General features: G+C 37.9%; 6 protein-coding genes and 1 long non-coding RNA gene across 13 annotated transcripts; 2 read left to right on the top strand and 5 right to left on the bottom strand.

The window, feature by feature from the left end:
• Nucleotides 1-21,894: 21,894 nt before the first annotated feature.
• Nucleotides 21,895-25,703, bottom strand: LOC140838849 (oligopeptide transporter 3-like). Its single transcript, XM_073205450.1, has 6 exons — nt 25,148-25,703; nt 24,808-24,905; nt 23,761-24,330; nt 23,238-23,493; nt 22,969-23,151; nt 21,895-22,889 (listed from the first exon to the last, which is right to left on the bottom strand). Exons 1-6 carry the CDS (start codon nt 25,643-25,645, stop codon nt 22,272-22,274), a joined length of 2,223 nt encoding a protein of 740 aa, XP_073061551.1. The 5' UTR covers nt 25,646-25,703; the 3' UTR covers nt 21,895-22,271.
• A 20,840-nt stretch (nt 25,704-46,543) lies between these two features.
• On the top strand, nt 46,544-52,720 carry LOC140838982 (uncharacterized). The gene is made up of 2 exons (XM_073205610.1): nt 46,544-47,273; nt 52,689-52,720. Exons 1-2 carry the CDS (start codon nt 46,544-46,546, stop codon nt 52,718-52,720), a joined length of 762 nt encoding a protein of 253 aa, XP_073061711.1.
• A 7,452-nt stretch (nt 52,721-60,172) lies between these two features.
• Nucleotides 60,173-62,581, bottom strand: LOC140838981 (uncharacterized). The gene is made up of 4 exons (XM_073205609.1): nt 61,708-62,581; nt 60,999-61,589; nt 60,466-60,584; nt 60,173-60,394 (listed from the first exon to the last, which is right to left on the bottom strand). Exons 1-4 carry the CDS (start codon nt 62,579-62,581, stop codon nt 60,173-60,175), a joined length of 1,806 nt encoding a protein of 601 aa, XP_073061710.1.
• A 2,061-nt stretch (nt 62,582-64,642) lies between these two features.
• Nucleotides 64,643-66,841, bottom strand: LOC140838848 (two-pore potassium channel 1-like). 3 transcript variants are annotated; one of them, XM_073205448.1, is made up of 3 exons: nt 66,421-66,520; nt 65,189-66,103; nt 64,643-64,962 (listed from the first exon to the last, which is right to left on the bottom strand). In XM_073205448.1, exons 2-3 carry the CDS (start codon nt 66,085-66,087, stop codon nt 64,818-64,820), a joined length of 1,044 nt encoding a protein of 347 aa, XP_073061549.1. In that variant the 5' UTR covers nt 66,088-66,103; nt 66,421-66,520; the 3' UTR covers nt 64,643-64,817. The 3 variants fall into 3 exon arrangements, with proteins under 3 accessions (XP_073061549.1, XP_073061550.1, XP_073061548.1); XM_073205449.1 differs by lacking the exon at nt 66,421-66,520 and adding an exon at nt 66,248-66,409; XM_073205447.1 differs by lacking the exon at nt 66,421-66,520 and adding an exon at nt 66,547-66,841 and having other exon boundaries at nt 64,644-64,962.
• Nucleotides 66,842-73,296: 6,455 nt separating this feature from the next.
• On the bottom strand, nt 73,297-96,666 carry LOC140838846 (transcriptional adapter ADA2b-like). 5 transcript variants are annotated; one of them, XM_073205443.1, is made up of 12 exons: nt 96,421-96,666; nt 96,114-96,179; nt 95,878-96,003; nt 95,718-95,793; nt 95,009-95,057; nt 94,876-94,934; nt 94,713-94,790; nt 94,407-94,629; nt 93,836-94,046; nt 93,284-93,541; nt 92,408-92,668; nt 73,297-73,920 (listed from the first exon to the last, which is right to left on the bottom strand). In XM_073205443.1, exons 1-11 carry the CDS (start codon nt 96,661-96,663, stop codon nt 92,411-92,413), a joined length of 1,647 nt encoding a protein of 548 aa, XP_073061544.1. In that variant the 5' UTR covers nt 96,664-96,666; the 3' UTR covers nt 73,297-73,920; nt 92,408-92,410. The 5 variants fall into 5 exon arrangements, with proteins under 5 accessions (XP_073061544.1, XP_073061543.1, XP_073061545.1 ...); XM_073205442.1 differs by lacking the exon at nt 73,297-73,920 and having other exon boundaries at nt 92,173-92,668; XM_073205444.1 differs by lacking the exon at nt 73,297-73,920 and having other exon boundaries at nt 92,173-92,668; nt 94,407-94,617.
• Nucleotides 96,667-117,008: 20,342 nt separating this feature from the next.
• LOC140838844 (scarecrow-like protein 13) lies at nt 117,009-119,530 on the top strand. Its single transcript, XM_073205441.1, has 2 exons — nt 117,009-117,136; nt 117,853-119,530. The coding sequence occupies exon 2, from the start codon at nt 117,969-117,971 to the stop codon at nt 119,523-119,525; it is 1,557 nt and encodes a 518-aa protein (XP_073061542.1). The 5' UTR covers nt 117,009-117,136; nt 117,853-117,968; the 3' UTR covers nt 119,526-119,530.
• Nucleotides 119,531-119,800: 270 nt separating this feature from the next.
• LOC140838845 (uncharacterized) lies at nt 119,801-120,446 on the bottom strand. Its single transcript, XR_012119666.1, has 3 exons — nt 120,381-120,446; nt 120,102-120,220; nt 119,801-120,019 (listed from the first exon to the last, which is right to left on the bottom strand). It is a non-coding gene; the product is annotated as an uncharacterized lncRNA (long non-coding RNA).
• Nucleotides 120,447-144,179: the final 23,733 nt, after the last annotated feature.

The raw sequence follows: 144,179 nt of genomic DNA, 5'->3' as shown, positions 1-144,179 counted from the left end.
GCGGGTGTATGCCAAGTTCAGTAAGTGTGAGTTCTGGCTAGACAGAGTGGCATTCGTGGGCCACATTGTATCTCGAGATGGAGTGGAGGTCGCTCCCAGCACGGTTGAGGCAGTCCGAGATTGGCTAGTGCCTAAGAGTATGACAGAGATCCGTAGTTTCTTGGGTCTAACTAGATACTACCGAAAGTTCATCCAGGGCTTCTCTTCTATTGTGGTCTCTATGACCGCCTTAACGAAGAAGAATGCTAAGTTTATTTGGGGACCGGAGTGCCAGGAGAGTTTCGACAGACTGAAGCAGGCATTGACTTCAGCGCCAGTTCTGGCTATGCGATCAGGCAAGGAGAGTTTTTCCTTTATACAGATGCTTTGAAGCTTGGTTTGGGCGCGGTTCTGATGCAGCATGACAGAGTTATAGCCTACGCATCCAGACAGCTGAAGGCCTATGAGAAGAACTATCCAACTCATGAGCTCGAGCTAGCAGCAGTGGTTTTCGACCTAAAGATTTGAAGGCATTATCTTTATGAAAAGTGCAGTATTTTCACTGATCACAAGAGCCTGAAGTACTTCTTCACACAGAAAGAGCTGAACATGAGACAGTGGAGGTGGCTAGAGCTAGTGAAGGATTATGACTATGATATTAGCTACCATCCGGGTAAGGCTAATGTGGTTGCGGATGACCTGAATAGGAAGAATGCAGTGATCACTCAGTTTTCGGTACAGAGACCGTTGCAAGCAGAGATTCAGATGTTTAAGCTTGCCGTCTACGCCTGGGGCGATGCCCCTAGTCTTTCTACCCGGACAATGTAGTTGACATTGAGAGACAGGATCCGAGCAGGGCAGGCTTCTGACAAGCAGTTACAGAAGTGGAGACAGCGGGATGAGGCTAAGGACCGGAGGTTGTACACAATTGTAGACGTCATAGTCAGATATCGTGACCGACTATGGTTTCCTTATAGTGATCCCTGAGAGCAGATATCTTGAGGGAGGCCCACAACACCTCGTACTCCATCCATTCAGGGAGTACGAAGATGTATAAAGATCTTCAGTCTCTTTATTAGTGTCCGAGCATGAAGCGGGATATTCTGCGTTTCGTATTCGATTGTTTGACATGTCAGCAAGTTAAGGCCGGGTATCAGAGACCTACAGGGAAGCTAAAACCACTCCCTATTTCCGAGTGGAAATGAGAGAACATTACTATATATGGATTTTGTGACGGAACTACTGGAGGATATAACGCCATTTGGGTGATAATTGATCGGCTCACTAAGTCAGCACACTTTCTACCGATCAAGAAGACTTTCACCATGACTCAGTACGCAGAGCTGTATATCAGAGAGATAGTCAGACTGCATAGGATTTTAGTGTCCATCGTGTCATATTGGGATCCGAGATTAAAGTCCGCATTCTGGAAGAGTCTGCATCAGGCATTGGGTACTAAGCTGCTATTCAGTACTGTCTTCCATCCTCAAACCGACGGACAGTCAGAGAGGGTGATTCAAATGTTGGAGGATCTACTCAGAGCTTGCACGATCGACTTCCAGAGCAGCTGGGAGCCGAAGCTACCTCTCGTGGAGTTTACGTACAATGACAGTTATCAGCCATCCATTGGCATGACTCCATATGAGTCATTGTACGGGAGGAAATGTAGGTCGTCAGTTTATTGGGACGAGGTAGGAGAGAAGACAGAGTTGGACCGGATATTGTCGGTCAGACTGTAGAATTATTGTTCAAGATTCGGGAAATGGATCTCGTTAGTCAGACCGCAGAATTAATCAATTTATATATTATGTAGACGTAAGTATTTTCAAAAGTTTATAAAATATATGATGATAATTTGATCTTTAAAACATATTCAAATAATATATTTAAAAACAGATAAGAAGAACACCCAACTTTTTTAAAAATGATTTTTAAGCTGTCAAATAGTTTATTTTAATAGTTTATAAGCTATTTTTTTTTAATTAAAAAAAATTATCAAACAAAATTTCAGATAGCTTATAAATTTTTTCAAGCATTCTCTTAATAAAAAGATGCTTATTCGGCAAGGGTATTAGGCTACCCACCTAAGCAGTGAGCCTTCCATTTCTCAACTCCCAACCTTTCCAAGCTCACAGATTTAATTTCTAGACAATAACCAATAAAAAGGAACATAATTAATCAAAAAAAAAAATTGTACCGAATAACCTTTGGGTAAAATTCGTAATCCTCCTTATGTTTCTTACCTATATTAATGCTCCTACAATATATAAATTCTTGCACTACAACTTTAGTAGTCTTGTTATTCGAATCCAACGGTCGATAACTTTATTTTGAAGACTTGTAGTTCTAATTGAAGAGCCTGAGAAACTATGATCAAATTTAAGTTGAAACGCAAACATCAATCAAATATATATATATATATATATAATATCGAGGACAAGATTGTAATGTGGAACGATGTCCCTTGATGCATATGCAACCCAAACGCAGTAGCTTGGACTTCGTTTTCCCTTCATTCTCATCTTTGCTTCTATACAAAGCTAAGCCCCGCAAATAAAAGACGAAGATGATCACTCTTTTTCTGCACGGATTCATGAAGACCCCGAGCATGATCTCAGCATTTGTTTTGTTCATCTGTCTGATTACAATTACTCCGGTCATATCAGCCCGGAGAATGCGTCCAGAAGTCGATGAACTGTTAGTTAACTGGGCTGGTTATGGAGAAGAGAAGCTCTCTACTGTTGTAATTAGTGGCAAACTTCTTTGCCATGAAACCACTGCTGCAAATGCCCAAACTTCTGTTCCAGTTTCGGGTTAGTTGGATTATTATATTCTCGACTCTCAACTATTTATGCATGCCCAGTCAGATTTTGTAATGCAATTCCAACGAAGCCAATTACCTTGATACTAAAATTGTGTCCTATTAGACAGAAGAACACTTACATACTTGGCATTGGTAATAAGCAATATATACTTTAGGTTGTTAATAGTTCAATCACCGAAGACTCGCAAAGGAGGCCCATCCAGCGATAGGGGCTGCCCTTAATCCTTTCTTATCCTTTAGAAAATCCTTGTCTTAAGTTGGTAATGATTGTACTCAGTATGGAGCCATCGTCGCTTTAGAGTATAGCAAATCGAGGGTTCTCGAAGTTAGGATTATAAACAGATATATATTTGTTAATAGAATCAGTTGGAATTCTAGTATATAAGAGAGTAGCCAAAAAATACACTTGAATAGATAAGATGTATTCAGATTTCTCTATTAATCAGTCGATTAAATATGGGGGGAAAACCAGTTTCATTTAGCAAAATATATGATTGGAACAACAGATTAATGTTGGTCTTAGGTAACATCAAGACTACTTGTCTTGTCTATTTTTTTCCCCTTTTATTTTGTAAATTTTTATGTTATAATAAAGTGGTAAACCCTTATCCTAAAGAAAGGCATTTTAATCGATACAACAATTAATCTACATTTAATCTTGCATTTTTTTTTTTGAAATTACAGAATCATGTTTCAAATACAAAAACTAATATTTAAATTTTTATGTGATTGAGCTACGTGGGAAGGGATTAACAATATAACACTAGTTAGAAGTATTTCATCTTTTAACTTTTTCCAGAAAAATAAGATATAAATATGATAAGAATCTTTAAAAAAATTAAAATGTCTATGAGAATATAGAAATCCTATTTACCGCCAAATTAGCATAATTATTAGTCTTTTCCTAATCATTTGGCGTAATTAAATGAATTCTAATATTTCATAATTACTAAGTTGATACTATTTTAATTTAAGCATCAACTAGTTAATCAATGGAATAACGTGCAAGTATCGTTTCCATATGGAGCGGTAAGCTAACCAACCTTGTGACAAGTGACAACTTTCCAAGTTCTAGTTTCTTTTCCTTTATATAGAAACTACGTACCCCGGTTCGAACTCAATTGACGCCAATGTCGATAGCTTATAATTCATCTGCCACCAATGTCTCAAACTTAATATAAGATCTTGAGTTCGAGATCCAATCGTGTAACAAATGCCTTCAAAAAAATTTATAATTACCGTAGACATGACATCAAACTTGGCAAAAATACAAACGTTTGTTTTCCCATGTAGATGTTAATAATTTTTTCTATAAATATAGTAATATAGACGACAATATAAATTAAATATGTTAAATCAAACATCGCCTTTTGTGCCTCCTGAGATTGAGGATACGTAATTCAACTACTTAAGCATGAGACAACGGCAAAGGAATATAGCAAGAATTAAGAACAAACCTTAAAAAATTTACCTTTTGTTAATATTAGTTGCAGGTGCTTCAGTGGCTGTTTTCTGTGGCACAAGATGGAGGAAAACAAAGAAATCAATGGCCACAGGCAGCACAAATAGCTATGGAGAATTCCAAATCGATCTTCCTTCTCATCTCCATGCAATTGCAAATTTGGAAAAAGTATGTCTCGTTAAAGTCATTCATCTCCCAGAGAGTTCTCCCTGCAGACAATCGTTTACGGGGAAACACAAGGGTATAAAACTTATATCCGTAGGGGAAGGTATCCGTACTTATACCGCACATAACATACACTTGATGTTCAAAAGTTCGGAAGGGCAAACAAACATAAACATGAAGGGAGGAAATCAAGTAAGCAAGTTATAAAAATGGAGCTTATTGGGATATTCAGGGATCGCGCAGATGACACTTCAGTTGTACAGAGTGACAAGCTTCAAAGGGTTGTTTTAAGTAGGATGAAAAGATGTGTACCTGAAATGGAGAGAGACTGTGAGAGAGAACTACTGTACAGTGTGGTTGGTTTGGTTGTACATAAGATATATATTGGTGGAACTTTGCAACAAACAAAAAAATCCAGTGTGTAAATCAAATTACTACAAGTGAAGATTAAATTCAGTTCAATTTTATGAATAAAGTACACAGTAGAAAGAAAAGAAGACCACTGAATCAGACAACTGACAATATAATGTAAAAAAGAAATATGCACATATCTATCAAAAGAAAGAACGACTTGTAGGAAACGAGGACGGTCATGTAGCCTACATTTTTTACAAACAGTACAAGCCGTCTCAATTTTAGAAAATTAAGATGCGTATGCGCCTCTTTTTTTTTTTACAATCAAGCTCCCACAATCACTCATTGATAGTATGAGAAATGCCTATAAATAGCAGTGATTGAGGTATCTAAGCACACACGATATAAGAACAAAGTACACCATCTACAAAGAGTGTTGAAGTGCTTAGAAGGTTTGAATCGGAGGAAAACTTACAAATTATTCGGTGGCCAGAGATAATGCTCGATTTGCTTTCGCATATTGTTTATCATGTTTATAAATGTGTAGAAACATGAATTTTGAGGAAAAAAAATTAACATTTGGTATTAGAGCAATGATATATTTGATTTGAAAATTTGTTTTTCATTTTCTGAAAATATGATATTATAAAATTCTGAAGAATTTCTTTCTGAAATTTGCGTAAAAAGTTTGAAGATCAGATAAAATAATATTAAGAAATTTACCTGAGAATTTCTCTCCTGTATAATTGGTATGAGAATTTTGTTCTCGGTTGCACTTTGAAATTCTCGAGGGAAGTCTTGAAAATTGTAGAAGATTTCTGAAATTTGATATAAGCAGAGAGTTTGCTCAAGGTAGAAGATGAAATAATGCATTCAAAAATCATTTATGTAGACTCCTTCCATTGAGTCGTTTAATATATCACATGACATGTTTTATATTCAATTTATTTCACAAAATAAAGTGTAGTATTGAATTTAAAAGTGAGCTTACACAAATTAAATTTGAATGTCTACAATTTTTCTTTCAATTGTGTTTGCAAATGTTTCATTTTTTTATTTTTATTTTAAAAAAATAATATAAAAATAAATAAATAATAACTAATGTATAATTCGGTATGCTATAGCATTTATTTAAATAATTTATACACATTAAAATAGTTCTAAAGTTTATGTGTAATTTAATTTGTGCATAAATTTTTTATTCTGCTATATGTATGTATAATTTGTTGTTTATGTATATGCATACAATATTGGGTGGAATAATATTAATGCACTAAAATTAAAATTATAAATACTGCTTATGATTTTCTGCAATAGCATGATAGTTCAAATAATTATAATTCACAAATTGTTCATATTCAATTATTATTATGTTTATATAATTTTATATGAACAAATTAATTAAAAATGTGAACATAAAGTTATTGAACGAAAAGTTTTGGTTTATAAAGATTCACATAAATATGGATAATTAAAGTGAATAATAATTATAAAGTGACGTAAGAAAACATGATATGAGAGAGTTCTGTATAGATCAGTTTAAACTACCTTGACTAGCAACTGATCTCCTTGATTAACGTTACTCTGTCTAAGGTTAGGTATTTAAAGGGCCTTAGCCCTACCTATCTTTCATGGGCGCACTCTTGGAAAGTGTTGATTGTGTTACTAAATAATTATTATATAAAGCATCAAGTAAAGCCAAAATTTTGTCCGGTATACCGTATAATTTTAAATAATTGAGGAATAGCCACAACATCCTTAATTATAATGCATTAAGTGGATTTGGATCATAAAATAGACATCAATTGTAATTAATTATATAAACATAATAAATTTTATCCCACATAGATTTTTGCTATATTTATATAACTAATTAGGCTAAAATATCAAAATTATATTTTTCTTAATTTACCCATAGGAGTTAAGGGAAAATATATTTTGATAGTTTTATCATAAAGTTCCAGAAAAATTATATTGAAGTAAAATTATGCAACATGCGAGTTTTTTTGATATGAAATGTGACATTTCCGAGCTGAATGACGATAATTATAAAATATGGAAAGAAGGAATTCTTCTTCAATTGGGGTGGATGAATATTGATTATGCTATACGGAAAGATGAACTATCTGCTATTACTGAAAACATCATTCCAGATGTTGATCTTTATGAAAAATGGAAGCGATCAATCGACTCTCTGTCATGTTCATAAAGAACAAAATCTATGCTGGCATACGTGGTTCTGTCGATCAGCATAATAATGTCAAAGAATTACTGAAGGCTATTGATGAACAGTTTCAGTTTTCAGATAAGGTACTTGTCAACACCCTAATTAAAGAATTCTCTTCATTAAGGCCCACCAGTATGAGAGGTGTGCGAGAGCACATCATGAAAATACGGGACATAGCGGCTCAACTCAAGACACTTGAAGTGGAAATTTCTGAAACTTTTCTTGTGCACTTCATTTTATGCACTCTTCCACAACAATATGGACCCTTCAAAATTTCTTACAACACACATAAAGATAAGTGGTCAACAAATGCATTATTGACCATATTTGTTCAAGAGGAAAGAAGATTGTTAATAGAAACGAGTGACAATGTTTTTATGACTACACAAGGAAAGTATAAGAAGCAAACCACAAGGGAAAAATAGAAAGGAATAATTCCACCCCAACCTGACATCAAGAAAGAATCCAAGTATTTCTTCTGTAAAAAGACGGGACATATGAAGAAAGATTGAATTAAATTTAAGGATTGACTTGAAAAGAAATGTATTTCTATTTCATTTATCCGTTATGAATCTAATATGGTTGATATTATTTATAACACATGGTGTATTGATTCTGGTTCTACAATCCATGTTACAAATACCTTGCAGGATATGCAAAGCCTAAGGAAGCCTCAAGGAAATGAGTGGAACATCAATTCAGGAAACAAGGTGTCTTCATATGTGGAGGCTATTGGGACTTACTGTCTTATATTGGATCGTTGTTTTATTTTAAAATTGCAAAAGACATTTTATGTTTCTAGTTTTTCTACGAATTTAATTTCGGTTTCAAATCTTGTACCCCTTGGTTATTCCTTTCAGCTTTTGGATAAATCAATAAATTTATTTTATAAATCAACTATTGTTGGAAATGGTACAATGATTAATGGTCTTTTCGCTATTTCTTTACAAAATAATAACACCACCATGCATGTTCAGAGAGGTATTAAATGATGTGTTATAAATGAAAATTCATCTATATTGTGGCACAGGAGATTGTGACACATCTCCATAGAGAATACTAAAAGATTAGTGATTGATGAAGTATTTAGTGCTTTAGATTTTATTGATTTTGAAATTTGTATGGACTGCATAAACGGAAAACAGACCAATAAGTCAAAAAAGTGCCAAAAGGAGTACATAAATATTAGAAATCATATATTCAGATATTTGTTGTCCAGATATGAACATGTAAAGTCCGAAATATTTCATCTCTTTCATTGATGTTTACTCATCATACATGTATATCTATAAGATTCATAATAAAAACGAAGCACTAGAAGCCTTTACGGTTTTTAAGGCTGAAGTGGAGAAGCAATGTGGAAAACAGATTAAGATAGTGAGAACTGATAGAGGTGGAGAATATTATGGTATTTTCTCCAGGAATATGGAATTGTTGCCCAATATACTATTCATGTTTCTTTGGACCAAAATGGTGTAGCTGAGAGAAGAAACTGAACATTATTGGACATGGTAAGGAGCATGTTTAGTAGCTCCAAACTTCCTAAATCCTTGTGGACTGAAACTCTTAAGACAACTGTGTATATATTAAATCGAGTTCCAACTAAGGTTGTCCCAAAGATGCCATTTGAATTATTTAAAGGTTGGAAACCGAGTTTGCAACATATACGTGTTTGGGGTTGTCCTTCAGAAATAAGAGTTTACATGTAGTGCCCAAATTTAATACACGTATAACCCATGCATTCATTTAATTATTTAATCATTTAAATTAATTTTAAATGAGTTTTAGCGATGCATGATTTATTTAAATGCATTATTCTAAATTATTTATGTTTATGTGATGCACGTTAAAATGTCTTTCGAGTTTCATGTTTCAGGCGATCATTCGAGGCGGGATTGAGGAAAAGACCCGGTGACGGTTTGTGGCAATTTAAGATGTGGTATTTTATTTTAAGTTGAGAATCGGGCGTTTTAAATAATTTATTAAGTTGTTAGTATTTTTAAAGCTTTAATAATGTATTGAGTGAATTAAAGTTTGAAACCTTTAAAATTAGTGTGTAGATATTTTAATTGTAGAGTTTGATTTAATTAATGTGTGTTAACTCTTATTAGTATTTTAAATAGTTTATTTAGCTAGAGTTTCTCCTAATTAAAACACACACACACACACTTTACACACACTCACACACACTTACACGTTTTTACACACACTAACCACACACACTCACCTTAAGTTTCAGTTTTATTATTTTAAGGAGAGAAAACCTAGGGTTCTTACTCCTTCAAGCTGCCGCCCCCTTCCCTCTTCGATTTCCAGCAACTTTTCGTGTGTTTCCTTTGAATATTTTAGCGCCACGTTCGTCCCGGATCAACCTCGCTTCCATCTCCGCTTCGGTGTCGTCGTACGGTATTTTTAAATATCAAAAGGCACGTATAATCTGTTCTTTCTGCATCGATCTTGTCATAGTATGCGTCGTGTTATTTTATGCGTGAAAATCCATGTGTGACGTTCGTCGTTTGAGCGGAAAATGGTTTGAATGCGTTTGAAATACTCTTTAGATCTGAAATCTCGTAATTTACTGTTCTGATGAAAACTGCGATTTTTCTGTCGGGATTTTGAGAAACTTTCAACTAGAAAATTTTAGAATTTTTCGATACCTTCGATTTGATATAAAATTCGAGATTTTTGGATGAAAATTGAGTGAGTTATGATGCTTTTCGTGGGACCGCTCAAACAGTGACTTTTACGAAAATTGTGTTTCTCTAAGTTTTTGTTGCAGGCTTCGTTGGAGATCGACGGACGATCGTTGTTGCACCTAGGTATGATTATTATGTTGTTGAGTCGATATGTTGTACATTGTTTGGTGTCGATAGGCACTCGAAGGCATTAGAAGTCGTAGGAAAGCAATTAGCGTCAATTGCCACGTTTCGAATGGTATGTGTCGTGGGGTGATCGTCATCACTTTGGGAATTGGTACAAATATGTTTTGGTGTCATAGCGTGCTAGGATGGGTCTCGGGGTGTCGTTTCATAGTCCGTGCAACCGGGTCTAGAAAGTTAAGACAAGCATGTACAAGAGTTTTCGTAAGTTCGCGATCACAGAACCTACACGGACCCTTACACGGACCCTGGCACGGGGTCCGTGCCTTTGTTCTTCCGGAGTGCATGTAGTGACCCGTTCCAGAATCACCTACTAATCAGAACTTAAGCATGCAAAATTAACATTTAAAACTGAATCAGGTAAACAGCGGAAAAATAGTAATACAACCCAATCGAATCTGTAAGTACAAAATACTTAAACAACCAGATCGAACTAAATACCAAGAACAAATACCAACAACTATAGGTCAATCTCTGCCAGCTCCCTGTCCACTCCCTCCTGGACCGTCCAACCTGAGACCTGCCCCATCGAATAGGGTGTCCAAAACAGAGATAAACCGAGGACGTGAGCATAAAACGCTCAGCGCCGAAAGCATGAGTATACAAGACTATGACATGCATGTATGCAAAATGTACTGGATACCAGGATCTGGGTATATCGAAATACTGCTCAGGTAAATGACGTCAAGGTATGTAGCACTCTGCGCCGTCGCACCAGGAGGTGGCTCCCATACCAAATAAACCTGTGGATATACCGGTGACCTGACCACCGTCGGCCAACGGGGTCCAACCATCCACAACAAACGAGGGCTGAGCACCCTCTCAACAGGCTATCTCAAAAATAGTCAGGCTCAACATGATTATGCAAATGCCGCATAATAAACCATGCATCATATGACAGATAATAATGCAACATATAAACATGCAACACATAGTAAAGCATACTCAATCCTGCTATCTCGGATAGTACTTTCGTACCTCAAACCAGTAGATCCTAGCAATCAGTCCTAGAATCAAGTCTGCGTCCGTAGTCAGCCCACTGATGCCGCTAGCTCCCAACTAGAGCACAGCTCCGCTACAAAACCAGTAGCTCCCCGCTAGTGCCTAAACCTCGGGAAAAGACTAGAAACCCATCAGAAACGACTAAAACGCTCTGGAACACTCGGAATTGGCGAGTAACAAATGAAGCCTTGCGCCTCTATTTATAGACAACGATCGGACGATCCGATCCACTTCGGACGATCCGATCCACTGTACACTTCGGACCTTCCGAACCCTTATCGGACGATCCGAACCCTGCATGTCTTCCACGTGTCCAGACACCTGTCTTCGGACGATCCGAACCCTGATCGGACGATCCGAACTCTGCATGTCTTCCACGTGTCCAGCCACCTGTCTTCGGACGATTCGAACCCTCTTCGGACGATCCGAACCCGCTTCGGACGATCCGAACTCTGTTCGGTCCTTCCGATCCCACCGAAATATAATTAATCCAATAATTAACTCAAATTAGGCATCGGGATACTACATTCTCTCCCCCTAAAAAGGATTTCGTCCGCGAAATCGAGTCTGAAGAATGACAATTCTGAATAACAATACATTCAACTTAAGAATGAATTACAACTGAAAGTACAACTGAAATTACAATCATTACTGAAAATACTACAACTAGAACAACTCTGGATGCTCTGACCGCATGCGACTCTCTAGTTCCCAAGTAGCTTCTTCAGTACCTCGGCGCTGCCACTGCACTAAGACAAGAGGAATAGTCTTATTCCGCAGTACCTTATCCTTCCGGTCTAAGATCGAAACCGGTCTTTCCACAAAAGACAAATCCGGATTCAGCTGAACTTCTGTCGGATGCAAAACATGAGACTCATCCGCTACGTATCGTCTCAACAAGGACACATGAAACACATTGTGAACACTAGACATATACGGTGGCAAAGCTAATCTGTAGGCCAAATCTCCCACACATTCTAAGATCTCAAAAGGACCAATGAATCTCGGAGATAGCTTACCCTTGAGTCCAAATCTCAGAATCCTCCGAAAAGGTGATACCTTGAGAAACACTTTCTCGCCTGCATCAAAATGAAGAGGTCTGCGCTTGGAGTTCGCATAACTCGCTTGTCGATCCTGAGCAGTCTTAATCCGCTGTTTGATCACAAGAATTTTGTCCATGGCCTGCTGAATCAATTCTGGACCCTCGACCTGTCGTTCTCCGACTTCTTCCCAGAACAGAGGAGTACGACAACGTCGACCATACAATGCTTCAAACGGAGACATACCAATACTCCTATGAAAACTGTTGTTGTATGCAAACTCTATCAGCGGCAGATGATCCTGCCAAGCTGGCCCGAAATCCATCACACAAGATCTCAACATATCCTCAAGAGTACGAATAGTCCTCTCTGACTGACCGTCAGTCTCTGGGTGATATGCAGTACTCAAACTCAAGGTAGTGCCCAAAGCTTGCTGAAAGCTGCCCCAAAATCTAGATGTAAATCGAGGATCTCTGTCACTAACGATACTCACGGGCACACCATGAAACCGTACAATCTCCTGAATGTACAACCGTGCCATCCGATCGAAAGTGAAATCTCTGTTATACGGAAGAAAATGGGCAGACTTAGTAAGCCGATCCACTACCACCCAGATAGCATCTCTATTCCCCACAGACATAGGCAAGTGAGTCACGAAGTCCATCGTGATATGCTCCCACTTCCACTCCGGAATAGGAAGATTCTGCAACAAACCTCCGGGTCGTCGATACTCAGCCTTCACCTGCTGACAGACTAGGCACTTGGAGACATACTGATAAACATTACGTTTCATACCCTTCCACCAAAATCGAGTCCTCAAATCCTTATACATCTTGTTGCTCCCCAGATGAACACTCAACTTGCTACGATGAGCCTGGGACAAAATCTCCTCCTTCAAAGTGTCATCTTCCGGTACAACAACACGACCAGATAAGCACAAAAGACCCTCGGACTGATAGTGGAATCCAGAAGTATTATCTCTATCAGCCAACCGAGCTAATTTCTGAACCTTAGAATCCGACATCTGAGCATCTCTAATCCGAGAATACAAAACTGGCTCGGACAAAATAGTAGCTATACGGATACTCTCTGTTCCCTTCCGATGCTTACAATTGAATCCCATCGAACAGAAATCCTGAATAATCCCAGATACAGCACAAGTCTGAAGAGCAGATAACCTCACCTTGCGACTAAGAGCATCGGCCGTGAGATTCGCAGATCCTGGATGCTACTTGATCTCACAATCGTAATCTTTGAGTAGATCCATCCAACGACGCTGACGCATGTTCAACTCAGCCTGAGTGAACAGATACTTCAAACTCTTATGATCGGTGAAAATCTCAAATCGCTCACCATACAGATAATGGCGCCAGATTTTCAAAGCAAAAACGATCGCTGCTAATTCCAGATCATGAACAGGATAGTTTTCCTCATGAGACTTTAACTGTCTCGACGCATAAGCAATCACATGCTCATTCTGCATCAGAACACACCCTAGTCCCTGTAAAGAGGCATCGGTGTAAACACTGAAACCACCAGATCCAGACGGTAAAGCCAAAACAGGCGCAGATGTCAAACGTCTGCGAAGTTCCAAGAAACTCTCTTCGCACTCTGATGTCCATTCAAATGAAACATCTTTCCGAGTGAGCTGAGTGAGTGGCTTAGCAATCTGAGAGAAGTTGACAATGAAACGGCGATAATACCCAGCCAATCCCAGAAAACTGCGGATCTCGGCTACTGTCGTCGGACGCGACCAGTTCAATACCGCTTCCACCTTACTTGGGTCAACTGAAACTCCCTTGCTAGAAATGACATGACCAAGGAAAACAACCCTGTCAATCCAAAACTCACATTTACTCAACTTCGCATAAAGCTGATTCTCGCGAAGTGTCTGTAAAATAATCCTTAAGTGTTGTGCGTGTTCTTGCTGATCATGCGAATAGATTAAGATATCATCTATAAACACCACAACAAACTTATCCAAGAATTCCCGAAAAACCCGATTCATCAGATCCATAAAAACTGCTGGTGCATTCGTCACCCCAAAAGGCATAACCAGAAACTCATAATGCCCATACCGGGTCCTGAATGCAGTCTTCGATATATCTCCCTGATGAACCCGAAGCTGATGATAACCAGACCTTAAATCAATCTTGGAATACATAGAGGTACCTTGCAGTTGATCAAATAAATCATCAATCCGTGGCAACGGATACTTATTCTTTATCGTCGCACGATTTAACTGCCGATAATCTATGCAGAGTCGCATAGAACCATCCTTCTTTTTGACAAAAAGAACTGGTGCTCCCCACGGGGACACACTGGGTCGAATATACCCCTTGTCAAGAAGATCCTGCAACTGCTGTTTCAATTCTTGCATCTCCGATGGAGCTAAACGATAAGGAGCTCTAGAGATTGGTGCCGTGCCTGGCACTAAATCAATGCCGAAATCCACATCCCGAACGGGAGGAAAACCAGGAATCTCCTCGGGAAAAACATCCGGAAAATCGCAAACTACTGGAATGTCACTGATACCGACACTATCTGCGGACGAATCAATAGCATAGATAAGGTAGCCTTCCCCGCCCGACTCTAAAGCACGACAGGCTTTCAGAGCAGAAACCACAGGCATCGGGGGTCGCGCTCCTCTCTCCATAGAAAAACCAACTGTCGCCCTCAACTGGACGAAACTGCACAAACTTCTGATAACAGTCCACAGTAGCTCTAAACACAGTCAGCACATCTATTCCCAGAATGCAATCAAAATCCTCCATCACAAGAATCATCAAATTAGCAGTTAAAACATTACCCTCAAACTCTAGAGGACAACCCAAAACTAGACGTTTAGCTAGCACCGAATGACCCATCGGTGTGGAAACAGATACCACAACGTCCAAAGAAGTGAAAGGTAATGCATGACGCTTAGCAAATCTCGCAGATATGAATGAATGAGATGCACCAGTGTCAATGAGAACGTAAGCAGGTAATCCACATAATAAAAATAAACCTGCGATAACTCTCTCGTTCTCCTCAGCAGCCTGATCCTGGTTAAGAGCAAAGACCTGCCCTTGAGTACGCGGTCGGAGGTTAGAACCCTGAGTAGACTGTCCCTGCTGTGGCCTCTGATGAACTGAAGCCTGAGAACCAGATCCTGATCCTCCGCCCGTCTGTGGACAATCTCTCTTCATGTGGCCCATCTCACCGCACTTGTAACAAGCACCCGCAACCTTGCGACAACGCTCCGTCGGATGATCCTTCCCGCAGTGCTGACACGGGCCCCTCTTCTTCCCAAAATGGTGAACTCCTCCAGATCCAGAGGAAGAAGAAGTAGATCCAGCCTTATTAAATGCTTGGGCGCGGGGACCCAAAGAACTAGTAGGACGAGCAGACTGCATGGCTCGACCTCTCAACAAACTGCCCTCAGCCTGGCGACAACGATTTACAAGGCCCTCATACGATGTCGGATCATCGCAGACAACAACCCGATCATAAATCTCCTGATTGAGGCCCTGAAGAAAATGGTTATACTTGGCCATAGCATTGTCACTGACATGCGGAACATATGGAAGCAACTCAAAGAACTTCTGCTGATACTCATCAACAGACAAACTTCCCTGCTTCAGATTGATCAACTCAATCGCCTTGGTCTGCAGAAGAGCTGGCGGAAAGTAAAGCAGCATGAAAGGGGCTCGGAAATCGGCCCAAAGAACTCGACCCTGTCGCTGAACTATCGGTGCAGAGGTAGACCTCCACCACTTGCGCGCACCACCCTCCAGCAAGAAATCAAGGGTATCAATCTGCTGCTCCGCCGAGCACTGAAAAGTCTTGAAGCAGCTCTCCATCCTCTCAAGCCAGTTCTCCGCAACATCCGGGGTCTCACCGCCTGAAAGAGGTTTCGGCCCCATCTGCAAGAACCGATGCATACTAAAACTCCGAGGCTCATCACGACGGTGTTGACGACGTTCTCGATGCTCTCGACGACGCTCCCGATCGTCGCGGTCTCCCCAGCGTCCAACGCTGCCATGACTACTAGCATCGTCGTCAAAACCAGACATCTCTTAGCTACAAAAGTTACCAGAGATTAAACCCAAAAGAACAGTTCTAAATCCCAAAATCTTAATGCATGCTCTGATACCATAAATGTAGTGACCCGTTCCAGAATCACCTACTAATCAGAACTTAAGCATGCAAAATTAACATTTAAAACTGAATCAGGTAAACAGCGGAAAAATAGTAATACAACCCAATCGAATCTGTAAGTACAAAATACTTAAACAACCAGATCGAACTAAATACCAAGAACAAATACCAACAACTATAGGTCAACCTCTGCCAGCTCCCTGTCCACTCCCTCCTGGACCGTCCAACCTGAGACCTGCCCCATCGAATAGGGTGTCCAAAACAGAGATAAACCGAGGACGTGAGCATAAAACGCTCAGCGTCGAAAGCATGAGTATACAAGACTATGACATGCATGTATGCAAAATGTACTGGATACCAGGATCTGGGTATATCAAAATACTGCTCAAGGTAAATGACGTCAAGGTATGTAGCACTCTGCGCCGTCGCACCAGGAGGTGGCTCCCATACCAAATAAACCTGTGGATATACCGGTGACCTGACCACCGTCGGCCAACGGGGTCCAACCATCCACAACAAACGAGGGCTGAGCACCCTCTCAACAGGCTATCTCAAAAATAGTCAGGCTCAACATGATTATGCAAATGCCGCATAATAAACCATGCATCATATGACAGATAATAATGCAACATATAAACATGCAACACATAGTAAAGCATACTCAATCCTGCTATCTCGGATAGTACTTTCGTACCTCAAACCAGTAGATCCTAGCAATCAGTCCTAGAATCAAGTCTGCGTCAGTAGTCAGCCCACTGATGCCGCTAGCTCCCAACTAGAGCACAGCTCCGCTACAAAACCAGTAGCTCCCCGCTAGTGCCTAAACCTCGGGAAACGACTAGAAACCCATCAGAAACGACTAAAACGCTCTGGAACACTCGGAATTGGCGAGTAACAAATGAAGCCTCGTGCCTCTATTTATAGACAACGATCGGACGATCCGATCCACTTCGGACGATCCGATCCACTGTACACTTCGGACCTTCCGAACCCTTATCGGACGATCCGAACCCTGCATGTCTTCCACGTGTCCAGACACCTGTCTTCGGACGATCCGAACCCTGATCGGACGATCCGAACTCTGCATGTCTTCCACGTGTCCAGACACCTGTCTTCGGACGATTCGAACCCTCTTCGGACGATCCGAACCCGCTTCGGACGATCCGAACTCTGTTCGGTCCTTCCGATCCCACCGAAATATAATTAATCCAATAATTAACTCAAATTAGGCATCGGGATACTACAGTGCATTTTTCCAGAGTCTGCACGGACCCTGGCACGGGGTCCGTGTCCACCCTTTTCATGGAGTCTTTCACCCGAGTCTACACGGACCCCTACACGGGGGTAGGCACGGGGTCCGTGTTCCTTCTTTCTTCCGGGCATTTCCTTTGCAGTAGGTAGACGGACCTGTACACGGGCCTGGGGTCGGGGTCCGTGTACTCACGTTTTTGGGAAAGATTTGGAAGTATGTGCGGGGTTTGATGTCATGGTTTAGTGCAAGGGTTATCAAGGTCGTGTCATGGGAAATTTTAGAATGTCCTAAGTATGATTTCCACGTTTAAGTTATGCGAGTTAAGTATGCAAAATTCAGGTTAGTGTGCAGCAACGACCTCGATCGAAGTCCCAACGAATCCCTCAACGCCAAGTAAGTATGTTGACGTGCAAAGAAAATATTTGAAGTTTTTGAGGTATGCTAAATGTCTTGTGACCAAAAGTGAATGGGTTTGGAAGTCGGTGAACGTGGTCGAGGACCTCTCCACCCCGTTAAATTATGAACGGGTTTGAAGTTAGGATTGGAAAGCGTTAAATTATGAACGGGGACCAATCCGCCCGTTAAATTATGAACGGGTTAGATCGTGGTTGTGAAGCGTTAAATTATGAACGTGGATCAACTGGCCTGTTAAATTATGAATAGGGATCTCATGTATGTGGCAGTGGATACGTCCCTGTCAGCCCAGTACTGTGGTGTGTCTGATCAGGCGTTTATTATGTATGGGTCACTTGCTTTGAAACATGCCTCTATGAAAAATGATGAAGTTATGTATGTTCAAGTATGCAGTATGTTTATGAAAGTTTATGTTGATGGCACGTCTAAGTATGTATGTACGTATGTTCAAGTTTTAATACGCAAGTCAAGTTTTAAGTATGTATGTCTTATTTTAAAGTTGCATGTGATTTTATTATGTACTACTCGTTACTACCAGTTTATACGTGTTGAGTCTTTAGACTCACTAGACTTGATCGATGCAGGTGAGTATGTTGATGAGGAGACAGGAGGTGGTGACCAAGGGGCAGGCTTGGACTGAGCGGGAGGCTAAACCCGAGGACTGCCATGTTTAAGTTTTATGCAAAAGTTAAATTACTCTGATTTCATATTTTGATGGGAATGCTTTGAACAAACCTTTTGTGAGCAAATTTTTATTGTAGTTATTTTGAACAACCATGTCTTATGGGGGACTTGGTTGAGATATTTTATGGCAGACATTGAAAGTATTTTTACATTCAAGAAAATTTTTAATTTTTCCGCAAATTTTGAGTATGAAAAGGACGGTACGTTACATTACAACCCACTTGAAAAGAAACTGGACCCAAGAACTATAAGTGGATATTTCATTGGGTATGCCGAAAAATACAAAGGGCACAGGCTCTATTATCCATCTGACAACACTAGAATTGTGAAATCAAGAAATGCAAAAATGACTTGATTAATAGGAGTGATCATTCAAATGACATAGTTCTTGAGAGTGTACCATATCTTCTAAACATGTTCCTAAGCGATTCAACCATCTAAAATAAGGATAAAGATCACTTGAGCTCGAGACTAGCATCTGTGATGAAAATGTCATTAATAAAGGCATGAAGATATTCATTCATACATATGGGTGATCATATGATGATGCGCTGAACAATTCTCTCTCAGACTATCCAAGTTGTTCTCAATTATCGAGTGGAGTAGCCTGTGATTATGATTGTACACCATTAGTCCTTTGACCAGAGACAAAGTAAAAGCTCTGCGTACTAGTATGTATTTTGATCTATTTACGACTCAATTGAGGTTTATCGGGTGGTGAGGTTAGATCATGAGATATTTTAGAAGGGTCTAGAATTAACTAAATAATAAGTTAATTAAATAAATTAAATATTATTTATTTAATTTTTTTACTATATATATATATATACGTGTATTAAATGTGCATGTATAAATATATTAATGTTTGTATATATACTTTATATAGAGGTATAAATATATGTGTATAGAGGTATAAATATATGCGTATATAATATTAATATATCCTGTATTATAAAAAGTTGATAAATACGTGATATAATAATAATATGAGAAGTTTAATTAATGAAAATTAAGAGTCTTGGTGAGACTAAGATTAGGAATTCTAGTGGTAAACAACTGGTGTAGTTTTAATAAATATGTTACCAAACATTAAAACATAACACGAATTCACACTAAAAAATTCCTCATCCCCTTCCAAAACACGTCTCACCACAATTTAGGTGGAAAAAATTTCGGCCAACACTTCCATCACCGTCGCATACCGCCGACGTTGCACCAACTCCGGATTTGTGAAATTCGTGAGTTCCAATCTCGATGCAAAATTGTTTGCGAGGATTCGTTCGAATGGAGATACAAAAAGGTCATCTCAACTAATACCGGATTGGTTTGGAGTTCATCATTTAAAACACACATGTATACATTGTACACACCCTGTGGATGTTTGAATATCATACGATATCCAAGGAAAGTTTCAATCATCGAAACTAAAAATTCAAAATTTTCATTGCGCCTTAGATGCGAGAAATCAGTACTCTAACAGCAACACCATTGGCATTGTCTTTGGGAAATCAGATCTATTGACATACTTATGATTTCTAATTGAAACTCAACTCAGAGAGATCCCTCCAGAAGGGAAACCATAGACTCAGGGGTCCCTCGGGGTAATTCGATTCCTGGTGGCCCTCAACCAACCATCGTTGTTGCTCTGGAAGAGTTGGCCCAGTGGATAGCGGCGGCTGTTCAAGAGGCAATGGCAAACATGTTACCTCCTTAGCAAAAGCATCCACAGGGGGAGGGAATGGTGAAGATATCGGGAAGCATGACGTCTCAGTATGATTTTAATTTTAAAATAATATTATGCTTATTTCTTGTATTCAATCTTTGATTATCAATGAAAATTCATTTTTATCACTTTCAATATGAGTGGAAGTGATTTATCTCAGCTCGGAAGGGATGTTGCCCCCAACACTTTATCTAATCCTGAGATATATTAGACTCTGACACTTTATCTAAGACTAAGAGACACGAGGCTCCGATACCTTATTATAAGCTTGAGAGGTATGAGATCATGACAACTTATTCTAAGCCCGGGAGACATGAGGCTTCGACATTTTATCTAAGCCCGGGAGATATGAGGCTTCGACACCTTATTCTAAGCTCGCAGAGATGAGGCCCCGACACTTTATATAATCTCGGGAGACATTAGGCACCGATATTTTATCTAAGTTCAGGAGATATGAGGCCCCGGAACCATATTCTAAGTCCGAGAGATATGAGGTAATGACACCTTATTCTAAGTCCAGGAGGTATGAGGTCTCGACATCTTATTCTAAGCCCGGGAGGTATGAAGCTCAGTCATTTTATCTAAACCCAAGAGATATGAGGCCCCAACTCTTTAACTAAGCCCGGGAGTGATGAGGCCCCGAAACTTTATCTAATCCCGGGTAAAATGAGGCTCTGACACTTAATCTGAGCTCGAGAGACATAAGGCCCTGACACCCTATTATACGTTCGAGAAGTATGAGGTCCTAACACCTAAGTCCATTAGTGATGAGGCCCCGACACTTTATCTAAACCCGGGTGACATGAGGTTTCGACACCTTATTCTAAGCTCAGAAAACATGAGGCCCCGACACTTTATCTAAGCCCGGGAGGCATGAAGTACTGACACCTTACTTTGAACTCGGGAGGGATGAGACTCTGACACTTTATCTATTCCTGGGAGACAAGATTCTCCGACACGTTATCTAAGCCCGGGAGATATGAGACTCGGACACCTTATTTTAAGCTCGGGAGGTATGAGGCCCGACACCTTATTCTAAGCCCGAGAGACATAAAACATGAGTTACTTTTCAACACTTCGAAATTATACAAAGTGGGCCTACTAGTCAATGATCAAGGCCCAGTAGTAGCATCTGCACTCAATATATTAAGATCAAAGACTTGGGAACTTTGGAATATTTTATGGGGATAGAAATAACAAGATCAAGCCATGGAATACGCTTGTACCAAAGGATATACACACTTGAATTAGTACCGGGATTAATGTCGGACATGGGATTATCTGGTGTTGAAGTGTATGAAACGCCAATGGAGCATAATGTCAAGTTTACAACAAAAGAATACGAGGGGAGTGCAGGGAAAGAAAATTCCCACGATCCAGGGGCATTTCGTAGATTGATTGGTAGGCTCATATATCTCACTGTGACTAGGCAGATATTTGCTCTGCAATGCAAACACTGAGCCAATTTATGAATCATCCTAAGGTCTCTCACATGGAGGCAACAGTAAGAATTTTAAGGTATTTAAAGTCAGCACCAGGTCAGGGACTTTTATTTTCAGTCAAGAGTGCTTTTTCCTTCTTTACGGCAGTTGACTTAACTTATGGGATGAAAACCAAACTTTGTAAAGTTAAAACCAAACTTTGAAAAATTATATCAGTAAAATTCAAAATATATCAACTTACATTACTAAAATTACAATTTTTTTCTAAATTTGCTGTAGTTGACTTGAATGATAAGAGGCTGCAAAGGAACCAAATGTTTCCTCCAATTCTCATCTAGTCAAGAATCATTACATGAACATGTAATAGTATAATGTACTGTTTTCCTTACATGATGTGCCTGTATCTTTATCATTAATCTCAATGGAACACATGATATATATTTCTTTTACAAATGCATTTGTTTTTTTCATATCTTATCAGTAATTTTAGAATGTTGTCAGCAAAGCGAATGGTTATTTAAAACTGAGTCAAGCTTTTGTACAACAAGTTTTAGCATCTCCTTCATCTTTCACACCAAATACATGCCGTCCCGGTCGCAGATGACTAGCAACCTGGTATATTTGAAGATCGGAGGCGAGGCTGTCTTTGAAAAAGCCTTATCCTTCAAACACGCCTTTTTTTTTTTATCTGAAAACTGGGCACCCTTTAACCACGATTCCAGGTGCAGTGGGACATGTAGCCAAAGGGCAATGATCTGGACTGGATCCCCACCATTTCACAATCTTTCCCTCATTCTGAAGGGCAAAAAACAACAGAACACCCATGAAAGCTGTTCCAGCATCCAATGCAGCAGATAACACGTAATTATACTTCTGCCACCATTCTTTCCTGTACTTGAACACAAAGTAGTTGAATATGGTTCCGGTCATGATCCAGCTAGCTATATTCGTCGGAGTTGCTGGTGGCATTCCAGCGAACCCGTAAGATATAACAGGTATGTTGATCAAGGGAATCCATTTCTTTTCTGGGAAAATTCTGCTCAGTATCCAAACAGGAAGTGGCAACAAGGCTCCTATGAGGAATAGCCAGACCAAGTTTCGGTACATTCCTCCCACTCCAAAGAGCCTTTCGGGTCCTATTAGACCCCAAATCACTGATGCATCAAATGTGACTCGAAATTTGGGACACGTCCAGGGGCTCTCGGGATGTAAAGCCTCGACATCACAGATGTTCTCGATGCTTTCCATCATCCACCACGCGACTCCAAGGTTCACTACACCAGAAACTAGAGTTCCTACCAGCTGGGAAAGAGGAAAATGTGTTATGAAAGAAACAAATTATATCGAATTCGAGAAGTGAAACGAGTTCTTGTGTGTAAACCTGAGCTGTATACATGCATCGAGGAGGGATTTTCATGTAGTGCCCGAGTTTGAGATCGGCTAGAAAAGACAGAGCATGTATTGTGCTGATTCTCCCGTAAATCTTGAAAAGCAGGTTCGCAATGGGTTTTCCTGGGAGTATGAAGCCAATTATGAACTGCGCAATTATGTCATATCCTGGTTGCTGCATGGTTTTTCACCAAGAATATGAACTCAGTTTCCTCCAAAACCAAGGTTACGATATACAAGGCAAAACGAGTCGTTTATTACCTGGTTGGTAGTGGCTTGAATGACTCCAATCGGAAGAGTTACGACCCAAGCCAAACAGAATGCAAATATCAGCCCCCACCATGGAAGCTGCACGTCATCTTTCCAAACAAAGGACATCATCAGGGACAACCCCATGCTTACGAGTAATAAAACCAGGTACCACCATTGAGGAACTTGCTTGTATCTTTTCATCAATCTCGAATGTACATCTAGTTTAATGTTCGTTACAGCAGATTTGCTCTGCCTCCATATATCACTGCACAATATATATCATGAATGGCAGTCCAATAAGTTTCGAACGATATGAAGTTCTTTGGGATACTTACAAAGCGCTTAAGGAAAACACAAGTACAAAAAGCCAGAAAATGTGATTTTTACGTTTTTGCTTGCCTTCTTTTTCAAAAAAATAAACATATTTTTACAGTACCATATTCTTATTCTTAAAGCTGCTTCTACGTTTTTTTTAATTAAATTCTTTCATATCTGAACTTGATCGTAGTAAATTTCCGAAGTAGCTAATTACCTGCCATGAAACAAGGCCACATGAGTGAGAGTTGCTGTAAATCTTGCGAACCCTGATCCAATGGAGAGGGCGAAAAGCGGGCTAAGGTAGAGTTTGCTATAGTTACCATAAGCAGCAGCATTAAGCTCATATTGTGGGGTTAAAATCTTGGTAGTATCATATTTCTGTCCACTAGAAGTAAACAGCTGGTTTGAGAAGATGGGAAATTTCCGAGCATCAAAAGTATTGAACTTCCAGTAGCATAGAGGGACAATGATGTATATAAACATGACGAATCCAGCCATAACATTCAGAATCGAATAAAAGGGTGTCACCAAAGGGCTGCCATGGTAAGCAGAAATGCCGGCCCAATCGAGGGTGAAAGCACCAACACCGAGACCGTGGTATCCCGAACCGATTTGCTGGGCTGTGATACTATGAGGCCACACCCAACATACCCACGAGAAAAAGGTTAAAATTTGGAACAGGTATCCAGGGAATAAGTAATAGGCAAAACTGGCAGCCATGAATACGAGGAAAAATTTCATTCTTGTCATGTCTGTTGACTTGGGTTCCTTTTCGTGAAGTGCCCTGCAAAAGGTTACGTGACAACACAATTTTCAGCATAATTAGTATTTGATTCTATGTGGATTACCATGTAAAAAGTTTACTACTAATTGATGAGTAATCTTCACTGTAATCTTTAGTTTTGGAATGGAACAGTCGGAGAATTTGGAACTGATTTTCCACTCCTTGATCATAACTTTTCAAGGGGAATATCGTCCACTTGGTTCAGTGGTTTTATAAAGGTAATGCTCAGCATGGTCCTACAGCTGGATGAGGTCTTGATCAGGCCTCTAATAAAAAATTTATATCTAGTTTTTCTAAAACTATAAATTTCATATGCCTAATTCTCGAGATGATCCACAAAAACTTTGATCAAGAAAAGTTGCATATAAAGTTTGAATCATTTTATGTGAATGCATCGCGTTTCAAATAACAGCATTATATCATCACAATGAGACACTTTATTATCCAAAGAGATCAAAATAAAATAAAAAAGCAAACCTAAAGAGAGAAACTTGAGCAAGATTGGATGGCCACCACATCTCAACTGGATCAACCAAGTATTTTCTCAACATTCCAGCCCATCCATATCCCACAATCTGCGAACAACAGATTACAGGGTAAACTGCGAAGCTTGACCAGGACTTAAAGATCTTGGGTTCGAGCCATAAGAAAAAGACCAAAGCGTTATCGGTGATCTCTTACCACACAATGACAGAGATTTAGACCAATTTTCTTACATCTTGTTTATGATTTTTCCTTAAAGTTTACAAGAATGAGAAGAAACAGACATCAAGAACAAGATTGGAGCCACAGGTAGAGAAAAACATTTCAAGCGCACCTGAGTTGTCAAGACAATTAAAAGAGCGCATATAAAACTCAAGCTCTGCTTATAGTAAGTCTTCATCACAGTTATGGCACCAATGGAGTACGCATCGCCGCCGCCATACGACACCCCGCAATTGGCCATAACCGTGATGATCACGTGCTCCTTTATATTAAATGGCCCCGGGTTAAGACTGAAGCTCCACCTCCCGAACACCGTGAAAGTTCTCTTCGGCAGCGTCGCCGCCATGAATTTGCCGAGGGGCAGCGCCATTATTTGCATGAGTATAGCGGAGATAGTCAAGGGTTGCGTCCTGTATATGAAGAATGTGTTGAAGAAAATCAAGATCGTGCACAAGGTTATCCCCAGGACCCATGCACGGAATGTCATGACGGGGAGCGTGGGGTCGTCGGTCTCCGGCACCACCAGCGCCACCTCCTCCACGGAGCATCTCTCTTCGGCCGCATCCTCACCGTTGGCGGCAGGTTTGGCGGTGGCGGAGTTGGATAACATTAATGCTACTGTTGGTGAGAGCTTAAACTTAGAAGTAATAATAGACTGCTCTGCTTACATGTATGTATATATAGAGAGTGTGGAAGAAGAAGAGGTGAATTAGAAAGTGACTTTATTGGTGAAATCCTTGCGGCTTGTTTGGTCACGTTTTTGTTTTTCTTGTTTTATTCCCCGAAAATAAAAATAAACGGGAACATCTCATTTTATGTTCAATTATTTAAATTATAAATTTACTTCTTTTCAAAAGTTTAGCATCACTATTATTTTAAATAAACTTTCCTCATATCCAAAAATATTTTATTATTGTGCAATGTTTATTTCGAAAAAAAAATATTTTCAAATTTTATAATTTAACTTTTTTATTCCTCGTGTCAACTTATAAGATAGCAATCATCTATCAGTAGATCTTTAGTAAGACGATATCACGAATCTTTAATTGTGAGACGAGTAAACTCTACCGATATTCATAATAAAAAGTAATACTCTTAACATAAAAATTAATATTTTTCATGGATGACCCAAATAAAATATATGTATTACAAAATATGACATGTGAGACCGTTTCACACAAGTTTTTATCATCATCATATATGTGAACATGAAGGTGAACATGGTGAGTGAGACAACACACACACACACACACACACACACACACACACACACACATATATATATATATATATATATATATATATATATATATGAGGGTTGTTACCCTGCACCCCTGGAGTGCAGGGTAACATGGGCGCCTGAGCCAGCTGGGCGCCACGTTTAGCGACGGTTTTACGACTCCGTCGCTAGGAGCGACGGATTATTTTAAACCGTCGCGAGTAGCGACGGAATCTCAGAAACCGTCGCTAAACGTTGTTACGTTATGCGCATCCAACTGGGTGCCAGCACAGCACCAGCTGTGCAGGCGCCCATGTTACCCTGCACCCCTGGGGTGCAGGGTAACAACCCTCTATATATATATATATATATATATATATATATATATATATATATATATATATATATATATATATATATATATATATATATATATATATATATATTATGTTTTTGAAAATACAGAATTTGGTTTCTTCTATTTGTATAATTTTGAAAACAAACACGAAAATTTAATCACCTTAATCGAATTAACAGATTATTGATAATCAAATTACTAAAATAGATAGTTTAATATCGAATACGGAACTAATTTGGTTCATCAATTTGTAGTTTGGTGGGAATATGCTTAGTGCCTTTCTAGATTAACATCACAACATGAATAATCATGGGTTAGTCTATGCTAGGAAGGTTCTTACCATTGATTCCATTGTTCTTGAGCGTTTTTTTTTTAATTTCAATATCATTATATAATTTGTGTCTCTTCTATTTTTATATATATATATATATATATATATATATATATATATATATCCAATAGGTGAGTTACACCTTATCGGTGCTCATATAAGTGTGTACGGTAGTTTTGGAGCATATCAAAACTATATATATACTAGCTACTCTGCTCACGCGGTGCGTGTGTGTACAATTTTTTTTTATAATTATTTATGGACTAAAATGAAATTTGACAAATTGTCGAGGTACTAAAGTGCTATTTGAATAATTGTAATAAAAAAAATAAAAACAAAAATTTTTTTTGAAATTAAAAAAAAACAAAAATGTAATTTTGATATCAAATAGGGGCAAAATAGGGAAACCAAAAAACAGACCAAAGACACCAAAAACAATTATTCTAATATGCTTAAACTTAATAAATAGTAAAAGATATATGTTGATTATCCAAATTCTAACATTTGATCACATCATAAAAGATAAATACTTCAAGTATAACATAGAATAATCGAATAATCATTTTCATTTATTGAAGATACTAAGGCAATGTTTCGATTAATAGTTTGTGTTTTCTAGGGAAAAAGTGATAAGGTACATGTTAATTTTATATTAGTAGGCATGTTTAACCCGGAACCAGCCTATTAAGTCTGTTCAGATCCAGATTTTGGGAAGCAGAAGGATAACGGTTTGGGGTGGTTTCCGGTAAGTTCGATCCTGGGTGTGGGGGCAGTGCCCACACCCAGAATCAATGGCTGGGATTTTATTTCATGGGGAAAAATTTTAAAAAAAAAAAATAAAAATTGGGTCAGAAAAAATTCTGACCCTTGGATATACACCTGCAGGCAGTGCCTGCAGGGGTAGGAAGGAATAAACCCTGGTTTCCTGTGATAGGAATCGGAGAAAAACCATTTCAATTTTTTTTTTTTAAAAAAGAAGAAGTTAGGAAAGGGCAACGGTTGGAACCGGTCTGGAACCACTGAGTTTTGGACCCATACCAGATCGGTTTCATGCATAGAAATCGGAACGAGAACAGGTCTGAAATCAGGAACCGAAACCGATGACCCGATAAGCATGAATATTTCATAATACGAATATAGGTGAAGTATTTACTTATATAAAAAAAAAGTTATTTTATTTCTAATAACAAACCAAACATAACCTATTCGTTCGGTCCCCCTAACTTACCTTTAGGATAAATCATACTAATCACCAATATAAAACAAGATGTAATCAATAATTTGCATGGCTCAGAACTCAAGACGGAAGGATTCATATTAATATTATGCTATACTCTAGTTGTTAAACTCAAAAGTGAATTTTGAAAGTCTATTTTCCTACTAAACAAGGGTTGGGATTCAAATCTTGCCAATGGAGAAAAACTAACATGTGTTAAGTTTTTCCATAATTCGATTTAATAACAGAGCACCTGGACAGAACAGGACAGAGCATCCGGGAGACCAGGCCAGACCACCCGGTATCATCCCATCAGGCTAAGTCATATTCATCCTAACATATCAAAATCTTTACAGGAAAACGACACTTCTATGTTCGGGTAAATTGTCCATTCCAACTCAACCCATCAACCCGAACGTCATCAATTTGTATTGAATTTTTTCTTTGATTATGCGATCAGATTTGTTCACTCTGCCTTTTTTAAAAAAAAAACATAAATTAATAATATTACATGAATATCATTTTCCTTCACCAAACGTTAATAGACCATTAACGCAATGATTACATGGGAAGAAAAAAGTGGAAATACGTTGGACTAAGGGGGAATTTTTGCGCATTGGCCTCTACTTTTGAGGCGTGTGAGTGCCACGAGTTTGTCAGAACCTGACACGCTTTTGGACCGCAGTCGCACGTAGCAACCCATGTAGGACCCACGTTTGACCTGACACGTATGTCCGGGTGTACTGACGGACCCATTGACGCCGTCACCTGGGGACAACAACGTAGACGGGACCGTTAACAAATTAACGACGCGTTACGTGCCATAAGTGTGTTCCATTTAAACCGCAGATTTTTTGTTCTCGGTGCCCTTTTAAAAGAAAACATTCACGTGGGTTTTATATTTTCTGTTAAAAAATTTATAGGATTTCGGAAAACATGAATAGAATGGGGTTGAAATGCACCAAATGGTAGAAAAGTTATCTTAACTAGGAATTAATATCAAAATGTATGGCCGATAGTGACATTCTCGGTTCGTTTTTTATACAAGATTTTCACATGATATTTCACTTCAAAACAAAAAAATAAGACATGTTTGTACTTTTTTGTTTGAATGGAAATCTAGGTATTACATAATTGGTGGAGCAGCTGGGTGAGAGAAGAGTGTACGTTCGTCCTGATAATTTTATTTTATCCCGTGTTTGACTAGAATTCTACAATAATCGAAGTTAAAAAAATAATTAATTTATTTATATATTTCAACTTATTATCCTCATGTAATAAATTTTTAATCATCTCATTTTAAACAAAAACTTGTGTGAGATGGTCTTGAAAGTTCTGTTCCCACAGTGTGAGTGTGATGAGGGTGATTGTTGTGTGTATCAGAAAGTAGGTGTTGTACGTAGATGTTGTAACACCCACGACAACATGCAGCGGAAGTTTCAGTTTAAGAAGTTAACACACAACTTGAATTATAATAATAATACGAGAGACGAGATATAAATTATGCACAAGTATCAAGTACTTGTGCGGTGCCTCAGGGCAAAAATAATTCAATAGGAAAACTTGTAAGTTTACAAAAACCAATACTAGTGAAAGAATAAAACAACTCCCTTACACAAGCGAGTAACAAATTGCATCCTACACCTCTAACAAACCGTATAACAAAACTATGTCGGATGCATCAACCGAGAAGTGAAAAATCTTCGAGACTCAACACACTAATCACAACCGTGATTAGGTGTAGTCTTCAGATGTTGGCAGCACTTCACAGCAACAAATTATCAATCACACGAGATGGCTACAGTCTCGAAAAACTCTTCGAACTCCTTCGTATCTCACACGTCCTTTTTTTCGCCCTCATATCCTATTAAGCACACACATAGTTTTATTAGAAAGAAACTCCTTAAAGAATAAGGATCTCATATCTTTAAGATATTAAGATTTCATAAATTAAAGATATTATGACTCTCATATCGAATACCAAATCTACACGAGAACACATCATAAATTAGAGATTATTCTCAAGTCTAGAAAGCCAAAACATTAGAGATATTAAAAAGGAATTTATGAAAAAGAAAAATATGTCAAGGAATAAAATTCCTTTCAATCTCCTCCTTTTTGTCTTTCTGGACAAAACACCCCAGCATGGTTATACAGCTCAACTCCCCCTGAGTTAGCAAATCAGTGACTCAGCCAACTTAGTTGTCTCCCCCTGAATTCTGCTGTTAAGCCTTCTTCTAATGAAAAATATCACAGGTGTTGTATGTTAGATGTTGCAACATTCAGAACATAACACCGAAACAGTTGTTCATTTCATTAATCAGGAGGAACAAAGATTAGAGAAAATAAAAGGACAACAAAAGTAAGAAGGACTAGAACCATCAAGAGAGACAAAAACACTCAAAATCTCCTTTATCCATCAATACTTCTGTCATCATCATCTCTTTTGGCTCCACTGGTTCCAGCTGTATCATCTACTCCCCCTTTTTGTCCAGAATGGATACTAGCAGCAAGTAGAAGCTCATAATCTACCACTTGATTTTCGTAATGATCAATGGTCTCCTTGGCATTAGCAATCTGTTGTCGACCATAGGCAATTTGAGCGCGAATGTAGGAGAGAGATAATGTAACATAACCAGGAGGAGGCGTAGGGGGCAGGCTAGTCAAGTCAGGCAGAGACTCCGATGTTGCATCAGCAGTGTTGCCAACATCCGGAGCAACACTGGAAGTCACCCAAGGCAGATCAATCTGTCTGTTGCCTTTAAAATACAAAGGAGAAATCTTCAGGGAATCTCTAACAAGGCAGAGATCTTCATCAATGTCCTTAATGAACCCTTGAGACTCCAAGATCCCATAGATCAGTGAGGGATATGGTAGCTTAGTCTTCTTGAAGTCCCCTTCAGCATATTGTAATGCTGTCCTGAACACCAACCTCCCAAAATTAAAGGCCCTTCCAGTGCAAATATTAAACAATACTATGGCTTGAGATCTGGTCACAGTGGTGGAATTTGTTGACGGGGTCCAATTCCAAATTGAGGTCTTATGTAGGACAGAGTAAAAGGAAGTGAGATTAGCAGTGCTCAGCTTCTTGGGATAGTCAGGGAAAACTTTGATCACACCGCCAGTGAGCACAGAGGTGACAGCATGTATGTCAAGATCCTCGTCAGCTTCCTCAAGATCCGGAGTGTTGTAGAATTCATTGATCACCGACGGTGAGAACTTGTAGATACGATCCCGAACAAACTGTGGGGCCCTTAGCTCCTAATCGTTATTACAATGCAATCAGATTAGGATTTAAGTAATCATAGCGGAAAACGGGTTTAAAATTTCTTTTACGACGAGCCCAAAACATCCCTTCTAGATTTATAATACTAAAAATAGTATTTAATATCAAATCATAAAATATGCCCACACGAAATCAAAACCAATCACATACAAATAACTCATATCCTCGGGACATGCCCCGGTATATAGATACATATACATATATACTGGGAACAAGACATAAACATAAAACCTCAGCCCAAGCTGTGGCTCCCTCCAGAAGTACCGTCTCTGGTCTCCTGATATCCTAGAGTACCTGCCATTGTCCATACACAAAGACAACAACAGCCCCCCTTGGGTGTGAGCAAAGCTCCGTATGGAACAACCAATCATATATACCACAGATATCTAAACAATGATATATGGTATGCAATGCATGTATGACGTGGAGGTATCAGGTCAAATGCCCATCCACTGAGCACATGTCAGAATCAATCGAATCGCTATCAAATCAAATCAATGCTCGAGCTGGCACACCGGCCGATATGAGAATACACATATGATAGCGTCGACGAAGCGCCATCAATCCCACATCTCATATCCAATCATATGGGGCCACAATTGTCTATGCTTTACGGGTCATATAATACCGGCATAGTGATTGTGTTCACAAACCCCAGAATCCAATCAAATCATATCAGGGTATCCAAGGATCATAGCTCAACGTGCATGTCATGTATCGATGTATGCATAAAATGATGTGTGTTAACAAAACATTTATTTTGTACATCGATACTCAAATGTCAATGTCATGTATGCCACATCAAATCATCAAATAGGCACATAGACACGTATTCCAATCCAATCCAATCCATCCAATCATATATCATATAATACAGATACCTGTCGTATATTACCCGGTCGCAACATACCTCAATTCTTCGTTTCCAATTGATGTAGCCTGAAGATATTGATATAACGCTTTATCTACATCAATTACATACTCATTTCAATCAATAACATATTCCAAAATCATTAATATGAGTTTTAAATATCATTTGAAACTTCAAATATTCATATCAAATCAAAATCATATCATAATTCAATTCCGACTTCAAATATGAGTTTCTTGTCGGTTATTCTACTACATATCAGAAATTCAACTTCAAATACATGCTATTCCAGCACTTTGATTTTTAAAGCTGCTGAAACTAGAAGAAAATTACCTCAGTCTGAAGCCCTCGACGCGCAGATTACAAATATATAATTTGTTTCGCGTTTAGACGGCGTTTCAAAGTCGATTCGAACGATAGAATTTTGAAATCTCGAACTTTCCTCTCGATTTACGGTGAAGAATGAAGAAAAATAAAGCAGAAGTCTCGTACTTATCACCACCGTTCTCGCGCTCGGGCGGTAGAATTCTCGCGCCCGAGCGCGAGACATTCTGCCCCTGGATTTTACTTGTGCTGCGCTCGGGCGGTAGAAAGTTACCGCTCGAGCGCGGAACATTCTGCCCGAACCCTTGCAATTCCAACCCTGGCGCTCGGGCGGTAATTTTATACCGCTCGGGCGCCACATGTTCTGTACAAATTATTAGTTTTTGTACTATATTGGCGTCCGGCCTTTCAAATCAAGTTCGTACAACGTCAATTCATATATAATATTCATTTCTCAATTCATTGTCACGATATACATCGAATACATAATCCATGACAATTTCATTAATTATCGATAATCATTTAAGATTTACGATAATACGATACACGGTCCTTACACAAACACTCTTCCATACTTCACCGATTCCTCATGTCCGACACTGCGCAGAAGATTACAGTAGAATTCTAACACCACACGGCGACAGTAGGGCATAACAGCGGTGACTGTGGATTGCAACTTTCTGTTTTTGAGAAACTCAACCAGGTTGTATTTCCCATAGGCAGTGACATCAATATTTTTCTCCTCAACCAACTCTCTCTGAACAAACAGCGGCCATAGTGCCAGGGCATCCTCAGAATAAAATTTGGGGGAAAAAGACTTACTCACATCATAGTCAGCAGAGTCAATGTTGTGCTCGGTGTTGTCAACATCCACCTCAACACCGGCAGCAGCATCAGCAGCAGCATCTTCAGAAGACTCGCTAGCTTCAGAGTCAATGTCCTCAGATGCATCATCACCTTGTTCCTCAGATTCAAAGTCAGATACAGACGATGAGGAGGAGTCATCAGAGGCACCAGGCCGGTTTTGCTCGAGTTCCTTCATCATTTCTGAGTCAGGTTCGTCCTCCTTAGCCATTTGTTTTCGGGCGGCCTTATCTTATTTGAACTGAGCAAGAAACTCTGCCAAAGATTGTTCATCATCTTCAGGTTCACCAGGAGATTGTTCTTCTGCAGCTTCATGAGAATCCGTGAAGGGGTTTGGCTTTTGACTACCAGAAGTAGAACCAGATTCCTTAGCAGCAACAGTTGGTTTGGGACGAGCCACCAACTAAAAATCATCATCATTGGAGTCGTCTCCAGATGAGAAATCAGGGTCCAGAATATTTGAGAAGGTGGATACCCTTGGCTTCTTAGTAGGGACAAAGTCAGGATCGAAGCCTGCTTGTCTTTTTTACCTTCGGCGCATAGGAGCAGGGGGAAAAGCTCTATTCACGGCCTCAAAATTTGGGGGATCCTCGACATTGATTTCGTTCCCAGGTTCACCAGGAGCGATCATTTCCATCGGCACTGGTTCTTCTGGTACACCCACAATTTCCAACCTTTCAACATCGGTTGCAGCTGTGGGTGTTGGGTCAGGTGATTTTTCACCCATGCTTGCAGCCATTTCACTCCTAATGTCGTGAGGATCGAAGCCAGCCATCTGCGAAATAGAGAACAAAAAAATAGTGTGGGTCGAGGAACACAGGAAATCGCGAAGGCAAAGATAATATCCGAAAAAAAATGAATAGTGAGAGCAGGAGAAATTTTAGAACGTGCGGGAAAATACTAAATAGTAAAGTTATTCATCATCTATTCCTAAGTATTTAAGAACGCCCCTCCAACGGTAACATTCTTTCGAGCCGTGACTGCAGCCCCTTTCCAAATCAGTTTTTACTCTCACCCAACAGTAACTTTCTGAACCAGTGTAATCATTCTTTCAGGAAGATCAGGCAGGATGAAACGCCACGTCGAATTAACCCCACTAACCATTAGATATCAAGGTATTTCAAAATTAAGTTGGTTAGGTTATTTTTTGAATTTCATGAATTAAAAGCTGGTAGCCCACTGGACATGATGAATTCACAAAGCAGTAGTATGAATGACTTAAATTTATGCCTAAAATATGATCAAAAATGAAATACTCACGCATGTGATCAAACTGTGATCAGTCTGTAGTTAGGTGTTGGCAACACTTCTTGGCAACACTCACAAGTTGGACTCAAACTTTCTTGAACATTTTTATTACAGACATGGTAGCTCCCACTCTAGAAGAACGGTCTTCATGGGACTCCTCTAGGTAGCTTTTTCCATCTGGATTTTGACTTAGAAGTGGTAGCTCCCACACTAGAAAAACGGTCTTCATTGGACTCCTCTAGGTAGCTTTTTCCATTTTCTTCTAAACAATGTTTTTGTCATTTTTTTTCAATTCTTCTCCTCTTTTCTATTTTTCACCTTATTGCTCAAGAATTTTCTAAGTCATTGTCTATATTGGACAAGATCATGTAGTACACGAACATCCTCAACAGCTTTACGACTTAGATTGAGCACACTCCATACTTTAGAGAATTTTGATAGAAAGTTTGATTCACAACTGAGAGCGCACCATTCAGTATCCTTCACTTGTACAGGCTTCACACAAAACAAGATGTATGCAATATTTCTAGCATCCTAAAAATAAAATGCACATGCATGCTGAGTGTTGTCCACAGGTGTTGTAACACCGAGGACAATATCCGTGAGTGATCATTGTGTACACAAGCTGAGAGACTTCCTAAGATTGGAAAATCTCTCAAAATCCAATGGTTTTGTAAAGATATCAGCCAGTTGGTTCTCAGTTCCAACAAATTCCATTCGAATCATACATTTTTCAACCAAATCTCGAATAAAATGATGTCTAATGTCAATGTGGTTCGTTCGAGAGTGTTGCACTGGATTTTTTAAAATATCAATTGCACTTGAATTGTCGCAGTATACAATTAAGGTGTCACTGTTGAATCCATAATCTTTAATCATTTGATTCATCCACAGAAGTTGTGAGCAGCAACTAGCGGCTGCAACATACTCAGATTCAGCAGTGGACAAAGACACACAATTTTGCTTTCTACTATACCATGACACCAAATTGTTACCAAGATAAAAACACCCACCCGTGGTACTTTTCCTATCATCTAAGTTTCCAGCCCAGTCAGCATCACTAAAGCCCACTAAATTGGTGTTTGTTTCTTTGGTGTACCACAAACCTAAGTCAACTGTTCCAGATATATATCGCAAAATTCTTTTGACAGCCTTTAGATGAATGACTTTAGGATCAGCCTGGTACCTAGCACACAAACATACACTAAACATGATGTCGGGACGACTTGCACTTAAGTAAAGAAGACTGCCTATGATGCTGCGATACTGGGTGTTGTCAACACCTGCCGCAACATCGTCTTTGGACAATTTTTCAGTCGACCCCATTGGTGTTTTCATGTGCTTAGTGTTCTCGGTAGAGAATTTCTTCACCAAATTCTTGGCATACTTGGATTGACATAGAAAGATACCATCATGCATTTGTTTAATTTGCAATCCAAGAAAGAAACTTAATTCTCCTACCATGCTCATTTCAAATGTGGTAGACACGCATTTAACAAATTCATCAACATGCTTTTGAGAAGAAGCACCAAAAATGAAGTCATCCACATAAATTTGACACACAAGAATATCATGCTTCGATTTTTGAATAAAAAGGGTTTTATCAACCTCACCTCGTTTGAAGCCTAAGTCAAGCAGATATTCAGTAAGCCTACCATACCATGCTCTTGGAGCTTGTTTAAGTCCGTAAAGTGCCTTCTTCAACTTGTAGACATGGTTCGGGTGGTGTGGATCTTCAAATCCTTTAGGTTGGCTTACATAAGCTTCTTCTTTCAAGATGCCATTCAAAAAGGCACTTTTCACATCCATTTGATATAATTTTATGCCCATGTGACATGCAATAGCAAATAAAAGTCTAACCGATTCAATCCGGGCAACAGGGGCAAACGTTTCATCAAAATCAATTCCTTCAATTTGAGTATACCCTTGAGCGACTAGCCTTGCTTTGTTTCTCACAACAATTCCAGATTCATCAGTTTTGTTTTTAAAAATCCATTTGGTTCCAATAACATTCACATTATCATGTCTGGGAACCAAATCCCACACATCATTCATAACAAATTGTTCAAGTTCCTCATGCATTGTATCAACCCAAAATTCATCTTTTAAGACTTCATTTATATTTTTGGGTTCAATGAGTGAAACAAAACAAGAGTGACTTACTTGAGAGTATACGGAAGTCATGCATACTAGTCCCATCATTTTCCGATAGTCTACCTTCTCCTTTCTTCTAGTTTGCATTCCTCCAAAAGTTTCACCAATGATCTGAGATGATGGATGATTTTTCTGAATCTTACTGGGAACATCAATCTCTTCATTGGTTACATCGTCATCATTCTCAGTATACTTTCCTAGTTCATCATTAGATTCTGCCAGTGCAGGTGTTGTCTCCGGTGTTCCAAAACCGGGTGCAACATCTGTGTTAGGCAGTGTCTCACTTTCGTTCAGCAGTCCATCAATATAATCCTCGATTGTTTTTCCCGTTAGATATGCAAGATCATCAAAAACAACGTTAATAGATTCCATAGTCGTTCTTGTTCTCAGATTATACACGCGATATGCACGACTATTAGATGAATAACCAAGGAATAAACATTTGTCACTTTTAGAGTCAAACTTTGCAAGATGGTCTCGGTCATTCAAAACATAACATACACACCCAAAAACATGAAAATACTTAAGGTTCGGCCTCTTTCCCATGATGATTTCATAGGATGTTATAGTAGAACCATTCCTGAAGTACACACGATTTGAAATATGGCATGCTGTGTTTAAGGCCTCGGCCCAAAATCTCTTTGAAATATTCTTTGAACTCAACATGACCCTAGCCATTTCTTGCAGTGTCCTATTCTTTCTTTCGGATATTCCATTTTGTTGAGGAGTCTTAGGGGCCGAAAACTCATGAGATATCCCTCTCTTTTCACAGAATGATATAAAGTGTGAGTTTTCAAATTCTTTACCATGGTCGGTCCTTATCTTACCAACCCTCAGATTATGTAGATTAGTAATCTTAGCATGTAATTTCTTAAAAACATCAAATGTATCGGATTTTTCTCTAAGAAATCTTACCCATGTAAAGCGAGAGAAATCATCCACACAAACACATGAATACTTCTTACCTCCAAGGCTTTCCACTTCCATTGGACCCATAAGATCCATGTGCAAGAGTTCAAGACACCGTGTTGTCCCAAAGTGTTGCAACACTTGATGGGGAACACGTGTTTGCTTACCTTTTTGACATGCACCACAAACATACGGAATTCCAGAGGATAAATTAGGCATATCTCTCACAGCATCGTACTTACCAAGATTCTTTAATGTCTTGAAGTTTGCATGTCCCAATTTTTGATGCCACAAGTTTAATTCACTCACCTTTGAATGATTGCATACTAAGTCTTCTCCAAGTTGATAGAAATTATCAGCAGACCTTGTACCTGTCAAAATACGAGTATTAGCATTATCAAACACTTCACAATTGTCTTTATCAAACTTAACATGCAAACCGTCATCACAAAGTTGACTTATGCTTATTAAGTTTGAGTTAAGCCCTTCGACATAAAGCACATTGTGTAGATTAGGCAGTCCATCAACATTCAATGTTCCTTTGCCAGCAATTCTTCCTTTAGCACCACTAGCATACGTCACATGACCACTCCTCAGTTCAACATAGTCAATCAAATGGTCTTTAGAACCTGTCATGTGGCGTGAACAGCCACTGTCAAAGTACCATATTCCTGCAATGTTAGTTTTTAATGAAGTATAAATAACGAAACATTGAATCTTAGCCTTTGGTACCCAAACCCTTTTTCCCATCGGTTTTCTGTTGGCAGTGTTGCGCTTGTAATCATCTCTCAGTTTAAAGCAGTAGGGTTTGATATGACCAGGTCTAAAACAATAGTGGCAGATAAAGTGACGTTTTCTGGATTTGGACTTCTTGGTAGATATTTGCTCTTTTGATGGAGCACCTTTTTCAGTGTGTGTAGCATTCAAGTTTTCAATACTCCCTTTGACAAAAACTGTTGATTTTCTTTCAGTGTTGGAAGACTCACCAATTTCAAACTGGTGTTTCGGATAGCCAAGTCCAGCTTTATCATTCTTTTCCATCATCAAGAGTGAGTCAAGTTTAGATGTGCTTGAGTTAAGCTTCGCAAGAATCTGAGTTGCATCCTCAATCTCTTCCTTGACTTTGCACAATTCCAGATCTTTCTTACTTAAGGTTACTTCCAGTCGTGATATTTGTGACTTTAGTTCAGTGTTTTCTTTGGAGAGAATTGCATTCACTTTATTTTTTTTTATCCAATCTTCATGCAATTCTTCATACATTGTCTGCACACTTTCCAGGGTAATTTCATCATCATCTACTTCTTGGGTTTCATACTGACTTGATTCACCAAGTGTTGTAGAATTAAGACATAAAGAATTTGAAGCGATGTTGCGACCAGGTATTGCAACACCGGTGGCAACGCCCAAAGGATTGATTTGCATTGAGCGTTTCTCCTTGATCACAGCAGATAATGATGTGTGATTTTCAGTTTCATTCGATCCTTGATCATCATCAAACTCTTCATCACTCAGGGTGACAGTCATGCCTTTGTTTTTCCTAAGTCGATTGGCACACTCATTGGCATAGTGTCCATATCCCGAACACTCCCTACATTGCACTGAATCCAGGTTTCTGACATTTGATTGGATTTGCAATTCGGTTTTTGGTCAAAATTGTCCTTTCATAGGAGTAAACTTTTGAGCTTTTGCAGAAGTGGTGATGTTGGGTAACACAGATTTCTGTCCAACTTTCTTCTTCTCTTTCATGGTCTTTAAGTAATCACTGAATTTCTTAGTAAACAGAGAGATCGATTCTTCACCTAAATCAGACTTTTCCACCTCTTTCGATATTTGAAGGATTTCATCATAAGATTCGGTTGAGGCTTCAAGGGCTATTGTCTTCCCTTTATCCTTCCTTTGTAAATCAAGGTTCATCTCAAAGGTTCTGAGAGAACTCATTAATTCATCCAGATTGATTTTTGAAGTGTCTTTAGATTCTTCAATTGCACATATTTTGACATTAAATCTTTCAGGGAGAGATCTTAAGACTTTGTTCACCAATCTTTCATTGGGCATGGGATCTCCAAGACCGTGAGCTTCACTAGAAAGTTGTCTCAATCGGCTATCGTACTCAAGAATAGACTCCTTGTCCTCCATCCTCAAGCTTTCAAATTTTGATGTCACCATCCTTAGCCTGGTTTTACGTACGCTCTCGGATCCTTCACAATGTTTCTGAAGTATATCCCAAGCTTCTTTGGCACAGACACAATTGGTGATTAAGTTAAACATCCTTGTGTCAACAGATGAAAATATAGCATTGAGAGCCTTGGAATTAAAATTTGAAGTCTGCACTTCATCAATTGTCCATGTACTTTCGGGTTTGAGCCGAGAGTCTCCATCAGTATCCTCGATCTTTGGTGGGCTCCAACCATCAAGTACACGCAGCCAAGCTCTTTCTTCAATAGATTTTATGAAGACCCTTATCTTTACTTTCCACAAAGCATAGTTTGAACCATCCAACACGGGAGGTCTAAAAACAGTGTTTGTTGATGCTTCCATTTTTTTTCCTGTGAAAACAAAAAAAAAAAACAGAATCTCACTTAGTAGCGTCAAGTGGAGGCTCTGATACCAATTGAAAGTTCTGTTCCCACAGTGTAAGTGTGATGAGGGTGATTGTTGTGTGTATCAGAAAGTAGGTGTTGTACGTAGATGTTGTAACACCCACGACAACATGCAGCGGAAGTTTCAGTTTAAGAAGTTAACACACAACTTGAATTATAATAATAATACGAGAGACGAGATATAAATTATGCACAAGTATCAAGTACTTGTGCGGTGCCTCAGGGCAAAAATAATTCACTAGGAAAACTTGTAAGTTTACAAAAACCAATACTAGTGAAAGAATAAAACAACTCCCTTACACAAGCGAGTAACAAATTGCATCTACACCTCTAACAAACCGTATAACAAAACTATGTCGGATGCATCAACCGAGAAGTGAAAAATCTTCGAGACTCAACACACTAATCACAACCGTGATTAGGTGTTGTCTTCAGATGTTGGCAGCACTTCACAACAACAAGTTATCAATCACACGAGATGGCTACAGTCTCGAAAAACTCTTCGAACTCCTTCGTATCTCACACGTCCTTTTTTTCGCCCTCATATCCTATTAAAGCACACACAGAGTTTTATTAGAAAGAAACTCTTAAAGAATAAGGATCTCATATCTTTAAGATATTAAGATTCCATAAATTAAAGATATTATGACTCTCATATCGAATACCAAATCTACACGAGATCACATCATAAATTAGAGATTTTCTCAAGTCTAGAAAGGCAAAACATTAGAGATATTAAAAAGGAATTTATGAAAAAGGAAAATATATCAAGGAATAAAATTCCTTTCAGGTCTCACGGGTCGTATTTTGTGAAACATATATCTTATTTGGGTATTATTTTTTATTGTGAATATCGGTAGGGTTGACCAGTCTCACAATAAAGATTCGTGAGCCCGTCTCACAAGAGACCTACTTCTCATTTTACGACACACGTGAAGATAATTTGTTGCTGAATCGTAAAATATCAAAACACCTGTAAAACATACATTACCTACTAATTTGCATTGCCTTTTGTAGAGTGGCGTTTTCAAAGATGACAGAACATACGGTGAGAAAGAAGACCCAAAACCAGACGAATTGATCAAAGTGAATCTGTCCTGAATTTGACTTCACTGACTACTCGACAAGTGCATGTGAACCAAACGTTTTAGTTGGTGGGTTCCAATCAGAATAAAGCTGATCATCATATACCAAAGAATGCCAAAATTATATTTTGCAAGGGTCTAGCTCTTCATAATTACTAACATAATCGTGTTTGATATTACTAATGTGATACTAACAGACGTTCGACTCAAATATTCATTTTTCATCATTCATCGCCTTATCTTATGAGTCAAATGATTTAAATGTCTGTGTATGCACATACATAAATGGTGTAGATAGTTTTGTGTAAATGTAATTTAATTGTATTTTTATTCTCAAAATTAATTGTATCAGGGATACATGAGTATGAGTTTTTTTTTTTTTAAATGAAATGGTTATTTATTTATTTTTTTGGTTTGAAAGATTACAAAATAATTTTAAAATAAAGACCAAACGTAGCCTTAGTAACTGGTCTAGGTTCCCTTTACAAGAATCAGAACTTTCAGAATGCATGTTTCGTCTCAAATTCTTTGGCTTGAAATTCTCCTTTTATGTATGTATATCTTTCAATTCAATTTAGACTTTCTATTATTATTTACATTGTCTCGATCTTTCAGATTGACTAGAATGATTTAATCCACTCAAATTCGATTCTATGAGTTCGCAGCCTCTATTCATAGGTTCGTACTAGATAAACTTTCGTGCTGAATGTAGCAGCCTGTAAATCACGTTAACTATATAGGTAACCAACACTAGACAAGTCTTGTTTTTGTACGATAGGTTCGCCCAAGATGTTGTTGATAGAAGAATACAACATGTGACTAATTGGTAACAAGTATACATACTCCACCAACTTAGACGTTCCATGGGTGTATATTCTCTTTCAGAAGTACATAATTACTAAATTGATTGAATGTTTATGGAGTAGGTCGCCTTATACCAGAGACTCAACAAAAATACTAAGGAATTAGGTGATTGAGCTAGCTCCTGGCTGCCTCCACCACTAAGCGTAGACTGGTATGAAAGTCGCGATCGAACATGTCAGAATGGAAGCGATAAACGCATGGAACAAAGACAGCACTACTTGCTCCAACCCCACATTTTTTTCTAAAATGGAATTGTGGGGGCACACATTATTGGATGTGTGAAAATGATCGATGCAACAAAAAAGAAATTCCAAGATTACAAATCGAAGTTTCGAGGCCTTTGCCAATCACCAAGAGCACGTATAATCTGTAACAATCAAGCACAATCAACCTTAATTAATCACCACAAGCAACTTATCCAAAAGCACCTAATACTCGAAAACAAAAGGTTCTCACGGAAGTATATATAGGTGTGAAGATTACGATGAAAATGAACTTTAATGGAAAGATAGGTTCTTACCGGTAGGGATTATATCGAGATCATCGACTTTAATGGTTGAGCTCAACTTATCATTAGAGTATTTTCTCATGTGTATATATCTAACAATCTATATTTATTTTTACGTGTGATGTTAGTAAATTTTATTTTTTTGGATTAATGTCAAAGAATGAATAAAGACAACTGGATGTAATTTTATAATAATACTTCAAAGTTAGCATCTCATTGACCTGTCGAGAATATAAGAGAAGAGAATAAATTAAGCAAACTTTGCATCGATCACGTTAATAAATATCTATATATGGGCTTGGTAGATGTTACTTATATGGATAGTATCATCATCCACTCAACACATAACATACGTGTGTTGAGTGATGAATCTTTGCCACTCATCCATATATCATAGTTGAATGAGATTAAAATATTATTGTTATTTATATTTTCTCAAATATAGCATTTCAATATAAAATAATTTTTTTAAATTTAGTTTTTTTTTTATCACTCTCAAAATAATTGAAGATTATATATGTGATACCACAGGTGATAGACTCGGGCCACTCTCGATAGCTCGTGAGAATTCAGGCCCAATATCCAAATAGTTGTGAGAGGTCATCTTAAGGGTTAGAGTTCATCAGAATGTCACCTCATTCAACCAAATCTGTTGTATCATGTAGGGACCCACCCGGGACCCCATTTATCCAAATTCGTTGGGAGATCATTCAGGAGCTGACTCCAGCCGACTTCCTATACTCCTATAATCTCGTCGATCAGTAAGACGTGGCTGACCTCCCAAGCAGGGTCTTGGCCAATCTCCCAAAATATATTATCGCAGCGCTTGAGAAGGTCTCGGCCGACCTCCCGAGCCAAGCTCCCATAAAACTCCTGGACTCACTCAGTACATTTTAGACGAGCTCATGCCTCAAGGAGTTCACACTTAGATATATGAATGTGTAGTCCACAAAAATAAAGCTCGTAGAGATATAATCTAACATTATCTAAGATTCTGAAAATCCAGAGTCCAACAAATTTAGAACCCTAGAAATATCAGAGTTATAGTCGTCAAAGAACTCTAGTCACATAAGGACTCTTCTTCTATAAATATCAAGTTATAGTTATTGTTTATCCATTTATACATTCACTCATTCTGAACACACACTGCATTCTCTCTATTTTCTACTATTTGACTTGAGCGTCGAATGGGCTACAATAAAATAACCTTATTGTAATGCCCGGTTACTCGTACAAATGATAATAATGCGTTTATGTCGTTTACTATGTAGTTATTTAGATGATTAGATTTCATGTGATGATTGAGTTATCAATATTGAGATTCAACATGACTTTTATATTGTCTATGGTGTATTGAGAATGAATATGTGTTAAAATAGTGGTAGTAAGAGGTGTAGATAGAAGTAGTGCAATGAAAGTTGGTATAGGATTGCAGGAAATGAGACGAAATTGTGGTAGTTGTTACGATTTTTAGCATAATGGTTTGAATATTGATCCAAATTGTGTGAGGCCTTAACCATTAGAAAGCTAAGATATAATGCTACAACTTTATTATTTTCAGTTTTGCCCAAATCATTGTGGAAGACAAGCCAAAAGCGCCCCGAAGTGGGTTGTGTGTATCGTCACTCCTACAATGACACATGTTGGGAGAATGGGCATACCTTTTTACTCAGACCTCCAAATGACATGAAACCAGTGGGAGATTCAAGCCAAGACATAGAGCTACAACTTCCTAGTTTACCACTTTTCCAGATTATGAACGGAAGAAACGTTTCTGGAGCGCTCTTTGATGAAGCAGTGCGCAGAAGCAGAATAGGTGGCGCCCGAGCGGTAAGAAATTACCGCCCGAGCGCCAATGGTTCTGGATTTTTGGTTTTGGACAGAAAGTGCCGTGCTCGAGCGGTAATTTATGACCGTCCGAGCGCCGCCTTGCATATAAGAAGATAAGTTTCGACATTTCTAAGCAATCCCATCAGTTTTTCTCCCCTTTTCCACAGCAAACTCGAAGGAAAACTTAGGAAACTTTCTCCAACAGCTCCTTTCTTCATTCCTTTCAAAGTATTGAAGCTAGAACTTAGTTCTCCATCACAAGAACTTCATAAGGGTGTAAGTTTTCTTATCTTTTAGTTATGGTATATGTAGGTGGCAATAAAGGAATGATTTTCATCTAGTTTATGCAATAGTGACTGAATTATTGGTATATTTGACAGTATAGGAGCGAAATACATCGTCTCAAACAAGTATTCGTACGCTTGGACTATAAGTTGGCATGCTTTTGAAGTAATACATGAGTAATATTATGATTTCAAATGCTTCCTATTGATTATTGCTATATGTACATTGTTAGTATGTTTATTGATGAAACATAGCACCATATTCCATTGTTATGTACTAAATATGAATGGAACTCATGAATATTGATGATGGGTGCTATGTCATGAACAAGAACATGAACATGAAAAAAAAAGGACTGATTTTACATGATATAGAGCTTGTTGACATCATGGGTGGTTTTAAGTCCACCAAAGCTATTGGCCAATATATGTTCATGGGGCGTGGAGTTGCCAGAGGTTGCTCCCTGACGTCCAACACAGTAGTAGCTATATAATAAAGCAAGCACAGTAGTACAGGTCAACTAATGAGGCTCAAGTACAAAAATGAACATGAATATATGCTATGATATGACATGGTTTAAAGTTTCATTGTTGTCACGACTTGATATGTATATTCTTTCGACGCATATTGATACGTACAAGTGCCAACTTATTGAGTTTTATAAACTCACGTAGCTCATGTATTACAGGATCAGGTAGTGAAGATGCCTAGGATGCCGGTTCGCCAATGGATGCTAGTGGCGTGCCCTACCTCGACAAGAACCGGTACTTCTTATCGTATAGCTTCCGCATATGTATTGTAGTAAATTTTATATGAGGGTTTGAAACAAGTTCCATGTGATGAATGATGATACAAATTATGTTTGTATATGAGAATATGCTTGAGGTTGTTGCTTGAGTTGAGTTTTTGGCTTATACAAAATATAGGGACATCATGCTAAAATTTTTATAAACCATCAAAGTGATGCCTCTTGTTTGATTTGCTTCATACTATAGTTATATCATTCAAACCTTATTTTGATTATGGTAATCATGGTAAGTATAGAGTAAGGGTGTGACTTTTTTATGGTATCAGAGCCCACGGTTCTTTGACAGGGAAGACACTGCACTTCATGCATACATGGGGAACTCGGCAAGTAAGTATCATTGTATTCCATAGTTTATGCTAAGTTATGTGTTTCTACGTGACCTACATGTAGGTTAAGATAAGCGACGATGCCACTTAAACGTAAGGTACATGAAGGAGAGTAATCTAAAGGCAAGGCCCCAACAGTAGAAGGCGAGGGCAGTGCGCCACGACCGGTAGACAAATTTGCTCATTTGCTCCAACAACAAGCGAAAGTTCATGGGGAGCAGATACAACAATTACTTGAGATGCAACAGACTACTCACGAGCAGGCACACACACATGCCATGTTACCCAGACAAGGACATGTTCAAACAGATGTGTATGATCATTTTCGACGTCTTAATCCTCCGGAATTCATGGGAAGCACCGATCCAGCAGTAGCAGAAGAATGGATTAAGTCGTTGGAGTCCATCTTCTCCTACCTTCATATGGGAGATGCAGATCAAGTAACTTGTGCCATCTTTCTCTTAACAAAACATGCAAGAATATGGTGGGAAAGTGCAAAAGTAGCATTACCGGTTGGACCATTGACATGGGGAACTTTCAAAACTCTGTTTTATAACAAGTATTTCAGTAAAGATGTACGAGCCAAGAAAGCCAGCGATTTCCTTAATCTGAAGCAAATAACCATGTCAATGGGGGAATACATACAACAATTCGAGGCCGGAGTCAAATATGTACCATATATTGCACAGGATGACACAAGTAAGGGCGAACACTTCATGCGGAGACTTCGCTCTGAAATTCAAAGAGATGTACAAATGGCAAAAGTTGCTACATACGGGGAGATAGTAGAAAGAGTACTTATGGCAGAACAAGATGAACATGACATTGACATAGACAGGCAACAACGAAGGCAACAGTACTTTCAAAAGATACAAGGAACAGGACAAGGCAAAAAGACCGATAGCAAATGTGCTCGACCAGAGGAACCCCGTGGCAAGGGTCCCCATCCACTTAAAGAACTGGACAAGCCACCTTGTCCTAAATGTGGCAAACTCCATGGCGGGGAGTGTATGCAAGGTTCCAATGTTTGTTATCGTTGCAAAAAGCCAGGACATCTCGCCAAGAATTGTCCAGGGAGTTCTGAGAAAGTACAAGGACGCCTTTTCTCGATGACCAAAGAGGAAGTGGATGCAGATACATCGATGATTATTGGTATGTTCTTGATTTCTGGTATAACTGCTATTGTTTTACTAGATTCAGGAGCCATGCATTCCTTTATTTCGGAATCATTTGTAAAGAGACTGGGCATTACAGCAAGTACGATAGAGACACAACTCACCATAGCCTTATCTTCCGGGCAAGAATTACAGACAGATCAGATTGTGCGAGGATGTCCAATATATGTCCAAGGTCATCAGATGTATGCTGAATTGATTGTTTTGAAAATGACCGATTTTGATGTGGTATTGGGAATGGATTGGCTCTCGAAGTACAGAGTTACTATTGACTGTGGCATAAAGATGATCAAGTTTGCACCAGTAGGAGCTGAACCATTCACTGTAGCAAGTGCAGGTATATCCTTACCTCTTCGGATAATCTCTTGTATGAAGGCTTGTAAATTACTACAGAAGGGGTGTCAAGGATATTTAGCATCTGTGTTAACTAGTGATCCACCTGTTCGTGAATTAAAAGATACAGATGTTGTTTGTGAATTTCCATAAGTATTTCCTGATGATGTAACAGGCTTACCCCCAGATAGAGAGATCGAATTTGTAATTGATGTTGTGACAGGAACTCATCCGATCTCAAAAGCTCCTTATCGATTAACTCCTACAGAAATGAAAGAACTGAAAGAACAGTTACAGGAGTTGCTTGATAAAGGGTTTATTAGACCGAGCTTTTCACCGTGGGGTGCACCTATTTTGTTTGTGAAGAAGAAAGACGGTACCCTTCGTCTATGCATTGATTATCGGGAGTTGAACAAAGTGACAATCAAAAATAAGTATCCACTCCCTAGAATTGATGATTTGTTTGATCAACTACAAGGAGCTGCTGTCTTTTCGAAGATTGATTTACGATCAGGCTATCATCAATTAAAAGTTAAATCAGATGATATCTCAAAGACTGCCTTCCGAACCGGGTACGGGAATTATGAATTTCTTGTAATGCCATTTGGACTAACAAATGCACCAGCAGCTTTTATGGATTTAATGAATAGAATTTTCAAGCCATTTCTAGACAAGTTTGTGAATGTGTTTGTAGATGATATTCTCATCTACTCATGAACTGTAGAGGAGCATCGAGAACATTTGCAATTAGTTTTGCAGACTTTGAAGGATAAACAATTATATGCCAAATAGAAGAAATGTGAATTTTGGCTTGAACAAGTAGCATTCTTGGGTCATATCATTTAAAAAGAAGGCATATCAGTGGATCCAAGTAAGATTGAAGCTGTTAATAACTGGCTACGACCTATCACTGTTACCGAGGTACGTAGTTTTCTTGGGCTAGCTGGTTAATACCGTCGGTTTATAGCGGGATTTTCTAAGATAGCATTACCTTTGACGGCTTTAACTCGAAAGAATGTGAAATTTGTATGGGAAGAAGCATGTGATCGCAGTTTCCAAGAGTTAAAGGTAAAATTGACTTCAGCACCGGTCCTTGCTATTCCAGAAGGATCAGGAGATTTTGTAGTGTACAGTGATGCTTCGAAACAAGGTTTAGGAGCAGTCTTGATGCAACACGGGAAGGTGATTGCTTATGCCTCTAGGCAATTGAAAGAATATGAAAAGAACTATCCCACACATGATTTAGAACTGGCAGCAGTGGTATTTGCGTTAAAAATTTGGCACCATTATCTGTATGGTGAACGGTGTGAAATTTACACGCACCACAAGAGTCTGAAATATTTATTCACGCAAAAGGAACAGAATATGAGACAACGACGTTGGTTGGAATTGGTGAAGGATTACGATTGTGTTATTAACTATCATCCAGGTAAAGCCAATGTTGTTGCAGATGCGTTAAGTCGAAAGTCCAGTTCTATTTTTTGCGATGCAAGTACAAGAACAAATCCTATGGGATTTGCAGAACTTGAAGCTTGATGTTATTCCAAAGGGAGCTGCAATTCAGTTATCATCTCTTATGGTTCGACCAACGCTTGCAGACAGGATTAAGATCGAACAAAACACAGATAATGAATTACAACAATTGAGGCAGCGAGATGGAGAAAAAGGAAATTTGAACTTTGAATTGGATGGGGAAGGAATATGGACATATCAAGGGAGATTGTGTGTGCCAAAGCAAGGAACGATCAGAACCGAAATTCTTATTGATGCTCATGCTACTCCCTATTCGATCCATCCAGGAGGCACAAAAATGTACAAGGATTTGAAACCATTATTTTGGTGGCCAGGTATGAAAAGGGACATTGCTCAATTTGTTGCACAGTGTCTAACTTGTCAACAGGTCAAAACTGAACATCAAAGACCAACAGGACTCCTGAAACCACTACCCATTCCTGAATGGAAATGGGAACACATCACGATGGATTTCATTCTTGGTTTGCCAAGAACTCAAAGAGGGTTCAATGCTATATGAGTTATTGTGGATCGACTTACAAAATCAGCTCACTTTCTTCCGGTGAAGACCACATACACGATGAATCAATATGCTGAAGAATACATCAAAGAGATAGTGAGGCTTCATAGCATCCCAGTGTCCATTGTATCAGATAGAGATCCCAAATTTACATCTGCATTTTGGAAAAGCTTGCATCATGCTATGGGAACTCGATTGTCATTCAGCACAGCATTCCACCCTCAAACTGATGGACAATCAGAACGAGTGAATCAGATCTTAGAAGATATGTTGAGGGCATGTACTATTGACTTCCCAGGTAGTTGGGACAGTAAACTACCGTTGGCTGAGTTTACATATAACAATAGCTATCAGTCAAGCATTAGAATGGCACCATATACTGCATTATATTGTAGAAAATGTCGATCTCCAGTACATTGGGATGAAATAGGAGAAAGGAAATTATTAGGCCCTGAATTGGTACAACAGACAGCTGAATTGGTAACCAAGATCAGAGAAAGAATGCACACTGCCCAGAGTCGACAGAAAAGCTATGCTGATGTGCGACGTCGTCGATTGGAATTTCAGGTTTGTGACCATGTATTTGTAAAGATATCACTATTGAAGGGCATTTTGCGTTTTGGTAAGAAGGGAAAATTGAGTCCAAGATATATCGGTCCATTTCAAATCTTGGAAAGAATAGGAGACAGAGTCTACCGAGTTGCTTTACCTCCGAACTTGTCAAATGTTCACAATGTTTTTCACGTTTCCTTGCTACGAAAGTATTTGGCCAATCCTTCTCACGTTCTTCATTATGAACCATTGGAGCTTGCATCGAATCTCTCATATGAAGAACGACCGGTCCAAATCCTCGATAGGAAATCAAAAGTGTTACGAGGCAAGGAAATACCCTTGGTGAAATTATTATGGCGCAATCATGCGATTGAAGAAGCAACTTGGGAGAGAGAAGACGAGATATAACAAAGATATCCTGAACTATATGGTACGTCAAATTTCGAGGACGGAATTCTTTGAAGGAGGGGAGAATTGTAATGTCCGGTTACTCGTACAAATGATAATAATGCGTTTATGTCGTTTACTATGTAGTTATTTAGATGATTAGATTTCATGTGATGATTGAGTTATCAATATTGAGATTCAACATGACTTTTATATTTTCTATGGTGTACTGAGAATGAATATGTGTTAAAATAGTGGTAGTAAGAGGTGTAGGTAGAAGTAGTGCAATGAAAGTTGGTATAGGATTGCAGGAAATGAGACGAAATTGGGTAGTTGTTACGAGTTTTAGCATAATGGTTTGAATATTGATCAAAATTGTGTGAGGCCTTAACCATTAGAAAGCTAAGATATAATGCTACAACTTTATTATTTTCAGTTTTGCCCAAATCATTGTGGAAGACAAGCCAAAAGCGCCCCGAAGTGGGTTGTGTGTATCGTCACTCCTACAATGACACATGTTGGGAGAATGGGCATACCTTTTTACTCAGACCTCCAAATGACATGAAACCAGTGGGAGATTCAAGCCAAGACATAGAGCTACAACTTCCTAGTTTACCACTTTTCCAGATTATGAACGGAAGAAACGTTTCTGGAGCGCTCTTTGATGAAGCAGTGCGCAGAAGCAGAATAGGTGGCGCCCGAGCGGTAAGAAATTACCGCCCGAGCGCCAATGGTTCTGGATTTTTGGTTTTGGACAGAAAGTGCAGTGCTCGAGCGGTAATTTATGACCGTCCGAGCGCCGCCTTGCATATAAGAAGATAAGTTTCGACATTTCTAAGCAATCCCATCAGTTTTTCTCCCCTTTTCCACAGCAAACTCGAAGGAAAACTTAGGAAACTTTCTCCAACAGCTCCTTTCTTCATTCCTTTCAAAGTATTGAAGCTAGAATTTAGTTCTCCATCACAAGAACTTCATAAGGGTGTAAGTTTTCTTATCTTTTAGTTATGGTATATGTAGGTGACAATAAAGGAATGATTTTCATCTAGTTTATGCAATAGTGACTGAATTATTGGTATATTTGACAGTATAGGAGCGAAATACATCGTCTCAAACAAGTATTCGTACGCTTGGACTATAAGTTGGCATGCTTTTGAAGTAATACATGAGTAATATTATGATTTCAAATGCTTCCTATTGATTATTGCTATATGTACATTGTTAGTATGTTTATTGATGAAACATAGCACCATATTCTATTGTTATATACTAAATATAAAAGGAACTCATGAATATTGATGATGGGTGCTATGTCATTAACAAGAACATGAACATGAAAAGAAAAGGACTGATTTTACATGATATAGAGCTTGTTGACATCATGGGTGGTTTTAAGTCCACCAAAGCTATTGGCCAATATATGTTCATGGGGCGTGGGGTTGCCAAAGGTTGCTCCCTGACGTCCAACACAGTAGTAGCTATATAATAAAGCAAGAACAGTAGTACAGGTCAACTAATGAGGCTCAAGTACAAAAATGAACATGAATATATGCTATGATATGACATGGTTTAAAGTTTCATTGTTGTCACGACTTGATATGTATATTCTTTCAACGCATATTGATACGTACAAGTGCCAACTTATTGAGTTTTATAAACTCACGAAGCTCATGTATTACAGGATCAGGTAGTGAAGATGCCTAGGATGCCGGTTCGCCAATGGATGCTAGTGACGTGCCCTACCTCGACAAGAACCGGGACTTCTTATCGTATAGCTTCCGCATATGTATTGTAGTAAATTTTATATGAGGGTTTGAAACAAGTTCCATGTGATGAATGATGATACAAAGTATGTTTGTATATGAGAATATGCTTGAGGTTGTTGCTTGAGTTGAGTTTTTGGCTTATACAAAATATAGGGAGATCATGCCAAAATTTTTATAAACCATCAAAGTGATGCCTCTTGTTTGATTTGCTTCATACTATAGTTATATCATTCAAACCTTATTTTGATTATGGTAATCATGGTAAGTATAGAGTAAGGGTGTGACACTTATGGCCCCCTTCTAACGTTTTTGTTTGTGCTTCCAGATCCGAAGGTTCGACCCGAGCTTCCAAAGTGAGATCTGACGTTCCATTTGCCATCGCCATTTTCATCAACATCAATTGAAACCGTATGTGGGAACACTGAGCAAAATATGTAGACATGTGGGGATGAAGAGGACGAATAACAAGTCCTATAAGCAATCAACGAAGAGGTGTGGCAAACCTTAGCATAGATCAACTAGCCTAGTTGATTAATTGTTTTGTAGAAGAGGCCCTCCGTCGAAATCAAGTTCCACCACTACCACCACCACCTCTCCCTCCACAACATCTACCTCTACCTCCTCAAGGTCCAACCTGAGGTATAATACATATGATATCTGGAGGTGCAACTGACAGAGATTCAGGCATAGTTAGGAAAGCTCATGAGAGGAGATTGGAAAATCTTGGGCTAGATCTTTCTCCTAAGTCCGAGCCAACTATCAGCTTCAGACTAGAGGACCTGAAAAGTGTTGTGGCACCCCACAACGATTCTTTGTTAGTAACCCTCACTGTCACAAACTATGATGTGATGAGAATCTTCGTCGACACGAGAATTTCAGTTAATATTTTCTTCAAGAAGACCCTTGAACAAATGAAGGTGGAGGGCTTCGGGTTTGACCATATATCTACAGCCTTTTCCAAGTTCACGAGACATGTTGTACAACCTTTAGGAGAAATAATGCTCCATTTATCTTTGGGACAAGGACGTGTCACATCACCAAAATGACATGTTTTACTGTGATGGATGCTCCTTCTTTATAGAACGGAATACTGGGCAGACTTTCCCTTGCTGATTTCCGAGCTATGAGCTCCACCTACCATCAAAAGCTAAAAATTTTGTAGGGAAGGAGGTAGGAGTCGTATGTGGATATTAGAATTCATCATATCATTTTTTTGTGGATGAGGTGATAGTGGAAGTAAAGTCCCGAAGGAAAGTAAGGATGATTGGAGCAGCTCAGCGAAGAGTGATTCCCAAAAAAGAGGTCCAACTCACAACAGAAGAAGAACCAGAGACAGTGGAGATAGGAATCTCCAGGAAGTCCAAAAACTTGCTGGAAAGATTGCCGCTGTTGGAACATTTCGTGTTCGCAATCTTGATTTTGATGTTAACAAAACTTGTTTATTTGTTTCTAATCAGTTTACCTAAGTGAGTAGAAACTGAAACTGATCAGATTTCGAACTGATCAGTTACCAATCTTAAACTGAATCAATCGAGATGCAAACTAAAAGTGACAACTCATTGATAGAACTGAATTAGTACAACTGAAGTATCAAGATCAGTTCAACTGATTGTACAGCTGATAGGCAGTTCAGTAGAAGACCTTCAAAAGCCCGGCTAGCTGATGAAGTGCTCAACTGATGAAGAGCCCAGCTGACCAGTTCAACTGAAAGAGTGACATCAGTTTAACTGACGAGTCATCTGATTTCACCAGCCCAACTGAATATCAGTTCAAATGACCTGTTAGGTGCATCAGTTAGGACTCAATCAGTTGCAGATCAAGATAAACTTACCTAAGTGGATTCTAGGTACGCACAAAGGTACAAAATCTATTGTACAATCAATGTACAATAAGAGACGTTGCAGCAGCGCTTAAAGCCAAATGTTCCATATATCTATTTGGGGGAAAAATTCAAACTGCAACGGATTCATTCACTGAGTCTCATTGTATGTTCAGCCAAATGCATATAAATAGAAGCCGACACTCAGTGAAACGATGATGAGAGTTTAAGAGTGAAAAGATAAAATACAGAGAGGGCACGCATAATGCTTATCAGCTTTGAAGAATCAATCAGCCTAGAGGGAACACTTCAACGTGTTATCAGCTTAGTTTTAGAAGCATATTTCCCGCAATGTATGAGAATACTTTCGGGTAGTTTCAGAGATCAGTTCACACACACACACACACACACACCACCACCACCACTCAAATTTTGTCTTGCACATAGACGTAAAACATGTGTATGTAGTCTTTGACACAGACGTTAAACAAGTGTTGGCTGGAAGGTGCTGCCTTCAGTCTAGGCTAGGAGTTCAGTTAGACAGTTAGATAAGTCATAAGATGAGTAGGTTTGTACAATCAATTGTATAAATCAAAGTCTTCTAATAGATCCTACCCGAGGTAGTAGAAAAGGTGACGTAGGAGTAGTTGAAGTTTCTGAACATCTATAAACATATCTTGTATACTCTAACTGTTAACCCCTAGCTTTAAACTGACTTGATCAGTTCGAGTATCTATGAGTTCAGTTCTAACCATAACTGAACTAATACATGCGAGAATTGATCCTCTTTATCTTCAGTTAATTAGTTACACAAGATTAAAAGCTTTAACTGATCAGTTTTCTTAACGAATGATTACTTCAAGTATTTTCCACTTGGTTTTTAAACCAAACTCGATTTAATTCATCAGTGTTTACATTCTTAGAACACGAGCTATTGCAGCTCATTTAGAATATTTTTTTTGAAGCACCTCAAGGTGCCCAGCACATGATCCATCAGCCGCTTTATCACGATTTATATCAAGTTCAACACATCGCAGTTTGCCTTTCTTCCGCATTCTCCGAAGAGCTAAGAAATTTGAATGGGATGAACAATGAGGAAGGAGTTTGAGGAGTTAAATAAGTACTTAATTGAGCTTCTATTAATAGCAAAGCCCGTTCCAGGAGAGCAGCTATATGTCTATCTCTTAGCTACCGAAGCGGCTGTGAGTTCGGTCCTAATCAAACAGGAGGGCACAAAGTAGAGCCCCTTGTATTACATCTCTCATGCACCAAATGATATGAGCTCAGATACACGGTGGTAGAAGAACTCGCCTTGACTTTGGTTACAACGTCTTGGACATTGTGGTCATACTTTTTCTCATCCAATTATGGTCTTCACCAACATCCCTCTCAGAAGGATAATGACTCATGCAGATATTTCAGGACAGTTTGTTAAGTGAACTACTGAACTGAGGGAGGGAGTACGATACACAGTATGGACCCAGGACAACTATCAAAGAACAAACCTTGGCTGATTTCTTGGATGAAATTTTGCATGTCGAAGTGAAAGATTTGTAGAAGGTATATGTGGATGGCTCATTCACCAATGAAAGCAACGGAGTAGGAGTGCTGTTAATCTCTCCAATGGGAGATTGATGCGATTATTCAACCACGAAAATCAAACGTGCTCAAAAATTGATTCACGCCCTCGATTCGATGAAACAAAGAAAATGTTGTGTTTTCCCGATTTTTTGAAACAAGTAATTGTGTAATATTCACCTCTAAATTACGAAGAACTTAGCAACAAATATTAACGAAAATAACAATCGATCTCAAGAGAACCTTCAAAAAACTCGTCTTTGACAATCCGAGTGAAGAACAACTGATAAGTTTGATTTGAGAAACACACAGAGGTGTATACAAAGCCAAGCTTTGAAATTTGAGAGAAGACTCTTAAAATATTTTAAAACTCGATCTCTAATTGTTTACAATGAATAAAATTCGTGTATATATTGTTTACAAATCTAAAAAATATCAAAATATAATTATCTAATAAACTTGGACTTTAAACTAGGTAAAGATAAAATATTCCGCATGTGGGCTCACTAGGGCGGTAAGATGTTACCGCTCGGATGCGGAGTGTTCTAGAATTCATCTCTTGGACAGTAAGTGTGTTAGGATCGGTTAGGGGGATCACCGTTGAACTACAATAGCTCGGTTATTGAAATATTGAACACCGATGAAATAAATCGAGTTTGGTGTTCAAACCAAGCGGAAAATACTCGAAATAATCCTTCGTAGAAACCGATTAAATATTTTGTAAACCATTTAAAATATATGCAAGTTGAATGAGTAAAAATATTTTAGTTGAAGCATTTTATCAAACAATTGGTATGCAATATTTTGGTATTTGAAGAACACATAAAATGCTTCAACAATGCTTCTTTAAAACTATGAAAATGATAAGTAAATGCAATAAACAAATAGATACAAATTTGTTTATGGATGTTCGGAGACTTCAAATGCTCCTACGTCACCTCTTCTTCTCCTTGGGAAGGATATTCAATAGAAGACTTTGATTTATACAACTCTTTGTACAAACCCACTCAGCTAGGACTTACCCACTGCCTAAACTGATCTCTTAGCACTCAAGATTGTAGGCAGCACCTCACAATCAGCATATTGTTTAATGTCTCATATGCAAAGACTATATACACAAGTTTATTTTCTTTTTGCAAGACTCACTCAACTAAACATTGAAGTTCAACTCTCTTGTATATGTGTGAGTGATTGTGTGTGAGGAATTTATCATTTACGGTGTACATCTCAAATGTATCCTCACATAAGGGCTTGTGCTCTTAACTAGCTGATTTCTTCATGCTAACTGTACATCCTTTGAATCTCCTTCAAAAGCTCTTGTTTGATCTTCAAGATGTTATATTTATAAGCCCCAACAATGATATATACGTTAGACACAAGAATATGACCGTTTGGAAAGTTTCTGTACTTTGTCTGAAATTGCAACGGTCAAATTCGTCTTGCTGGACATTTTCATGACTGGTCAACTATGGTCAACTCAACTGGTCATTCAGTTCAACTGGTCAGCAGCTGGTTCAGTTCAGTTCAGTTGGTCAGCTGCTGGTTCGGTTCAGTTCAGCTGGTTCAGTTGATCTGGTTCAGTTCAGCTGGTTCGGTTCGGTTCAGTTCAACTGGTCTTCAGCTGGTCTAGTTCAGCTTAGTTGGTTCAATTCAACTGATCTGGTTCAACTGGTCTGCAGCTGGCCTGGTTCAGTTCAACTGTTTCAGTTCAATTTCAGCCGGTGTGCTGAAATCAGCCTAGCTGATTTCAGTTTGTGCAGAATTCGGTTTCAATTTGCTTATTGTGTTAACAACTTCACACTTGAATAAATATGTTAGAAACACAATAACAAGTTTTGTTAACATCAAAATAAAGATTGCGAACTTGAAAAGTTCCAACAAATTGTGGCGCTCGGACGGTAGGATTTGATCGCTCGGACGTAGAGGCTTATTTCTACGCACAACGAACTCTTCGAGATTTGGTCCCTTGCTTGCAAGCTCTCCTTGATTGCTCATGAACCCATGTTGTGCATCCTTGAATCTCTTCATTCCAAACATTAGCACGCCATGCCCGATCAGATTCATATCAGAGATGAGGTAAAATTGGTTGTAATACTGGACTTCAGGGCATCTAACAACGAAGAAGGTAAGAAGCAGTCTTAGCTGGCCTAAGGGCAGCACGACAGTTTGGAGCCGCTCGGGTTCACATTTTCTCTTATTCTCAGTTGGTTGCCCAACAAATGAATGGATCTTATGATATCAAAAATGAAAAGCTAATGAAACATGAAGCAATTCGAGGTAGCAAAGGAGCTCTTTACTGAGCTTGCAGTTAAGCAGATCCCCAGAGAAGAAAATGAGAGTGTCGACACCCTTGCTAAAATGGTCAGCTCACTTCATAGTTAGAAATCAAGGGAAGTGGAGATCCAGGTAGAATTGAGTCCCTACTCAGACCCTTCACCTCAAGAACTCGAAGACAATGACTGGTGAGCCGGTGTATTGGGGTACATGAAAGATGGGGATCTCCCTCGAGATCCAGAAGTGCCTACAGGCTGAAGCAGAAGAGCATTCAGTTTATACTTGTTGAATGAGTTATGTACAAGTGGTAACTTTCTTGACGTCTTCTAAAATGTTTGGGTCACAAGCATCTGATTATGTACTAAGATAAATTCACAAAGGTTGTTGTTGGATAACTTGGGAGCTTATTTCTTAGCACGGAAAGCAATTTTGGCTGGGTATTTCTGGCCTACTATGCAAAGAGACGCTCTAGCTATCATGATTTCATGTAACAGCTGCCAACGTCATGCTAAGCTCCAACATCAACCTGCCACGTTGATGAAAGCTATAGTGGCTGCTTGCCCATTTGACCAATGAGGAATCAACATTGTGGGACCTTTCCCCATTACCCCAACTCAGAAAATTTTTTGCTTGTAGCTATTGACTATTTTTCGAAATGGGTAGAGGCCGAGGCTTTGGCCAAAATTATTGAGAATGAGGTCTTCAAGTTTCTCTGTAAGAACATTGTCTGCAAGTTAGGGTGCCAAGAGAGTTGATATCAAGTAATGGAAGACAATTTCAGGGAAGTCGGATCCAAGCCTGGTGCAAAGAAATGCAAATTCTGCAACACTTCACTTACATAGCTTACCCTCAAAGTAGCGGGGAAGTGGAGGTCACAATAGATATCTAGTACAAAACATTAGAAGCAAATTTGGGTATGCAAAAGAAAAATGGGTTGAAGAGCTCCCAAGCGTGTTATGGTCGTACAGGACCACTCCGAAGATTGGCACCAGGGAAACACCTTTCAGCCTGATTTACAGAAATGAAATAGTCCTTCTAGCGGAGATTGTAGAAGAGACCTCCAGAGTCATGTTTGACGATAAAAAAATGATGAGAGACGAGCACCAGATTTAGATCTAGTTGAAGAGAAGAGAGAAGTCGCAGCCATTAGGATGGAAGCTTACAAAGGACGCAAAGCCAGGTCCTACAACCGAAGGGTATTTCAGAGGAGTTTTCAAGTTGGAGACCTGGTTTGGAAGAAGATTCAAGATGTGGATCTCGGGAAGCTGGATCTCAAATGAGAAGGGCCATTCAAGGTGATAGACAAACTCAGTTCAGGTGACTACTATTTAGAGGACCTAGTAGGAAGAAAGTCGAACAGTCGAGATTGTTTCGAAGTACGTAAATGTAAATATTATGGTAATAAATGAGAGAAACATTTCAATTCAAGACAATAAAAAACACATCTAAGAGCTCTATCTCACACCTCAGCACCACCCACAAGCCACTGAGAGCTTAGACTACTGTGAGCTTCTGGTTTCAGACGTCAGCTCGACTTAAGGGGGCGACTCATGATACCTCAAGTCTCGACCCATTCTCGATAGCCCATAGGAATGCAAAACGAATATCCAGATAGTTCTGGGAATTCATGTTAAGTGTTAGAGTGCATCAAAAGGTCACCTTATTCACCCAAATCCATCAAATCATCTAGAAACCCACTAGGGGCTCTTTTTATCCAGATTCGTTGGGAGGTCATCCGAGAGCTCACCCAGCCGACCTCCCATACTCCCATAATCTTGTCGATCAGCAAGACATGGCCGACCTCCCGAGCTGACATCCCAAGCAGGGTCTTGGTCGATCTCTCAGAATATATTATTGTAACGATGGAGAAGGTCTTGGCCGACCTCCCTAGCCGAGCTCCCATAGAAATCTTGGACCCACTCAATACATGTTAGACGAGCTCATGCTTCAATGAGCTCCCACTCAGATAAATGAATGTGTAGTTCGCAGAAATAAAGCTCGTAGATATTTATTATAATCTTATCTAAGATTCTGAGAATGTAGAGTCCAACAGATTTAGAACTCTACAAAGATTAGAGTTTTAGTCGCTCTAGTCACACGAGACTCTTTTCCTATAAATACCAGGTTCTGGTTATTGTTTATTCATTCATACATTCACTCATTCTGAATACACACAATATTCTCTTTATTTTCTCATTTTCTAACTTGAGCGTCGGAGGGACTACGGTGGAACAATCTTCTGAGCCTCTTAGAACGTTCTTGTTTGTGATCCCAGATCTGAAAGTCCGACCTAAGCTTCCAAAGCGAGATCCAATTTCCCAAAGGCCTTCGCAATTTTCATCAACTTCAATATGTATTGCCTTTTTTCAAAGTTTTGAAATGATATTTAGAAAAATACGGCTAAAATTCTATTTATGAAAAAGAAAAATACCATCCATATCCTCGAGGATAAGTGATCGTTGAGAGCTGGTCTCTTCAATGTCTTGATGACAGTTGATGAGCCAACAACAAAACCCAAAAACTCTGCAATCTCACACACTAACCCCCACACTGTGTGAAAAAGAGGAGCGGAGCATAGCAGATCAACAATGGCATACAATCTCAATGCTTCGACATCTGCCTCAGTGTCCCACGAAACATCTCTTCGTCCCCTTTATCTCCCCTCAAGCCTGCTTGAACTCAGGCCATCGCAAGGAACTCTCAAATTTCACTCCCCCAAGCAAGTCTTTCTCATCGCCCAAGTTTCTTGATCTGTGAAATCTCCAGGATAAAACTTCTTCGCAAGCTTGCAAATATCATCACTGTTAAATAAGTCAAATGAATTTTTAGGATCTAAAGTTGTACTAAGAGAAAGAAGTTCCACTGATGACTCATTGAACCGAGTATTTAACTCTATCAAAATGAAATCTATTGCTGCATTAAAAACATCAAAGTGGTAATGATGTTCTATTGTAGTTTGCCGACAGGAACGTCCAATCTTATATAGACAATCAAGATCAGGCACAGCAATTTCATTTCTTGAGCAAAAAACTTTAACTTCCTGAAGAAATTCATTCCACCCACATTCTCTAAATTTTTGAAGGCAAGTTTTGGTAGTAGTGACAAATGTGATAGCAGTCAAAATGTCTTGAGATTTTTTTTGAAGAATTTGACAAAGAGTATCTGTTGTTCTCATAATTTTATGCATTAAGTGCAAAATAAACACAAATTCAAAGCTTGCCATGTTTCTGTAAATCCCCCGAACTTCAGCCTTAGCTCTTCCATTTGGAGAATGATCACTGAGAACTTCAAAAACTTTGCAAGTTGCAGTGTACATACCTATCAAGCTTTTTACCGAATCATAGTGAGAACTCCAACGAGTAGCTCCTGCTCGTTGCAAATTACCAATCTGGTTTGCACCACTTCCAGAATCACGTTCTCCAATTGACAACATATACTCAATTTCATTTCTTTGTGTAGTATGTAATTCAGCAATGCGCTTAGTAGAAGAAGTGACAATATTAACAATATTGTCCAAATGAGAAAAGAATTCCCAAATAACACTAACATCCTTAGCTGCAGAAACCAATCAGTTGTAAACGATGTGCAAAACAGTGGACATAGTATGCATAGGGACAATCTTTGAGAAATAATGCTTGAAGTCCATTCCAGGCTCCACGCATATTGCTAGCACCATCATATCCTTGCCCTCTGATTTTCTTAACATGGAGATCATGATGAACAAGAATATTTGATATCTCATTTTTCAAATTCATTGAGGTAGTGTCACTAACACTTTTGATGGCAAAAAATCTTTCTGTCAAAATCCCATGATTGTTCACAAACCTCAATATAATGGCCATTTGCTCTCGTTTAGATATATCTCGGGCTTCATCAACAAGAATACAGAAGTATTTATCTCCAACTTCTTCACGAACCATCTTTCGTACTCTATTGGCCATAATATGTAAAATCTCTTTCTGAATTTCTGGAGCGATATATTGGGCATTTTTTGGAGCATTCTCAAGCACAACTTCATCAATTTCTATATTCATTTTTGCAAAAGCCTTCACCAATTCAAGAAAATTTCCACGATTAGATGAAGATAGAGATTCATCGTTACCTCTAAAAGCACAACCTTGAAGTGCTAGCCAACGAACAACTACAATTGAGGTGCTCAAACGCAGACGATTTTTCTCTTTTTCCTCTTTAGATTGTGCATGCATCACTTTATCAATATGTTGTGAGGGCCTCATCAAATTTTCAGCCCTTCTCTCACACATAGTATAAGGTGAAGAAGCTGCAGAACCAATATGGGAAAGAAAAGCACATGTTTTTCCTTGGTTTACCCTTTTCCAATTGTCAAATCCTTCATTGACCAATGCCGAGATATTAGATGAATTAACATCATTCAGGAAAAGAAAGCAATAGAAACAATATACCTTATTTGTTGAAGGCGAATACTCCAACCAATAAAATTTCTGAAACCATTTTTTCTGAAAACGACGATTCTGGCTTCCAAATTTCGTACCTGGATACTCCAACATATCTGGTTGATAAGGCCCCATATTTAGATATGAACGTCTTATCTCATCTCGTACATTAACATGATATTCACATATCTGTTTTCTTTTTCCCGGATCTCGTTCAATAAAAGTAGACGAAGACTGATGATCGTCTCTAGGAGAGGAACATGAAGGAATTTGGATATTGGGAAATAGAAGACTTTCACTGGATTGATGTTGCATTGTAAGGACCGTAGGAATTGAAGTATCTTCACTAGCTTGACGATCTCTCTTCTTAAAAAAAGAAGATATCAATGTTTTTCCTTTCTTTGCAGATTTTGAAATAGTTCAAGTTATAATCTTAAACAAGAATAAAATAATTATTAAACAAATAAACAAGTAATAGTTAATCAACAACTCAACAACAAACAATCAAGAACCACAAATCACGCACAGAGAAGCTATAAAAAACAAAATAAAAAATGTATAGCCGATTCTTACCTGGATTGTTGCCTTGCCGATGAGCAATTCGATTTCTTCGAGAGTCCGTAATTCTATTCTATCGCTAAAGGGCTTGGGACTTGGGAGAGAAATTTTATAGAATTGAGGTGGGGCGGATTAGAGGATATGGGATGAATTTAGTATAAATAGATTGGACTTGATTGGACGGATGTACGACGGTTTTTGGAACAACCGTCGCCATTAGCGACTGTTTTTGGTCAAACCGTCGCTAATAGCGACTGTTATTATTTACTTTTGAATAAACCGTCGCTAGTAGCGACGGTATAATTAAAACAGATCGGCGACGGTTTTACAAAAACCGTCGCAAATATTAGCGATAGTTTGAAACACCGTCGCTAAATTATTAAAAATGGGCTGGGCTACAGCCCAGTACAGCCCTTATATAAATCCGTCTCTGGCATTGGGGGTTAAGCCTAATGCAACTGTTTATAACACTTTGTTGGATGCAATGGGGAGAGCCAAGAGGCCGTGGTAGGCAAAAAATGTCTATCGGGAGATGGTGAGCAAAGGGATTAAGCCCACTTGGGGTACTTATGCTGAACTAATTCAGGCATACTGCAGAGCTCGATATGGTGAAGATGCACTTGCAATGTATAGAGAGAAGAAGGAGAAGCAGTTGGAGTTGACAGTTGTTTTATATAATACTCTTTTGTCAACTTGCGCTGATGTAGGATTTACTGAAGAAGCTTTGGAGATTTTTGAGCATATGAAAAGTTCAGGGACATGCTCTCCAGACAGTTGGACATTTGCCTCCATGATTACCATATATTCTTGCAGTGGACTAGTTAAAGAGGCTGAGGCTACGTTGACTGAAATGTTGGAAGCTAGCTTTGAGCCTAACATCTTTGTCTTAACTTCGCTTATCCAGTGTTATGGAAAAGATGGCCTTGTAGATGATGTTGTGCACACATTTGATCGACTGTTGGTATCAAACATAACTCCTGATGAGAGATTTTGTGGGTGTCTTCTTGAAGTCATAACTCAAGGCCCGAAAGAAGAAGTCAGTAAACTGACCAGTTGCATTGAGAAGGCTAATCCAAGCTCAGTGATGTTGTAAACCCCCTCGTTAATGGGGAGAATATCAAAGGAGAAACCTTCAAGAAAGATGCCAGTGAGCTCTTTAATTCAATCGGCAATGATGTCAAAAAAGCTTCATAAATTTTCCGAAAAGTCCTGGCAGGTGTTTTTGAGTCGCACTTGAAGGAACTTAGTGCTCCATTTCATGAGGCACCTGACAAGGCTGGCTGGTTTTTTTTACTACAAAGATTGCAGCAACATTATGGTTGGAGTCCAGGCGTTCCCACGAGGTAGCTGCTGCGTAGGTGAAATTTTTTTAGGCTGGTGCTATACTACTTCATTAATCACCAGATCTTTAGGCGAAGGCATCACATTGGTATCTTTAGACACAAGGCATCACGATGGCACAAGTGTTTCTCAAATTAATTGCCCTAAATCTATTCTGAATGTGCTACCAGATGGAGTTTTGTATTTTTACATGGTTATTGCTATACGGAAATATTCTTGGTTATTTTTCGTTGAATGCAATATAAGGGATATGAGCTGTTGAAACCTAGTATCAGTTACCGTTTTCAAATCCTATGATAGATTGTTGAGGCATTAATTTCCTGCAAGATATTTGCTAGCGTACAAGTCTAAAGCATTAAGAATTATAAGAATTATAAAAATTTCAACATCAAAAATGTATTTAGTGATGTCCAAAGCACAATCTATAGCAAAAGTGAAAAAGCTGAGACATTTCATCTTCTAAGTATCTAAGCTATTCAGGATTCAACAGATCAGCTATTGTCAGTGTTCCTGAGTGATCGACATCAAGACTTTTAAACCCGGCCATTACCACTGCGATATCTTCCTCGCTAATCTTCCCCATCTCTTTGAGCTTATACACAACGAATTCGGCAGCACTGTATGGAAAAGATGAAAAAGACAGTGAGTGTCTATTACAAGATTTGCCCGAGTCTTGATGAAGGATGTGTCCAAGAACAAGAATCATGTTGGGATTTTAAAGATCTAGTTCGAGGACAATCCAGAACCCAGGATTATACATAAAATTTGAAATGTTTTAGTGTAGATGCCATTATAGTTACTTTTGGATCACCCACGGTCAAAACCATATAATATTATTTTTACCTCACTACTTTGTCATTATCAAGATCAGCAGCTTCAAGATCTGAAACTGTCAACTTCCTAGAAAGAACCCAATTCACCAGTGATTGCCTTCTTCTCTCTGTATATAATTCAGCCACAGAATAAAAGAATTGAGCCAAATTAATGGTGCTGATCAATATCCAGAAAGAAGCAAATAAACGTCCCCCGGATGTGGAAAAGCTCTTATCCCCATACCCAAGCGTCGTAATTGTGGCACATACACAATAGAATGCATCAAAAAGATCCAATCCCTCTTTCAGAGACAAGAAAAGTATTCCACTGCACACAAGAATAAGAAGAAAAGCCAGTGCTGTAATGACTTTGTACTTAGCCCTGTTGGTCTCCACCTCTCTAAGCATCTCGACGGGGCTACACTTCTCGTGCATGTGTATTGCCTTAACCATGATTATCTCCTGCTTTTCAACGATATAATCTGCTGCTTTGCTTAGTATAAATCCAACAAGAGCCATGCCAATGAACACGAAAGCGCAAGCTAAGAGCTTCGACACAACACTATCAGGCACCAAATCTCCATATCCAACTGTTGTCATTGTGACAATGCAGAAATAGACTGCATCAATAATTCCATTCGTTTTGTTTCCTTTGATCTGATGGCTGACAAGGAAGAAGCAAAGGGATCCTACGCCTAGATATGCTGCCAAGAAAACGAGTACTCGTTTGAAATCAGGATAATCTGCAAAAATTGAGTTGGGTTGATGAAGGGACGAATCTAGATGCTGCTCAGGATGATTGACATCTTCAACTGGAACACACTTGCTCCGGTGGTATTTTCTTTTCTTTAAGGCAGAGCTCGAGCTAGATTGATAAGAAGAATCTGCGACTGGGGCTAGTAATGGATCGCACACATCATTCTTAGCCATTTCAGACGCTCAAAACCTGCAAACAAGTACCCATCATCAGGTTTCGTTAAATTAAGGTTATGCTGCATTTTTCAGATGAAATGAAATTAGTTTATAATCATTCTTTGTTGTGCATCAAACTCAAACGTACTCATCCAAACTTTAAAAAAAAAACAATTACTAAGTAATCCCTCCCATTGTAACAATCGTTATATCAAAAAGAAGATGGTATCAAGATCACATTTGTACGGAAATATTTTTAGATTGTATATGTATGTTCTTGACAATTAAAAGCTTTGTTCTTCAAATGCATTGTGAACATGTAATCTTGGCAGAAGGATTCCAAGAACCCACTCGATCCACAAACACAGAAACTGTATTAATGAATGAAATGGAACCCAAAAATACGGCTGGAGAGAGCTAACGATAAAGGAAATGAAAGTGCATGAGAAGAATCATTATGGCACGATCCATTCATACCTATAGAAGCAAGAAAAGTGGGAGGGTCAGTTTTCGTTTGGCTGAGTCTTACAACACAAAACATGACCCTGGTTTCTTAGAAAACTTTTCTTGACCGCTGAATATCTAAATATAAATTTAGTAAATGCGAGGAATGTGACATGTTTACAAACTTAAATGCACAGGAATAATGGACTTTTCGATGACTTATAATCCATCTTTATTATCGTTCAAAATTTAGGAAGAAGTTTCTCCTCCCCAAACTCAGAAAAAAGAAACAATGGACTCCTAATATTTGGCATGTTACGTTTGAACAAGTCCAAAATTTCCCCCCCCCGTTTCTCCTTTTTTTCTTTCTTATTATTTTCATATTTTAACCATCACATCATAATTATAATGCCACCTCCGATTAACTAGTCCAAACTAGGGCAGGTTTTGCACCGAAACAATCATCTTCCACGTAGTTCTATTTTTCCTTTGAATCTTTCATATATATCCTATGAATTTCATTTCGCACAGGAAACTCTTCTAGGATTTGTGAAATAAAAATTCTGAATATATTTCTTATTGTCTTCTTTACAATAATTCTTCTGTTCAATCACATATCTGTTCATAAATTTATTAAAGTATTTGTAAATATTTAATTTATTTTAAGTCACTTATGTAAAACGTAATAATTCATCTAATATATTTGAACAATTTTATATTAATTAAATACTATAGTAAATTAAATACCACACAAATAAATTAGTAAATTCATAACAAAACTTTGGAAAAAAAACAATTACATCTTAAATATCATGATGAAAATATTAATTTAATTATTGGGATGCCAGAAATTCTATAAGACATAGATGTAAGTTCCGTGGCATTTGTTTGGAGACATACAAGCTATGAAAAAAGTGGACCTGCATCCCTAAAATTTTATTATTTCTGTGAAGATATTTTTATCCAACAGGAAAGTGAATAATGGAAGCAGTATCTGGAACCTTGCAGCAAACAACTCTTGAACGTTCAACCCATAATGCCACTATGCCAGTTTCAAGAAATGGGCAACTTTCGCAGGTTGTTATTTCATCCCTTAGGCCATCTTTTTCATTGTATTAAACTTCCAACAATCAAATTCCAGTATAATATTATATCAAGAATGTCATATCCAGAGCCGTAGATTTTCATGTATAGTGCAGTGCAGGCTGCAAAAAAAAAAAGTTGGTATTTTTACAAATTGGTGAAATTTTGGATATAAATCTGGCATTTTCTTTGCGCATTTGAATCCATATCAAACATAAGCAGTTGAAACTTAGAAAAGAGTTGTTGCTGATGAATGAAATCCAAGAATCTTGTCCCCAGTTATTATATGTTCGTGGCAAGTTTCTAGCAAGTCATTTTATTCATTTCGGGTTGTTCAGTGTGCAGTCTGTTGGGGAATTACCCCGAAGCGATGCCGATCACGATGATAATAGTACCCAAAATGTGGAATAAAACAACCAACAAGAACACAAAGATTTACGTGGTTCACCCAATATAGGCTACATCCACGGAGCACTGCAACTTTTATAACCGGGAGAAATATTACAACAAGTGTATACACCAATACACTCAATATCTCACGATCCCAACCCCGAGTATACTGAGAAAATATTTTCTCTAACTCACAAAAGAGAATTCCCGCACTCAAGAAAAAAAATACACTCCTTTTTTCTATGCACTCTCTTTTTATCAAAGCTGAAAAGCTTTTGATTTTGGGATACATTAACTGAAGGAATTGAGCTCTATTTATAACCAATTAATTCGTTCAGTTTTTGCAAAGTTTTCGATGTGGGATTGTGGATTTCTGAATATTTATTTAATGTGTGGGCCCACCACATTAAATAAATCTAACTCCCCACCTAACAATTCTCCCACTTGAAGACTTGATTTCAATCATGTCTTCACACCATCATTGCAGCAGCTCATATATCTCCATTTATACTTGCAGTCCGACTGAAGTTGAACATAACTTCAGTTTGTCAATGGTTACTGTCTTTGTGAGCATATCGGCTGGATTCTTACTTCCAGGAATCTTCTCCAGCATCAAGACCCCATCTTCCAGCACTGATCTGATGAAATGGTACCTAACCTGTATATGCTTTGTCCTAGCATGATAAACAGGATTTTTTGCTAAGTGAATAGCACTCTGACTGTCAGAGTGTAATGTGTTATCTTCAAGCTTCTGACCCAATTCCTCCAGAAAGGATTTCAACCATATCATCTTCTTGCTAGCTTCTGTAACTGCAACATATTCAGCCTCAGTAGTCGAAAGCGCAACAATCTTTTGCAGCTTAGACACCCAGCTTACAACTGTACCACCTAATGTGAACACATATCCAGTAGTACTTTTCCTGCCATCCAGGTCACCACCCATATCGGCATCGACAAAACCCTGTAAGCCCAATTTTGACCTCCTGAAGCATAAAGAACAGCTAGCAGTACCTTTCAAATACCTGAGAATCCACTTAACTGCTTCCCAGTGTTTCTTTCCTGGATTACTCATAAACCTGCTCACGACTCCCACTGCATGTGCTATGTCTGGTCTTGTACACACCATTGCATACATGAGGCTTCCGACAGCAGAAGCATAAGGAACCTTATTCATATAAGCCTTCTCCTGCTCCGTCGATCGTGATTGTGCTTTGGTTAGTTTGAAATGGCTAGCCAAAGGAGTATTCACAGATTTAGCTTCATCCATATTAAATCTGCTAACCACCTTTTTTACGTACTCTTCTTGAGATAACTTCAAGAATCCATTCACCGGTCTCTAAAGATCCTCATTCCAAGGATTTGCTTTGCAGCACCCAAATCCTTCATGGCAAATTCCTTTGATAAATCTTTCTTGATTTTATCAATTTCTTCCGGACAAGCTCCAGCTATCAGCATATCATCTACATATAGCAGTAGTATGATATAAGAACCGTCAAACTTTTTCACATAACAGCAGTGATCAGCTTGACACCTTAGGAAACCATTTTCACTCATGAATCCATCAAACTTCTTGTACCACTGTCTTGGAGCTTGTTTGAGACCGTACAAGCTCTTCTGAAGTTTGCACACCATTTTCTCTTTTCCCCGTACTTCAAAGCCCTGTGGCTGCTTCATATAAATTTCTTCATCTAGGTCACCATGAAGAAACGCAGTCTTTACATCTAACTGCTCCAAATGTAAATCTTCCTTCGCCACTAGTCCAAGTACTGTCCTGATAGTGGTTAATTTAACCACCGGAGAGAAAATTTCGGTGTAATCAATTCCTTCCCGTTGTTGGAAGCCTTTTACAACAAGTCTTGCCTTGTACCGCTTGCTACCATCATGCTCTTCTTTTAACCGGTACACCCACTTGTTATGTAACGCCTTTTTGCCTTGTGGAAGTTCTGTCAACTCCCACGTCTGATTGGATGACAGTGAATCCATCTCATCTTCCATGGCCAACTCCCACTTGACTGAATCATCATTTTTCATTGCCTCTTCATAGGTCTCCGGTTCACCTTTGTCTGTCAGCAAAATATAAAGAAGTGCAGGGGAGTATCTGTCAGGTGGTCTAATGGTTCTCAAAGATCTCCTGAGTTCAATCACCGGAGTTTGTGGGTCATCATCTTGTGCAGTTTCTTCTTCATCTTCCTGGTCACTGGTTTTCGATTCATTCACAGGAATATGTGTCAATGGCACTTCATCAGTCTTCTTGACTTCAGGACATTCATCTCCAGCTCCAATGTCTGATTTGTCCTTGTACAAAAGTTTCTCATTAAAGATTACATCCCTGCTCCGAATGATCTTCCGATTTTGGTCATCCCAGAAACGATAACCAAACTCATTATCTCCATAACCAATAAAGAAGCACTTCTTTGATTTCGGATCAAGTTTTGTTCTGCTTGCTGAATCAATATGAACATAGGATAGACATCCAAACACTTTCAAGAAAGAAAGATTTACTTCTTTGCCGCTCCATACCTCTTCGGGTATTCTGCAGTCAAGTGGTATCGAAGTTCCTCTGTTGATCAGATATGCTGCAGTGTTAACAGCATCAGCCCAGAATGATTTTGGCAATCCAGAATGCAATCTCATGCTCCTTGCGCGTTCATTCAAGGTCATGTTCATCCTTTCAGCTACACCATTCTGTTGAGGTGTACCAGGAATGGTTTTCTCCATCTTGATCCCGTTCTGTGCACAATATTTCTTGAACTCATCATCTTCATATTCTCCACCATTATTAGACCGTAAGCACTTCACCTTCAAGTTGGTCTCATTTTCCACCATGGCTTTCCACCTTTTAAAGTTCTCGTAAACATCAGATTTATTTTTCAGAAAATAAACCCAAACTTTTCTACTAGAGTCGTCAATGAATGTGACATAGTATCTCGAGCCTCCAAGGGATGTCACAGGAGATGGTCCCCATACATCAGTATGAACCAGCTCCAACTTTGCTGCTTTCGGTTCTCTACCACCTTTTGAAAAGCTCACCTTCTTCTGCTTTACAAAGATACAGCTTTCACATAGTTGGTGTTCAACAGTCTTTAATTCTGGTAGCTTTCCTTTTGACACCAATATCTTCATTCCCTTCTCACTCATATGTCCAAGTCTATAATGCCATAGACTTGAATTGGCTCCAGCATCCACAGCTGCTAGTGTGTCTCTGCAACTGGAAGTCATATACAGTGTTCCAGTTTTCTTTCCTCGAGCAACAATCATGGCTCCTTTGTTTACTTTCCAGGAACCATCACCGAAGGTCACATTGTGGCCTTCATCATCGAGCTGTCCTACCGAGATCAGATTGCGTGTCAATTTTGGTACATGCCTGACTTTGTTGATTTTCCAGACAGATCCATTTGACATCTTCATCAATACATCACCCATACCAACAATTTCCAAGGGTTTTCCATCAGCCAGGAAAACTTTTCCGTAATCGCCAGCGATGTAATTGTCGAACACATCGCGATCACCAGTGGTATGAAACGAAGCTCCCGAATCCATAACCCAAGAATCAACAGGGCTTTCCATGGATAATAGCAGAGCATCATGTACTTCCTCAGTTACTGCATTGGCATTATTCTTCGTTGATCTGCAGTTCTTTTTCAGGTGACCAGTCTCACCACAGCTCCAGCACTTCAAATTCTTTTCAAAGTTACTTTTGTCTTTACCATTTCTTGACTTGGACCTTCCGCGCCATCGGTTGGAACTCCTTTCACCACTCCTGCATCTTCCTCTGTTATCAAGATTTAGAGCAGATCTCGATGATGTTGCTTCACCCGAGTCTTTCCTGCGAACTTCTTCAGCAAGGATTTGATCTCTAACATCATTGAGTTGTAGTTTCCCTTTTCCAACAGAGTTGCTAACCGCTGCCCGCATCGGTTCCCAACTGTCTGGTAAAGACGCCAGAAGAATAAGTGCCTGTATCTCATCATCAAATTTGATGTCCACCGATGTCAGCTGAGAGACAATCGTGTTGAATTCATTTATGTGTTTTGCCACCGAAGCACCTTCTCCCATCTTCAAGTTGAATAACTTCTTCATGAGATGTACTTTATTGTTTGCTGATGGCTTCTCGTACATGTCTGATAAAATAGACATCATCTCCTCCGTTGTTTTTGCCTCCGCCACGTTATGTGCCACGTTCTTTGTTAGGGTCAATCGTATGACACCTAAAACCTGTCGGTCAAGAAGCTCCCAATCATCATCCTCCATCTTTTCCGGTTTCTTTCCTGATAGAGGTTGATGCAGCTTCTTACTGTACAAATAATCGCTTATCTGTAACCGCCAGAACGAAAAATCTGTTCCGTCGAACTTGTTGATTCCCGGTCCCGATCCATCATCTCCGGCCATCACTTCTCTAGCCTTAGCAAAAAATCTAAAAAAAATCTTTTCTGATGTGGAAGATCAGACAAAGCTACAACCACAGAGCATACTGAGAATTTTAAAGAATTTTTCACAACAAGGCTCTGATACCAGTTGTTGGGGAATTACCCCGAAGCGATGCCGATCACGATGATAATAGTACCCAAAATATGGAATAAAACAACCAACAAGAACACAAAGATTTACGTGGTTCACCCAATATAGGCTATATCCACGGAGCACTGCAACTTTTATAACCGGGAGAAATATTACAACAAGTGTATACACCAATACACTCAATATCTCACGATCTCAACCCCGAGTATACTGAGAAAATATTTTCTCTAACTCACAAAAGAGAATTCCCGCACTCAAGAAAAAAAATACACTCCTTTTTTCTATGCACTCTCTTTTTATCAAAGCTGAAAAGCTTTTGATTTTGGGATACATTAACTGAAGGAATTGAGCTCTATTTATAACCAATTAATTCGTTCAGTTTTTGCAAAGTTTTCGATGTGGGATTGTGGATTTCTGAATATTTATTTAATGTGTGAGACTGTGTTAGGTGGGGAGTTAGATTTATTTAATGTGTGCCACACATTAAATAAATCTAACTCCCCACCTAACACAGTCTCCATGTTTTGGCTTCTCTTCTCGGTTCTAGCATTTTAACTTTACCATAATCCTTGCCCATAGTGGAACATGAGCGATTTGCCCCTCTTGCAGAGTTATGGCTTCTTTGAGCCTCTTCCATCAGATATAGCTTTTTAACAATGGAAACTTTCTTCCTCCTTCGTTCATAAGAACTACAACAGACGATGAGTTTCCTGTCCTTATCTGTTGGCTTATTTGGAACCGGAAAGATACGGACATTTTTTATCAAATTACAGACTAGAGATATTCAAAGAACACAACCATTTTCTAGGCTAAAACAGGAGATAAGTTGGTAGAAATTGGAAGGGATGATTGCCAGAAGGGAATCCAGGGGAAGCAGCAGCATTGTTTAAAGCCTTAAAAGGCATAGAATTAAAATTCGGATATCCATTGGCTCATCTCCTTATTGAGTAATAACATCACTCATATTTTCTGGCAAGGCAACACTAATACAGAGAGAATAGCTACTGAAGGTTACTTCTATAAAGTTTCTACAATATGGGACTCCAGCACAACCCACATTTTCTGAAAGGACATTTCTTTGCGATAGGCAAAGGCTCCCAAATTTCAGATTTTCTATATTTCTATCTGTTCTAGTCTTCTGCAAATTTCAGTAAACAATCTTCCTATCTTTGATTGCAATAGAGGGTGCCAACCTGCAAAAACTCAAAAATAGAAATTTTCTTCATTAGAAAATATTAGTAATTTTTTTAAAAAACAAAGTATTTTCTGCAATTTCACAACTAATAATTATAATCGTTTGAAAAATCGATCAAACAAACCATAGCTGACACCACCTGAGAAATGATGAAATGCCTCCACAATTATTGCCAGTATAAGTAAAGCAGTGATGGGATTCTTCAGCAGATCCACTATAGGCTGCAAAAGAGTGTAAATAGCACCAGTAATTACTGTCAAAGCATACAGCCCATATCTCCTGATGCTGTCTCAAAATTCTTCCATCAATGGTCCTTATGGACACAAAGTAAATGCCTTTTAATGATCGTCAAAACCCATTAACAAAACTGCAATTCCTAAAGACGTTGCTTCAAAGAACACGATTCTTGAATGCCCTTTTGAGGAAACTGCAGAAAGTTCATTTCTTTGGTGAATTTTGGACTTGAGAGAAGCAAGATTAATGACGGTTCTGTCATCATGGTTTGATTTTCTTTCAGTTATTTGATTTACAAGTGATGGTAAAGACGTCATGGGGTTAAATTTGGCTTTTGTTTGGATGATTCTTTGGGAACCAGGATTGTGAAGATTCGAGTGCATGAAGTGGAGTTGAGGGGTTCATCTTCGTTTACTTCTTTCAAGATTAGTTGAGGTTTGGGAGTAGAGTACGTTGATAATTGGGCAGTGTTGGTGGGGGAGGTTTTAAACTTCTTTTTTTGCTTTCCTTGTCTTCTAGCAACAAATGGGCCTATGATTTTGGAGTATGCATTGTAGGTCGTATTTGTGAGACGGATCTCTTATTTGGGTCACCCATTAAAAAGTATTACTTTTTATGCTAAGAGTACAACATTTTACTGTGAATATGGGTAGGATTGACCCGTCTCACAGATTATATGATCCGTGAGACGGTCTCACATGAGACCTACTCTTGTAGGACTTCAATTTCGTTTCACAATCTCTCTCTGAAAGTAGACCAATAAATATCATATACAATCTGCGCATATTGAGGTAGAAACGCAATGCTTCTACTGTTTACATTAACCCTATGGTACAAAATAAATGATGGATATCTGCAAGTTCTCAAAATTTTCTTCACTTTGCATAATATTATCCATGTTAATCTTGGAAATAAAGAGATATATTGAGTTGTTGGATCTGCATATGCTAAGAGAATTTAAACATGAATTGCACAACAGCCTGATCTTGATGCAGGATATCCATTAACAAGAAATATAAATTAAAATCCATGGAAATCTCACTCATTCTCTCGTTTCAAATGCTACTCTAGTATTCACGTATGTAGCTAAATTACACATCATGTACGTATACAAGTGAACGTAACTTGTTATGTTGTGAATAATCCCGGCTATTTCTTCTCCCGTAAATGATCAAGAACTCTCCAGTTGAAGAATATATACACACACGCCATCACTTCTTTTAACTCAACAATTTGCACAAAAGAAATATATATGAACAAGAACACGAGACACGAGATTTACTGTGGTTCGGCTTTCTTCGCCTACGTCCACTTTGGGAACTCGGAGCAAGAAGTTTTATTGAAAATCAGAAGAGAACGATACAACGATACACCACAAGTCGAGAAGATTAATACCAGAAGAAAAATTTGACCTCTTCCATTTATCCCATATATTTATACATACACAGCCTTTTCCTTGTTATGTTATCGACTAACTACTAACTAACCTAACTAACTTATACATTAGACGCTTAATTACTTAGCCAGAAGCTTATCAATAACATCCAAGCACGACTTCCTTATTACCGCATCTGCTGCATTGAACTCCAAGATTATATGTTGATCTATTTTTGCTACAAATCTCTACTTGATCAGCATATCAACACCACTTGCTCTTCAAAGTTCCCCCTTCTCCTCCTACCTAAGGAGGTTTTCCCAGTTTAATGAGTGACAAACTGATAAGTGCAATTTATTGTACTTTTATTACTTGTTTTTAACTTGAAATTTTGTGATTCTTGAGCAGGTTTTATTTGATATGTTGTTGTTTTTGTTATTGTAGTTTGGAAGAGTAGAAATGAGAGTTTGGATTGATATAGTGATGAATTAGAAGGTGCAAAGGACAAAGATACACGAAGCAACACCGCACCCACGGTGTTCACAAGAGCGCACCCGCGCTGTTCTCCGAGGCATGACCGCACCCGCGGTCATGCTAGCACCGCACCCGCGGTCTCACCAGAAGAGCAGGAGGAGTTTTAGTCGAAAGGGCACCGCACCCGCGGTCATGCACAAACACCATTCCGGAAATTGTGAAACTTTGTGGACTTTGAAGAAAAGAAGGGGAAAATGGTGTGCTACGTGGGATATCTTGTCTAGACTATAAAAGGGTCTCTTTTTCATCATCTAGGGTATAGGAGAGAAGCTAGGAAAAGGGTGGAGGCTACAAAGAAAAGAGTTGAAGATCAAAATCATCATCTTCAACAAGTTCTTGCACATCTTTGGACAAAAACTTCATACACTCCAAAACTCTTGTTCTAAGTTCTTTCTTTCTTTATTTTTACTTTTAGTTGATATGTCTTGTTTAAGATTCATGTATTGTTGTGTTATTTTTATTATTATGAACTAAATTTTAATTCTAGAGGGATGATGGAACAAAACTAGAAACCATGTGTTGATATTCATGATTTATGCTATATAAGTTGTCTTTATTGTTCATTTGTGTTTTTCCAATCTTAATGCTTTCATTTTATTGGCCATATCTTGAATGATTTGTATGTTATAAATTATCACTTGGAAAAGGAAATTTATAATCAAGAAAGGGAAAAATACATCGGTAGTATTTATATAGTTCGGGAGGACATATCTTGCTATTGAAGCTATAACAAGAATTTAGTGCTTATTGTGTTATTTAATTTTAGATTGTTGACAGGGATGTTACAATCTTTTGTTAGATAATTAGTATCTATTTAGCACTCGGGAGAGGGAGTAGATAATTATAGAATTCTTGGTTAATGAATAAGAAGGACAATTATAATATAGCTACACAAAATAGTACATGGTGGATAGTTGTGTGAAGTCGGACCTCTAGATCTTTTATTTTATTGTTCAACTCTGTTTGGTACTATAATTAAATTTATTTTCAATTCAGTTATTGATACGAACAAATCTGTTAATTGATTATTCTAAATAAAATCGAGACTATTTTAATTACAAGCATTAATATAAATTTAGAATTACATTCCTCGTGGGATCGACACTTGTACTCAAAATTACATTTTACTATAACTTGACGTCGTGCACTTGCGAGCATTAAAGAAAACACGCAACAAGTTTTTGGCGCCGTTGCCGGGGAGTGTAAAATTTGAATTTATATTAGTATTGTTACCAATTAGTCTAGATTTTAATTTAGAGCTATTTTTATTATACTACATTAAACATTGATTTGTTTATTGTCTTTGTTTGACAGTGCATGCGAAGATCGCAAAATCTTGACTTGCTTATCTTTAATCCTGAGATCGAAAGAACCGCAAGAAGGTTAAGAAAGGCAAGAAGAGAAGAGATTCTAGCAATGGCTGAAAACAGAGACAATGAAAATCCACCCCCTGCAATACCCATCCGAGATCATTTTAGGCCGGTATTGAATGCTCATTATTCTGGTATAGCACGAGTAACGATTAATGCAAACAACTTTGAGCTCAAGCCTGCGTTGATAAACATGGTTCAACAGAATCAGTTTGGGGGAGCCGCTACTGCAGATCTTCATTTACATCTCAGAACATTCCTTGAAATTACTGACACGGTAAAAATAAATGGTGTTTCTGATGATATAATTCGATTGCGTTTGTTTCCTTTTTCTCTTAGGGACCAAGCAAGAGGATGGCTCCAATCGCTTCCTTTGGGGAGTATCACTACCTGGCAGGATTTAGCAACTAAGTTTCTTGCAAAATATTTCCCACCTGCGAAGTCTGCACAGTTGAAAATTGAGATAAGTACTTTTAGGCAGACTGATTTTGAGCAACTATATGAGGCATGGGAACGGTATAAGGAGTTGCTGAGAAGGTGTCCAAACCATGGTTTTGAAGATTGGGTACAGAATGAATTATTTTACAATGGTTTGAATGGACAAACAAGAGGCACTGTTGATGCAGCAGCTGGTGGCACAATATTTGCCAAATCACCCAATCAAGCATATGATTTGCTTGAACAGATGACCATTAACAGTTATCAGTGGCCGTCTGAAAGGTCAGTAGTAAAGAAGCAAGCTGGAATTTATGCCATAGATCCTATTACATCACTCACAACTCAAGTTTCAGCTTTAACAACTCAAATTGCAGCAATGAACAAGGCTAGTACATCAGAGGTTGAAAATGCATCTGTTGTCACTGAGGAACCACATATTCCTGATGAGGCTCATTATATCAACAATAGGAATTTTGGTGGTTATGGAGGATATCGAAGTAACCCTCCCCCTAACACTTATCATCCTGGTTTGAGAAATCATGAAAATTTTTCATATGCAAATAATAAGAATGTGTTGAATCCTCCACCGGGGTTTAATACATCAAAGGGGGAAGGAAAACCTTCACTTGAGGATTTAGTTGGGACATTTGTTGTTGAATCAAGTAAAAGAATGACTAGGACTGAATCTCGTCTTGATGGCATGGAAACTCACATGGGAAATATGGGAGCCACAATGAAGTCATTGGAGACACGGATTGGTCAATTGGCTAATGCATTGAAAGATCAAAATAAATGTCAGTTTCCAAGTAACACTGAAGTGAATCCAAAGGAGCAATGCAAAGCTGTGACTTTGAGAAGTGGAAAAGAACTTGGAGGTAAAAATTCCAACGAGAAGGATGAGAAAGAGATGACTGTTTAAGAAGTTGAAACTGAGGGATCCAAAGTTGATGTTGAAGTTGAACAACCTCCGGTATTCAAGCCAATTCTTCCATATCCACAGAGGTTTAAAAAGAAGAAATTGGATGAGCAATTTGCCAAATTTTTGGAGATCTTCAAGAAAATTCATATCAACATCCCATTTGCCGATGCTTTGGAGCAAATGCCAAACTATGCAAAGTTCATCAAAGATGTGATGTCAAAGAAAAGGAAGTTGCATGAGTTTGAGACAGTTAAGTTGACCGAGGAGTGTAGCGCCATACTCCAAAAGAAACTACCACAGAAACTCAAAGATCCAGGGAGTTTTACTATTCCTTGTGTTATTGGTGGTTCTAGAATAAATAAAGCTTTATGTGATTTAGGTGCCAGTATTAATTTAATGCCTTTTTCTATTTACAGGACTTTAGAGCTTGGCGAGGTGAAGCCTAGCACTATTACCTTGCAGCTGGCGGGCAGATCACTTACATATCCATGGGGTATAGTGGAAGATGTTCTGGTAAAGGTAGACAAATTTATATTTCCTGCTGATTTTGTCATTCTAGATATGGAAGAAGATCAGGACACTCCACTTATCTTTGGAAGGCCATTCTTGGCCACCGGAAAAGCTTTGATTGATGTGCACAAGGGTGAGCTTACATTGAGAGTAGGTGGAGAAGAAGTCATGTTCAACATCTACAACACAATCAAAGAACCAAATGAGGTAAGTACTTGTAATAGTATTGATGTAATTGATTCATGTGTATCTCATGTTGGTGCAGGTAGATTGACGAAAGATTCCTTGGAGAGATGCTTGTTGGAATCCGCGTCTATACTGGATGAAGATGATTGGGACGTGCAAGAGGAGTTACTTGCTCTTGATATAGTGCCTAAAGAAAAGATTGATGTGCATAATGTAGAACTACTTGAAGATGCAAGTATAGAGGTACCAAAAGTATCCCCTGAATTGAAGGAACTTCCAAGTCACCTTTGTTATGCATTTTTAGGTGAAAATTCAACATATCCGGTAATCATCTCTTCTTTTCTTACTTGTACTGAAAAAGAAAAATTGTTGAGGGTGTTGAGAGAATTTAAATCTGCTCTGGGATGGACAATTGCTGATATAAGGGGAATTAGCCCTACTGTTTGTATGCATAAAATTTTGATGCAGGAGTCATATTCACCTTATGTTGATCATCAGAGAAGGCTTAATCCTGCAATGAAAGAGGTTGTGAGGGCTGAGGTATTAAAATTGTTAAATGCTGGTGTTATTTATGCTATATCTGATAGCTCATGGGTTTCACCAGTACAAGTAGTGCCTAAGAAGGGAGGAATAACTGTAGTGAGAAATGAGAACAATGAATTGATTTCAACTCGTCCAGTGACTGGTTGGCGAGTATGCATAAACTACAGGAAATTGAATGATGCTACTAGGAAAGATCACTTCCCACTTCCATTTATTGACCAGATGCTTGATAGAGTTGGTGGTTATCATTATTATTGCTTTCTAGATGGCTATTCAGGTTACAATCAGATTGTCATAGCATCGGAGGATCAGGAAAAGACTACCTTCACTTGCCCTTACGGTACATTTGCTTTCAGGAGAATGCCATTTGGACTATGCAATGCACCTGCTACTTTTCAGAGGTGTATGATGGCCATATTTTCTGACATGGTTGAGGAAATAATGGAGTTTTTTATGGATGACATTTCTGTATTTGGTACATCTTTTGATCATTGTTTGTAAAATTTAATACTTGTTTTGCAGAGATGTCAGGCTAATAATCTAGTTCTGAATTGGGAAAAATGTCACTTCATGGTTCCAGAAGGTATTGTGCTTGACCACAAAATTTCAGCTAAAGGAACAGAAGTTGACAGGGCCAAAGTTGTGGCAATTGAAAATCTTCCACCGCCGAAGAATGTGAAAGGAATAAGAAGCTTCTTGGGACATGCCGGGTTTTATCGTCGTTATATTAAAGATTTCTCTAAAATTACTAGACCTTTATGTAATTTATTAGAGAAAGATTCTACATTTATTTTTGACGATGACTGTTTGCAGGCATTTAACAAAATCAAGGCAGCACTGATTTCAGCACCCATCATGATAGTACCTGATTGGAAGGAGCCCTTTGAGCACATGTGCGATGCTAGCGACTATGCTGTGGGAGCAGCATTGGGACAAAGGCGAGACAAGATGTTTAAAGCCATCTACTATGCAAGTCGTACACTCAATGCAGCCCAACAAAATTACACAACTACTGAAAAAGAGATGCTAGCAGTGGTGTTTGCATTCGACAAATTCAGAACATATCTCATTGGCACCAAGGTAACCGTTTTTACTGACCATGCAGCTCTTCGTTACCTATTTGCCAAAAAGGATGCAAAGCCCAGGTTGATACGATGGATACTCTTACTTCAAGAATTTGACTTTGAGGTCAAAAACAAGAAAGGTTGTGAGAACCAGGTGGCTGATCACCTGTCACGACTAGAGTTGGAAGAAAGAACTGAAGGTGGAGCTATCAACGAGTCGTTCCCAGATGAACAACTTTTCAAGGTAAGTGTTACATATCCGTGGTTTGCAGATATAGCTAATTTCCTTGCTGCAGGAGAATTGCCTTCAGATTTAACGTATCATCAAAAGAAGAAATTTCTTCATGATGCCAAGTTTTACCTGTGGGACGATCCGTTCTTGTTCAAGAGATGCGCTGATCAAATAATCAGACGATGTGTAGCTGAGGAAGAAGCGGGTATTATTCTAGAGCAGTGTCATTCCTCACCCTACGGTGGACACTTTGGGGCATCTAGAACAGCAGCTAAAGTATTACAGTCAGGTTTATATTGGCCAAATTTATTTAAAGACAGTTATACTTTAGTCAAGTCATGTGATAAATGCCAAAGAGTTGGCAATATTTCTAGACGACATGAATTACCACTAACAAATATTTTGGAGGTGGAACTCTTTGATGTCTGGGGTATTGATTTTATGGGTCCCTTCCCATCTTCGTTTGGTCAATCATACATTTTACTTGCTGTCGATTATGTGTCAAAATGGGTGGAAGCAATTGCCACCGTAACTAATGATGCTCGAGTTGTTGTTAAGTTTGTCCACAGGAACATCTTCACGAGATTTGGAACGCCTAGAGCCATTATCAGTGATGAAGGTACACATTTCTGTAACAAAATTTTTAACTCACTATTGGCCAAGTATGATGTGAAGCACAGGGTGACACTGGCATACCACCCGCAAGCTAATGGGCAAGCAGAGATATCCAACCGGGAGATAAAGCAAATATTAGAAAAGACAGTGAAGACAAACCGGAAGGATTGGGCGATCAAGCTAGATGACGCGTTATGGGCATACAGGACTGCATACAAGACACCTATCGGGATGTCACCTTATAGGTTGGTCTTTGGGAAAGCTTGTCATTTACCTTTGGAACTGGAGCACAAGGCATTTTGGGCTATCAAAAAGCTCAATTTTGATATGGGAGCATCGGGCGAGCAACGAATGTTGCAGTTGAATGAGATGGAAGAATTCAGGAATGAAGCATATGAGAATGCAAAGATATACAAAGAAAAGACCAAGAGATGGCACGACAAGCAAATTTTTCGACGAGACTTTGAACCAGGGCAACAGGTGTTATTATTCAATTCTCGACTGAGGTTGTTTCCTGGTAAGTTAAAATCCAGATGGTCTGGCCCATTCACAGTAGAAACAGTGTACCCACATGGTGCAATTGAGCTAAAATGCAGTGATGGGAGGACTTTCAAGGTGAACGGGCAAAGAGTTAAGCCATACTATGGAAATGAAGTAAGGCACCTTGACAACATTCCTTTGGGCGGATCAACTTGATTTAAACTGATGGTAGTCAGGCTGAAGACGTTAAACAAAGCGCTTATTGGGAGGCAACCCAAATTTTTGTTTCTTTTGCATTTTTATTTCGGAGTTGATTTTATTTTTGTATCATGTTATTTGTGGTTTTGTATTTTTGATATAATGTGTGATTTTATCTTCTCAAATTTAATGAATCCCATTTGTTTCTTTTCAGGACTGAAAATTTGAGAAGAAAATATTTTGACGAAACAGAAGTGCCCCTGCAGTCTCATGTGCACTGCACCCATGCTTGAGGTGCATTCAAAATACAAGAAAATTCGAAGCAGGAGTGCACCCGCAGTACAAAGACAGTGCCCCCGCGCTTGGTGTGCCGAAGCACAACCGCACCCGCGGTGCTAACATCACCTCACCCGCGGTCGTGCAGTATGGAGAAATGCATGCAAATGCCGAGAACACAGCGCACCCGCGCTCCCTAGCATACCGCCCCTGCGCTGAACTGCCGAACATACACCGCCCCCGCGCTGATTCGCATGGAAAAATACAAGGGCTGCCGAACATGTACCGCACCCGCGGTGCTTACATTACCGCACCCGCGGTCGCACCATTTAAAGACACAATCGGGCATTCTCTTCCACACTCGAAAAAACACCACTCTCAAGAGCACCCATCTCCATTTTCGAAATCACTACTCCAAACACAACTCACACACCAAATTTTTGTTCTTCTTTCAACAAATTCATCACTACAACCTACAAATCTTCACTCATTCCATCAAATACCTCATTTCTTTCCATCAAATTCAAAATCAAACCTAGGGTTGAAAAAAGGGGCTTCAAAATTTCTTCAAGAATTTGAACAAAACTTTGTTTTTGTTCTTCAAGAAACAATTCAACACACCCAAGGTGAGCAAATTCATAGCAAATTTATGGATAAATTCGAAATTTGTTGGGTTTGTTGCTAAGGAAGGAAATTATTCATTCGGTGAAGCATCTTGTTGATTTTGGAAATATTGTTGATTGATTATTGTGTACATTGTTGAAGTGTGAATATTGTGAAGTAGTAGTTTGGTGGATTGCAATAATCTTGTATTTTGAGAAGTGAGTTGAATTGAAGTTGTGTTTAGAAGGTGTTCGACAAAATGCCACCAAGAATAAAACAATCAAAAGGTACTTCATCCTCATCAACGGTAAATTATGATGCGAGTCGGTTTTATGATGAGAAGGCGGAGGAGCAATATGGCAAGATTTTTAATAGAAGCATTATAAAGGAAAGGGGATTTGATCTTAGTGCCCCTCATACTGAAATTGGAGAAATGCTTAGGGCTCGACAGTGGGAAGAATTTGGCAGACAGCCACAAGATGCTGTCATTTCATTGGTGAGAGAGTTCTATGCTAACCTCAAGGTTAGGTATGATCGGTTGACGGTGTTTGTGCGAGGAAAATGGGTAGCATTTGATGCACATACGATTAACACGTTATATGGTATCCCTGCAATCATGCACGATGAGTATGAAGAATACAGAAATGAGCATGTTGATTATAACAGTATTCTTCAAACAATATGTATACAGGGAGCCGAATGGCGAATGAGGGACGATGTGCACTTGAGCCTAGCAAAGTCTGATCTGAAGACTGTTGCTAAAAATTGGTATTCATTCATTGCTGCTAGGATAAAGCCAACCGAACACACCACTACTGTCATTAAGGAGAGGGCCATCCTCACATTTTGCATTATGACAGGGAAGACAGTTGATATCGGTCAATTGCTTCAGAATTCGATTCTCGACTATGCAAGAGGTAACTCTCCGAGTGGACTTCTCCACCCCTCTTTCATCACTGTTTTATGCCAACATGCGGGGGTTACTTGGGCACCGAATGAAGAGTTGTTGAATCCAAAGAATGATATTGTGGTAATTCAACCACATGGGGGCATCAGAAATGACCAAGCTGCAGCACGTAGAGCTGAAAGGGAATTTAATAGAAGAGCTGCAGAGAGACGTGACCAAGCCCAAGCCCAAGAACAACCACCGCAGCACAGGCACAGGAGAAACAGATTGACTATGTTGGAAGAGGACATGCGAGCTCAACGCCAAGAGATGGATGCGTTGAGGTATAGGGCCGATACATTCATGGATTACATGATGGATTTCACTTCGGTGTTAGCTCAGCAATTTCCATCTGCTTCCACTTCTGGTCATCCGTTTCCACCTCCTCCACAGTGGCCACCTGTCTACCACCCGCCAGAGTTCCAACCACCCCACCACGATGATGATGATGAGGATGATGGCAATGACCACTGACGGTCGTTGCCCAGTGTATGTGCATTCTCCTATTTATCATGCTTATTTACATCGAGGACGATGCACATGTTTAAGATTGGGGGAGATTTATTTATTTTATTTTATTTTACTTTGTGTGCTTTGTTTTAAATTATTTGGAGTGTTTATTTGTTTAGTTGATTTTGTGTGTTTATTTATTTAGTGTATTTTTGTGTGTTTAATTTTTTGGTTTATTTTGTGTGTTTGTAGTAATTTTGTCATGAAATTTTTAATGAATTGGCCAATGATGAAAATATTTTTAGTATGGAAAAGAAAGGTCATGCATCAAATTCATGTTACTTGATCAATTTGAAAAATTTAGAGAATAATCATGAGATTTGGTGAGTTTGAGACTTACAATTTCTATAAAACTTTGTGATTTTTATTGGATATTGAAATAAAATTTTTGCAAACACATAGATGATTGAGGCAATCTTTTATTTTATTTGGGCCATTTATTTTGTTCATAAACATTCATTTGATGCCCTTTTGAGCCTATACAAAGAAAGAGTTGTGTTTTTGAAATTCCTTGGAAGCCAAGCACATTTCTTTTTGAATATATATATATTTGGTTGATGCATTGAGCCACCGTTTTCACGATGATTAAATTCTATTCTTTGATGGTGAATTGAGATTTTGTCTAGAACTATCCAAACATCACTCGAGGCGAAATACGGACAAATTATGATTTAGGAATGATTTAGGTGATTTTTGGATCGATTGAGCCTTTCAAGCTACCAAAATAAATTAATTTATCATTTGTCACCTCTTTGAGCTTATATGAATTTGAATGGCACACGTAAATATGTGTAAAAGACCTCCATTCAATTTTTTTTTTTTTTTCAAGTATCCCACAATTACCAACCTTTTGAATATCTTATACAATTAATTCCTACCTTCTCAAGGGAGTAAGAATTCGAAAGATTAAAGAAAGTTATTTTCTCCTACAAAAGAAAAATGAATAATGATACATTGTTGAAGTTGGAGAAAAAGGGGAGAAAAAAAAAAGAGATGAAATGAATAAAGAAAAAAAAATTGGAGATCAAAAGAAATAGTGGAGTTAGAAAAAGAGATGAAATTCAATTTACTCCTTTATTTGAACTCCTCATCTTTATTTGTAGCCATGAACCAAGGCCTAACATTACAACCATTGAAAATCCTATTAACCTAGTCATAGTTGTCCAATATACTAGTGGAGAGTGAGTGGGAGGATCTAGCCTATGGACAATCGATAAACACTGTCATTGAATAAGAATCTTGATCAATTTTACACACACCTCATTGCATCAAATATTTATTGGGTATCCATTTCTTGAATGAATATTGCTTTGAACCCAATTTTTACCGAAAAATACCTTGTGATATGTGTTTATAAAAATTTGAAATCAATTGATAATGATTTGAAACATGGTTGAAGAGATTTGAAGTTAGAGAATAAACCCATCACATGATTTTATCTGGATGGACAAGTGGTTTGATTGATTTGAATTGTAAATGCATGATGGATTTTGAATTTATATTGAGGCCAAGTTCTTTAAAATATTTCATGACTTGTTTGTTTGTTTGTTTTTGTTGTTTTGTTTTGCTCGGGACTAGCAAAATCTTAAGTTTGGGGGAGTTTGATAAGTGCAATTTATTGTACTTTTATTACTTGTTTTTAACTTGGAATTTTGTGATTCTTGAGCAGGTTTTATTTGATATGTTGTTGTTTTTGTTATTGTAGTTTGGAAGAGTAGAAATGAGAGTTTAGAGTGATATAGTGATGAATTAGAAGGTGCAAAGGACAAAGATACACGAAGCAACACCGCACCCGTGGTGTTCACAAGAGCGCACCAGCGCTGTTCTCCGAGGCATGACCGCACCCGCGGTCATGCTAGCACCGTACCCGCGGTCTCACCAGAAGAGCAGGAGGAGTTTTAGTCGAAAGGGCACCGCACCCGCGGTCCTTATACCACCGCACCCGCGGTCATGCACAAACACCATTCTGGAAATTGTGAAACTTTGTGGACTTTGAAGAAAAGAAGGGGAAAATGGTGTGCTACGTGGGATATCATGTCTAGACTATAAAAGGGTCTCTTTTTCATCATCTAGGGTATAGGAGAGAAGCTAGGAAAAGGGTGGAGGCTACAAAGAAAAGAGTTGAAGATCAAAATCATCATCTTCAACAAGTTCTTGCACATCTTTGGACAAAAACTTCATACACTCCAAAACTCTTGTTCTAAGTTCTTTCTTTCTTTATTTTTACTTTTAGTTGATATGTCTTGTTTAAGATTCATGTATTGTTGTGTTATTTTTATTATTATGAACTAAATTTTAATTCTAGAGGGATGATGGAACAAAACTAGAAACCATGTGTTGAGATTCATGATTTATGCTATATAAGTTGTCTTTATTGTTCATTTGTGTTTTTCCAATCTTAATGCTTTCATTTTATTGGTCATATCTTGAATGATTTGTATGTTATAAATTATCACTTGGAAAAGGAAATTTATAATCAAGAAAGAGAAAAATACATCGGTAGTATTTATATAGTTCGGGAGGACATATCTTGCTATTGAAGCTATAAAAAGAATTTAGTGCTTATTGTGTTATTTAATTTTAGATTGTTGACAGGGATGTTACAATCTTTTGTTAGATAATTAGTATCTATTTAGCACTCGGGAGAGGGAGTAGATAATTATAGAATTCTTGGTTAATGAATAAGAAGGACAATTATAATATAGCTACACAAAATAGTACATGGTGAATAGTTGCGTGAAGTCGGACCTCTAGATCTTTTATTTTATTGTTCAACTCTGTTTGGTACTATAATTAAATTTATTTTCAATTCAGTTATTGATACGAACAAATCTGTTAATTGATTATTCTAAATAAAATCGAGACTATTTTAATTACAAGCATTAATATAAATTTAGAATTACATTCCTCGTGGGATCGACACTTGTACTCAAAATTACATTTTACTATAACTTGACGTCGTGCACTTGCGAGCATTAAAGAAAACACGCAACACAAACAATGTTGAAGTTTTGTCCCTGTCACTACTTTGGTCAGCATATCAGAGGGGTTGTTATCAGTCCCAATCTTGTTTATCTTCACTCTTCCTTGAGATACCATATACCTTATGAAACGAAGCCTAACATCTATGTGTTTTGTCCTCTCATGATGCACTGGATTTTTCATCAGCTGCACCGCCCCTTGACTATCACAGTGCACCACGGTTTCAGCTTGACACCCTTCTAGTTCTTCCACCAAACCTTTTATCCATAAGGCTTCCTTAAATGCCTCTGTAGCAGCAACATACTCAGCTTCTGTGGTGGATAGAGTTACAATATGTTGAAGTGTAGACTTCCAGCTGACCGTATTTCCATATAGTGTAAACACATACCCTGTTTGAGACTCTCTTATCAACATCACCAGCAAAATCTGAATTTACATAGCCTTCAATTTTCTCACTATCTTTCCACTTGTTATCATAATTCAACCCAGCCTCCTTAGATCCTTTAAGATACCTTAGTACCCATTTCACACCTTGCCAATGTTTATGTCCAGGATTTGACATAAACCTGCTTACTAAGCTTGATGTGAAGGCTATATCAGGTCTTGTACACACCATACCATACATAATACTCCCTGCAGCACTGGAGTATGGTACTTTGAGCATTTCTCCACCTTCCTCTTCACTTTTCGGGCTTTGTTCGGATGAGAGTTTAAGATGTGCTCCTATTGGTGTTGTCACGGACTTTGCATTTTGCATATTGAACCTTGTGAGGACTTTACTCAAGTATGTTTGTTGTGTGATATGTAAGTGGCCCAGAGACATGTCTCTTATTATATCCATACCTAAGATTCCTGATGCTTGCCCCATTTGCTTCATTTCGAACTCTATTCCCAGCAGCTGTTTCAATTTTTTAACTTCCTTGATTTCTCGGCTTGCAATGAGCATATCATCCACATATAATATCAAGTACAACCTGCTGCCTTTTTCCAGATTCTTAAAATAGAAACAACTATCATAGTAGCTTCTTTGATATCCATTTCTGATCATAAACGCATCAAACCTCAGGAACCACTGGGGGGTGATTGCTTCAGGCCATATAGTGACTTTTTCAAGAGACAAACTTTGTGTTCCTCGCCGGCTAGTACATAGCCTTCCGGTTGTGCCATATAAATGGTTTCTTCCAACTCCTCGTGTAAGAACGTCGTCTTAACATCCATTTGCTCTAATTCCATATTATAATAAGTCACTAAGGATAGAAGTATTCTGATGGAAGTGTATTTTACTACTAGTGAGAAGATCTCGCTGTAGTCTATTCTTTCCCGCTGAGAATAGCCCTTTGCCACTAACCTCGCTTTATACTTTGCTTCCATAACACCTGGAACTTCTTCCTTGAACTTAAAAATCCATTTGCACCCTATAACCTTTTGTTTCCCAGGATTTTTTACCAATGTCCATGTATCATTTTTTCTTAGGGATATCATTTCTTCGTCCATTGCTTGTTTCAACAAATGGGACATGTTGCACATCCATTATACTTTGGGCTGCAGCAAGATAAGCAGTGAGTTCAGCAAAACAAAGTCTGGTTGGTGGTATGATATTTTTTCTTTTCCTATCTCTGGCCAATTGGTACTGACTTAAATCCGTTTGCTCAGTAGTGTCTATTACTTCTTCTTCTAGAATTTCTTCCTTGATAGTTTCAGGTTCACCCTTCACCTTAGTCTGATAGCTTCTTTCTTGATCTATTTGGACAGATCGAGTCCCACTGTCATCTTGGCTATGCTCGTCGTGTTTTAGTATCTTCTGTTAGTTGAAGATCACATCCCTGCAGGTTATTACCTTAAAGTTGTTTTCTTCATTAGACCAGCACCTAAATCCTTCACTCCATCAGAATATCCCAAGAAAATGCATTTTTTTGGTCTATGCTCAAGCTTTCCCTCATTAATATGGACATATGCTGGGCATCCAAGATTCTTAAGTTTGAGTAATTCACTGGTTTTCCAGACCATACTTCTTCAGGTACCTTAAACTCCAATGCTGTAGAGTGGCTTCTATTTATTATGTGAACTGCAGTAGACACAACTTCCCCCCAAAATTGCTTACCCAAGTTAGCATGGTTAAGCATACATCGGACTCTTTCTAGTATTGTTCGATTCATGCGTTTTGCAACCCCATTTTGTTCGGGGGTGTATCTCATCGTCTTGTGTCTTGCTATCCCTTGGTCTTTACAAAATTCTGTAAATTCATTTGCAAGATACTCAAACCCATTGTTAGTACTTAGTCTCTTAATCCTCTTCCCAATTTGGTTTTCTACCAAGGCTTTCCATTGTTTGAAGCTTTTAAATGCCTCTGACTTTTGCTTTAACATGTAGACCTAAACCTTTCTCGAAAAATCATCAATAAAGGTTATGAAATATCTGGCCCCTCCTAGAGTGTTTACCTTAGCTGGTCCCCAAATATCAGAATGAACATAATCCAAAGTTCCCTTAGTGGTATGCTGAGACAAGCTGAATTTAACTCCAGTTTGTTTGCCGAAAACACGGTGTTCACAAAAGTCTATCTTGTGCACAAGGTCAGAACCAAAGATCCCTTGTTTCTTTAGCTCATCTATTCCTCTTCGACTAATGTGACAAAGCTTAAGATGCCACAACTTCGTCATATCTTTTGACTGTGCCGTGACTAAGCTTTCAGTAGGAATGATTGTGTTTCCTTGCAAAACATACAGGCCTTCTTTCTTGATTTCCTTCATTATGACCAGAGCACCAGAGCTAACTTTTAGAACTCCTCCTTCAGCTTCGTAAGTATAGCCTTTATTATCCAGAGAACCAAGTGAGATTAGAATTCTTTTGAGGCCTGGGACATACCGAACTTCTGTCAAACTCCAACTGATTCCACCATCCATGATAAGTTTTATGGACCCTATCCCCATCACTTTACATTCAGTGTTGTTTCCCATGATTACTCGGCCTTCATCCCCTTCTTTAAAGGTTTCAAACCATTCTCGATTTGGTGTCATGTGATATGAACACCCTGAATCTAATATGCACTCAAAATCTTTCCTTTTAGTGGACACAGCAAGTACTTCAGAACTTTCATATCCATCTGAAATCATGGTTTGGTTTGTTGGTTCATGATCTCCCTTTTTTATCTTCTATTTCAAATCAGGGCAATCCCTTTTGAAGTGCCCTTCTTTATGGCAGCAGAAGCACTTGAATTTGGTCCTTGATTTAGATCGACTTCTTCCTTTGTATTTAATGTTATGTTGCTCCCTTCTTTCTGATCTGCCCCTTATGAATAAACCTTCCACATCTCCCTCATCTTTTACTAGCCTAATTTGAGTCTCTTTGGCCTTCAGGGCTGTTTGAACTTCATCCAGTGTCAATGTTTCATGAGAAAACTTGATTGTATCAACAAAGATTGAATACGATTTTGGCAAGGAGTTCAAGATCAAAATTGCCTTGTCTTCGTTACCGATCTTTATTTCAAGATTCTCCAAAGCAATAATGATCTTATTAATCTCATCAAGATTGTCATCTATGGACTTATCTTCGTGCATCTTGAATCCAAACAATTTGCCCTTGAGATGAATTCGATTATAGAGGGTGTTTGTCATATACAGTTGTTCCAATTTCAACCAAACTCCAGCTGCTGTGTTTTCTTGATCAACCTCTCGTAATACCCCTTTTCTCGTCGGAACTCATCATCGGTGGTAGACTCTTCTCTCCATCAAGGGCTTTGGCAACCTTCATTTGAACCAGAATTGCCCTCATCCTTTTCCGCCAAATTGAGAAATCGGTCTTTCCATCAAATCGTTCAATCTCGACTCTGGAGACTCCCATCCTTGACATTTTCAGACTTCCCGAAGACCTAGCTCTGATACTAGTTTATTGTGAATAATCCCAGCTATTCCTTCTCCCGTAAATGATCAAGAACTCTCCAGATGAAGAATATATACACACACCCAATCACTTCTTTTAACTCAACAATTTGCACAAAAGAAATATATATGAACAAGAACACGAGACACAAGATTTATAGTGGTTGGGCTTTCTTCGCCTACGTCCACTTTGGGAACTCAGAGCAAGAAGTTTATTGAAAATCAGAAGAGAACGATACAACGATACACCAGAAGTCGAGAAGATTAATACCAGAAGAAAAAAATTTGACCTCTTCCAGTTATCCCATATATTTATACATATACAGCCTTTTCCTTGTTATGTTATTGACTAACTACTAACTAACCTAACTAACTTATACATTAGACGCTTAATTACTTGGCCAGAAGCTTATCAATAACATCCAAGCACGACTTCCTTTTTACCGCATCTGCTGCATTGAACTCCAAGATGATATGTTGATCTATTTTGCTACATGCTACATATGAAATTCACCTTTGCATACCAAGCAAGAAATAGTGATTCGTTTATTGAATAGAAGATTTGAACATACAATCTACGCCCTTCGAAAACATTGCCCATTGTTAATCTTTTTCACAAGGCAGTAGCATACATGACAAGATTTTATGTCTGCGAGGAACAGGTCATGCATATTAAGCTTCAAAAGTATCCTCCTTTCAATCCCTCAACTAAATCGATGGAAAAGGCAACCATGAATTTCTGGGAAGCCTCTTCTCCTACAGCCTGTAAAAGAATACAACTACAAATCCATGTTTTTCTCCCAATATGTGGGCCATACCTGTCATAGACAATCACATGATCCTAAAACATCATGAACTGGTGCATATTTGAGCGAGTAGCTGGAAATATCATGCTGAACCAATCCCTTCTTCAAAAGCAGATCATATACCCTGTCTATTTTGGTTCGATCAATTTGGAAGAATGAGTAAGCATCGGATTTGTTGGATAAATTTCCGATCATAAACTGTATGGTCATATCCGACTGAAGTTTCAGAAAATCAGGTGGCGCTAACCTGATCTCGCGGCACAGTTGTTTCTCCTGTGAATGGATAAAAATTATATGGTAAAATGTCTGGGGTTAAACCCACAATGGACTGCAAGACTCTTGTTCAACTTTTCAGCCTTCAAACTCATATGTAACTTGCAGCCTTGTATTAGTAACTCTTTAAAACCTACTACATGTCGCCATACTGTATAAGCAACAGCTAGTGGTGCAACTCACATTTTAAAATCGAAAGTTAGTCCAAGCACCACCTCATGAACATTTAGTTTCATAAATATATATGGGAAAAAATGGCTCTTTTTACTATTCAACAATCTCCTCCCAATAATTATTAAACTTGCAATTTATGAGAATCGAGCAAATGCTATCTCTTTCACCAACTATCTAATCTAACAACCGCCATTGTACCAAAACCTGTAGTAGATAATGAAAATACAACTCCAATACCCTTAAATCGCATAACACCAACAACGCTATTATTCAATTCCAGTATGCATTATATAAAGGATAATAGGGATTGCTCCCCAACAATATTTCCAACTTCAAGATATTCATCAATCTTTTGATCCCAAACAGTCTAATAAAAATAAGCAACACTCCAGCTAGCTCGATGACAAATTGCTTTCCTATCACAGCAAAGAGAAGACTTACAGATTCAGATAAACAATTTGCAGCAGAAAATGAAACAATATCCATATCAGTCTGTGTTGAGTTGGCTTGGCCAGCAGATGGTGTGTTCGAGTAGGTACCAAATGAATCTGAGGAAACAGGTACATTCAAACTTTCCTGGCTGCTTGGTCCAGCCTGATAACTTTCTTTCAGGCAAGCACCATCTTCAGCATCCCGCAGTTTTTGCTCAAGATATATGTCAGCTTCAGCTGAAGAACGACATCCGGCAGCTCGTGCTTCCTGAATGCACATCTCCAAAAGTCAATTATATGTAATATATTCACTAATTCATAGGATCTATGAAGATTACAATTATTCAACTAAATTACCTATACAACTGATTAATTAATGATAGTCTATAATTGAAAAGCTTTTTTACCTATAATTATCCTTCCATTATTCTGAAGCACATTAAACTATGTCCAGCAAATGTGTCTAGTGTATTACTTGTAAAAATCTTATCCCTCACACTACAATGAGATGGAACATTATTAAATAAGTCTAGTGACCTTCATTTCAAATCATAGGATATACCTTAAGTTCTTGAATTCGTTTCAGAATCCTGTGCTCTGACACTACAGCTTTTAGAAGTTCTTCATGCTCCTCCTTGGAATGGAAACGCATGACGACATCATATTGCCTGCATAAATCCCTCTCTTCTTGAGATAATTCCTTATGAAATGGACTAGCATGGAGTATGTTCCTATCCAGAATGAAATCCTTCCTCCTTTTTCGCTCATCAAGTCTGCAAAGATTCATCTCAAGAATATTAAATACATAAACTCGTTATAAGCAATTGACGAATTTTTTAACAGAAATAATAATGGAGTATGTGCAACATTGCAGCATAAAGAAACTGAAAAGTAATCTCTTAATGATTACGGTCTAGGGAGACACATATGAGGTAAGCCAAATTGGCGGCTTTCACTCATGCTGCTTGGGAAGGAGAAACAAAAGTCGTTACACGCTTTATATTTTGCGACATTAACATCTTAGTGAAACTAAATCGCAGGTTTGCCTACCATTCTTTTTCAATTTACTTTTTAAATTCATAAGGAGTATAAATAGCCAAAAACTCTAATATTTTGAGTCTGAGGAACAATACCTCTTTGAATATATACGAAGCACTCGCAGTTTCAACTCACGCTCCTCTTCAGTATCAGTTTCCTTGAATTCCATATCAGCCAACAATTGTTCCGCATCATTATCATATTCAGGATCAAATTCTTGTCTGTTTGCATTATAACCACCTGGATCCGGTAAAGTTGGGGCCTCAATATTTGCTGATTTTGGTATGTTCCCACCAGAACTCCTCCCTGACATATGATCTGCGGGAACTTTTAAAATTAGAAAGAAATACAATTTTTTCCATAAATTGGAACTAACAATCAAACTAAACCATGTCACTCACCCTCCATTTTTAAAAGATCACTCTGATCCTTGATGTGGGCCATTTTGGATGCCTTAACTTTCGCTCCAGCAAGATTTTCTATTTTAATAGTTTCAGATTATCTTCTTCAATGAGAAGAAGATAATTTGTCCAGTGGTTTCCAACTAAAACATAATTCTATTACCTGCCATGAAGATGGAAGGTAAACGACCTGAAGGACCGCTTTTGTATGAATCTTCAACTCTAAAATCGGATACATAGATTATTAGAAGCACTTAAAGATAATTGTAACATTTTTGAGAAAGTGGTGAATATACTTGACTCTCGAGGGAGAGAACGAAGATTCCTCCTTTAGCTGAAGTTCCCCTGGCAAAGGAATCCAAGTACATTATCACTTAGAGCATATTATTAGAAAAGCATCTCAAATTAAGAATGATTTCATGCAAGGGAAACATTATTAAGTTACGGCCACCAAGGTCCTAAACACAATGGAAGGAACTACTGAATTCTCCCAAAAGTAGATAATAAACTTCCTAACACAAATAACATTCACTTCCTTAAAACATTTCATTACAAATTATGATACTTTCCATCATTTAAAAATTACATGTAAAAGTTAACCAAATAATGCAATTTACACAGCAGTCTACTTAACCTTCCCTTGTCGTACAAATTTTCAAGCTTTTACCAAATTGCATTCAAACAAATCCACTAAGTAGGTTCCGAAAGGAATATAAGGCCAATTTCATGCATGCAAATATTTTAAACCCAAGAAAGTAGTCAAAAAGTCATGCCTTAGGTGATATGAGACTGATTATAAAGAAACCAGCCCCTGTCCATGAGTCATGACCTATATTGCTAAAACACAAGCAAATTATGTAGTATTTCAAGATTCATCATTATACAATTTCCCATCGTAATAGCTAAATGTACGAGTAATGGACTAAAAACCTTACTAATTTTGATACTAGAAAGATAACAAGGAGAAAAGGAGGAGAAAAGTAGAGGACTACTCATAACACCAACCTTTTTTGTCATCAAGATGCCCTTTAGCCATAGCAAGGAGTTCATTTCTATTTTTACCCACTACGTGTTTCATGTCCTGAGGAAACAAATGTTTATCTTGTAGCACTGCTCGAAGAAAAATACATTCTTAGAAGCAACTTAATTGTGTAAAAAATTATACCGGTATAGGAAAGTGAGGAGAGTTTAGATAAGCATTCCTATAATGTTCTATACACGCCTCCTTTGTCTTTGTTCCAACATGCTCTGCAACTTCTGCCCAGTTACACATGCCATACATTTCAGTCCCCTGCTTAAGGAACATTTAATGAAGCAAAAAACAAAGCTAAGATTTTCAAGAAAAAAGCGAGACTTCCAGATCAAGGTTCTGATAAACACTCAAAAGAGGTTACAGATCACCTCCAGAAGTAGCATTTCTTCATCAGCATTCCATTCTGGACATATGAGAAGAAAGGATAATATGTCCTGTTAAAATTACACTTCGAAGACCATCAGCAATGTGAGCAGGTACATCACCCAGTAGTAATAAACAAAACATATGGAAAAGAAACAACGGATAGAGAAAAACAAAGGCATATTCATACTGAAAAAAATTCAGAAACAGGATTGATTTAAGATATATTACGCTCTTCTCATGTTGTGTTGTCAGCAGAAACTTTAAAACGACACAGTAAATATGCGCCAAAATATATACCACTCTACTCACCATAACCCGATACCGATGACCACTTTTGTGTGGATGAACCTCAGCTCCTACTGAGAAACACTCAATGCACAGGTCAAAATCAGAACATACACCACATTTTATGCGAATTCTCCCAGTTATATCTTTGTTGCAATAGTTACAATGGTATAAAGCCCTTTTTCCTTCACCTATACCCTGACCTGAGCATTCAAGAATTAAAAGCAGGATATAAACCAGTTTAATGTATTGCATGTAATATAACATTAATTACATAAAATATCACACAAAACAAACAAAACAAACAAAACAATAATCTTATGCCAAACCAGTTTAATTGCCAGCATTAGCATCAATAACACCATAAGAAAATGGTCCTGGACCAGGCGACTGGCCCATTACTATTTCCTAGATGGCTTCTCCTTTCTTTTACTCGTGGAAAATCCATAGAAGGGAAGGGACGTCATTCTTTTTCTCGTCAAGTAGCTAGACTTGACTCGATCTACAGTCTGATATCTCATCTCAAACTTAAAATTTTAGAGTAGATATGTATGTAAAATGTTTCTCCAATTTCAAAAAATTGTGGTGGCTGATTCTCTCAATTCTCTACACAACCCCATTTATGAAAGGCAAAATTTGTGTGAGACGGTCTCATGAGTCGTATTTGTGATACGGATATTTTATTTGGGTCATCCATGAAAATGCATTATTTTTTATGCAAAGAGTATTACTTTTTATTATGATTATGGGTAGGTCAGTTGACCCGTCTCACATATTATGATCTGTAAGACGGTCTCATATAGACTCACTTTTCATAAAATTAATCGCGAGCCTTTGAATATAATTTTATAATATATATAAATGTATAATAAAAAATTATGATAAATAGAAAATTATGATAGAACTGATTTGATACTAATACCAATTCACCAATAATTATTAGGACATAATATTCCATAAAAATGATCTGATATTTTAAAAAAAGAAAAGAAAAGCGAGCTTTAATTTAAAATAATAATAATAATAATAAAGTGAAGAAATTTGTGTTACCTGTTGCCAACAATTAACGACAAATACGCTAAACAGACGTCACATAGAAGTGGTTTTGTCTTTTCTTCTTTTTATTTTGGTTTGAGAAATACAAATTAGACTAATTTTTTATGAGTATGTTTCTTGTGAGATAGTCTCACGAATCTTTATCTGCGATACAGGTCAATCCTATCAATATTCACAATAAAAAGTAATATTTTTAGCATAAAAAGTAACATTTTTCATGGATGACTCAAATAAGATATATGTCACACAAAATACTGACTCATGAAACCGTCTCACAAAAATTTTTACAATTTTTTATCTAGATAATTTATATAAAAATAATAATTATTTAATTATTTTAAAATATTATTTATTATTATAAAAATAAATAATATTGACTCGTATTATGAATAAAAATATATGAAGTAATATCAAGAAATATCTACTGTTTTAGAAAATAAGTGGTTTTGTTGTCAAAATCGGGTAGAGGCCGATATTTCTTGGAAAATTATTGGTAACCGGCAACACAAAACAAGTGGATGCGTACAACTGTCAAAGAACATCAACTTGAGATTTAATTAACCCAAATATGAGGTCTACGTCGACAATCTCTCGAATCTTCTTCTATTTTTAGAGTACTTTTGTACATGGAAAATATATAATGCATTTTTTCTTATGATGCACGTAAAGTCGAATTTTTATTATTATTATTACAATTTATATCTCGAATTAACGATGAGATTCAATTTTTTAAAATCATAAAGTATCTCATGATTTGATCGTTATCCTTAAACATAACTCATCACTAATTTTTCATTAGTAAGACTAACGATGTTCAAAATTGAATCAAACCGTAAAACCAATCTATATGGTTTGGATCATTTTTCATACAATCACAGTTTGTATTGGTTTTTAAATCAACCATACTTTAAAAATTGGATTAGTTCAAATTTTGGATAAAAAAAAAAAACCAAACCAAACCAAACTAATTCAAACCAATTACATTGATAACATGACAAAAACTTGTGTGAGACGGTTTCATGGGTCGTATTTTGTGAGACAGATCTCTTATTTGGGTTATTCATGAAAAAATATTACTTTTTATGCTAAAAGTATTACTTTTTATTGTGAATATCGACAAGTTTGACCCGTCTCACAGATAAAGATTCGTGAGACCGTCTCACAAGAGGTCTTCTACTCTTGATATAAAATCATGTAATAAAGTTTGTTAATTTAGTATATTTTATTTTATTTCTAGATTGTATTCTATTATTAATTAGTTTTGTAACAATATAATTACGTTGAAAATTTATTTACTGCAGATTTTAGTCAAATAAAAATAACTACAACTCTAAAAGCTTATGATAATTTGCATAAGTATTTAATATATATTTGGCAAAAATTTGTGTGAGACGGTCTCACGGGTCATATTTGTGAGACGGTCTCACGGGTCATATTTGTGAGACGGATCTCTTATTTGGGTCACCCATGAAAAAGTATTACTTTTTATGCTAAGAGTATTACTTTTTATTATGAATATGAGTAGGGTTGACCCGTCTCACAGATTATGATCCGTGCACTATAAGAAAAAATGCTTATGTTGACATTCATAAATGTCATCATATTCAATATTTAGTGGCATTTAAGTTTTAGTGACACCTCCAACAAATGTCATCTATTCCAATGTCGTCTTAAACTTACTGACATATTTTAATGTCATTATAAGATGTTAATGACAACTTCATACGTGTTACTAATAATTCATATAATGACAATTTTAAATGTCAGGAAAACTCATATTTAAATACATTTATAGATGTCTTGTTATTATAGTAATAATGAAAAATTTATATGTCAGTTAAAATCATTTATAATGACGACTAAAAGTGTCGTGTATGTTATTTATAGTGACAATAACAAATGTGGGAATATTTGGGTTGGATAAATATAGGAGGAGGGAAATTAGATAAAATAAATGTTAGATCATAAAAAAACATATTAGATAAGTTATCCTGACATTTTTAATTGATGTCATTTTTTATATGGAGGGAGACAATTATTTTCCCTCCTCCAATATTTATCTTACCCAAATATTCTCACACTTATTTATAGTGAAATTTTTTAGTTTTTAACGATTTTTTACGATGTGGGAAAAGTTAATGTTTCCCTCCATATAAAAGATGACATCAATTAAAAATGTCATGATAACTAATCTAATATGTTTTTTTATTTTACACATTATTAATTTTTTACAAGTGTCATTATTAAGTATTTGTAACAACATTTAATTAAAAGTGTCTACAAAAAAGTGCCACAATAGCCATTTATTGTTGTAGTGGTGAGGCGGTCTCACATGAGACCCACTCTATATATTTTTACTAATAATCATTATAGTTCACGATCAAATAAAATATTTATACAGCTTCTATCAAGTTTTAATCGATGTTCTTTTCCAAATATTTTATTTAGTATGAAATATAAAAATTAAAATTACTCGTCCAAAACATATCAAACCGAAAATCATGATTCTGATTGGTTTGGTTATAATTTTTTTAATATAAGTCATTTTTTAATATTTAATGTAAACATGGATAATTTAAAAATGTAGTGATTAATTTTAATTGGAAAAGGACATTAGTTGATGAAAAGATCTCATCCCACCAAGTTTGACACTATGTGGATTTTGGATCTTTATTCCTTCTGCAGGCACAAAAGGGATTCCACCCACACAAGAACGGTAACAAAAGATTAGCAAAGTTGAGAAAGACACTAAATATATTTTTGATGTTAATTTTTATTGAAATTTTGTATTTTAATTTAATCCACCTTTCACATTAAATATTCTTGGACTATAAGATATATCGAAAACAAATTTGAAAATTCCAATTTTCAAATATAAATTGTAAGGCTCGAGATTTTATTATTGTAATCTAAGATTAATCTGAAATGATTTATTCATTAATCGAGATGATTATAAACGAAACGGATCAGATCGGGAAAGCCGAAAGAAGAAATCACATTATGTGTGAAGAATAGGATTGGCGCACATGCGTGACATGTATCGGCACACATGCGCGAGGAAGACAGAACCAGGCGCGACTTGAATGCGCGCACATGCGCGGAACGTCCAGTAGCATCGGCGCATATGCGCGACATAGATGGCACACATGCGCGGGACGGACAAAATGTTTGGCGCATATGCGCGACATACATGGCGCATATGCGCGAGCAGGCAAGATGCTGGTGCGAGCTACCGACGCATATGCGCGACATTGTTCGCGCATATACGCGAAACGTGCAGAACATGCACAACGCCACTTGCCCTTGTATCATGCAACATATGTATATATATATATATATATATATATATATATATATATATATATATATATATATATACAACCGATTCCTTCCTTCAGAAATAAGGAAGAGAAAGAAAAAGAAAAAGAAAAAGGAAACCGAGGGAAGATTTGGAAATTGTGAACGATCCGTTCGTCTGATTTTGAATCCGACTTCGGTATCGTGTTTCTAGCAACGACAGCTACAACTGGACGTAAGTTTTGTTACGTTTAGACAAGATTTGAATTTATGATATTGTCATAATTGAATACGAATCAGATATGATGTTTCTGCTACAGTAGACATTGTATAATTGAAGTCAGATTAAAGAATAGACTGTTTATGAAATTGTTATGAATTTCAGAGTTGAGTTAGCTGAGATTCTATATCAGAGTTGTGTTATTATTCAGATTATGAATTATAATGATAATGATTATGAATTCTGGTATTATATCTGTGATGTTGAGATTGACGGGGTTACCGAGACTGTATTATTATGCCGTCGAAACGTCAGTTGATTTATATTTGATCAGAGTCAGTATTAAAGAGAGTGTACTGTTATGTCATTGACATTAATCAGATTTTATATTGATTTGAGTATTGATCAGAACAGATTCTGAACTGAGATATATACTGATATTGTATCTATGTGATTGTCATTGCCAGACTGGGTATGGACAGATCAGAATACAAGACTTCGTCTTCGTCAGACCAGGAAGACAAAGGTATAAATAAATGTTGATTCGGGATTGCACAACTCGAGTTAGGTTTGACTTGAGTTTCCCTAAATCACATACTTTATTTTATTGCATTGATATTTGCAGATTATCAGATTGATATGTTTAGTCTATTGAATGATAGCAGAGCCAGAGTTTGAATCTAGGGCAGAACAGCCTAGCTAGGGCAGAAACGCCAAGTTTTGGACAGAACTGCTAAGACCCTAGACTTGTGGTATATCGATGAGCTTAGATGTAGATCGACTTCTATTGTAGACACTCGATATAGCATGCCCAAGTCTAAGTCTTTGTCAGAACTGCACGACCCTAGACTTACGGTGTATCGATGAGCTTAGATGTAGATCGACGTCTATTGTAGATACTCGATACAGCATACCAAAAGTCTAACTTAGATCGGGATCCCTAGATTAGAATGAGAGATGAGTTGAGTCTTAGATATTGAGACTAGAGTTTGATTTACAGATCCGTATTAATTTATATTTCGTAGATTACGATTCATGTTTATTTACAGACTGGTATTGATACATGTGGTTTGATTATGCTACATGTGATAAGATATAATTCATGCTTTTATGTTTTATATGATTACATGTATACATTGTTTATACTGGGATATTTATATCTCACCGGAGTTATCCGGCTGTTGTCTTGTTTTGTATGTGTGCATGACAACAGGTGGGGCAGGATCGGGGTCCAGAAGAAGATGAGAGATCAAGATTAGAGTGGTGATTCCGGACTTGGATATAGATAGGTTTCATTACTTGATTGTAGTAGTTAAACCTAGTTTTAAATTAGATGCATGTTATACATGATTTGTATTATTATACTAGTTTGTATAATAGAATGATTTCATTACCTTCCGCATTTTAAAAGAAAAATTTTTAGACACTGTTTATCTTAACTGATAATTAAATACCAAAGATGATTAAGAAGATGATTAGCGTCCGGGTCCCCACATAAATCGTATGTGATTTGAATTTCTAATCATTGTTATGTACCAATTAACTCCATATCATATTATGCATATACATTTAGGCATAGTTTGATACGAAAAATCAGTCGTCGAATGCTTGTTTTTTCCAAAATTTGACAGAAGCTCAACAAATGATTAGCATGATATATAATTTTGTTATCGATGTATATTAATTTTTTTCCAAATTATGCATAATTTATCATTTCATAACGAACAAATAAAGATCGTAATTTTGAGATTTTTATGTTTTTATAAATATGAGAATTAATATATCAGACTTAAATTTATAATATTTAATTATTATTTTATCTATTTATTGGTTTGAGATAATTACAATTACACTAAATATAAAAAACGTTTTTTCACGCTTAAATCCATACTAATCTCACTTCAACTTAAAAAATTTGGAACTCGACGTCCATATTTCGGAATGCTTCACATTTTTTAGATACTTGCGCATAATGGATGCCCTTTAAGTTTAGTTTAGTTTTTGTTTTTTTGGAAAAACAAAACTAAAACTGTTTATTTCACCATATGTTAGTACTATCATGACGTAAGCCAATTTTCACTTGGTGACCTCACCACGTAAACTTTTTTTACTAATGACCCATGCAGACGCATTTCTTTCTTTATTTATTTCTAGAAATGTGGGATCGGAAGCATCGCGGATGTTTGGTTTGCTCACGTGATATATATATATATATATATATATATATATATATATTAATTAGTACGTGTGATTTTTAAAATAAATAAATAAATTAATTTTAAAAATCACACGTACTAATTAATATATAATTAAAAATCATACGTACTAATTAATATAAAGGTCGTACGAATTTTTGTGCATTTTGAGTGTTCTCAAATGAATACTTGAGCAGATGGATAAATTTATCTATTTTTTAATATTTCATAAAATATTATAAACAATTGAAAATCAGATAAATCCATTTCAAACTTTGGTAAATATATCCTGAATATCAAGCTCGAATGGAGAAATTTTAAAATTGAACTGAAGTTAAATATGAAAAATGTAAATAAATTCAGGCTCTTTATGCACGCCCATAGATTTAACAAATGTATTACAACTGGAGACTTTAGCCGAGGGAATGAATTTTTGTGTGTCATTATGCCGTTTTCACCGGTTAAAGTGTCAAACTAGACTAATAAATATTTGCTTTTTATCTTCCGGATGCTTGTCCTTATCGTAATTATGGATTCAACCTTGATGTGAATCTTGACACGAATAAATAGCAAACACGATTAAAAATAAATCGCACCCTCTATTCAATTACGATATTAAGATCCGTGTGTTTTCCCGATCTTTTGATTCAAGTATTGTGTGATATTCACCTCTAAACTAGCAAGAGTTTAGCAACAAATAAACACGAGGATAAACAATCGAAAACTATACGAACCTTCGAAGAACTTCGCCTACGACAATCCGCACAAGCAACGACCGACAAACGCCACAAAGTTAAAAATTTTGATAAGTTTGATTTGATTTGACAAAGCTAAAAGCTTTGAAAAGTTGAGAGAAAATTCTCACAAGTTTGATAAACTCAAAATAATATGTGTATTGTGTTCTAAAAATTCGTTCAACATAGTCTATATATCAAAAGATATCATAAAATCTAGTTTCCTAACAAAATAAAACTCTAAAAAAGGTAATTTTGTCGCGCAGAAACACTGGGCACGGACCCCGTGCAGACCTCCGTGTCTAGGTCCGTGTACATACTGTAACTCATCTTCAGTCGGGATCAAGGGACACGGACCCCGTGCTCACCTCCGTGTACGGGTCCGTGTAGGCACTGTCTTCGCCTATGTAGTAGGGCACGGACCCCGTGCCTGGGTCCGTCTTCAGGTCCGTGCAGGCACTGGAAAAGCTCATCTCAGGTTGTCAAGCACACGGACCCCGTGTGCAGGTCCGTGTACACGTCCGTGTAGCCTCGGGTTTCTCCAACAATGCTTGAATGATTTTCTTTTGGTTCCCAAACGCCACTCCCATGAGTTTCCATGCCTTCCTCGGAGCTTGGCTGTCCATGTTTGCGTCATCCTCCCCTTCTTGAAAAGGATTTGTCCTCAAATCTGTGCAACCTACACAAAAACGAAGCAAGTTAGTAATAACAAAGATTATGTGACCAACATGCTTACCTCGAAGTTCAATTTTGTAGGTGCTATCCCCCATGTGCGCCATTGACATTTGGAACCTCAACTCTTTGGTTGCTCTCTTCTTGTAAACATCAATTACACCAAACATCAAATAACAAGTGACATGAAATGATAACGATAATATCGCATTAAGCATCATAAAGATTAAATTCCTCTCCTTCTTAGACCTAGTTAACAACACAAAAATTTCAACACAAGTGCACACCCATAGTTTACTAGGAATAAGAATTGCTTCATGCCACACATAAGAGTTAAGCTTAGGTGCTCTTTCCCTATATCCAAGCCACCCTTCACGACAGCACTTGACATACATCTTCATATGCAACCAACACATATACTCATGCATCTTATTAAAGATTAAGCCACTACAATAGGTCTTACTAACACATAACTCATAACATGAACATGACATGAACAATTTAATCTCCTTGAGGATATATTCATCATGAACATAAAAATTCTTATATTCACTCACCATCCTTCCAAATACATCATCAAACAAGTATGAATCATGCCAATAGGACACACTAAATATCTCATGCCCACCACGTTCTTTAGACCCTCGAAAATGACAATACAAGGAACTAAGGTAACGAATAAGGCCATACCTCATATTCGTGGTGGTGTCAACCACTCTTACCTCGCGATGATTGCTTTCGAAGTCATATGGGTCATCCCATTGCTTTCCCACACCATCTATACTTGCTCGCCTCCACATCATGACACCACTAGAATCCTACAAAGAAGAAGTAACAATGCTCGGGATTGAACCGGCTATATCATCACAATATGGATAAACCACTTTGTACAAAGGTACATATAATGGTTTATGCAATAGTAAGCAACTCTCATCCTCACTCTTTTCATTCTTTTGGGCCATCAAATTATTTTTCATTTCTTTTTCTTTGGCCTCTTTTCCTTTCTTATTTTTCTTTTCTATGGTCATCTCACTCTTTTGTTCACTCTTTCTTTCGACCATATAATTGTCTTTTTATTTTTCGAAGGCCATCTCACTCTTTTGGACACTCTTTTTTTCGGCCTCATATCTTTTTTTCTTTTTCAATTGATCTTCAAGTATTTGTTTTGGTGACAAAGGTAGTAATATAATTGGTTCTTTGTTTAGGACAAATGAGTACCTATTCTTGAAACCATCATGTGTTACCTTCCTATCAAATTGCCAAGGCCTACCCAACAATATATGACAAGCATGCATAGGTACCATGTCACACAAAACCTCATCCGCATACTTCCCGATAGAAAAAGATACTAGTACTTGTTTGTTAACCTTCACTTCCGCACAATCATTCAACCATTGAAGTCTATATGGTTGAGGGTGCTTTAAAATAGGCAAACTCAACTTCTCCACCATCTCACAACTAGCTACGTTGGTGCAACTTCCCCCATCTATAATAACGTTGCAAAATTTTTCGTTCACAAAGCACCTAGTATGGAACAAGTTCCCCCTTTGATTGGTCTCCTCCTCCTCGACTTGGCCAATCATGATACGCCTAGTCACCAACGATTCTCCTACAACCGCCTCATATCCCTCATCGGGATCCTCCAATCCAGGCATATCATCATCACTACCCTCGCTTTGGGACTCATACTCACCACAAGCATTCAAAACCATCACTCTCTTATTAGGAAATTCACTAGCAATATGACCCAACCCTTGACATCTAAAGCATTTAGTATCCCTAGAACGATTAGAAGGAGTTTCAGATTTACCTTGGACTCCTTGCTTAGGCGCCTCTTGCTTAGTGTCAAATCTTGGCTTGGACTCCACTTTATTCTCCTCACGCTTCACAACATTGGATTGACAAGAAGATGATGACCCCCCGGCTTGATTGGTGCGGCCAACTCCACGCCTTTTTAGTTGTTGTTCCACCTTTATGGCCATTTGCACCATCTCGTCTAGATCCAAGTAGTGCCGAAGCTCAACTTGATCTTGGATTTCCCTGTTTAAGCCACAAAGAAAACGAGCCATGGTTGCTTCATTATCTTCCTCAATATTGGCCCTAATCATGACTACCTCCATCTCCTTATAGTAGTCCTCAACACTCCTTGACCCTTGCCTCAAGGTTTGAAGCCTCTTAAACATCTCCCTATAATAGAGATTAGGCACAAACCTTTTTCTCATCACGCTCTTCATCTCATCCCAAGACTCAATAGGCCTCTCATTACACCTCCTCCTAGTGGTCACTAATTGATCCCACCAAATGAGAGCATAGTCTAAGAACTCAACCACCGCCAACCTCACCTTCTTTTGTTCGGAGTAGTGGTGACATTCAAATACGAACTCTACCCTCTTTTCCCATTCTAGGTACGCCTCCGGGTCAGATTTCCCATGGAATGAAGGGATTTTCATCTTAATACTACCCATGTGACCATCTTCCCTAGTCTCCTCATACCTACCCCTCATAGCTTCTCTTCTTCCTCTCCCAAATCCTCTATCTCTTCCATTCCTACCCCAATTCTCATTTTGACTCTCATCGCCTCCTCCTAGATCATACTCCTCGTCATCTCTACCCAAATCCCTAGGCTTAGGTTTACCCCCACTAACACTAACCTCAAGTTTACCCAACCTCTCATGCAACGACTCCATTTGGGTCGTCATCATCCTACTAAAATCCCCAAACAACGCCTCCAGTGGAAACTTAGATGACCCCGGGTTCGAATTATCTCCTACCTCCTTCTCCATCTAATTCTTAGAATTGTACCTGCAAGAAAATGTTAGTAGAAAACAAATAACTCCTCACCCAAAAGCTCACCGGTCACTCCAAAGAAATTCACTCGTCTCTCCTCTCTTATTTTTTTTGCTCACAACAAATACTCACTAGTCACTCCAAAGAAATAACACTCACACTCAAATGTTTCCACTCGAATTTGATAGTACTCTCAAAAGTGTGCTCAAGCTTTGTATTTGGGATATCAAACAATCAAGGTTCAAACTTGTGAACAAATGCGACCGACTCACTTGGACTGCGTAGACAAGAAATTCGAATATGAATTTTTTTTTTTGACTGTGAGAGACAATTAAATATGACTCTCTAAAGAAAATAGAACAAGATATCAAAATGAAATAATGGTGAATTTTCGGAATTTTTGTACTCTTTTTTTTTTTTTTTGGCTTGAGTACTACTCGAAAATCCCAAAAAAAAAAGTCACCAACAAATTTCGAGAATCATAGATTCACGAAAAAATTACGAAGAACGATAGAACAAAACAGATCTGAAAATAAACGAATAGATAATACAGATCTGAAATTTAAGAACAAGATAATTTACTTGAATTCAATAAACCTAAAGCTCTGATACCAAATGATGTGAATCTTGACACGAATAAATAGCAAACACGATTAAAAATAAATCGCACCCTCTATTCAATTACGATATTAAGATCCGTGTGTTTTCCCGATCTTTTGATTCAAGTATTGTGTGATATTCACCTCTAAACTAGCAAGAGTTTAGCAACAAATAAACACGAGGATAAACAATCGAAAACTATACGAACCTTCGAAGAACTTCGCCTACGACAATCCGCACAAGCAACGACCGACAAACGCCACAAAGTTAAAAACTTTGATAAGTTTGATTTGATTTGACAAAGCTAAAAGCTTTGAAAAGTTGAGAGAAAATTCTCACAAGTTTGATAAACTCAAAATAATATGTGTATTGTGTTCTAAAAATTTGTTCAACATAGTCTATATATCAAAAGATATCATAAAATCTAGTTTCCTAACAAAATAAAACTCTAAAAAAGGTAATTTTGTCGCGCAGAAACACTAGGCACGGACCCCGTGCAGACCTCCGTGTCTGGGTCCGTGTACATACTGTAACTCATCTTCAGTCGGGATCAAGGGACACGGACCCCGTGCTCACCTCCGTGTACGGGTCCGTGTAGGCACTGTCTTCGCCTATGTAGTAGGGCACGGACCCCGTGCCTGGGTCCGTCTTCAGGTCCGTGCAGGCACTGGAAAAGCTCATCTCAGGTTGTCAAGCACACGGACCCCGTGTGCAGGTTCGTGTACACGTCCGTGTAGCCTCGGGTTTCTCCAACAATGCTTGAATGATTTTCTTTTGGTTCCCAAACGCCACTCCCATGAGTTTCCATGCCTTCCTCGGAGCTTGGCTGTCCATGTTTGCGTCAAACCTTGTTGAATATTTTCTAATTCCCAGGAAATTCAACAGAAATTTCGGAATAAGCAGGGACGGATCCAGGAATAAGAGTTGGGGTGGGCTTGAACTCAATATGATAAATTATATATTATTAAAAAAAAGTACATTATATCGTTCAACGAAGTTGTGCCTTACGGGATTTTAAAACATAAAATTCATCAATAATAGAATTTACATCAATATGTTTAGCTAAATCTCGTTCAACATAGAGTGTCAAACAATCGGCAAGAAAGTCATCCTCTATTTTATTGCGAAGTGCCGTCTTCACATGCTTCATTGCTGAAAAAGTCCGTTCAATAGTGGCAGTAGACACAGATAATGTCAAAACAAGATGAATCAATCTAGTCAACATAACATAAACACTTGACCGTCCACTCTCGGTCAATTGCTGACACAACTCAACAAGTGTAGAAACCTTTAAATTCTGCATCACATCGAGTTTATAAATGTATCAATGCATACTTCAAAACAACAATTTCTTGATCTGTGAAATCTCCAGGATAAAACTTCTTCGCAAGCTTGCAAATATCATCACTGTTAAATGAGTCAAATGAATTTTTAGGATCTAAAACTATAATAAGAGAAAGAAGTTTCACCGATGACTCATTGAACCGAGTATTTAACTCCATCAAAATGAAATTTATTGCTGCATTAAAAACATCAAAGTGGTAATGATGTTCTATTGAATAAACCGTCGCTAATTAAAACCGCCGATCCACCTTTTTTTATTTTTTAATACTTTAGCGACGGTTTTAGAAATAACCGTCGCTAATATTTGCGACGGTGTTTGATAAAACTGTCGCCTATCCACATCGGCGACGGGTTTACTAAAACCGTCGCAAAAGTAGCGACGGTTTTTTTAAAACCGTCGCTAAATAAAAAAAATGGGCTGGGCTACAGCCCAGTATAGCCCTAGCGTAGATCCGTCTCTGGGAATAAGAGAAGCTGTAATTTACTATCGTTCGATGAATGAAGGGAAATATAATTTCTATATTAAATTTATTTCTCAAGATTTTTTTTTCTTGTTGATTTGATTGAGTATAATATTTAATTGTGTTTTTATCTTTCTAGATAATTATGTTAAGATTTTATTGTGATATAATATCTTCCTTAAATCTAATTTTATTCTATAATAAGATTGTGTGGAATATTGAGTTTGCTTTTTTCTAAATATTATATTTATGATAAAGATCTTGAAGATATGATATTATTGGTTTAACTCTTGATTTCTTTATTTTATAGATTTCCTTGTGAGATGAAGTGAATTATAAATAATAGAGATGAAGATTAAAAAGCAGAGAGAGACGAAGAGAAATTTAGAGAGTTTTAGTGGAGGAGTTTTTTTACTTGGAGGAAATTTTTGTGGAGATTTTTCTGTGAGTTTTTGTGAGAGTGTTTTTCGTGAAAGAGTATTTTATGGAGGAGAGATGCTCGTAGGAGCTTTTTCGATCTATCGATCGTGTGTTTTTCACTCTTCACTTGAAAGTTTTTGTTGCTGCATATTGTGTGCACTTTGCACGTCATGAATATCAGATAAATATATTGGACTAAGAGACCTATTGGGCTTGTATCAATTGAATGAGAAATTGGACAAGCAATGCCCAATAGTTGGTAAGTGGGAAATGTCCCACATAGGAAAATAAACATAGCATTGGTGAGCTTATATTGAGTTACACTTTATGGAGGTGTAACAATGATTGGTCAAGAGGCTACCTCTCGCGTACACAGGCGCAGGGGGGGCAAATCATGGGCCCGATTTGCAGTGGAAAAAGGCTTGACTTGTGTGCAAGCGTACGAGCGCGACCTGGGTGCGTCGAATGTCGGACCGATCAAGGCAAAATTTCCCACCAAGGTTCACCTGGCTTTTGCTATTTTTATTTTCGAAAATTTACATTATGGACCAAGACCTTTGGTATTTCACATGACCATTGGTATTCCAAATTGAAATGACCTTTGGTGCTTTAGCTGGACTGACTTTTGGTGCTCCAGCTGGGCTGACCTTTGGCCTTTCAGATGGCCAACCGTGACTGTCCATATGGAACCAGAGTGCCTATATAGGGACAGCCTCAAGTCCTTCAGAGATATCCAACACACTCTCCTACATTCTGATATTTTCGAAGTTGTGCTTGTTTTGCTGTCCCGGCTGCTGCTGTTTCCACCGGATGCTGCTTCTTTGTCGTTCATCTGTCTCGTGATAAAGTTCAGGTACATTTCAGTTCGCCGCAGTTGTACCTCGTGCTAGGGTACTGCTGGTTGTTCCGTTGTATCCTGGGAAACAGACGTCCAAGTTCCACCTCGAAGCACATCCCGGAGGGGACGAATCTGTTTTAAGGACACTGTATTTCATACAGGCCTCGGTTTGCTTTATTTTAAGCATTGTGCTACTGTTTTGTTTACGATAATAGCTCCCAGGTTTTTAGTACACCTCTCTGTCTCCTTATATATTTTGAATAACAATCTTAAAACAGACTACTCATTACGTGTTATTTCAGATATGGCTACTGGAACCAACGTGCAAAGGGAAATTGTTCATGTTGTCCCTCCTCAAGTTGTCCCTCATGGTACCCCACGTGCTGCTGCGGTTGCTATTCCAGCGAGTCACGGTGAAAAACCCGAGAAGTTTACTGGTGTGGACTTCAAAAGGTGGCAGCAGAAGATACTGTTTTACTTGACGATGCTGAACCTGGCCAGATTCCTTACTGAGGATGCTCCTAAACTCAACGAGGGTGAGGGAGATGTTGAATCTGTTAGTGCGCTTGAGGCATGGAATCATTCTGATTTCTTATGCCAAAACTATGTACTAAACGGATTGTCCGATTCGCTCTACAACGTGTTTTGTGAAAATAAAACGGCTAAAGAGCTGTGGAAATCACTTGACAGAAAGTACAAAATCGAGGATGCCGGGGCCAAGAAATTTCTTGTTGGTCGCTTTCTGGACTTTAAAATGGTGGATTCAAAGCCGGTTATCAGCCAAGTTCAAGAACTCCAAGTGATTTTTCACGGGATTCACGGTGAGGGGATGACTTTGAGCGAATCATTCCAAGTGGCTGCTATTGTTGAGAAGCTACCACCAGCTTGAAAGGATTTCAAAAATTACTTGAAGCACAAGCGAAAGGAGATTAATGTTGAAGAGCTCATTGTTCGACTTTGCATCGAGAAAGACAACAAGAGTTCGGAAAGACGATTGTTTTCTCCTGTTGCTGCTAAAGCAAATGTTGTCGAGCATGGTCAAATCTCGAAAAAGAGAACATTTTCCTCCTCCAGCAAAAAGTTGAACATGGGACCCAAAGGAGGCGTTTCAAAGAAGAAGTTATCGGGAAAATGCTATAATTGTGATGGCATGGGTCACAAGGCGTCTGATTGTAAGAAGCCAAAGAGAAACCGAGAGGCGAATGTGGTAGAGAACATATCTCAAGAGGTTTCGAATATGAATCTCTGTGCTGTAATATCAGAAGTTAATCTGGTGGGTTCTAATCCAAGAGAGTGGTGGATTGACACTGGTGCTACTCGCCATGTTTGCTCGGACAAGGAGAAGTTTGCAACTCTTGAAGAATCTGAGAATGGTGAAAAATTATTCATGGGAAATTCCGCCACTTCTGAAATCAAGGGTCAAGGAAAATTTGTCCTAAAGTTGACATCTGAAAAAGAACTGACGTTGAACAATGTGTTGTATGTACCTGACATCCGCAGGAACTTGGTGTTCGGGTCGCTTCTTAACAAGCATGGTTTCCGCATTGTCTTCGAGTCAGATAAGGTTGTTTTGTCTAAGAGTGGAATGTTTGTTGGCAAATGTTATGTTTGTAATGGTTTGTTCAAACTAAATGTAATGACTATTAAGCTCGTGATGAATAAAGTTAATACTTTTGCTTAGTTGCTTGAGTCTTTTTGTTTATGGCATGGTAGACTATGACACGTTAATTACGATACAATTCGTAGACTAATTAACATGAAAAGCATTCCTACGTTCCAAATTGATAAACAACACAAATGTGAAACTTGTGTTGAGACAAAACTAACAAGATCATCTTTTCGAACTATTGAAAGAAATAATGAACCACTTGATCTAATTCACAGTGATATATGTGATCTAAAAAGTGTACAAAAAAACTCGTGGTGGAAACAAATACTTCATCACTTTTGTTGACGATAGCACAAAATTTTGTTATATGTATCTCCTTAAAAGTAAGGATGAAGCGATTGACAAATTTGTCCAATACAAGAGTGAAATTGAAAATCAACTTAGCAAGAAAATTAAGGTACTAAGAAGTGATCGTGGAGGTGAATATGAATCACCATTTGCTGAGTTTTGTGCTCAACACGGTATCAAACACGAAAGAACTGCACCTTATTCTCCACAGAAAAATGGCATTGCCGAGAGAAAGAATCGCACATTGAAAGAAATGATGAATGCGTTGTTATTAAGTTCTGGTTTACCACAGAACTTGTGGGGGGAAGTTGTTTTAACAGCTAATTACCTTTTAAACAAGGTACCCCGAAAGAAATTAGATAAAAGTCCATATGAATTATGGAAATGTAGAAGTCCTTCTTACCAATATTTGCGAGTGTGGGGTGTCTTGCCAAGATAGCAGTACCCAATCCAAAGAAAGTAAAGATAGGACCAAAAACTGTTGATTGCATTTTCATCGGATATGCTCAATTGAGATTTATTGTGTTGTAAAGATAGAAGTCCTTCTTACCAATATTTGTGATTTATTGTATTGCAATTAAAAATTGAGACAATATTTTCAATCACCAAAGCACAAGAACAAGACAAATGTTTACTAAATGTATAATATTCAACATTAGTCTCAACTTTTCGACGTTGTTCATTTGCCATCTTTTAAGGTACCAACAATAACGACACTCAATCAATACTCGACCAATGAAATATTGATGGTTCAACATGTGGTAGTTGATGATTATTAGTACTTGACCGTGTGATATCTATACGAGGAATGTCTATGCAGCTGTAGCATAGACACAAAAAAATAATAGTACTTATTAATTAAGGCGGAGAAATGAGTATAATTTGTTTTCTCAATATCAATGTACAAGAACGTATCGGGAAATTTGAATTTTGCAAGTATAATTTGTTTTATCAATAATATTTTTAATTTGTGTGAAAAACAAAGTTGACCATAAAACTGAGAGAAATAGAGTTTGTATAAAATGTAGTTGATTCATTTATATATTGTGTTACTATTCACAAACAATAAACCGATTTATTACTACATATGGTCTTAATTTATCATTTATTGACTTTATCAATATAATGGTTTAATAATTGTCAAGATTAAGATAGAGTTTCAATTTGGCTTTTTATATATGATTATCAATTTATTAAAAACAACATGGATTTTTATTCAATTTTTTTTCTTCCAAAAACAAGAAATTGTTGTTTCCTCCAGTGTTTTTATAACCGGACCGTTAATCGAACCGGTCAAGCCTTAAAAAATGGTTCAACCGGTTCAACCGGTTCGACCGGACGGTCGAACCGGATCAATAAAATTAATATTTTATTTATTTTATATAATAAATAAAATAGTAAAATATTGATTATTTATGTTTTTATAGTTTTTATTTAATTTTTAAGATGAAAATTACAACAAATATCAAAATAAAAATCATTTTTCAAATTCAAAAATCCAAATTACACATAACATGTAACCAAATAGGGATGACCAAATTTAAGTGCCCAAGTAAACATCAAGATTAATTATAAAAAAAGTAGCAAACATCAAAAACCGTCGCTATTTAGCGACGGTTTTAAACAAACCGTCGCTAAATGGCGACGGTTATTCTTTAACCGTCGCTATATAGCGACGGTTTTTGAAATAACCGTCGCCGATCTCTGGGCAATTTTTTAATAATTTCACAGACCCGGCCGGTTCCTGAAGACCGGCCGGTTTCCGGTTTTTCCGGTTGAACCGGGTTTTAACCGGTTTTTTCCGGTTAAACCTGTTTTCTGGGTTTTTATTTATGTCCGGACCGGTCTGTAGGCCGGTTCACGGTTGAACCGGTCCAACCGGCCGGTCCGGTCCGGTTTTGAAAACATTGGTTTCCTCACTACATGATTACACAGACACAAAACTCATGTGAGATAATCTCATAAGTCAATTTTGTGAGACACATATTTTATTTGGTTACTCATGAAAATATTATTTTTCATTTCTAAAATTTAATTTTTATTATAAATATATGCATACCAGTCTCAAGATCTCACGAATCTCACAATAGAGGAGGAATACGCTTAAAATTAAACAGACCATCGTGAATTAATTTTTTGAGAGCACATATGATCGAGCTATATTTTAAGGGGACGTTTGGTTTGGGTGATAAGGTGGGTTTATTTTTTTAACCCATCTTATCACTCGTTTGGTTCGCGTGATTATTTAACCAAGTCAATACCTCCTATGAATGATTAGGTTATATTAGGTGGGTTAAAATAATATCTCCTCAACCCCTAGGATTATTTATCCAACTCTTAATCATTCCTATTTTCCAATTTTACCTTTCTCCTATATCCAAACTAACAACCACTTCCCGCCATAACCATCGCCACCGACCACCGACCGCCGCCGCCATGTCTCCACCGACGCCGGCCGTTGCCGCCAGACCGCCGTCGGACGTCGCCGGACCGTCGTCGTCGCCGTCGCCGGACCGCCGCCGGAGTGGAAGAAGAAAAAATAAAAGAAAGGGCAATTTTGTCCTTTGATAAAAAATTGAAAATTATCCTACACTTAAAAATCATACCAAACATAACACCATATTTTACATTCCTACAACAATCATTTTCTTTATCATTTACTCACTAATCATTAGTTTATTTTATCCTCCAAATCAAACGCAGCCTAATAGTATACAGAAAAATAGTTTGAGCATCTTGGTAACAAAATTTTATAACATACTTATTATTTTTTTTTATATTTAATAATAGCCTTGGTAAGTGCTCTTTTTTCCAGTAAAGTTTATAATGTAGTTTTAAAGTCAATTCTAATTACTATTTAAGTAAAAGAAAGAATTTATCGTTGATGCGACAACAAGTACCGCATTAATCAGGTTGGCTTGACTCGTGATTCTCAGTTTTGACCATCGGCAACATGATTAATTCGAGGGTACATTCATCTTAATGTTCATTTATTTAAACGTATTATTTAAAATATTTGACTTCGACATGAAATGAATGTTATAAATAATTATATTTTTAAAATCAATTGATTAAATTTTAAATAAAAACTATACATTAATGTTTATACAAAGATTTGATTGATGTATAATAAATGATTAATATATGTTAAATATTTGGTTGAGTGAGATAAAAGTTGGATTATTAATCCAATCAAGTGAAGTAGTTCTCTCATACCCTTGTACTCATTAAGCTGAAATATATATATATATATATATATATATATATATATATATATATATATATATATTTATATATATATATATATATATATATATTTATATATATAAATATATATATATATATATATATATATTTATATATATAAATATATATATATATATATATATAAATATATATATATATATATATATATAAATATATATATATATATATGACCGTTGATTATAATTTGTGATCATATTGTGTTGAACTCGATAATAAGAACTTTAGTTTTACATGTTACTTATATTAAAGTTCAGTATAATTATAATTATGTAAACAAAATTCAGATTAGCCTTTTTTAGACAAAGAAAATTGCCAGAGAGGAATTAATCTTAACTATTTTATATAAATATACCAAGTAGAAATATAAAAATTTATTAATTATTATTATGCTATTATATTATCAAATTTGAGATCTTATATTAACAAATTTTAATAATCGTAAAATAAATAAAAATAAAGTGTTTCTCTAAATGTAATACCATTGTCTCATGATAAAATAGATGGTCAACATTTGTCCATACATATATAAGACTCATTATTTTTTTGAAATTGTATGTGTGATAAAATCTTACCCATTGAAATGAAATTAAGGTAATATTAATCCACACAGGTAGAATCTCATATCTACCGTAATATAGATGACGAGACGGGTGTCTTGACATTGTAGCCTGAGCAAACCCACACCTTCCACAGTGGCATTTACGTAGTAAACTCACGAGTGAAGGGTAATTAAACGATGCAATAGAACTCGTACTATTTAATATAAAAAAGACATCCTTATATTAGTACAAGCCTATCGGCACTGACTTAAGCTTCCTCAGCCCGTCTCTCCCATTTCTTTGTTTCTGTCTGAAGAATTGACGAAAATCTCTGCATAACTTTCCCAACAAAGGTATGGTAGGATTGGCGGACCCAATCTCGTGATTTCTTGAATTTATTTAGTTTAATTATTGGTGCGTGATTAATGCTTTGATTATACACGATTCAGGAGGTAAGCTGTGATTTAATGATAGTATCAAGTTTTTGGCTTTGAAGATCCATTTGTCTTGGCAATTTTTACGTTATGTTTTGGGTTTCATTTATGAACTTTGGCTTTACGAGTTCTTGGGTTGAATGAATACGTTGTTTTTCTTGATGGATAGTGTCACTTAATTGCAATGTTCCGCGGTGCGGTAGCGGTAGGTGACCGGCCTACAGCGCTTTTTAGAACATTGCTTAATTGACATCCAAGACCTGAATTTTACTCCACTTGCTCATGTATTTGATTCTTGTTCTTAATGATTTTACGTTCTGTATAAGGCGATTAGTAAGTTTATTTGATGAACAATATAGTCTGATTTATTTCAAAGGTGTTGGGCTAAACCTAGGTTTGACTTTTGGTTCGAGAGACGTGTTTTACAGTCATGTAAAGATTTTATATTGCAACTGGAGGTACAATAGAAAATATAGCCGGCCGTCATCTATGTCTGAACATGTGAAAAGATTTATATAAGAGTTATATGGTTGGCGGACTTTTCTTTTTTGAACCAACCTGCCTCTTGGTGTCTGACTTGGTATCAAGATTTCTATTGTTTGAAAACCTCTGATCCTATGTTTTTTCCACGGCAGACTTGTTGCTCGTTTTCTAACATAAAGGTGGCAACTTTCGGGAGCTATATTTGTCATAATATAGATTCACTGTATCTGCCTAATTGAGCTGACAGTAGAGTTTCCTGACTCCTGAGATGCAGACTTCCCAGGATGTTAAAACACCCTCCAGAATGGATGAGTTTTACCATCATCAGCCAGTGCGTCACATCGACACGGAAAATTTTTTCACTCTCGAATCTACACCAGTTACCAATTATGCTATCATTTACAATTCACCTTCAGCTGTTAGTGGCTCCTCCAATATGAGCCCTTTTTCTCCCCAATTATCAAACTCACATTTTTTTGATCTTCATTGCTCGTCACCTTTTAGTGGGTCATCTGGTGTTGATGACGAAAACAAGTTGATGCAAGCTATGTGGGTTTTGAGGAATGAACTGGGGATCGAATCAGATATCGAGGATAGTGGCTCCTTCAATGGTGTTTCCTCACACCCTTCTTTTTTCACAAGGTACGACCGAATTCTTGAAATGGCCCCCCAGATGGACCTGAAACAATTGCTCATTTCCTGTGCTGAAACAGTGTCAGAAACTGACACAGCCTCATTGTCTGATCGAAGTGTCGCAATATCTGCTGCCGAAGCTCTAATGGACACACTGGAAAAAAAGGTTTCTGTATCGGGTGAGCCTTTACAAAGATTAGGTGCATACATGCTAGAAGGGATCAGGGCAAGATTATTGTCTTCTGGAAGCATAATATACAAGAAGTTGAAGTGTGAAGAACCAACAAGCTTTGAATTAATGTCTTACATGTCTGTGCTTTATCAAATCTGCCCATACTGGAAATTCGCTTATACGTCTGCCAATGTCACGATCAAGGAAGCTATGGAAAATGAGGACCGAATACACATAATCGACTTTCAGATTGCTCAGGGTAGTCAGTGGATGGGCATGATTCAGTCCCTTTCTAGTCGTCCAGGCAGACCACCATATATCCGCATTACAGGTGTTGATGATTCTCAGTCAGCTCATGCTCGTGGTGGAGGACTTGAGCTTGTTGGCCAAAGGTTAGCAAAACTGGCGGAGTCGTGTGGAGTACCATTCGAATTCCATGGTGCAGCTATGTCGGGATGTGAAGTCCATCTCGAAAATCTTGACATTCGGCCTGGAGAAGCTTTGGCAGTGAATTTCCCTTACATACTGCACCACATGCCAGATGAGAGCGTGAGCACAGAAAATCATAGAGACCGCCTGCTTAGACTTGTGAAGAGCTTGTCACCGAAGGTTGTTACCATCATTGAGCAAGAATCCAACACGAACACTTCAACGTTCATTCAACGTTTTCGCGAAACCGTAGAATATTATATGGCCATGTTTGAGTCCATTGATGCAGCACATACGAAGGATGATCGGCTGCGGATTAGAGCCGAGGAAAACTGTGTGGCGAGGGATGTAGTCAATATACTAGCTTGTGAGGGTACTGATCGGGTCGAAAGGCACGAGCTTTTTGGTAAGTGGAGTGTGAGACTTGACATGGCAGGATTTTCTCCAATTCCATTGAGCTCATCAGTTAATGATGCTGTTAGGGAGATGTTGAAAGATTATAGCTCAAATTACAGAGTTGCAGATGCATATGGCGCGCTGTTTCTTGGATGGAAGAACAGAGCTATGTCATCGTCATCTGCTTGGAGATGATTTATTTGTCATTTTAGAAAGGGAAAAATACTAGGGAGGTAATCATAAGTTTAGTTTTCTTGTTTAGAGTATTTTCACTTGCTACTGCCACTAATATATAATATACCAATACTTCGACAAATTTGAAGCATAGATACATGATGACACCAAGATTGACTGAATGATTACACCTTGTTCTGCAAAACAACCCTGATTCAGACATAAATGCAAGATCCCAGATTCCACCATGCCAAATCCTAGATCACTGAAGTGAACTGCGTGTTTTAGGACTCAAGAACAGCCCTTGTAGCTTCATTCGCGACTTGTCCACTCGCACAGTGATTGCGACACACAGGCATGTACACTTCAGCCCCAGTAATAAGTTGGCTTTTAGTTTCATCGGTCTTCCTCAGAGTAAATACGGCACGTTTACCACATACCTCGCATCGGGCAGTAAAAGCTTTGTCACGGAGTCAGCGATGGGAATTATATCGAGAACTTGGCCAAAGCTCCTTCTGCCAAAGCCCAACAAACGTATAAATTGCGACAAATATCATAAGTTAAATGAGGATAAGTCATGCGAGGAGGCGAGTGTACCTCAAATAGTCACCATCCAAACCAGCCACTATTACCTTCCCATTATGGTCAGCAGCTATGCTGCAGAAATCGTACAAGTTTTCAAAAAATCTAGCTTCATCAATGCCAAACACCTCCAGCTGATGTGTCATGAAAAACTTAGAGCATATGATGAAAAGTTACCAAATATTTCGTGTAAATATTAAATTCTTCAACTGGTATACATATACATTATACCACGCGATATGGTTCACATATACTAAATGAAACATAACCATAACAGAAACACGAGACTAATACATTTTCATAGGCTTGGGGCCAAGCTTTTCTCTGAATGATGATAAATCAGCTAATGGCAAGCATGGTGATGTGAATCTTTGTACGAACGAATAGCAAACACGATTAATTTAGAATCGCGGCCTCAATTCAATAACGAACAAGGAATCATTGTTGTCCCGATCTTTTGAATCAAGTGTGTGTCTGTGTTTCACCTCTAAACTATGAAAAGTTTAGCAACAAATAACAACGAAATAAACAACCGAAATTATGACAAACCTTCAAAGAACTCGTCTTTGACAATCCGCGTAAGAACGATCGACAAACGCCAAAAAACTGAAAACTTTGATAAGTTTGATTTGAATAACAAAGCAAAGCTTTGAATGTTTTGAGAGAAAACTCTAAAACTTTGATAAAATATCAATAATAATCTGAATCGTGTGTTAATTTTCGTCCATCATATGTTTACAAATAAAAAATATATCAAAATCTAGTTACCAAGATAATTAAAACTCTAAATAAGGAAACAAATAATTTCTCGAATATGACTCGTGCTCGGGCGGTAGAATATGACCGCTCGAGCGCCGAGGGTTCTGGACTATTCGCGCTCGGGCGGTAGAAAATGCCCGCTCGGGCGCCGAGTATTCTGGAAACCAACTCTTGGACAGTATGTTTGGCGCTCGGGCGGTAGTATTTTACCGCTCGAGCGCGGAGCATTCTGGACGTTTTCTTCATTCATCACTTGAATGGTGTTCTTGTGACTCCCAAACTCACTCCCATGCATCACGAAGTCTTCCGCACTCCGCACCTCGCTTGTAAGTCCTTCTCTTTTGCTCATAATCCCCTGCAATGCTTCCTTGATCTCTTCTGTCGTCCCCTCGTGATTGGTCCCTCCGGCAACTCTAAAGGTTCCCATGCTTTCGTTGGAGCTTGACCATCCGTGTTCGTATCATCCTCCCCTTCTTGAAAATGATTTGTCCTCAAATATTGTTCATCACCTACATCAAACAACGACAAATCACTAACATTAAAAGTAGAACTCACGTTATACTCACCTGGAAGATCGAGTTTGTAGGCGTTGTCATTGATCCTTTCAAGGACTTGGAATGGTCCATCACCCCTAGGTAATAGCTTTGAACGTCTCTTCTCGGGGAACCTTTCCTTCCTCAAGTGTAACCACACCCAATCTCCCTTCTCAAATACCACCTTCTTCTTCCCCTTGTTGGTTTTTTTGGCATATTGCTCATTCTTCTTTTCAATATTGGCCTTGACCTTTTCATGCAAACTCCTAACAAATTCAGTCTTCTTTTTGCCATCCATGTTTAACCTTTCACTCACAGGTAAAGACATCAAATCCAACGGAGTGAAATGATTAAAACCATAAACAATCTCAAATGGCGAATAATTTGTAGTTGAATGCATGCAACGATTATAAGCAAACTCAACAAATGTCAAATAATCTTCCCAATTCTTTAAGTTCTTTTTAAGTATAGCACGCAAAAGTGTTCCTAGCGTTCTATTAACAACTTCAGTTTGTCCATCCGTTTGAGGATGAAAAGTGGTAGAAAACAACAATTTGTGCCAAGTTTAGCCCACAACGTTTTCCAAAAGTAACTCAAAAATTTAACATCACGGTCAGAAACAATACTCCTATGCATACCATGCAACCTAACGACTTCTCTAAAGAACAATTCCGCAATGTGAGAAGCATCATCAGCTTTGTGACAAGCAATAAAATATGCCATCTTAGAAAATCTATCAACAACAACAAATATCGAATCCATCCCCTTCTTAGTCCTAGGCAACCCCGAAACAAAGTCCATAGATATGTCAATCCAAGGTTCACTAGGGATAGGAAGTGGTGTATACAATCCATGTGGTTGTGTCCTAAACTTAGCTTGTCTACAAGTTATGCACTTATCACAAACTCGGTCAACATCACGCTTCATATGTGGCCAATAAAAATGTTCATGCAAAGCATTCAAAGTTTTTGCCACACCAAAGTGTCCCATCAAACCACCCTCATGTGCCTCAGTAACAAGTAATTCACGAATCGATGATTTAGGGATGCACAACCTATCTTCTCTAAACAAGAACACATGATGCAAATAAAATTTTTCATGTGGACCATGCATACATGTTTCAAACACACTCTTAAAATCATCATCTAGCATATACAATTCCTTCACATGCTCGAACCCCAAAACTTTTGACTCCAAGGTAGAGATTAGTACGTACCTCCGTGATAGTGCGTCGGCCACTACATTCTCCTTACCTTGTTTATACTTGATGATGTAGGGGAATGTCTCTATGAATGCCACCCACTTCGCATGCCGCTTGTTCAACTTTTGTTGCCCCTTAAGGTGCTTTAGAGACTCGTGATCCGTATGAATCACAAACTCCTTAGGCCTCAAGTAGTGCTGCCACGTCTCTAGAGTCCTCACAAGTGCGTAGAACTCCTTATCATATGTGGGCTAGTTCAGGGCTGCTCCATTGAGCTTCTCGCTAAAGTACGCCACCGGTCGACCTCCTTGCATCACGACTCCACCAATACCTACACCTGAAGCATCACATTCAATTTCAAAGGTATTAGCAAAATCAAGTAAAAAAAAGTAAAGGAGAATTAATTAATTTTTGCTTAATAAGATTAAAAGACTTCTCTTGCTCCTCGCCCCAATGGAATGGAACGTTCTTCTTGATTACCGCCGTCATCAGTGCTCCCAATGTGCTAAAATCCTTTACAAACCTCCTATAGAAGCTTGCAAGTCCATAAAAACTTCGAACTTGACCAACAATAGTAGGCGTTGGTCAATCTCGAATAGCACTTACCTTGTCTTCATCCACTTGTATTCCCTGCGAGCTTACCACAAACCAAGAAAGACAAGTTTGCTTGTACAAAAATCACATTTCTTTAAGTTAGCATATAAATTTTCAGCCCTTAGTGTGATTAGCACAAGTCTCAAGTGATTAACATGCTCATCCAAGGTTTTTACTATACACTAGGATATCATCAAAGTATACAACAACAAATTTTCCTATGTATGCACGCAAAACATGGTTCATTAACCTCATACAGGTGCTAGGAGCGTTAGTTAAGCCAAATGGCATGACCATCCACTTATATAACCCGTATTTGGTTTTAAAAGCAGTTTTCCACTCACCACCTTCTCTCATCCTAATTTGGTGATAACCACTCTTCAAGTCAATTTTGCTAAAAATACTTGCACCATGCAACTCATCTAACATATCATCTAGTCTAGGTATGAGATGCATATACTTAATGGTGTTGTTATTGATTGCCCTACAATCTACACATATACGCCATGAGCCATCTTTCTTAGGAACTAATAAAACAGGTACATCACAAGGAGACATGGACTCATGCACAAAACCCCTATCTAACAACTCACTTACCCTGTCGTTGAAGCTCCTTGGGCTCCTCCGGATTGCTCCTATAAGCTGGACGATTTGGCAATGCACTCTCGGGTACCAAATCAATTTGGTGCTCAATGGTGGTAGTCCTTGAGGTAGCTCCTCCGAAAATATATCATCAAATTCCTGCAAAAGTGAAACAATAATGCTCGGAAGGGACCCGGCTATATCACTTGTGTTAAAGATGATCTCTTTATAAAGAATCAACACAAGTGGTTCATGTGTGTGCATCAAATGTTTCAACTCACCTTTTTGGGCCATATAGGTTTTATTTTTGGCCTCTTTCCTCTCATTTTCTTTTCCCTCATTTTGTTTTCTCTCCTTTTTCTTTTGAATGGCTATCTCACTCTTTTTATGTCTCTTTTTTCAGCCATATCATTTTTATTTTCAAAGACCACCTCACGTTTTAGTTCACTCTTTTTTTCAGCCTCATCTCTCTTTTTTTTTTTTTTCAAATGGTCCTCCAACACTTGCTTTGGGGACAAAGGAAGTAATACGATGGTTTCCTTCTTCAATACAAATGAGTACCTATTATTGAACCCATCATGTGTCACCCGCCTATCATATTTCCAAGGTCTACCCAACAGGATATGACAAGCATGCATGGGTACCACATCACACAAGACCTCATCCACATAATTCCCAATAGCAAAAGGCACTAGCACTTGTTTTGTAACCTTCACTTCCGCACAATCATTCAACCATTGAAGCATATATGGTTGATGATGCTTTAATGTAGGTAAACCCAATTTATCCACCATCTCAACACTTGCCACATTGGTGCAACTCCCCCCATCTATGATTAGATTGCAAAATTTTTGATTTAGAAAACACCTAGTATGGAACAAGTTATCTCTTTGGTTAGTCTCCTCCTCCTTGACTTGGGCACTCATGATTCTCCTAGTCACTAGTGCTTCACCTACAACCGCCTCATACCTCTCATCAGGATCCTCTAACGCAGGCATCTCATCATCATCATTACCCTCACTATGCGATTCATACTCACCATAGTCATTTAAAATCATCACCCTTTTATTAGGACATTCACTAGAAATATGTCCTAATCCTTGACACCTAAAACATCTAACATCTCTAGATCGATTAAGAGGAGTTTCAGATTTACCTTGCACTCCTTGTTTAGGCGCCTCTTGTTTGATCTCAATCTTGGGCTTGGCCACCACCTTATTCTCCTCACGTTTCACCATATTTGATCGCCAAGAAGATGATGAACCCCCAGTTTGATTAGTGCGGCCAACTCCTCGCCTCTTGAGTTGTTGTTCCACTTTTATGGCCATTTGTATCATCTCGTCTAGATCCAAGTAGTGCCTAAGCTCCACTTGATCCTGTATTTCCCTGAACAAACCACAAAGAAAACGAGCCATCGTCGCCTCACTATCTTCCTCAATATTTTCTCTAATCATGACTACTTTATCTCTTTATAGTAATCCTCCACAATCTTTACTCCTTGCCTCAAAGTTTGTAGCCTCTTAAACATCTCCCTATAGTAATGATTGGGCACAAACCTATTCCTCATGACCCTCTTCATCTCATCCCAAGATTCAATGGTCTCTCATTATACCTCCTTCTAGTGGCCACTAATTGATCCCACCAAATGAGGGCATAGTCTAGAAACTCCACCACCGCCAACCTTTCTTTTGTTCAGAGTAGTGGTGACATTCAAACACAAACTCTACCCTCTTTTCCCATTCTAAATATGCCTCCGGATCAGATTTCCCATGGATCGAAGGAATTTTCATCTTAATACTACCTATGTTACCATCTTCCCTATTCCATCATATCTACCCCGTACAGCTTCTTTTCTTCCTCTACCAAATCCTCTACCTCTTCTATTCCTATCCCAATTTTCGTTTTGGCTCTCCACGTCTCCCCCCAAATCATATTCCTCATCCTCTCTACCCAAATCCTTAGGTTTGGATTTACTCCCACTAGCACTAACTTCAAGCTTATCCAACCTCTCATGTAAGGGCTCTAATTCATTCCTCATCATCCTACTAAAATGCCCAAACAACGCCTCCATTTGAACCTTAGATAATCCTTGGTTCGAATTATCTCCTACCTCCCTCTCCATTTTATTTTCAGATTTGTACCTGCAAGAAAACGTTAGTAGAAAAAAAATAGTCCTCACCCAAATTCTCACTGGTCACTCGAAAGAAAATTCACTTGTCTCTCTTCTCTTATTTTTTTTTTGCTCACAACAAATACTCACTAGTCACTCCAAAGAAAATTCACTCGCACTCAAGTAATGTCACTCAAATTCGAGAGTTCTCTCAAGGGCTTCAAGCTTTGTATTTTGAGTATATCAAACAATCAAGTTTCAACTCGTGAACAATTGTGACCGACTCACTTGGACTGCGTAGACAGGAATTCGAAGATATCTAATACTCTTTTTTTTTTTATACTGTGAGAGGCAATTGAATATGACTCTCTAAAGAAAATAGAACAAGATATCAAAAAGAAATAATGGTAAATTTTCGGAATTTTTGTACTTTTTTTTTGGCTAAGTAATACTAGAAAATTCCAAAAACAAAAGAACCACAAAATTTCGAGAATCACAGATTCACAAAAAACTCGAAGAATGACGGAATAACAAAGATCTGAAAACCAACGAAGAAATAACACAGATCTGCAAATTTAAGAACAAGATAAACTTACTTGAATTTCAATGAGCTAAAGCTCTGATACCAAATGATGTGAATCTTTGTACGAACGAATAGCAAACACGATTAATTTAGAATCGCGCCCTCAATTGAATAACGAACAAGGAATCGTTGTTGTCCCGATCTTTTGAATCAAGTGTGTGTGTGTGATTTTCACCTCTAAACTATGAAAAATTTAGCAAAAAATAACCACGAAATAAACAACCGAAATTATGACAAACGTTCAAAGAACTCATCTTTGACAATCCGCGTAAGAACGATCGACAAACGCCACAAAGTTGAAAACTTTGATAAGTTTGATTTGAATAACAAAGCAAAGCTTTGAATGTTTTGAGAGAAAACTCTAAAACTTTGATAAAATATCAATAATGATCTGAATTGTGTGTTAATTTTCGTCCATCATATGTTTACAAATAAAAAATATATCAAAATCTAGTTACCAAGATAATTAAAACTCTAAATAAGGAAACAAATAATTTCTCGAATATGACTCGCGCTCGGGCGGTAAAATATGACCGCTTGAGCGCCGAGGGTTCTGGACTATTCGCGCTCTGGCGGTAGAAAATGCCCGCTCGAGCGCCGAGTATTCTGGAAACCAACTCTTGGACAGTATGTTTGGCGCTCGGGCGGTAGTATTTTACCGCTCGAGTGCGGAGCATTCTGGATGTTTTCATCATTCATCACTTGAATGGTGTTCTTGTGACTCCCAAAGTCACTCCCATGCATCACGAAGCCTTCCGCACTCCGCACCTCGCTTGTAAGTCCTTCTCTTTTGCTCATAAGCCCCTGCAATGCTTCCTTGAATCTCTTCAGTCGTCACCTCGTGATTTGTCCCTCCGGCAACTCTAAAGGGTCCCATGCTTTCCTTGGAGCTTGACCATCCGTTCGCATCACATGGTAACTTTTATCCATCACGTGTTACAATAGAGTCCAGCCCACCATATCAGGTGTCCATGTTTGATTTTATTATTGCTACATTTCTACAAAATCATCACAGCACGAATACAAAGTCTGTTCAGTTCCAATAGTTAAGCATGGATTTAATTTTTGGGGTGCATCAAACAGGAGGGCCACTACTTAGACGGAGGAATCCACGACAACGTTAATCCACATATAGAAAAGGAAATGTGTTAAAACAGCTTGAGACAGGGGCATAGTTACTAGGTTACTGGAATTAGAATAGGGTGCCATCAAGAAGGAGGCATATTTTATGATCTACTGATAACCTAACTGAGGTTTGATAGAGTAATTTTTTCGCTCGAGTCTCAAAACTTTTTCTTTCGTGAAAATTGCAACCCAGAATCGTGATCAAACAATCGGCAATCCTAAGCCAAACAACAATAGCTTCAACATTATTGAAAAGGTAATATCGACAACAGGGGAAATTTCATGGGTGAAAATGCTCAACTCGGTTGAATCTGCAAAGACATGTTTTCACAAGATTCTTCAAACCAAATTATCTTATCCCGTGATAAAAACTCAATTTCCCGTATCCTACAATCATGGGATGCAAACTCAATTGCCCACCCGCGACAAGAACCATTGGCAAACATGATAAACAAATCCACACAAATTCTAAATCAATGGCGATTGGAAGCTTTGATCTCTTGCTTATAAATCAAGCTCGATTCTTTTACCGAATAAAAAATAAAAAATGTCAACCTGCCATTATTGTTTTCAACATTATTTCAATAAGAGTGGTAATTTTTCCGGCAAACATGGGTCCCACAATCACATGAATCTGTCCTGAGGCCCATCGATCGGAGCAAAATCTCGAATTTTGACTACAATTCGAGGGTTTTGAATAATTTTCAAGAAAATTAACCACAAAAGGCATTGGAAGAGAAATGGGCTTTTGCAATGGTTGATTATTGCAATATGAAAAATTGTTTGAAGTGGAAACGAAGGGGAAAAGACAAAGTAATGACCGCGGGAGACTGGAAGAGAGTACAGAGTGATTTCATTTTGTATACCTTCAGATATGAATTAATGTATGTATTACTTCTTTTTTCAAGAGATTGTGCTCTATGATGTTGTTATTATTGAAATATTGAATGAAATGAGATGAAGTTCTATTTTCAAAATCAAATTAAGTTTTATATTTCTTATTAGTTCTAAGTTTGAACTATGAGATTGAGACATTAGGAGGAGTACAAGTTTTTGAAAGGGAGAAGACGCTGATAGGCTGAGTCTTGGTGAAGCACACGCGAGCGCGGTCGCTTCGGCTTGGCGAGGTGAGGTATCTTGAATGTATTAACTTTTCGGGCAAAATTTATTTGGAAAATAAATTTTTTATTTTTGAAATAAAGATTGCACTCATTCGAGAACTTTGCGCCTATTAGCCTATCGCAAAAGGTTGCGTCTGAATCAGGATGCGTTCGGACCAAACGATGCATCCCTTGGCTTATCATAGAAGGTTGTGTTCGTATCAGAAGGTTGTGTTCCTTCCCTGCAGCTGATGAATAAGCTACAAATAATCTTCCATTTTCATTGCTCAATACTTTGGAACTGTTGCCACATTTCTTTGTTAGTTTATTTTATGCTTGAAAGTTCTGCATATTTCCATTCGCTTATCAAGATTTGTAGTTCTGCATTCTTTCGATTTGAAGTTGTTGTATCTTAGAGACGATTGTCGTCAACGTAAAGCACTGTTATACGAGTAATTTCTTCTTGCTGATAAAAGATTTATCATTGCCTCGAATTTACTATTTTGTGTTGCTTCACATTGTTCCAGTGGCAGCAATCAAGGTTACTCACAATCATAACACAAAATTTTTAATATTAATTTCTGGATATGTCGACCGTGTCATTTCTCCTTTGGCTACTGCTCCCGCTCACGGCGAAAAGCCGTCCAAATTCTCTGGTGCTGATTTCAAACATTGGCAAGAGAAAATGCTCGTTTATCTCAACACATTGAGCCTGTCTCGATTCCTGAAGGAGGATCCCCCTGTTGTCTCAGAAGGCGATACTTACACCCAACGAAGAACTGTTGTTGATGCATGGAATCACAGTGATTTCCTCTGCAGAAAGTACATACTGAATGGACTCTATGACAAATTATACAGTATCTATTGCTCTGTCAAAACTACAAAATAACTTTGGGACTCTTTGGGAAAAAAAATAAAAGACTGAGGACAAGATGCAGACATTAAGAAGTTCATTATTAGAAAGTTTTTGAACTTCAAGATGGTGGACACCAAAACAATAATAAGCCAAGTGCAAGAAATTCAGATCATTCTTAACGACTTACTGGTTGAAGGAATGGAAGTGAATGAACCTTTCCTAGTCACAACAATCATTGAAACTTGTCGCTCTATGGAAAGATTTCAAAAACTATTCAACACACAAAGGTAATGAATTAAAATTCGATGATCTGATCGTGAGACTTCAAATTGAGGAAGATAACTTAAACACCGAAGCCAAGACATACAAAAGGATAACAGAAGCCGAATCCAAAGCCAATCTAGCATAATCAAACACTAGTTACAAGAGAAATCACCCCTACAATGACAAAAGACAAGGGAAAACCAAGAAATTCAAATGAAATTGCTACAGCGGTAACAAACCGAACCACATGGCCAAGGATTGTCGTCTTCTAAAGAGAGAATAAAAAAAATCAAAGGCAAGCCAACGTTGTCTAATAAAATTATGTATCAATACACATTTGGAACTTGATCTATCCGTTGTTATGTCCGAAACCAACGTGTTGGATAATCGAATAGAATGGTGGATAGATACAGGCTCGACTAGCCAAATCTGTGCCGAAAAATAATGTTTCCATCTTATACTCCCGTAAGTGAAAGAAAACTATTTATGGGAAACTACTACTTTTGAAGTCGTAGGAATCGTGATAGACTTAATTTAATTGTGGTGATGTAGTCAAAACCAGTAGATCGCGTTAGTAAAACCAGAAGATAGTATAAAAGCAGAAGTTCTCGTATCGCCTTAACAAAGCAATACTCTTCGAGTACTTATCAGCTTAGATAAACAGAAGTAGAACTTGAATTTTACTAAATCAGAACCTATCGATCATATATTAAATGTTACCGTTACTCTACCTAGTACAAGTAATAAATGCATCATTAATACTGAACCAAGTCATTTAATACGTCTTACCTATTTTGGTATGAAACAAGACTGATTGTTCTGAAGCCTTTTTGTAGGAACCTTTTTAGGTAATAAAGTTAATTCTATTAGAATTCAAAGAAGCCGTTTTGTTTATAGACGTTGGATTCAAGATTTCTATAAATAAACGAGATCAACGACATTTATAGGTTACACAAAAACAACGATTACATTATCTATTAAACGAACGTTGTTTTGAGCACTCAGAACTACTTATCATCTTCAAGCTCAATATACAGAAAAGCAGCACACACTTCATAATAGTTATCTGATCTTTTGAGATCATATTGTGCTGACTGTTTCTTACTTTCTCTACAATCATAATCACGTTACTGTATATTTGAGAAGAGTTTGTAAACTGGAAAAAATTCTTTTCCAGAACTTGTTGTATTTGTTTTATTGTGTTGAGAAACTAAGAGTTTTAGTAGGCAAATGATAAGTCCTGCTGAAGTGGGTCTGTACAAGTGTTGTACTGTAAAGCAAAAGTCTTTTAGTGATACCTTCTGGGAACAGAAGAAAGTGAGACGTAGAAGATTTCATCTTTGAACTTTCATAAACAACCATTGTCTACTGCCTATTGTTTTATCTTTATTCACCCTTAAACCATCAGATCGTTTCCGCGCTATATTGTGGTCTGTTGGTTATACACTTGAACAAGATTATCTATAATCTGTAACAGGATTCTAGCACCCTTTGCAAAAACGACCGTCAAAGGAACGAGTTTATTCACCCCCTCTAAACTCTTTATCGATCCCCAACAAGTGGTATCAGATCAGATTTTTCTTGTTCTATTATTACAACAGATATGACACACTTCAGCAAGGTTCCTATGTTCTCAAAAGAAGACTTTGATGACTGGAAGATCCGGATGCAAGCTCATCTTGCAGCTCAAGACGATGACATATGGTTTGTCATCACAGATGATCCTTTGAAGATCTTAAAATCTAACACTGATGTTGCTGTTACTGAGGGAGAACCTCAGATGGTTGAGAAGCACAGAAGTGAATGGACTGACGAAGATAAAAAGAAAGTCAATCTTTATAATGTTGCGAAGGACATTCTTTACAAAATCCTCGACAAAAATACCTTCAGCAAGATCAAGATGTGTTCTACCACTAACGAGATTTGGGAAAAAACTCATCCAAATCTGTGAAGGGAATGAAAATACAAAGAAGAATAAACTGTCTATAGCAATGCAGAAATTTGAGAATAACAAAATATAAGCTGGAGAAACTCTGAATGAGTTTGATGAACGTTTCAGCAGCCTGGTTAATGAACTAGCAGCTCTTGGGAAAGAATATGGCAACAGAGAAATAGCACTCAAAGTGATGAGAGCTTTACCCAGGGAATGAGACGTTAAAACAATGGCTATGAGAGTCTCTAAAGATCTAAAAAAGTTTGAACTACATGACTTGTTTGCTGACTTAAAAGCCTATGAGTTCGAACTGGAAGTGAGAAGCGGAGAAGAGCCCTCATCAAATCTATTCACCAAAGCTCTTGCTGCTACTACTACTGCTGCTGCTGCTGCTGTTGTAGTTGTTCCACAAGCATTACTTGCTATCACCATTGAGAGCACGTCCGAAAAGACTGCTGAAAAGATCAGCAATGATGCTATGTCTCTATTTATGAAGAAATTCTCCAGATTCTTGAAGAAGAATCACCGAGCTTACCAAAGCCCTAACCGGAACTTCAAGAAGGATTCACCACCCGGTGATATGGCGTGTTTTAACTGTGGAAAGATCGGTCACTTTATTGCTGATTGTCCAAAGCCCAAGAAGGATGACCAAAAGAAAAAGGAATACAAAGGAATGACAAGAAATTCAGAAGAGATTGCAAAGCGATCATCGCTGAAGAAAGCAAATCTAAATGAGCGGATTCTAGTTCTGAGTCTTCTGACTCAGAAAGTCATTCTAGCGAAAGTGATGCAGAAGAGATCAAATGTCTCATGGCAGATATAGAACCAGCCTCGACATCTGGAGAGGTACTTGACTTTGACTCTAACGAATTTACAAGAACTGTTTTGATTAAAGCACTGCATGACATGATGGAAGAGTACTCTAGAATTTCTCAATCATTCGAGGAAGTTAAGATTTAAAATCAAAACTTAAAAGATCAAGTCAGTAAGTTCACTTGCTTGCAAGAGAACAACTGCAATGATTTAAAAGTTGAGATGAGTAAGTTAAGAACTGAGAATCAAAGAGTGAATGCAGACTACCAAACAATGATGTCTGAAAACCAGAAGCTATCTGTTTTGGTAAATTCATGGAACAAGTCTTCTGTTTCTTTAGAGAAGATGCAAGAGTTGCAGAAGCAATCAGGTGACAGGAGTGGTATCAGATTCAGCAATAATGAAAGCACTTCTAAAACAAGTACTAAGCCAGAACTGGATAAAGGCAAATGGAAATTCATTCACTTTGTCAAATCCAGTGTGGTATATGAACCTGAAGAACCAACTGTTCGATTTGAAAGGACTGTAGATCAGACGAACAGAAAGAAGCATTATGGTCTGAGTTATGTTGAACCTAAGGTAAAAGTTCACCAGAGTTCTGGATCCAGCAGAAGATTCAACTCAGGAGGACAACCCTCTATGAAGGTTAAAAATTACCAGTACTATAATTCTAGACCTGTTCAGAATAGATACATATCAGTCAACAAAAACAGAAGGGAAGAACAACATTCGAAGATGCATTCTTTTAGAAATAGCAGACTTTCTGTTGCACACACATCTTTGGACACCCGAAGTACAAGGTCACCTAAAAATGTACAAATGTGGGTTTCTTCTAAAAGACTGATAAGGATTGGACCCAAATAGATTGGGTACCAGATACTAAAATTTTTGTTTGCAGGAACATGAGAGAAAATCCAAAATCAGCAGCTCTACATGGTATCTGGACAGTGGATGTTTCAGACACATGACTGGACAAAAAAATCTACTATCAGAAGTAATGAGTAACCGTGGGTAAATGTAAGATTATCCACGGTAACATTACTAACAATGATGTACTATTAGTTGAAAATCTTTGTTACAACTTGATTAACATTAGTCAACTGTGTGATAATGGTTACTTTGTGGCTTTTCAGAAGCACACATGCACAATTAAAAATGCTGATGAGTCTACTGTATTAACTGGAAAAAGAGAAGACAACACATACAAAGTTTCCTGGAATAAAGATCAGATTAATGTTCCTACGTGTTTAGTTGCCTCTCTTAGTGATAAACATTGGCTATGGCACAAGATATTGAATCATCTGAATTTCAAGTCAATCAATAATCTCAAGAAACAGAACATAGTTGATGGTTTGCCTGATATAAACTTTGTTAAGAATCATGTATGTTCTGCATGTCAACTTGGTAAGCAAGTCAGATCTAGCTTCAAGAATAAAAGTAGTAAATCAACTTCAAGGTGTTTGGATTTATTGCATATGGACTTGTTTGGTCCAATCCATATCATAAGCTTAGGGGGAATGAAGCACACACTTGTTTTTATGATGATTTTTCCAGATTTACTTGGGTAATATTTCTTGCTGGAAAAGATCAAACCAGTAGTCTACTGATCAAGCTTCTGCAAAAGAATTCAAAATGAAAAATCAGTTTCTATCATTAAAATCAGAAGTGATCAGAAGTGATCGGGGAACTGAGTTTACTAACAAGATTCTTGAGTTATACTTGGATGAACATGGCATTCATCATGAACATTCAGCTGCCAGAACCCCTCAACAGAATGGAGTAGCTGAGAAGAGAAACATAACTCTTAAAGAAGCTGCTAGAACAATGCTAGCAGATGCAGACATCTCTCAGCGCTTCTGGGCAGAAGCAATCAACACAACATGCTACACACAGAACAGAACAATAATCAACAAAAGACACAATCAAACTCCGTATGAGATATGGAAAGGGAGTAAGCCTAATGTATCTTATTTTTATGTATTTGGTTGCAGATTTTTTGTTCACAATAACGGTAAAAATTATTTGTCTGCATTTGATTCAAAATCAGATGCTGAACTATTTTTCAGATATTCAACAGTAAGCAAAGCTTTCAGAATTTTTAATAATAGAACTCTTAATGTTAAAGAATCTATTCATGTTGTTTTTGATGAAGATAACATTGCTTCTGAAATTTCTAACGTGTTAAATATAAGTAACAGGTTAGACATGATTCATCTAGAACTGGATAGTGAAGATGATGCAGAACCTAGTGTTAAAGATTCTCAAAATCCAGAACCAGAAATTCATCTAGTAGAACCAATTGTTCAGACACAGGATTTACCAGAACCAGAAGTGGACATTCAAGAACCTGCTACTGCTTTAGCTGAGCCTGATTTAAACCCATCAAACCAGGAAGAAATCTCTTTAAATTCTTTTGTCTGGAGAAAATCTCATCCTCCATATTTGGTTATTGGTAATCCAGCAGCTCCATTAAGAACCAGAAGGCAAATGATTAATGAATATATGCATGCTGCTTTTATCTCTCAGGATGAAACAAAGAAAATTGAAGAAGCTCTTCTGAATCCCAGTTGGATCGAAGCTATGCAAGAAGAGCGGAATCAATTTAAAAGAAATGAAGTTTGGTTTCTTGTACCAAGACCAACTCATCAAGATGTTATTGGAACACGGTGGGTGTTTAGAAACAAACTAAATGAAGAAGGTACTGTGGTCAGAAATAAAGCAAGGCTGATAGCTCAAGGTTTCAGACAAGAAGAAGGAATAGACTATGATGAAACCTATGCACCAGTAGCAAGGCTTGAAGCGATCAGAATATTTTTAGCCTTTGCTGCATTCAAAAAATATCAAAGTTCATCATATGGACATGAAAAGCGTCTTCCTAAATGGTCTACTGCAAGAAGAAGTCTACGTTGAAAAACCTTCAGGTTTTATCGATCATTTCTTACCAAATCATGTATTTAAATTACACAAAGACCTGTATGGTTTAAAACAGGCACCTCGAGCTTGGTATGACACGCTCTCACAATTTCTTGTTAATCATGATTTCACCATCGGCACATTAGACAAAACTTTGTTCACTTTAGTTAAGAATCACATTCTGCTAGTACAGATTTATGTTGATGACATTATTTTTGGGTCAACTAAACTCAAATTGTGTGCAAATTTTTCCAAATTAATGCAGGAACAATTTGAAATGAGCATGATGGGAGAATTAACATTCTTCCTTGGACTGCAGATCAAGCAGCTTGATACTGGAATCTTCTTAAATCAGGCTAAGTATACCAAGGAACTACTGAAAAAGTTTGGCATGGAAACATGCTCTGCTGCTTTCACTCCCATGAGCTCATCTACTAAACTTGACAAGGATGAAAATGAGTAGAGGTAACTCAGTATCGTGGTCTTATTGGCTCACTGTTATATCTTACTGCAGTAGACCTGATATTATGTTTTTTGTCTGTATTTGTGCAAGATTACAATCTAACCCTAAGCTGTCATATTACATTGTTTCTAAGCGCATACTGAAATATTTGAAGGGCACACAAAATGTCGGCTTATGGTATCCTAATGATTCATCTTTCAATCTTATTGGATATTCAGATGCTGATTATGCAGGTTGCAAATTGGACAGGAAAAGCACAAGTGGTTTTTGTCAATTTCTTGGTGATAGACTAATCTTCTGGTTTAGTAGAAAGCAGACTTCCATAGCTACGTCTATTGCAGAAGCAGAATACCTTGCTACTGGAAGCTGCTGCTCTCAAATATTATGGATACAACAACAACTTAGAGACTATGGAGTTCAAGCTTCTAAATCGCCTATCTTATGTGACAATACCAGTGCAATACCAATCACGCAAAATCCAGTACTTCATTCCAGGACAAAGCACATAGATATCAGACATCATTTCAATAGAGATCATGTGCAGAAGAAGAACATTCGTCTGGAATACGATTCTACTGATCAACAAGCAACATACATCTTTACAAAGCCTCTGCCTGAGAATAAGTTTTCTTATTTTCGAAATGTTCTCTGCTTAATTGATTTAACTTGAGTATATTGTTGCAATCAGTTTGTTAATTATTATCAGTTATTTGTTACTCATCTATTATCAGTATGTTTATAAGGGAAAGAGAAAATTTTGAGCAACTACTGATATTTTATTGAGAATAAAATCGACGTCTTACAACTTGATTCAAACTACTTTCTACAGCATCTTGCCACAACATAAACTAGTTGTTCAAGTCATAACTCCTAATATTCCAAAAAATTTCGGAATTAGCAACTATATCCAGCAACTCCCACTCCCTCGACAGCATCATGTGATTCAGCACATCTTCCTTGACCAGCTCGGATATGTGATCAACCCGAGCAAGCCTCTTGAACCTTCTTGCCAGCGACCTCTGCCGAGCAGAAGCAGAAAATTCTCCGGTGTTGATTTTGGAGGTCATGAGCAGTAGTCCAAATGAACATCACCTCCGCAAAGATGAGGTCTTCTGCACCATGTTTTAACTCTTGCAGACGTTGAGGCGTCCATGAAGGATGAGGAACATGTGTGCTGCTTTCACAATCCATTGGAGTACAAATGTCATATTGAGCAGAAGTGATCTTTATTTATAGACGAGACTTGAAGGATATGAGGAAGACGAAGAGTCATCAAGCATTAAATCATTCAGACTACGTTTTTCTCATCCTTTCTTCTGTTTATTCTTTTTATTTATTTATTTGAATACAGTAAAAAGCAGTAGATAAACAGAGATGACAAAATAGAATATTTCATTCATAAAACCAGATGCATTACATTGTATCTATCTATTACAATCGCTGATATCAGCAGTTTGAAGTACTTATGCTATGCAAAGTACTTCAGCAGGAAACTAAGATCTGCCGGAATCCCCTCGCTTTGCATGGTCATGGTTTGTAAAAGGATGATTCTGCAGCTTAGTCCTTCTAAAATAGGACAATCTAAATGATTGTTCATCTTACAGGTCAAGGAATTTCTTTCAAGTCTTAATATCTTGAAAAAGGATGTCTTCAGACATCATCTTACGAGAAGCTGGAAATTGTCCTTGCAATTCCTCTGCTAAATCAGACTCTGGAGAAGACTCCGAGAGAATTTTTGCCTCATCCATTTGTGTTTTTTCATTTGTATACACAACTTAGTTTGTGGGCTTGTAGGTACTTATATAGAGTATCGGTAAGCTAAAGAGACATCCAACTGGTCACATCATGCAAGAATATCAAGAATCATCTATCATTTCCTCAGATATCGTATCAATTGCATTTATTAGTTGCATTAATTGAGGGGAAATATTATTTTATTATGTCTTTTCCCTTTCCGTGCTTTATTAGAAGCAGAAGAAGATTTGTCTTTTCGATAAAACAGAGTGTCTACTGGTTTTTATCAAGATGCTGAAAAATATTTCAGTGCCTCATAACTTCCAGTAGATATTATCATTAGACTGACAAAATCTCTTCTGATATTTTTAGTAACCACTTGGACAGCCCGTCTATTTTAGTTATTTTAAAATTTTTTGGCGTATCTCACTCTCTCTGCTCAACTTTTCAAATTCAACCGTAAACATATTGACATGTGTCCTTATGTTTCACTGACGGCTGTACATTCTAGACTTTAACCGTCTTTTCTCAGTCATTTCACCTTTACGCTTTCAGATCTTTCGCATACTAGCTACTGTGTACTCTCGTATTCACACTCTACTGCAGAATCTACTCCAAATTCTTTTTGTTTGCAGAAATGGCTGGAGCTTACACTCTAAATGCTTATCAAGTTAATTTTGCTTCAGTTCTGACAATCAAGGACGAAAATCTGGTCAAAATGTTTAAAGCCATCGAGAAATCTGGTCTCAGAAGGTTCCTGGAAGCACCAGCTATTATCTACAAGACTGCTATCTTGGAATTCTATGCCAGAGCTAAAGTTGACGAGGGGAAAATCTTCTATTCCCAGGGAGATATATCTATTTCAATTGATGATGCCCTATTGGGATCGACCTTCTTTCTCTCATGCTCAGGTGTCTCTGAATTTTCTGATACTTCTAAGGAGGAGATGTCGGCTGCCCTCGTCACTTTCTCAGCTTCTGGAGAGGAACTCTCTCCCTCTTGCTTCAAGAAGCTACTAAAATGGAATATCAAGTGCTTGTTGATATTGTTGCAAAAGCACTTTTGGTCAAAGCTGGTATGTTTGAAAAATTGACTAAGGAGAATGTACAAGTGATGTTGGCCATAATTTCTGGATTTAAGATGGATTGGAGTTGATTCTTGTTTAGAATCTTAAAAGATATGATTCTGAGGAAGAGTTCTGGTTTTGCTGTTCAGATCACCAAAATGCTAAAGGATGCTGGTTTTCCTTTAACTTCGGAACAGGGCGCTTCTTTTGTGACAATGGCAGATCCTGATAATGTGCTCACCTTGAGGCCAAAGCCAACTGTGCGGAATTTATTGCTCTAAAAAGGGAAATTGGAGATGCTCAGACTGAGGCTCAAGGACTCAGAAGAAGAGCAAGAGAAAAAGAGTGGTTATCTCCACTTATTCTGATAAAACAGTTTTGAGGAGACTGTTGCTCAATCCAAGCATATATCCCTGTCACCCCTAGCAATAAAAAGGCTCGCACGATGCTTCGCATCAAGAAAACATCAGATATTGCTGATTTAGACATTGTCCCCTTGAGACAAGTGTTTCCAGAAGCCACATCTTCTCTGCAAGTATCTAACCCTGTCACTAAGCCAGCAGCCACTTCAGCTACCACAACCTCTACTGCTCCGACCTTCAGACCCTTGTCTGGAATTGTTATTCGTGAATCTAATGTAGGGTATTCTGCTTTTAGACCCATGATGCCTGCCTCATCTTCAAATAAAGGCAAAGGGAAACTCGTTGCAGAAACACAATTTCACGGCACCAAATTATCTGTTTTAACTGGTATCGATCTTTATTTGGAAGAGATTGAGAGAATCTGTCAATGAAGGAATGACTTTCTTTGATGATTGGCATAAGGTTCGAGTATTCCATCCTCTCACATTCTTCAGAACACCAGGTGCATTTCGTAAAATGGTAAAGAATGAAGAGAATGTATTTGCTCTTGCCAAGACTGAAAATGTGAGAAGCTATGAGACACCGAAGCTTCATTCTTGAGCAGCTGAAACGACAGAAGCTGGAATCAGTGTTGAAGTCTCTTCAGTCCAATTTTGATGCCATGATTCCCACTGCTGCTCAGGATCCGAATGTGATCCATTTTTTGATCGATAGACTGAGATCAATGAATGAGCAACTTCTTGCTCAAAAACAAGTGTTTGGAGAACCTGTGCAATATCATGAAGGCTTCGTTCCCGATTTTTCTTAAGCCAGTTGAGGAAAGAACTATAGCTCCTCTAGAAGCTAGGGTTTCCAGTACTCCTGCATTTCCGAAGCAGCCTACTCAGTCTTCATCTCTTCTATCTGTTCGTGAATTAGCTTCAGTGGATGAAGTCATTCAATCTATTGTTCTTAATGTCTCTGCTGCACCGGAAGCAGCTCAGGCTGATGACATGGTCCAACCGGAAACTCAATCAGCAGACCAACACTTAGCAGAATCAGATGTTACCCCATATCAATCACTTCCAAATTTGGAGATTTTCTCTGCTGAACATCAAGCAAAAATGGTAGTTATCTTGAATGATCAAATTCCATCCGTTGAACAACTGGAGGCCATGGAAGCCGAGCAACCAGAAGAAAGAGCACTTTCTAAACCCTTTGCTGCTGCTGAAGGATCTTCTGCTGAACAAGGCTACTGCTGTTACTATTGTTCCAACAGATCTTGTTTCTTCTACTGCCTTATTTGTCCTTCCTACTGATTCACCATCTCACATTGCTTATATTGCGCATCTTGCTGAAATCTCAGAACGTATGCTCGCAAGAAGTCCATCCCCAGACGAAGAGCGCTTTAATCTTGAATTTGAGATTGACATACTGAATCTAAATATTGATAGACTTTCAGAGATCGTCAAAAATATATCCTATGAACATGCTGGTGAAATCGACGCCACCAAATTCTTCCGAGAACGCGTAACAAAATATGTCGTTAAGACGAAAGAATCGTTGGCTAAGCTTGAAGGAATCCGACCTTTTCAGGAAGAATGCCTTGACCTGTCACGCCAACATCGTTCTTGGTCAATCTGACGTTATTCGAACTGTCTCTGATCATGAATCATCGCTTCGCTCAATTTCAACTAAAGTTGAGGATACTGATTTGAAACTTGAAATCATTGATGCCAAGATTGAGTCTCAATCTCAATCTCTTCAGGCCCTTAATGACCGCGTTTCGAATCAAGTCCCATTTTGGAGATGATGAATGATAGCATTATCAATCTTACTGGAAAAATGGATGAATTCCTTACTTGCATTGATGCCAAAAAGAGGGAAGCAGTGGGTAGGACAGAAGGAATGATAGAAGAAGGCTAGATCTGGAGGACATCATCATCAAGAAGAATCATCTTTCAGAAGCCAAGATCATCAGGATGATGATGCACTATTCAAGGATATTGGGACTGATGATTAATCTTTCTAATTAATAGTCTTTTGAACTCTGCTTTATTGATTATTTACTTATCAATTATTTGGTTATTAATATTTGTTTTTGTGATAATTGTTTTTCTTCATACTAACTCCTAGGTTTTGGGATCACCGCAAAAGGGAAATTGATAGGCTTAATTTTATTGTGGTGATGATAGTCAAAACCAGTAGATCGCGTTAGTAAAACCAGAAGAAATTATAAAAGCAGAATTTCTCGTATCGCCTTAACAAAGCAGTACTCTTCGAGTACTTATCAGCTTAGATAAACAGAAGTAGAACTTGACTTTACTAAATCAGAACCTATCGATCATATATTAAATGTTACCATTACTCTACCTAGTACGAGTAATAAATGCATCATTAATATTGAACCAAGTCGTTTAATACGTCTTACCTATTTTGGTATGAAACAAGACTGATTGTTCTGAATCCTTTTTGCAGGAACCTTTTTAGGCAATAAAGTTGATTCTATTATAAGTCAAAGAAGCCTTTTTTTTTATAGAGTTGGTTCAAGACTTCTATAAATACACGAGATCAACGACGTTTATAGGTTACACAAAAACAACGACTACATTCTCTATCAAACGAACGTCGTTTTGATCACTCAGAACTACTTATCATCTTCAAGCTCAATATACAGAAAAACAGAACACACTTCATCATAGTTATCTGATCTTTTGAGATCATATTGTGCTGACTGTTTCTTACTCTCTCTACAATCATAATCACGTTACTATATATTTGAGAAGAGTTTGTAAACTGGAAAAAAGTCTTTTCCAAAACTTTGTTGTATTTGTTTTATTGTGTTGAGAAACTAAGAGTTTCAGAAGGCAAAGGATAAGTCATGCTGAAGTGGGTGGTGTGTACAAGTGTTGTACTATAAAAACCAAAGTCTTATAGTGATACTTTCTGGAAACAGAAGAAGGAGAGATGTAGAAGATTTCATCTTCGAACTTCAATAAACAATCATTGTCTACTGCCTAATGTTTTATCTTTATTCACCCTTAAACCATCAGATCGCTTCCGCACTATATTGTGGTCTGCTTGTTATACACTTGAACAAGATTAGCTATAAACTCTGACAGGATTCTAGCAGCATTTGCAAAAATGCCCGTCAAAGGAGCGAGTTTATTCACACCCCCTCTAAACTCTTTAGCGATCCCCAACAAATCGGAAACGTTGTACTAAAGATGACTTCTGGCAAATAAGTAACGCTTAAGAATGTATTGCATGTGCTAGACATTCGTAAGAATTTAGTTTCTGGATCCCTATTTAGTAAGGCCAATTTTATGTTTGTGTTTGAATCAGACAAGTTTGTCTTAACCAAAAGTTGTGTACTTATAGGCAAAGGGTACTAAGACAATGATCTCTTTAAGATTAATGTAATGAATGTTATTTGCCAAGAGACGAAGAATAAAGTGATTAATTATGTTTACTTGATTGAAAGTTCTAATTTATGACATGATAGATTAAGACATGCAAATCTAGGGTGTTATTAAAAATACTTAATTAAATGTTTTAAATGCATGGTTATGACATGATTGTATGATATATGGCATGATTTACTAGAGTTTCATAAATTAGGATGTTTCGCAGTATTCGATGTTCGAACGAGAAACGGAGACCGGGGATGGTTAAGGGAATTTTTTTATTAAATAATTATTTTTAATTATTTAATATATGATTTATTCAATAGGTGATTTTCGAAAATAAGGAATTTTATGGTATTTTAACTCGACGAGCCATATTTTAAACCGGTAGTCGATTTTTAGCAAAACGAGGGACTTTTTTAGGGTTCTGTAATATTTTTGAAAATGTACCAAAAAGAAATATTTTGCGTGCATGTTATTGGGCCTAATGGTCTTGTGTTAGTAGATTTTTGGGCCAAGCCCATTACACCACTATTTTAAAAACCTAGGCCCAAATATGCACTCATTTTATTACTAAAACACACTCAAACCCTAGCCCCTCCCCGCACCCTCCCAGTCGCGCACTCACACTCACACTCACACTCACACACCAGTAGGAGTTCGGCCGTGTTTTCAAGGAAAAGTAAGTAGGATAATTGCCATATCCTTCCAGTGTTCATCTCTCGCTTCATTGGCTTGATTTTTCAAGCGTTAGATGGAAAGGCATGCCCATACCTTTGTTTTCTTGTCTTTCACACCATAATATGTATTGTTGATTTTTATGCACGATCTATGGCAGACCTCATGATTCCTTCACGTTTTTTTTTTTTGAGTTTCTTGAGAAAACTTGACTTTCATCACATATGGCTCATGTTTTTGACATGGGTGAAGGGGCTTCCAGGTTTGATGGTTAGGGACGATCTACAGGAGGTTTAGAGAAGATCTAGGTTGAAACATCCGAGCTGGAACACGTCCTTCCAGGTGGCAAATGGGATCTCCTTGGTTTGGCTCGGTTATGGCTCGATCGAGTTATACGAAGGAAGCAGCAGTGCAAGGGTCGTTCCAGGCCTTGGATAAGACCATGGTGGGTCTGAGACATTGTACAATATTGGCTCGAGTACAGCTAGTCATGATCTAAGGGCAGATAAAAGGAATTAGGGTTAGGGTTACGGTCCATTGGTCGGCTATGAAGGGTTGATTAGGGTCTGGTCCGAGCTGGTTTTGTGTATAGTCCAGTTATTGGCTTAGAAATGTAGTTAGGGTTCAGCTGCTTTTAGTGCAGAAAAATTCCAACAACTTCCAGGTGCATTTCGAGGTTATGAAATGGTTTGGTCTAGGTGGTTTAAGGTTTGTAGGGCATTGTTAAGTCATGGTTTGTTTGGGAAATTTTGGTTGCGTTTCAGTTTGATTTGGGTTAAAACCGGGACTTCGGTCCAAATTTTAAAATGAATTATAGAATTTAATGCATGAGCTCGAGTTTACATCTAAGAAATTATTATAATTATGATTTAAGGTGTTTTAATATGTTTAGATCGACTCGAGTCAAAATTTTAAGGTCCATGTGTAAAATGGTCAAATTAGGGTTTCAGGGGCAAAATGATCATTTTGCACCTTAATCGAGTTAGCAATCCTGAAAATGCTCTGATAACTGAAATCACATGTATAAAATATTTATTT

Source organism: Primulina eburnea, chromosome 8 (genome assembly GCF_022965805.1).
Source record: "Primulina eburnea isolate SZY01 chromosome 8, ASM2296580v1, whole genome shotgun sequence".
In the NCBI taxonomy this organism is placed as follows: domain Eukaryota; kingdom Viridiplantae; phylum Streptophyta; class Magnoliopsida; order Lamiales; family Gesneriaceae; genus Primulina; species Primulina eburnea.
The sequence above is the reverse complement of the archived record's forward strand: the minus strand, read 5'-3'. Positions and strand labels throughout refer to the sequence as shown.

Bases quoted from the DNA above. Each gene is read 5' to 3' on its own strand.
- LOC140838849 (XM_073205450.1), bottom strand. From the start codon at position 25,645: ATGTTATCCAACTCCGCCACCGCCAAACCTGCCGCCAACGGTGAGGAT. The intron at 23,494-23,760 runs GTAATTAGCTAC...TATATTGTGCAG, and splicing joins GTGGCCTTGTTTCATGGCAG to TGATATATGGAGGCAGAGCA. The intron at 22,890-22,968 runs GTTTACACACAA...CCTCTTTCCCAG, and splicing joins GATGCATGTATACAGCTCAG to CTGGTAGGAACTCTAGTTTC.
- LOC140838982 (XM_073205610.1), top strand. From the start codon at position 46,544: ATGGGAGATGCAGATCAAGTAACTTGTGCCATCTTTCTCTTAACAAAA. The intron at 47,274-52,688 runs GTATGTTCTTGA...TTGTGCTTCCAG, and splicing joins AGATACATCGATGATTATTG to ATCCGAAGGTTCGACCCGAG.
- LOC140838981 (XM_073205609.1), bottom strand. From the start codon at position 62,581: ATGGGGCCTTATCAACCAGATATGTTGGAGTATCCAGGTACGAAATTT. The intron at 61,590-61,707 runs GTGCTAGCAATA...TGGTTTCTGCAG, and splicing joins CAGAGGGCAAGGATATGATG to CTAAGGATGTTAGTGTTATT. The intron at 60,395-60,465 runs GTATTTTTCTTT...CTTTGAAAAAAG, and splicing joins TATCCTCGAGGATATGGATG to GCAATACATATTGAAGTTGA.
- LOC140838848 (XM_073205447.1), bottom strand. From the start codon at position 66,087: ATGGCTAAGAATGATGTGTGCGATCCATTACTAGCCCCAGTCGCAGAT. The intron at 64,963-65,188 runs GTAAAAATAATA...TTTTCCATACAG, and splicing joins GATAATGACAAAGTAGTGAG to TGCTGCCGAATTCGTTGTGT.
- LOC140838846 (XM_073205443.1), bottom strand. From the start codon at position 96,663: ATGTTATATTACATGCAATACATTAAACTGGTTTATATCCTGCTTTTA. The intron at 94,791-94,875 runs GTAATAGAATTA...CTATTAAAATAG, and splicing joins ACCTTCCATCTTCATGGCAG to AAAATCTTGCTGGAGCGAAA. The intron at 93,542-93,835 runs GTATATCCTATG...ATGTGCATTCAG, and splicing joins AACGAATTCAAGAACTTAAG to GAAGCACGAGCTGCCGGATG.
- LOC140838844 (XM_073205441.1), top strand. From the start codon at position 117,969: ATGCAGACTTCCCAGGATGTTAAAACACCCTCCAGAATGGATGAGTTT.